General features: G+C 42.6%; 25 non-coding genes and 4 pseudogenes across 25 annotated transcripts; 13 read left to right on the top strand and 16 right to left on the bottom strand.

Annotated features, from left to right (window-relative positions):
• Positions 1-10,247: 10,247 nt before the first annotated feature.
• LOC140276221 (U2 spliceosomal RNA) lies at positions 10,248-10,424 on the bottom strand (annotated as a pseudogene).
• A 4,988-nt stretch (positions 10,425-15,412) lies between these two features.
• Positions 15,413-15,541, top strand: LOC140276257 (U2 spliceosomal RNA; annotated as a pseudogene).
• A 411-nt stretch (positions 15,542-15,952) lies between these two features.
• On the top strand, positions 15,953-16,066 carry LOC140275845 (U5 spliceosomal RNA). Its single transcript, XR_011908555.1, has one exon. It is a non-coding gene; the product is annotated as a U5 spliceosomal RNA (small nuclear RNA).
• Positions 16,067-16,341: 275 nt separating this feature from the next.
• LOC140276211 (U2 spliceosomal RNA) lies at positions 16,342-16,532 on the top strand. Its single transcript, XR_011908879.1, has one exon. It is a non-coding gene; the product is annotated as a U2 spliceosomal RNA (small nuclear RNA).
• Positions 16,533-23,001: 6,469 nt separating this feature from the next.
• Positions 23,002-23,192, bottom strand: LOC140275916 (U2 spliceosomal RNA). The gene has a single exon (XR_011908618.1). It is a non-coding gene; the product is annotated as a U2 spliceosomal RNA (small nuclear RNA).
• Positions 23,193-41,284: 18,092 nt separating this feature from the next.
• Positions 41,285-41,475, bottom strand: LOC140275919 (U2 spliceosomal RNA). Its single transcript, XR_011908621.1, has one exon. It is a non-coding gene; the product is annotated as a U2 spliceosomal RNA (small nuclear RNA).
• A 276-nt stretch (positions 41,476-41,751) lies between these two features.
• LOC140275882 (U5 spliceosomal RNA) lies at positions 41,752-41,865 on the bottom strand. Its single transcript, XR_011908590.1, has one exon. It is a non-coding gene; the product is annotated as a U5 spliceosomal RNA (small nuclear RNA).
• Positions 41,866-42,276: 411 nt separating this feature from the next.
• LOC140276275 (U2 spliceosomal RNA) lies at positions 42,277-42,476 on the bottom strand. The gene has a single exon (XR_011908891.1). It is a non-coding gene; the product is annotated as a U2 spliceosomal RNA (small nuclear RNA).
• A 1,137-nt stretch (positions 42,477-43,613) lies between these two features.
• LOC140276269 (U2 spliceosomal RNA) lies at positions 43,614-43,722 on the bottom strand (annotated as a pseudogene).
• Positions 43,723-48,027: 4,305 nt separating this feature from the next.
• Positions 48,028-48,202, bottom strand: LOC140276280 (U2 spliceosomal RNA; annotated as a pseudogene).
• A 275-nt stretch (positions 48,203-48,477) lies between these two features.
• On the bottom strand, positions 48,478-48,591 carry LOC140276389 (U5 spliceosomal RNA). Its single transcript, XR_011908987.1, has one exon. It is a non-coding gene; the product is annotated as a U5 spliceosomal RNA (small nuclear RNA).
• Positions 48,592-49,002: 411 nt separating this feature from the next.
• LOC140276297 (U2 spliceosomal RNA) lies at positions 49,003-49,193 on the bottom strand. Its single transcript, XR_011908903.1, has one exon. It is a non-coding gene; the product is annotated as a U2 spliceosomal RNA (small nuclear RNA).
• Positions 49,194-55,473: 6,280 nt separating this feature from the next.
• On the top strand, positions 55,474-55,664 carry LOC140275875 (U2 spliceosomal RNA). Its single transcript, XR_011908583.1, has one exon. It is a non-coding gene; the product is annotated as a U2 spliceosomal RNA (small nuclear RNA).
• Positions 55,665-56,075: 411 nt separating this feature from the next.
• Positions 56,076-56,189, top strand: LOC140275781 (U5 spliceosomal RNA). Its single transcript, XR_011908497.1, has one exon. It is a non-coding gene; the product is annotated as a U5 spliceosomal RNA (small nuclear RNA).
• Positions 56,190-56,464: 275 nt separating this feature from the next.
• On the top strand, positions 56,465-56,652 carry LOC140275970 (U2 spliceosomal RNA). The gene has a single exon (XR_011908667.1). It is a non-coding gene; the product is annotated as a U2 spliceosomal RNA (small nuclear RNA).
• A 14,606-nt stretch (positions 56,653-71,258) lies between these two features.
• LOC140276065 (U2 spliceosomal RNA) lies at positions 71,259-71,446 on the bottom strand. The gene has a single exon (XR_011908753.1). It is a non-coding gene; the product is annotated as a U2 spliceosomal RNA (small nuclear RNA).
• Positions 71,447-71,744: 298 nt separating this feature from the next.
• LOC140275878 (U5 spliceosomal RNA) lies at positions 71,745-71,858 on the bottom strand. Its single transcript, XR_011908585.1, has one exon. It is a non-coding gene; the product is annotated as a U5 spliceosomal RNA (small nuclear RNA).
• Positions 71,859-72,269: 411 nt separating this feature from the next.
• On the bottom strand, positions 72,270-72,460 carry LOC140276100 (U2 spliceosomal RNA). The gene has a single exon (XR_011908785.1). It is a non-coding gene; the product is annotated as a U2 spliceosomal RNA (small nuclear RNA).
• A 3,184-nt stretch (positions 72,461-75,644) lies between these two features.
• On the top strand, positions 75,645-75,835 carry LOC140276346 (U2 spliceosomal RNA). Its single transcript, XR_011908947.1, has one exon. It is a non-coding gene; the product is annotated as a U2 spliceosomal RNA (small nuclear RNA).
• Positions 75,836-76,246: 411 nt separating this feature from the next.
• On the top strand, positions 76,247-76,360 carry LOC140276390 (U5 spliceosomal RNA). The gene has a single exon (XR_011908988.1). It is a non-coding gene; the product is annotated as a U5 spliceosomal RNA (small nuclear RNA).
• A 16,452-nt stretch (positions 76,361-92,812) lies between these two features.
• On the bottom strand, positions 92,813-92,996 carry LOC140276183 (U2 spliceosomal RNA). The gene has a single exon (XR_011908858.1). It is a non-coding gene; the product is annotated as a U2 spliceosomal RNA (small nuclear RNA).
• Positions 92,997-93,309: 313 nt separating this feature from the next.
• On the bottom strand, positions 93,310-93,422 carry LOC140275794 (U5 spliceosomal RNA). Its single transcript, XR_011908509.1, has one exon. It is a non-coding gene; the product is annotated as a U5 spliceosomal RNA (small nuclear RNA).
• A 15,142-nt stretch (positions 93,423-108,564) lies between these two features.
• Positions 108,565-108,678, top strand: LOC140275759 (U5 spliceosomal RNA). Its single transcript, XR_011908477.1, has one exon. It is a non-coding gene; the product is annotated as a U5 spliceosomal RNA (small nuclear RNA).
• Positions 108,679-108,986: 308 nt separating this feature from the next.
• On the top strand, positions 108,987-109,170 carry LOC140276184 (U2 spliceosomal RNA). Its single transcript, XR_011908859.1, has one exon. It is a non-coding gene; the product is annotated as a U2 spliceosomal RNA (small nuclear RNA).
• A 23,101-nt stretch (positions 109,171-132,271) lies between these two features.
• LOC140276391 (U5 spliceosomal RNA) lies at positions 132,272-132,385 on the bottom strand. The gene has a single exon (XR_011908989.1). It is a non-coding gene; the product is annotated as a U5 spliceosomal RNA (small nuclear RNA).
• A 411-nt stretch (positions 132,386-132,796) lies between these two features.
• On the bottom strand, positions 132,797-132,987 carry LOC140276235 (U2 spliceosomal RNA). The gene has a single exon (XR_011908883.1). It is a non-coding gene; the product is annotated as a U2 spliceosomal RNA (small nuclear RNA).
• Positions 132,988-136,302: 3,315 nt separating this feature from the next.
• Positions 136,303-136,493, top strand: LOC140275908 (U2 spliceosomal RNA). The gene has a single exon (XR_011908611.1). It is a non-coding gene; the product is annotated as a U2 spliceosomal RNA (small nuclear RNA).
• A 399-nt stretch (positions 136,494-136,892) lies between these two features.
• Positions 136,893-137,006, top strand: LOC140275768 (U5 spliceosomal RNA). Its single transcript, XR_011908485.1, has one exon. It is a non-coding gene; the product is annotated as a U5 spliceosomal RNA (small nuclear RNA).
• Positions 137,007-137,304: 298 nt separating this feature from the next.
• LOC140276066 (U2 spliceosomal RNA) lies at positions 137,305-137,492 on the top strand. The gene has a single exon (XR_011908754.1). It is a non-coding gene; the product is annotated as a U2 spliceosomal RNA (small nuclear RNA).
• The last annotated feature ends 3,673 nt before the right edge of the window (positions 137,493-141,165 follow it).

Raw genomic sequence — 141,165 nt, forward strand, 5'->3', positions numbered from 1 at the left:
ACTAATAAGTGGCAGCTAAGAGATTTCCAGATTATCACACAATGCTTGTTCTATACTTATCCATGTTCATGTATTGGGCTAGGTTTAAACCATTTTGATATATACTGTAACCTATTGGCTAAGGAATAGTGCTGAAAATTAGGTAAATCTAATCCACCCTGTCCTTGGTCTTCTGTAGGGTTTTTAAACTAATACGTGGTGGTTTGTTTTTCCACAGAAATTTAGAGATGCATGAATCTAGTGACTTAAACCAAGTAGCAGGTGGTTTTATGGGGATCATTGAGAACAGATAGTTAACTTTTGGTAGTATCATCATTTTAATGGTTGTAACTCTCCCCATAAGTGATATAGGTAAGGACTTCCAACGAGAGAGATCGTCCTTTACTGTCTTTAATAATTGCACATTGAGGCGGCCTGTTGCCACTGCGGGTTCTTTCAGAGAGACTCAGAGACAGAGGACGGTTCAACGTATAGTTTATTTAACCCTTTTTCATGAATGTGGAGTCGTTCGCAGGCCTTCCCTCCCGGTTCGTGCTGCCGACTCCACTTCAATCCTCCTTACAGCTCTGAGTTTTTAAAAGAGGAGAGTGATTAGACAAGTGACTGCCGGTGTACTAATCACTCACCTAGTCCTGCTCCCCAGAGCTCTCTCCACAGCTCTCTCCTGCAGCTGATGCACCACGCCCCCTCCACATACCTCCACCGCCTGACCTTGGCCGGGGAGCGGTCCGGCCTAACCTACCCCCCCCCCCCCCCCCCCCCCCCCCCCCCACCTCGCCATGCGAGCTGTAAAGGAAGTCGGCCACCGCCATCTGTGCCCCCGGCCTATGGACCACTTTGAATTTAAAAGGCTGTAGTGCCAGATACCAGCGGGTGATCCGTGCATTGACATTTTTCATTCGGTGGAGCCACTGGAGGGGAGCAAGGTCCGAGCAAAGGGTGAATGGGCGCCCCAGCAAGTAATACCGCAGAGCGCCGACCACCCACCGGATGGCCAGGCACTCCCTCTCCACCGTGTTGTATCTGGTCTCCCTCTCGGATAGTTTCTGGCTGATGTAAAGCACTGGGCGGTCAACGCCCCGCACCTGCTGGGACAGAACAGCCCCCGACCCCCTTCCCGATGCATCAGTCTGCAGGACAAATGGGAGAAAGGAGTTAGGTGTGTGGAGAAGAGGCTCCCCACAGAGGGTCTGCTTTACCCTCTCAAGTGACACCTGGCACTGCTTCGTCCACCGGACCGGATCAGAGGCACCTTTTCGCAAAGTTGGGAATAAATCGCCGGTAATATCCGGCCAGCCCCAAAAACCGCCTCACCTCTTTCTTGATCTTAGGTTTTGGGCAGGCTGCAATCGCTGCTGTCTTGTCTACCTGTGGACGCACCTGTCCGCCGCCCAAGTGGTACCCCAGATACCGTACCTCCCTCCATCCAACTGCACACTTCTTTGGGTTGGCCGTGAGCCCCGCCTGCCGCAGTGACTCCAGCACTGCCGCCATCTGCTGAACATGCTCCGCCCAGCTGTTGCTATGGATGATGACGTCATCCAGGTAAGCGGCAGCATACGCAGGAACTTACATCATGAAAAGCGAGATCAGAGGTGTTTGGCTGAGAGAAGGCCACAGTTTGCGATGCAATAATTAAAGGCCTCATGCCAGATGTCGCCACTGAAGTAAAGAACATTTACGTGGGATGGTGTGAGGGTCCTCGTTTGGCTGACGTTCGCCGATATGCTCGCCATGCTCATAACCAAGTTGAGACGCGTAAGACAACCAAAAGGGACAAGTGTGAAAAGGAGCTGCATTTGGCAGCCATGACCATGTATTACGCAGTGTGTGTAAACAGAGGACGAGGCCGAAGTCGAAGACGTGGACGTGTGGGAGAGGAGGTCGAAATGGGCCACGCCAGAGCTATGATCTGAATATTTGTTTTTACTGTGGCCAGACTGGACAGCTGAAAAGTGATGAAATTGGGCAAAAGGCTGACTGAGGGTGGGAGGCAGGTTCTGGACGTCACGCGGCAGCGGAGCCTCCACTAATGGGTGATAGCACAAACACACTCACACATTTTTCCTGCTCTGTGTAGTGAAGAAACGCTTGCCGACTGTGATTCACGTAGTAAAGTTTTGCATGCTATTTCCGTCCTAGAGCAAAGATATTTCTCTCAGAATATAGGAAATTATGTTCATCAGTAGTGACGTCAGGGGAGTTTGATTGTCCTCCAAAGTTAAGTGGAAACCACGTTTACTGTATGTCTGCATCAGGCCAGGTTGTGAAGGAGAAAATGACAATGCCCATTGCGTGTTGTCACTCCCGATGAGCTCTCCTTCAAACACTAATTTTTGTTATCAGAGTTGTGTCCCATTAACCTGATGGGCTGTGATCTCATGTGTAAATTAGGCATTATTTTAACTTCTACACCAGAGGGTGTTAAGGTTATGTTACAGCCTGACAAAGTTTTCACAGCAGTGCAGTTTGATTCATCGGCACTTACATATGCTTATGAGTGGAAACTTCCCAGCTCTCCTTTTTCACAACAACTAGTGGAAGAAGCAAAAGCGTTAGTTTCACCCCTTTCTGATTTCATGCAACCTACTGATTTGCACTGCACATCACACATTTCTTTGGGGCTATGAGAAGAAGTGAAAAAATATGTGCGCCTACTTTATTGGCTGTGTCGCTCACTCCAGAGCACTTCGATTTTTTAATGTTTGTGGTACTCGCCCTCACATTTCCTTGGCCAAACGTACACACTGGCAGTGACAAGGTGTGCGAGAGTTTGTTGCTACATGTCAGAAAGAAATGGAGTGGACCGTTTCACCTGCTGATCCAAATTTGATGTTTTCTGAACGATTGTCAGCATACAAAAAAACATTTTTGAGTACAATGCATTGTCAAAGAACTGTGGACTTAATTCCTACCACAGAATCACATTTTGAAGCATGTTTTTTATCTGAAACAGATTTGTCTTCGATACCCATGTTGGCTGAAGTGCCCAATGATCTTTGGGCTAAGAGCAAATATGATGTGGGGTTGATAAAAGGCTGTGAACCAGTAATTGTCACCCCATTAATCAGACATTTGTCCATGTAAAAAACAATACCCTTTTAAGCCTGAAGCAATTAAAGGGATTAAACCTGTTTTTCAATCTTTTCAGAAAACAGGCGTTATTGTTCCTTTTGAAAATTCACCTGTGCTTACTCCATTGATTCCTGTTAAAAAGATTAAAGATGCTGGCCAGCCAGATGAATGGCGTTTTATGCCAGGGATACTGTGAAAGTCCCACTATTTACAATGCTGCCCTCAAAGCTAGTCTGGATTAACTTCAATCAACCACAGGCTCTGCTCTTTTGCAGTATGTGGATGACATCCTTTTATGTAGTCCATCTAAACAACAGTGTGAAAAAGACAGTGAATCTGTTGAAACATCTTCCTTCTTATGGCCATAAAGCCAGCCTTTCTAAGTTACAGTTTGTACAGGACGAATGTGTACAATGTGCACATGCTGGTTACAAATAAGATAATACAAACAACAAACAGTTTCTGCCATGGTTCACAGCATGTGTATGATCACCTTCATCGCAGGTCTCAGTAAGGATGTTTCAATCTTCGGTGTCAGAGGTTACTAGCACTTAACACACCGGTGGAGTACAGCTTTTACTGCTGACTCTTATCTTTGTCCTTCCGGGCGTGTTGGTTAGGCTGATGTATGTCAGGGTGGAAGTCATCTACTGGTTCTGGTACCTTCTTACAGTGACTGGCATGAATCCAGGTTGCTCTCTCTGCAACTTTAACAGCTGTATGAGTGACCAGTAGCACCTGGAACGGGCCTTGCCAACGTTTGGACTTCCAATGTTTCCTGCGAAGTTCCTTCACCACCTGTCATCTGGTTGGAGTGGTGTGTTTTCTGTGGCTGGAAGGGCTGCTTTTACTGTCTGTGAAACTTGAGATAGAACAGTGGAAAGGTTTCGACAGTAAGACAACATAGCATCATCACAAACAGTTGTGGAAGGGAGGGGTCTGGTTACAGGTCCCAATCCCAGGTTCGGAGGTCTGCCAAATAAAATTTCAAATGGGCTGAGATTCACTTGAGCTCTGATTCTCATTCTCATGTAGGTAAGCACAATAGGTAATACTTTTGTCCATGGCAGACCTGTTTCTTCACAACATTTGGCTAACTTGGACTTTAATGTACCATTTTCTCTTTCCACAGCACCTCCACTCTGTGGATGATAAGCACAATGTGTGCGCAAGGTTATTCCCAGGAATTTACCAACCTCAGTCAATGCAGTGTTTACAAAATGTGTGCCATTATCACTGCTGATCTTCTCTGGAATGCCCCATCTAGGAATGATTTCTGTTTAGCAGTGCTTTAGTCACTGCATTACTGTTTGCATGTTTTGCAGGGAAAACTTCAACCCATTTACTAAACACGTCCACTATTACTAGTGCATATTTCTTTCCTTCAGCTGGTGTGAGTTCAACAAAATCCATCATCAAATGTTCAAAAGGTTTCTCTGGTGGAGGGTGTGCAACTTGCGATGTGTGTAATGCCTTTCCTACATTATGTGTGGCACAAACCATACATGACTGACAGTATTTTTGCGCATATGAACTGAACCCTTTTGTGAACCACTGAGCAGTGAGTGCATTCAGCATCCCCCCTTTTGACACATGGTCCAACCCATGTGTCAATTTTGAAAAATGAGGAAAAAAATGTTTAGGTAGACAGGGTTTACCATCAGGTCCCATCCAAACACCATCCATATGAGTTGCACCCACAGAGGACCAAATGCCTCCAGAGGACCAAATTTCATCTGCAGAGGCAAAAGTTTGCAAAGCATGGAGATCTGTGAGGGAGTCTTCTGCCTGCAAAGAGAGGGAAGCGAAAAAAGGAAAAGATTTAGCTGCTTGCTTAGCTGCAGCATCAGCTCTGGCATTGCCACAAGCAACAGGATCGTCTGAGTTAGTGTGAGCCGCACACTTACAGACCGAGATTGCTGTAGGCAAAAGGATCACATCAAGAAGATCAGAAACCTGCTTGGAGTTCAGAATAGTTTTACCATCTGATTTAAGGAATTGCTTGTGTTTCCACAGCGCACCAAAGTCATGAACAACACCAAAAGCATATCTGGAATCTGTGTAAATAGTGACAGACTTACCAGCTGCCAACTTACAAGCTTCAGTAAGTGCAATAAGCTCAGTAGTTTGAGCAGAGAAATGTTTAGGAAGAGAACCAGACAACAAAGTGTCATGTGAAGAACATACTGCAAACCAAACACAGTTAGTACCTGTGGCTGGATCACGCAAAGCTGATCCATCTACAAAAAGAATCATGTCAGAGTTTGGAAGAGGAGTCTCTAAAAGATCAGGTCGGGGTGTACAAACTTGTTCCAAAACAGCTTCACAGTCATGAGGCTCCCCATCCTCAGGAGTCGGAAGCAAAGTAGCAGGATTCAGAACAGTACAACGTTTAACAGTGACATTTGGCATATCACAGAGGTGTATCTGAGCCAACGAGCAGTTGAAAGATGTGAAGTTTTCTGCTCGAGAAGAATAATGGCAACAGCATGAGGAACCAAAACAGTCAAATTAGCGTAGCCCACAATATCTTGGGAGGCCAGGACAGCTTTCTCTGCAGCTGCAACAACACGAAGACAACCAGGCAGGCCTGCAGCCACAGAGTCCAGTTTTGCTGAGAAATGAGCCACTGGCCTTTGCCTGCCCCATGTTCCTGCATAAGAACAGATGTCATGCTTCTCATCAACTGCCTGTATGAAAGGTTTATGAGGATCTGGAATGCCAAGTGTTGGTGCTGTTTGAAGAGCCAGCTTAAGCTGACTAAAGGCTGATTCAGCCTCAGGAGTCCATGGAACACGATCAGCTGACTGGAGGCCTTTACCATGGATAAGAGCACCTAAGAGAGCTTCGAGAAAAGAGTAGTTAGGAATAAAGTTCCTGCAGTAAGATGTTATACCTAAGAATGACATAAGCTGTTTTTTAGTAACCGGTTTAGGAATGATCTGAACTGCAGCAACACGTTTAGGAGAAAGTGAGCGCCCATCCTTAGAAATCACATGACCCAAAAAGGTGACTTCGTCCTGTACAAACTGTAAATTAGACAGGCTGGCTTTATGGCCATAAGAATGAAGATGTTTCAACAGATTCACTGTCTTTTTCACACTGTTGTTTAGATGGACTACATAAAAGGATGTCATCCACATACTGCAAAAGAGCAGAGCCTGTGGTTGATTGAAGTTAATCCAGACTAGCTTTGAGGGCAGCATTGTAAATAGTGGGACTTTCACAGTATCCCTGGCATAACCGGGTAAAAGTCCAAGATCTCCCTTCAAACTAAAAAGCAAACCAAAATGGGCTATCAGGGTGCACTGGCGACAAGTCAACCACTGAGAAAAACTGTGCATCTGATGTAATTTGAGACAAAATAGTGTGTGGGTTGGGCACAGTAGGAGCATGTGGCTGAACTGCAGCATTCACCGCTCGGAGGTCCTGTACAAAACGCCATTCATCTGGCTGGCCAGCATCTTTAATCTTTTTAACAGGAATCAATGGAGTAAGCACAGGTGAATTTTCAAAAGGAACAATAACGCCTGTTTTCTGAAAAGATTGAAAAACAGGTTTAATCCCTTTAATTGCTTCAGGCTTAAAAGGGTATTGTTTTTTACATGGACAAAAGTCTGATTTAGGGGTGACAATTACTGGTTCACAGCCTTTTATCAACCCCACATCATATTTGCTCTTACCCCAAAGATCATTGGGCACTTCAGCCAACATGGGTATCGAAGACAAATCTGTTTCAGATAAAAAACATGCTTCAAAATGTGATTCTGTGGTAGGAATTAAGTCCACAGTTCTTTGACAATGCATTGTACTCAAAAATGTTTTTTTGTATGCTGACAATCGTTCAGAAAACATCAAATTTGGATCAGCAGGTGAAACGGTCCACTCCATTTCTTTCTGACATGTAGCAACAAACTCTCCCACACCTTGTCACTGCCAGTGTGTACGTTTGGCCAAGGAAATGTGAGGGCGAGTACCACAAACATTAAAAAAATCGAAGTGCTCTGGAGTGAGCGACACAGCCAATAAAGTAGGCGCACATATTTTTTCACTTCTTCTCATAGTCATTGTCAGGCCCCAAAGAAATGTGTGATGTGCAGTGCAAATCAGTAGGTTGCATGAAATCAGAAAGGGGTGAAACTAACGCTTTTGCTTCTTCCACTAGTTGTTGTGAAAAAGGAGAGCTGGGAAGTTTCCACTCATAAGCATATGTAAGTGCCGATGAATCAAACTGCACTGCTGTGAAAACTTTGTCAGGCTGTAACATAACCTTAACACCCTCTGGTGTAGAAGTTAAAATAATGCCTAATTTACACATGAGATCACAGCCCATCAGGTTAATGGGACACAACTCTGATAACAAAAATGAGTGTTTGAAGGAGAGCTCATCAGGAGTGACAACACGCAATGGGCATTGTCATTTTCTCCTTCACAACCTGGCCTGATGCAGACATACAGTAAACGTGGTTTCCGCTTAAGTTTGGAGGACAATCAAACTCCCCTGACGTCACTACTGATGAACATAAGTTCCTATATTCTGAGAGAAATATCTTTGCTCTAGGACGGAAATAGCATGCAAAACTTTACTACGTGAATCACAGTCGGCAAGCGTTTCTTCACTACACAGAGCAGGAAAAATGTGTGAGTGTGTTTGTGCTATCACCCATTAGTGGAGGCTCCGCTGCCGCGTGACGTCCAGAACCTGCCTCCCACCCTCAGTCAGCCTTTTGCCCAATTTCATCACTTTTTAGCTGTGGACAGTCCTTCTTCCAGTGTCCAGTCTGGCCACAGTAAAAACAAATATTCGGAACATAGCTCTGGCGTGGCCCATTTCGACCTCCTCTCCCACACGTCCACGTCTTCGACTTCGGCCTCGTCCTCTGTTTACACCAACTGCGTAATACATGGTCATGGCTGCCAAATGCAGCTCCTTTTCACACTTGTCCCTTTTGGTTGTCTTACGCGTCTCAACTAGGTTCTGAGCATGGCGAGCATATCGGCGAACGTCAGCCAAACGAGGACCCTCACACCATCCCACGTAAATGTTCTTTACTTCAGTGGCGACATCTGGCATGAGGCCTTTAATTATTGCATCGCAAACTGTGGCCTTCTCTCAGCCAAACACCTCTGATCTTGCTTTTCATGATGTAAGGTTGGGCATTCAGACCTTGCTTCACCTGCTTTTCACCAAATATAGTCGGACATTCACACCTTCTTGCAGCCGAACACTTCCACTCCACCTTTTAGTGTTCTATCACACCTTTTTTTTCACCGCATTTTATAGATTATGGTTGGAAATTCTCAACCACTCTCATCCGAAGACCTCTCCTCCCGCTTTTGTTAATATATTTGAACTTTAGTCGGACATTCACACCTTCTTGCAGCCGAACCACCTCCGCTCCCTGTTTTGATCATGTATGGTCTGGCAATACTACCTTTTCTTACCCGTTTGTGAGTAATTATGGCTGGACATTCACACCTACTTGCAGCCGAACACCACCTCTCCCGCTTTTGATGATGTATGGTCCGGCATTCTTACCTTTTCTAACACATTTTTCAGCAATTATGGTCGGAGATTCACACCTCCTTACAGCCGAACACCTCCGCTCCTGCATTTGATGGTGTATAGTCGGGCATTCTCACCCTTTCTCATCAGCTTTTTGCAAATTATGATCTAACATTCACACCTGCTTTTGATGATGTATGGTTGGGCATTCGCACCTTTTTTTTTACCCATTTTTCAGGAATTATGGGTGGACATTCAAACCTTCCTGCAGCTGAACACCTCCTCTCCCGCTTATGATCATGTGCGGTTTGATATTCGAAAATTTTCTTTCATGTTTTCTAGCAATTATTGATGGACATTCAGACCTTCTTGCAGCTGAACACCTCCGCTCCCGCTTTTGTTAATATATTTGAACTTTAGTCAGACATTCACACCTACTTGAAGCCGAACACCACCTCTCTAGCTTTTGATGAGGTATGGTCCGGCATTCTTACCGTTTCTAACACATTTTTCAGCAATTATGGTAGGACATTCACACCTTCTTGCAGCTGAACACCTCCTCTCCCACTTATGATCATGTGCGGATTGATTTTCGAAAATTTTCTTTCATGTTTTCTAGCAATTAATGATGGACATTTAGACCTTCTTGCAGCTGAACACCTCCGCTCCCACTTTTGATCATACATTGTCAGGCATTCGCACCCTGTCTTACCCGCTTTTTACAAACTTTAGTCGAACATTCACACCTTTTTGCAGCCGAACACAGTTTTTTGCAGCCGAATTTGGGCATTCGAACCTTTTCATACCCACTTTTTACCAACTATGGTCGGACATTCACACCGTCTTACAACGGAACACCTCCGCTCCCTCTTTTGATGGTGTATGTTCGGGCATTCGAACCTTTTCTTACCCGCTTTTTACAAACTATGCTCGGACATTCAAACCTTCTTGTTGCCGAACACATCCACTCGTGCTTTTGATGATGTATGGTATGGCATTCGAACCTACTTGTTGCCCGCTTTTTATTAATTATGGGTGGACATTCACACCTTGTCGCAGCCAAACACCTCCGCTCCCTGGTTTGATCATGTATGGTTGGACATTCGCACCTTTTCTCACCCGCTTTTTGCAAACTATGGTCGGCCATTCACAGCTTCCTCTCCACCATACTTGTATGGTGGGATATTCACACCCACTTGCATCCGAAGACCTCCGCCCCCACTTTTGTTGATATTTAGTCAGTCATTCGCACCTTACCCGCTTTTGGCAAACTATGGCCTTCTTGCAGCCAAAAACCTCTGATCTCGCTTTTGATGATGTAAGGTTGGGCATTCAGACCTTGCTTCACCTGCTTTTCACCAAATATAGTCGGACATTCACACCTTCTTGCAGCCGAACACTTCCGCTCCACCTTTTAGTTTTCTATGGGGCATTCACACCTTTATTTTCACCGCATTTTATAAAAACACCACAGGAACACCGTATTGAGGCTTTGTTCTGACCGCTCATTCGGTGTCGCGTTTCTTTCAAGCATTTCTCCTGGTTAGCCCGCACTCGGCTCGCTCCCAGAGCCGTGTTAAAGTCTACTTCGCATTCACTCTCTTTTCTCAGCAGACTAAAAGAAACTTCCATCCTGCACCGCTGTTTGCTTTTTCACAACAGCAGAGGAGAGCGCACCGTTCCCAGCGGCACTGCAATACCGGGTCGATGCTTGGAGTGAACGGAGCAAGCTCCTTTTTCAACTCCTATTGATAAAAATCCATTTAATATGTAGTCCTTGCATAGACATATCACATATTAAACTGATAAGTACAGATGGATTATGTGCAATTATTAAAGAGAGTAGAGGACGATCTCTCTCGTTGGAAGTCCTTACCTATATCACTTATGGGGAGAGTTACAACCATTAAAATGATGATACTACCAAAAGTTAACTATTTTTTCTCAATGATCCCCATAAAACCATCTGCTACTTGGTTTAAGTCACTAGATTCATGCATCTCCAAATTTCTGTGGAAAAACAAACCACCACGTATTAGTTTAAAAACCCTACAGAAGACCAAGGACAGTGGTGGATTAGATTTACCTCATTTTCAGCACTATTCCTTAGCCAATAGGTTACAATATATATCAAAATGGTTTAAACCTTGTTGTTGTCACAGTTCCCAGAGACGTTGTAATCGTTGAGGATTCTATATTCACCCCCTCATTAGAGGCACGTGTTGCAGATTGATGACACTGAATCTTCTTCTCTGTTCATTGCTGGCATCATTCCCAGCATCGTAAGTGTTCGTGGCATTGTTAGCCTCTTCTTCTGGATCTTGATATCGAGCATCCTTTTGTATTTCTGGTTTGTAAGTCCTCTCTCTTTGTTCACCGGAGTCTTCGTCTCTTTGTCCTTGAGTTTGGTGATTTTTTCTTTTTTTGATGCCTTGACACAGTGTGACAGGTGATACCACGTGGGAGATCCTTTAACTTGGACTGCTGTCCCTGTGCTGCGAAATGGCTGTGCTGCTCAAATGGTCTCTCCTTCATCATATACACAGTTATTTATACATCACCTTCCACCATGAAGCGTTGTCCCTTTTTGTTTCTCTCTTTGTTCTTAAAATGCTGTTATGCATGTCTAAACCAATCCATTAAACTAGATCATTTTGGCAGTAAAGCGATCTACAATGTGCTTGGTCGCAAAGCTGCTCATCTGTGGTAAACAGCTCTTCAGAAAGGCATTCTTCAATTGATTTCACTAATTTTATGTAATAATTTTGTGATTTCCTACAAAACTACACTTCTTCTCCCATCTGTCTGAGTATTTAATATTGTCTGGGTCCCGTTAAAACATGTATTTTTCCCATCTAATTCCTTGTTTGCTTTAAAACAAGTATTCCCCATTTTCTATCCCTTCAGTAGCCAACCAGTTTGTATGGAGTACACTGGAGCAACTTGACTGATCAGTAAAACACTGCTTTTGTTGTCACCGCAAGGCTTCCCCCGTCGGTTGTTTCACTGAGACACTACTGAGTAACTACAACTCAACACAGTTTATACACATAACATTCATATACATACTAACAAACAAACAAACAATAATTTATCGCAATTTTCTCATCTCTGTTTGAACGTACACCCAGGTAAATATTCCTGTAGTCTTCTCATACCGACTATGGACCCATTCATTGTTTAACTTCACTGTTTTGCAAATCCTAATTGAATATTACACATTGACATTGAACTTTACTGGATAAGCAGGTCTTCATTGCATTCAGCAGCCTATATGTGAGCATTTATGTGTAAGCTGTTCTTCTTTGCATTTATCAGCAGCAAGCAATTCTTCACTGCACATGCATATGTAAATAGTAAAACAATTCCAATGTGTTAGCGAAACCTTCTATATCACAGTGGTTTCTAAGGTCTATTTTAAGTTCTTTGCCATCAGTGAGATGACATTGTTTACAAAGTGTGTCAAATTATCACTGAAGATCTTTTCAGGAATTTCAAATCTAGAAATGAGTTATTTTACGCGTGATTTTGCTACTGAGAGTGCATCTGCTTGTGCACATGGAAATATTTCAGACCATTTGGTAAAAACCTCTGTTGTCACTGAGCAGAATCGTTTCCCTTAACATTAATTTAGTTCAATGAAATCTACAAAATAATGAAATGATGAAATCCAAACAAATATGTTGAAAAAGATACACTGGCTTAGGGAATTATCTTCGTTTTGGTCTTAGATTGCCCTGTGGAATGTATTTTGCACATATTTGACCTGCTAGACAAAACTTTATTCATTTATTTATTCTAAAAAATTTTTTTTAATAATTAGTAAAACCATATGCTGTAAAAACCTGGTTCATTATTGCTTCCATCCCTCCTGTTGAGACATGACATGGTCCGTGGCTCAATACTGCAGCATATTTAAACAAATTCTTTGGCAGTATGGTTTTCCTTCCGGTCATTCATACGAGTCTATTGTAGATGGCAATTGAATAACATCTAATAATGCTAAAATATTTGTAGTTTATACATTTAGCTGTGGATGTCAACATACCTGTTTTTCCAATGCTGTGTTAACACATGTACAGTTGAGAAGGCATACTGACTGTCAGTGTAAACGTTAACAACCTTTTTGTTATTTAATTTACAAGCTTCAGTTAAAGCTACCAATTCGACTGCTTGAACAGAGTAATTTTTTGGTAGTGGTTGTTTTAAGAAAACTTCAGTTTCTGTTACTACTGCAAATCCTGTAGCATTTGTGCCATCAGGATTTTTTTCCTTGATCTGTTGAATAAATATAGTTATTTCTGCATTTTCATAACGTATATCAGTTAAGTCTGGCCTGGGTAAAACACTGATGGTTATTTCTGACATGCAATCATGAGGCTTTCCATCTGTGGGGTAGGTAGCAGTGTGGATGGATTAAGTGTAGCACATCTCTCGACAACAAGGTGTGGCTGTGAAAGAAGAACTGTTATGTAGGAGAGATGTCTGGTAAAGATATTTTGTTAAGTAACCATATCACAGCCACTGCATGAGGTACCTTAAGTGTTAATGGGTGAAATAACACCATTATTGTTGATGCCTGCACTGCCAATGGCTTCTGGCCATTGATTCAAAAGTACGATCTCGTCCCTTTTTCCCCCTTTCAGTGGACACTGGCCCCTAATTACCGCAATTCAGCAGGGGGTCTTTCATTAGGAGTACTGGACTCCCCCTTGCACGGTTTCAGCTCCGACCCTGGACAGCGGAAAAAAACGTTGAGATCTGGTTTGAGGACCCAATTGTTGAGAAAAGTCTCTCAATGAGACTCAGAGTTGCTGGAGTCAGTTAATGCAAAGGTTTAATCTTGCAGCAAGTTCAAGAATGTGTGTGTGTATGGGTGTATGTGTGCGAACGTGTGTGAGTTTGTGTGTGTGAGAGTTTAAAGAACCTGTTATCTACAGGCAGGCCTTAACTAGTATGGCACGGGTCCAGCCTGTCTCATCTTTTTTGGAAGGTCCAGCGCTCGGCCGTAACCCTTCTGTCTGTTTGGACTCTCACATACGTTCGGTTAATCATAGAAAAACGAGAACAAAACTTTTTAGCCCCTTAAATTCATAAAACAGACATGGTGCAGTTATTTCCATTCTAGAAAATAAGAGTAATCACCACCATTCCTATAAATTCTGGATATTCTAACAATCTGAATCTTTTTTAAATGTTCGATGAAGCCCTTTGCTGTTCTGTTTAGAGACTCAGCTGATCATAAACCAAGTTTTGCTCTTGAACCAAGCTTCTAAACTCTTCACCTTTTTCATTTCTCAGTTAGTATTCACTTTAAAACTGATTAAAAGAAAAATTAAATGAATGCCTATCAACAAATGTGGGATCTAAACTCTAGTGCTTCCTCTAAAATAATTTCCTTTCTCAATTCAGAAATGTGTGTGTGTAAGTCACAACACCCGTGACACCAAAACGGCTTTCTTTTCTCTCTTTTCTCTACACTCTGCACTGTGAGCACACACAACAAATCAGAAAGGCTTTTTTCTCTCTTTTCTACATTATGGACTGTGGGGACACAAAACCGCTCTCTCTTTTTTTTTTTTTTTATTGTGTGCCAGGGCGTTGTCTCACGTATTAGATTATGCTTAAGATACGAATGGGTTTATCAGTCACATCAGAATCCATACATACTGATCCTCCCGTAATAAAATGGTCGGATCTTATCAAACACACTTTGTTTCTTGTGACAAGTCAGCGAAACAGCGTATACACGTCAAGACACTGAATCAAGTTTGCCACAAGAACTCATAAGTTTGGCAGTATTGCTCTGCCGTCAGCAATCATACACCCATTTTATTTTCATGAGACATGTGCAGGCACCTGTTCATCTACTGTTCTATCACTATGAATTAGTTTATCTATTATCAATAAGGATACTTCTACAACTACTATCAAAGTATGTCCGGACTTCTTATGTTGTCAGTTGCTATATATGAATAAGTGGGTTGCTACTGAAAAGCATTAAGCATGTCACACAGCCCAAACATATAACATTTCAGGACACACCACACAGTTAACAACCACAGTGAAGCGTGTCAAAGCCCAAACATGTAACATTCAACAGGACACTTACACAACACATTCAAATCAAACAGTCAGACAACATACAAGAACCTATACCCCAGCCGGCATTGCTCCCTGCCTATTTTCCTACAACTCACTATGTGTGCGCACACCTTTATTCACAAACTCTTCAACTTATACTCTTTTACCGAAGCTGCTACAGCTCGATTGGCCAAATACCCTTAGATCCTATTTCGGTGAATTTGACATCTGCCTTGCATGTAACAGATTAGCGGTTTAGCAGTTTTAATTTAGTTTGAGTGAAGGAATTCATTTTATAGCAAAATCCGAAATCGTGAAGAACTCATGGAAGTAAGCTTATTCTCGGATTCCTGAATCTTTAGATTTGCTCTTTCTTTTACTGCAAAGTACAACATTGAGCAGCACTAATGAGTTGTTTCTATTTTTGGCAGGCTTTACCTTTGCGGATGAAGCCCTTTCTGTCTGTGCAAAAGAAATCTTGTTACTGTGCAGAGTGACTTCTCTGAGTAGAGTCGCCTTACTTGTTGCGACTGTGCCGATGTTCGAAGCTGGAGTGCAAAGTTGTTGCTTGAATGGTGCTCGCTGGAGCGTGCGGTAGTGTAAAGTTATACCATTTAAAAGGGCTGAAGAGTGCTCAGTGCAGCGGGTGGGCGGAGGTGCAAAGTGACACTATGGCCATAAAAAGAACACCGCTACAAGTGCGCATTGTGCCAGGAAGGGCCCTCGGACGTGAACCAGTGGACAGTTATCGCTTCTCGGCCTTTTGGCTAAGATCAAGTGTAGTATCTGTTCTTATCAGTTTAATGTCTGAGCTTGCTCCGTTCACTCCAAGCATCGACCCGGTACTGGAGTGCCGCTGGGAACGGTGCGCTCTCCTCTGCTCTTGTGAAAAAGCAAACAGCGGTGCAGGATGGAAGTTTCAGGGAGCCCAAGATGAAACTTTCTTTTAATCTGCTGAGAAAAGAGAGTGAATGCGAAGCAGACTTTAACACGGCTCTGGGAGCGAGCCGAGTGCGGGCTAACCGTGAGAATTGCTTGAAAGAAACGCGACACCGAATGAGCGGTCAGAACAAAGCCTCAATACGGTGTTCCCGTGTTGTTTGTGGCTGCCTTGTCTTTTGCACAGAGTAAAAGACAAGGCAGCCATCGAATAGGGCCCGATTGTTCCTACTTGGTCAGCCGAGGAGCAAGGGGGGGGAGCAAGCGTCTCAACCAAGCAAAGCTCACCATGGGGAAGGTGGCTATGCCAACTAGCCTGATGCCCTGCTCCCGCAGTGATGGATAATCGTACTCTGGTTTATCTTCATAATGTACAAGTCTTTCGCCTTTTACTAAAGACTTCCGTGGAGAGCAGCACTAATGAATTGTTTCTATTTTTGGCAGTCTTTACCTTTGCGGGTGAAGCCCTTTCTGTCCGTGCAAAAGAAATCTTGTTACTGTGCAGAGTGACTTCTCTGAGTAGAGTCGCCTTACTTGTTGCGACTGTGCCGATGTTGCTTGAATGGTGCTCGCTGGAGCGTGCGGTAGTGTAAAGTTATACCATTTAAAAGGGTTGAAGAGTGCTCAGTGCAGCGGGTGGGTGGAGGTGCAAAGTGACACTATGGCCATAAAAAGAACACCGCTACAAGTGCGCATTGTGCCAGGAAGGGCCCTCGGACGTGAACCAGTGGACAGTTATCGCTTCTCGGCCTTTTGGCTAAGATCAAGTGTAGTATCTGTTCTTATCAGTTTAATGTCTGATATGTCCTCTATGCGAGGACTACATATTAAATGGATTTTTATCAATAGGAGTTGAAAAAGGAGCTTGCTCCGTTCACTCCAAGCATCGACCCGGAACTGCAGTGCCGCTGGGAACGGTGCGCTCTCCTCTGCTCTTGTGAAAAAGCAAACAGAGGTGCAGGATGGAAGTTTCAGGGAGCCCAAGATGAAACTTTCTTTTAGTCTGCTGAGAAAAGAGAGTGAATAAGAAGTAGACTTTAACACAGTTCTGGGAGCGAGCCGAATGCGGGCTAACCAGGAGAATTGCTTGAAAGAAACGCGACACCGAATGAGCGGTCAGAACAAAGCCTCAATACGGTGTTCCTGTGGTGTTTTTATAAAATGCGGTGAAAATAAAGGTGTGAATGCCCCATAGAAAACTAAAAGGTGGAGAGGAAGTGTTCGACTGCAAGAAGGTGTGAATGTCCGGCTATATTTGGTGAAAAGCAGGTGAAGCAAGGTCTGAATGCCCAACCTTACATCATCAAAAGCGAGATCAGAGGTTTTTGAATGCAAGAAGGCCATAGTTTGCCAAAAGCGGGTAAGGTGCGAATGACCGACTAAATATCATAAAAGTATGGTGGAGAGGAAGCTGTGAATGGCCGACCATAGTTTGCAAAAAGCGGGTGAGAAAAGGTGCGAATGTCCAACCATACATGATCAAAACAGGGAGCGGAGGTGTTTGGCTGCGACAAGGTGTGAATGTCCAACCATAATTAATGAAAAGCGGGCAACAAGTAGGTTCGAATGCCCAACCATACATCAACAAAAGCAGGAGTGGATGTGTTTGGCTACAAGAAGGTTTGAATGTCCGAGCATAGTTTGTAAAAAGCGGGTAAGAAAAGGTGCGAATGCCCGAACATACACCATCAAAAGAGGGAGCGGAGGTGTTACGCTGAAAGACGGTGTGAATGTCAGACCATAGTTGGTAAAAAGCGGGTAACAAAAGGTTCGAATGCCCGAATATATACCATCAAAAGCGGAAGCGGAGGTGTTCGGCTGCAAGAAGGTGTGAACGTCCGACCAAAGTTTGTAAAAAGCAGTTAAGAAAAGGTTCGAATATCCAACCAAACATAATCAAAAGTGGGAGCAGAGCTTTTTGACTGCAAGTAGGTGTGAATGTCCACCCATAATTCCTTAAAAATGGGTAAGAAAAGGTGCGAATGCCCAACCATACATCATCAAAAGAAGAAGTGGATGTGTTCTGCTACAAGAAGGTTTGAATGTCCGACCATAGTTTGTAAAAAGTGGGTAAGAAAAAGTTCGAATGCCCGAACATACACCATCAAAAGAGGGAGCGGAGGTGTTCCGCTCTAAGATGCTGCGAATGTCCGACCATAGTTGGTAAAAAGCGGGTAAGAAAAGGTTAAAAAACCCGACTGTACACAATCAATAGCGGGAGCGGAGTTGTTCGGCTACAAGAAGGTGTGAAAGTCCGACCATGGTTTGTAAAACGCGGGTAAGACAAGGTGCGAATGCCCGACAATGTATGATCAAAAGAGGGAGCGGAGTTGTTCGGCTGCAAGGTCTAAATTTCCAACCATAATTTGTAAACACCGTTGAAGAAAAGCCTTGAAAGCCCGACTATACACCATCAAAAGCGGGAGCGGAGGTGTTCAGCTGCAAGAAGGTCTGAATGTCCACCAATAATTACTGAAAAATGGGTAAGAAAAGGTGTGAATGCCCAACTATACATCATCAAAAGCAGAAGTGGATGTGTTCGGCCACAAGAAGGTTTGAATATCCGACCATAGTTTGTAAAAGGCGGGTAAGAAAAGGTTCGAATGCCCGAACATACACAATCAAAAGAGGGAGCGGAGGTGTTTCGCTGCAAGAAGGTGTGAATGTCCGAGCATAGTTTGTAAAAAGTGGGTAAGAAAATGTTCGAATGCCAGAACATACACCATCAAAAGAGGGAGCGGAGGTGTTCCGCTGTAAGAAGGTGTGAATGTCCGACCATAGTTGGTAAAAAGCGGGTAAGAAAAGGTTAAAAAACCCGACTCTACACACCAATAGCGGGAGCGGAGTTGTTCGGCTAAAAGAAGGTGTGAAAGTCCGACCATGGTTTGTAAAAAGCGGGTAAGAAAAGGTTCGAATGCCAAAATATACACCATCAAAAGCGGAAGCCGAGGTGTTCGGCTGCAAGTAGGTGTGAATGTCAGATCATAATTTGCAAAAAGCTGATGAGAAAGGTGTGAATGACCGACAATAATTGCTGAAAAATGTGTTAGAAAAGGTAAGAATGCCGGACCATTCATCATCAAAAGCGGGAGAAGAGGTGTTCGGCTGCAAGAAGCTGTGAATGTCCAGCCATAATTACTCAAAACAGGTAAGAAAATGTAGTATTGCCAGACCATAAATGATCAAAACAGGGAGCGGAGGTGTTCCGCTGTAAGAAGGTGTGAATGTCTGACCATAATTGGTAAAAAGCGGGTAAGATAAGGTTAAAATACCCGACTGTACACAATCAATAGCGGGAGCGGAGTTGTTTGGCTGCAAGAAGGTCTAAATGTCCAACCATAATTTGTAAAAACCGGGGAAGAAAAGGCTCGAAAGCCCGACTATACACCATCAAAAGCGGGAGCAGAGGTGTTCAGCTGCAAGAAGGTCTAAATGTCCATCAATAATTGCTAGAAAACATGAAAGAAAATTTTCGAATATCAAACTGCACATGATCATAAGCGGGAGAGGAGGTGTTCAGCTGCAAGAAGGTGTGAATGTCTACCCATAATTCCTCAAAAATGGGTAAAAAAAGGTGCGAATGCCCAACCATACAACATCAAAAGCAGGTGTGAATGTCAGATCATAATTTGCAAAAACCTGATGAGAAATGGTGAGAATGCCCGACTATACACCATCAAATGCGGGCGCGGAGGTGTTCGGCTGTGAGTAGGTGTGAATGTCCGACCATACTTGCTGAAAAATATGACAAAGCAGTTTTCACTTGGTTTGAGTGAAGGAATTCATTTTATATCAAAATCCGAAATTGTGTAGAACTGGTGAAAAGAAGCTTATTCTCGGATTACTAAAGGTTTAGTGTTGTTCTTTGGTATACTGCAAAGTAATACTTTCTTTTTTGTTGAAACCTATTCAGACATGGATAAATATTAAGGACAAAGCAGTTTTAACTTGGTTTGAGTGAAGGAATTCATTTTATATCAAAATCCGGAATTGTGTAGAACTCGTGAAAAGAAGCTTATTCTCGGATTCCTGAAAAAAATTAGTGTTGTTCTTTCCTATCCTGCAAAGTACTACGTTCTTTTTTCTTTAAAGCTATTTAGACATGGGTAAATATGAAGGACAAAGCAGTTTTAACTTGGTTTGAGTGAAGGAATTCATTTTATATCAAAATCCGGAATTGTGTAGAACTGGTGACAAGAAGATTATTCTCGGATTCCTAAAGGTTTAGTGTTGTTCTTTGGTATACTGCAAAGTAATACTTTCTTTTTTGTTGAAACCTATTCAGACATGGATAAATATGAAGGACAAAGCAGTTTTAACTTGGTTTGAGTGAAGGAATTCATTTTATATCAAAATCCGAAATTGTGTAAAACTCGTCAATCGACGCTTATTCTCGGAATCCTGAAAAGATTTAGAGTTGTTCTTTCCTATCCTGCAAAGTACAACGTTCTTTTTTTGTTTAAAGCTATTTAGACATGGATAAATATGACGGACAAAGCAGTTTTAACTTGGTTTGAGTGAAGGAATTCATTTTATATCAAAATCCGAAATTGTGTAGAACTCGTGAAAATAAGATTATTCTCGGATTCCTAAAGGTTTAGTGTTGTTCTTTCCTATCCTGCAAAGTACAACGTTCTTTTTTTCTTTAAAGCTATTATGACATGGATAAATATGAAGGACAAAGCAGTTTTAACTTGGTTTGAGTGAAGGAATTCATTTTATATCAAAATCCAGAGTTGTGCATTATGGCAGCAGAATTGTAGTCTGAATACCTTTTATGCCAAACAGATTTGCCTTGCCAAGGGAAGTTTTATAAATGTTTATTGTTTATGTTTAAAATATATAAACTAGCAGAATAATTAATTCATCCGCCTGGTCCCTCCCACCCCGGAGAGGGCAGCCAGAGACTGGCTGCAATAGGCATCCCCGCAACCTGGGACCCAACACAGGGCAGGAGGGCCTTATGTCCACCAGGCTCAGGGCCTGCAGTCACCATATTCCGGGAGCTACTGTACCCACAGAAGGAACTGCTTTGTCCTTCATATTTATCCATGTCTGAATAGCTTTAAACAAAAAAAAGAACGTTGTACTTTGCAGGATAGGAAAGAACAACTCTAAACCTTTTCAGGAATCCGAGAATAAGCGTCGATTGACGAGTTCTACACAATTTCGGATTTTGATATACAATTGAATTCCTTCACTCAAACCAAGTTAAAACTGCTTTGTCCTTGATATTTATCCATGTCTGATCCATGTCGGTTTCAACAAAATAGAAAGTATTACTTAGCAGTATACCAAAGAACAACACTAAACTTTTAGGAATCCGAGAATAAACTTATTTCGGATTTTGATATAAAATGAATTCCTTCACTCAAACCAAGTGAAAACTGCTTTGTCATATTTTTCAGCAAGTATGGTCGGACATTCACACCTACTCACAGCCGAACACCTCCGCTCCCGCATTTGATGGTGTATAGTCGGGCATTCTCACCATTTCTCATCAGGTTTTTGCAAATTATGATCTGACATTCACACCGGCTTTTGATGATGTATGGTTGGGCATTCGCACCTTTTTTACCCATTTTTCAGGAATTATGGGTGGACATTCACACCTTCTTGCAGCTGAACACCTCCTCTCCCACTTATGATCATGTGCGGTTGGATATTCGAACATTTTTTTTCATGTTTTCTAGCAATTATTGATGGACATTCAGACCTTCTTGCAGCTGAACACCTCTGCTCCCGCTTTTGATGGTGTATAGTCGGGCTTTCGAGCCTTTTCTTCCCTGGTTTTTACAAATTATGGTTCGACGTTCAGATTTTCTTGCAGCCGAAAACCTCCGCTCCCTCTTTTGATCATACATTGTCGGGCATTCGCACCTTTTCTTAACCGCTTTTTACAAAACATAGTCGGACTTTCACACCTTCTTGTAGCCGAACACGTCCCTTCCCGCTATTGATTGTGTACAGTCGGGTATTTTAACCTTTTCTCACTCGCTTTTTACCAATTATGGTCGGACATTCACACCGTCTTACAGCGGAACACCTCCGCTCCCTCTTTTGATAGTGTATGTTCGGGCATTCGAACTTTTTCTTACCCACTTTTTACAAACTATAGTCGGACATTCAAACCTTCTTGTAGGAGAACACATCCACTTCTTCTTTTGATGATGTATGGTTGGGCATTCGCACCTTTTCTTACCCATTTTTCAGGAATTATGGGTGGACATTCACACCTACTTGAAGTCAAACAGCTCTGCTCCCACTTTTGATTATGTTTGGTTGGATATTCGAAACTTTTCTTAACTGCTTTTTACAAACTTTGGTCGGACGTTCACACCTTCTTGCAGCCGAACACCTCTGCTTCCGCTTTTGATGGTATATATTCGGGCATTCGAACCTTTTCTTACCCGCTTTTTACCAACTATGGTCGGACATTCGCACCATCTTACAGCGGAACACCTCCGCTCCCTCTTTTGATGGTGTATGTTCGGGCATTCGCACCTTTTCTTACCCGCTTTTTACAAACTATGGTCGGACATTCAAACCTTCTTGTAGCCGAAAACCTCCACTCCCTCTTTTGATCATACATTGTCGGGCATTCGCACCTTTTCTTACCCGCTTTTTACAAACTATGCTCGGACATTCAAACCTTCTTGCAGCTGAACACATCCACTCCTGCTTTTGATGATGTATGGTTGGGCATTCGAACCTACTTGTTGCCCGCTTTTCATTAATTATGGGTGGACATTCACACCTTGTCGCAGCCAAACACCTCCGCTCCCTGTTTTGATCATGTATGGTTGGACATTCGCACCTTTTCTCACCCGCTTTTTGCAAACTATGGTCGGCCATTCACAGCTTCCTCTCCACCATACTTGTATGGTGGGATATTCACACCCACTTGCATCCGAAGACCTCCGCCCCCACTTTTGTTGATATTTATTCGGTCATTCGCACCTTACCCGCTTTTGGCAAACTATGGCCTTCTTGCAGCCAAAAACCTCTGATCTCGCTTTTGATGATGTAAGGTTGGGCATTCAGACCTTGCTTCACCTGCTTTTCACCAAATATAGTCGGACATTAAAACCTTCTTGCAGTCGAACACTTCCTCTCCACCTTTTAGTTTTCTATGGGGCATTCACACCTTTATTTTCACCGCATTTTATAAAAACACCACAGGAACACCGTATTGAGGCTTTGTTCTGACCTCTCATTCGGTGTCGCGTTTCTTTCAAGCAATTCTCCTGGTTAGCCCGCATTCGGCTCGCTCCCAGAACCGTGTTAAAGTCTACTTCTTATTCACTCTCTTTTCTCAGCAGACTAAAAGAAAGTTTCATCTTGGGCTCCCTGAAACTTCCATCCTGCACCTCTGTTTGCTTTTTCACAAGAGCAGAGGAGAGCGCACCGTTCCCAGCGGCACTGCAGTACCGGGTCGATGCTTGGAGTGAACGGAGCAAGCTCCTTTTTCAACTCCTATTGATAAAAATCCATTTAATATGTAGTCCTCGCATAGAGGACATATCAGACATTAAACTGATAAGAACAGATACTACACTTGATCTTAGCCAAAAGGCCGAGAAGCGATAACTGTCCACTGGTTCACGTCCGAGGGCCCTTCCTGGCACAATGCGCACTTGTAGCGGTGTTCTTTTTATGGCCATAGTGTCACTTTGCACCTCCACCCACCCGCTGCACTGAGCACTCTTCAACCCTTTTAAATGGTATAACTTTACACTACCGCACGCTCCAGCGAGCACCATTCAAGCAACATCGGCACAGTCGCAACAAGTAAGGCGACTCTACTCAGAGAAGTCACTCTGCACAGTAACAAGATTTCTTTTGCACAGACAGAAAGGGCTTCATCCGCAAAGGTAAAGCCTGCCAAAAATAGAAACAACTCATTAGTGCTGCTCAATGTTGTACTTTGCAGTAAAAGAAAGAGCAAATCTAAAGATTCAGGAATCCGAGAATAAGCTTACTTCCATGAGTTCTTCATGATTTCGGATTTTGCTATAAAATGAATTCCTTCACTCAAACTAAATTAAAACTGCTAAACCGCTAATCTGTTACATGCAAGGCAGATGTCAAATTCACCGAAATAGGATCTAAGGGTATTTGGCCAATCGAGCTGTAGCAGCTTCGGTAAAAGAGTATAAGTTGAAGAGTTTGTCAATAAAGGTGTGCGCACACATAGTGAGTTGTAGGAAAATAGGCAGGGAGCAATGCCGGCTGGGGTATAGGTTCTTGTATGTTGTCTGACTGTTTGATTTGAATGTGTTGTGTAAGTGTCCTGTTGAATGTTACATGTTTGGGCTTTGACATGCTTCACTGTGGTTGTTAACTGTGTGGTGTGTCCTGAAATGTTATATGTTTGGGCTGTGTGACATGCTTAATGCTTTTCAGTAGCAACCCACTTATTCATATATAACAACTGACAACATAAGAAGTCCGGACATACTTTGATAGTAGTTGTAGAAGTATCCTTATTGATAATAGATAAACTAATTCATAGTGATAGAACAGTAGATGAACAGGTGCCTGCACATGTCTCATGAAAATAAAATGGGTGTATGATTGCTGACGGCAGAGCAATACTGCCAAACTTATGAGTTCTTGTGGCAAACTTGATTCAGTGTCTTGACGTGTATACGCTGTTTCGCTGACTTGTCACAAGAAACAAAGTGTGTTTGATAAGATCCGACCATTTTATTACGGGAGGATCAGTATGTATGGATTCTGATGTGACTGATAAACCCATTCGTATCTTAAGCATAATCTAATACGTGAGACAACGCCCTGTCACACAATCAAAAAAAAAAAAAAGAGAGAGCGGTTTTGTGTCCCCACAGTCCATAATGTAGAAAAGAGAGAAAAAAGCCTTTCTGATTTGTTGTGTGTGCTCACAGTGCAGAGTGTAGAGAAAAGAGAGAAAAGAAAGCCGTTTTGGTGTCACGGGTGTTGTGACTTACACACACACATTTCTGAATTGAGAAAGGAAATTATTTTAGAGGAAGCACTAGAGTTTTGATCCCACATTTGTTGATAGGCATTCATTTAATTTTTCTTTTAATCGGTTTTAAAGTGAATACTAACTGAGAAATGAAAAAGGTGAAGAGTTTAGAAGCTTGGTTCAAGAGCAAAACTTGGTTTATGATCAGCTGAGTCTCTAAACAGAACAGCAAAGGGCTTCATCGAACATTTAAAAAAGATTCAGATTGTTAGAATATCCAGAATTTATAGGAATGGTGGTGATTACTCTTATTTTCTAGAATGGAAATAACTGCACCATGTCTGTTTTATGAATTTAAGGGGCTAAAAAGTTTTGTTCTCGTTTTTCTATGATTAACCGAATGTATGTGAGAGTCCAAACAGACAGAAGGGTTACGGCCGAGCGCTGGACCTTCCAAAAAAGATGAGACAGGCTGGACCCGTGCCATACTAGTTAAGACCTGCCTGTGGATAACAGGTTCTTTAAACTCTCACACACACAAACTCACACACGTTCGCACACATACACCCATACACACACACATTCTTGAACTTGCATTAACTGACTCCAGCAACTCTGAGTCTCATTGAGAGACTTTTCTCAACAATTGGGTCCTCAAACCAGATCTCAACGTTTTTTCCGCTGTCCAGGGTCGGAGCTGAAACCGTGCACGGGGGAGTCCAGTACTCCTAATGAAAGACCCCCTGCTGAATTGCGGTAATTAGGGGCCAGTGTCCACTGAAAGGGGGAAAAAGGGACGAGATCGTACTTTTGAATCAATGGCCAGAAGCCATTGGCAGTGCAGGCATCAACAATAATGGTGTTATTTCACCCATTAACACTTAAGGTACCTCTTGCAGTGGCTGTGATATGGTTACTTAACAAAATATCTTTACCAGACATCTCTCCTACATAACAGTTCTTCTTTCACAGCCACACCTTGTTGTCGAGAGATGTGCTACACTTAATCCATCCACACTGCTACCTACCCCACAGATGGAAAGCCTCATGATTGCATGTCAGAAATAACCATCAGTGTTTTACCCAGGCCAGACTTAACTGATATACGTTATGAAAATGCAGAAATAACTATATTTATTCAACAGATCAAGGAAAACAACCCTGATGGCACAAATGCTACAGGATTTGCAGTAGTAACAGAAACTGAAGTTTTCTTAAAACAACCACTACCAAAAAATTACTCTGTTCAAGCAGTCGAATTGGTAGCTTTAACTGAAGCTTGTAAATTAAATAACAAAAAGGTTGTTAACGTTTACACTGACAGTCAGTATGCCTTCTCAACTGTACATGTGTTAACACAGCATTGGAAAAACAGGTATGTTGACATCCACAGCTAAATGTATAAACTACAAATATTTTAGCATTATTAGATGTTATTCAATTGCCATCTACAATAGACTCGTATGAATGACCGGAAGGAAAACCATACTGCCAAAGAATTTGTTTAAATATGCTGCAGTATTGAGCCACGGACCATGTCATGTCTCAACAGGAGGGATGGAAGCAATAATGAACCAGGTTTTTACAGCATATGGTTTTACTAATTATTAAAAAAAAATTTTTAGAATCAATAAATGAATAAAGTTTTGTCTAGCAGGTCAAATATGTGCAAAATACATTCCACAGGGCAATCTAAGACCAAAACGAAGATAATTCCCTAAGCCAGTGTATCTTTTTCAACATATTTGTTTGGATTTCATTATTTCATTATTTTTTAGATTTCATTGAACTAAATTAATGTTAAGGGAAACGATTCTGCTCAGTGACAACAGAGGTTTTTACCAAATGGTCTGAAATATTTCCATGTGCACAAGCAGATGCACTCTCAGTAGCAAAATCACGCGTAAAATAACTCATTTCTAGATTTGAAATTCCTGAAAAGATCTTCAGTGATAATTTGACACACTTTGTAAACAATGTCATCTCACTGATGGCAAAGAACTTAAAATAGACCTTAGAAACCACTGTGATATAGAAGGTTTCGCTAACACATTGGAATTGTTTTACTATTTACATATGCATGTGCAGTGAAGAATTGCTTGCTGCTGATAAATGCAAAGAAGAACAGCTTACACATAAATGCTCACATATAGGCTGCTGAATGCAATGAAGACCTGCTTATACAGTAAAGTTCAATGTCAATGTGTAATATTCAATTAGGATTTGCAAAACAGTGAAGTTAAACAATGAATGGGTCCATAGTCGGTATGAGAAGACTACAGGAAAATTTACCTGGGTGTACGTTCAAACAGAGATGAGAAAATTGCGTTAAATTATTGTTTGTTTGTTTGTTAGTATGTATATGAATGTTATGTGTATAAACTGTGTTGAGTTGTAGTTACTCAGTAGTGTCTCAGTGAAACAACCGACGGGGGAAGCCTTGCGGTGACAACAAAAGCAGTGTTTTACTGATCAGTCAAGTTGCTCCAGTGTACTCCATACAAACTGGTTGGCTACTGAAGGGATAGAAAATGGGGAATACTTGTTTTAAAGCAAACAAGGAATTAGATGGGAAAAATACATGTTTTAACGGGACCCAGACAATATTAAATACTCAGACAGATGGGAGAAGAAGTGTAGTTTTGTAGGAAATCACAAAATTATTACATAAAATTAGTGAAATCAATTGAAGAATGCCTTTCTGAAGAGCTGTTTACCACAGATGAGCAGCTTTGCGACCAAGCACATTGTAGATCGCTTTACTGCCAAAATGATCTAGTTTAATGGATTGGTTTAGACATGCATAACAGCATTTTAAGAACAAAGAGAGAAACAAAAAGGGACAACGCTTCATGGTGGAAGGTGATGTATAAATAACTGTGTATATGATGAAGGAGAGACCATTTGAGCAGCACAGCCATTTCGCAGCACAGGGACAGCAGTCCAAGTTAAAGGATCTCCCACGTGGTATCACCTGTCACACTGTGTCAAGGCATCAAAAGAAGAAAAAATCACCAAACTCAAGGACAAAGAGACGAAGACTCCGGTGAACGAAGAGAGAGGACTTACAAACCAGAAATACAAAAGGATGCTCGATATCAAGATCCAGAAGAAGAGGCTAACAATGCCACGAACACTTACGATGCTGGGAATGATGCCAGCAATGAACAGAGAAGAAGATTCAGTGTCATCAATCTGCAACACGTGCCTCTAATGAGGGGGTGAATATAGAATCCTCAACGATTACAACGTCTCTGGGAACTGTGACAACAACAAGGTTTAAACCATTTTGATATATATTGTAACCTATTGGCTAAGGAATAGTGCTGAAAATGAAGTAAATCTAATCCACCACTGTCCTTGGTCTTCTGTAGGGTTTTTAAACTGATACGTGGTGGTTTGTTTTTCCACAGAAATTTGGAGATGCATGAATCTAGTGACTTAAACCAAGTAGCAGATGGTTTTATGGGGATCATTGAGAACAAATAGTTAACTTTTGGTCGTATCATCATTTTAATGGTTGTAACTCCATAAGTGATATAGGTAAGGACTTCCAACGAGAGAGATCGTCCTCTACTCTCTTTAATAATTGCACATAATTTAGCTTTGTTAGCTCTGAGAGCCTGGAGGAAATGTTTATGCCTAAATATCTAATATTTCCTGACTGTAAAGTGATCGCAGGTATATTCTGGACCCTACAGTTAATGGGCAGAACTGTGGTCTTAGACCAGTTGATAGAGTAGTCAGAAAGTGCCGAGAATTTATTTATGAGTGTGATCGTGTGAGTGAGAGACGTCTCTGAGTTCTGAAGGAAAAATAATACATCATCAGCATAAAGACTTATTTTATGCTCAATATTTTGGGGTTGGATGCCTTTAATATTTCTATCTTGTCTGATAGCAGCTGCTAAAGGTTTGATGAAAATAGCAAAAAGTGAGGGAGAAAGTGAGCAACCCTGTCTTGTACCTCTCTGCAGACTGAAGCTTGGAGAAGTTTGATCATTTGTCCTGACACTTGCATTTGGGGAGCTATATAATATCCTTATCCAGTTGATGAAGTGTGACCCAAACCCGAATTTGTTTTATGCTGCGAATAAAAATTTCCAGTTCACTCCATTAAATGCTATTTCTGCATCTAGAGTCGATTGTGGTTTCCAAGTTGTTGATGGTAGAATAGTCTATGAGATTAATGATCCGGTTTGTGAACGAACTGTTGTGCCTACTGCTCTTCAGCCTGTCAAATGAAATGTAGAATTTAAAACGTGACAAATGAACGAAGACCCAAGGAGTTGAGTCGTAAACTAATCAATACTGTTTCCTGTGCGAGGACCCGTCAGTCGAGGAGTTGAGTCATGAACGAATCAATACTGTTTCCTGTCCTGCTGACTGAGCTTATGAAGCTGCCGCCTGCCATGTGGTGAGGAAGGGTACTGCATGAAAATGAAAGAATCACTCACTGAGACAACTCGTTACTCCCGAGTCATATAAAAAATTTGTTCATATCGAACGAATCGCTCACGAACGACACATCACTATCTATTTGACGAGTTATGCATGAATTCGGATTTTGCAATAAAATTAATTCCTTCTCTCAAACCAAGTTCAAACTGCTTTGTCCTTCATATTTATCTACTTCTAATCTAGTTTCAACAATAAACAACCCCACATCATATTTGCTCTTCGCCCAAAGATCATTGGGCACTTCAGCCAACATGGGTATCGAAGACAAATCTTTTTCAGATAAAAAACATGCTTCAAAATGTGATTCTGTGGTAGGAATTAATTCCACAGTTCTTTGACAATGCATTGTACTCAAAAATGTTTTTTTGTATGCTGACAATCGTTCAGAAAACATCAAATTTGGATCAGCAGGTGAAACGGTCCAATCTGTTTCTTTCTGACATGTAGCAACAAACTCTCCCACACCTTGTCAATGCCAGTGTGTAGGTTTGGCCAAGGAAATGTGAGGGCGAGTACCACAAACATTAAAAAAATCGAAGTGCTCTGGAGTGAGCGACACAGCCAATAAAGTAGGCGCACATATTTTTTCACTTCTTCTCATAGTCATTGTCAGGCCCCAAAGAAATGTGTGATGTGCAGTGCAAATCAGCAGGTTGCATGAAATCAGAAAGGGGTGAAACTAACGCTTTTGCTTCTTCCACTAGTTGTTGTGAAAAAGGAGAGCTGGGAAGTTTCCACTCATAAGCATATGTAAGTGCAGATGAATCAAACTGCACTGCTGTGAAAACTTTGTCAGGCTGTAACATAACGTTAACACCCTCTGGTGTAGAAGTTAAAATAATGCCTAATTTACACATGAGATCACAGCCCATCAGGTTAATGGGACACAACTCTGATAACAAAAATGAGTGTTTGAAGGAGAGCCCATCGGGAGTGACACACGCAATGGGCGATGTCATTTTCTCCTTCACAACCTGGCCTGATGCAGACATAGAGTAAACGTGGTTTCCACTTAACTTTGGAGGACAATCAAACTCCCCTGACGTCACTACTGATGAACATAAGTTCCTATATTCTGAGAGAAATATCTTTGCTCTAGGACGGAAATAGCATGCAAAACTTTACTACGTGAATCACAGTCGGCAAGCGTTTCTTCACTACACAGAGCAGGAAAAATGTGTGAGTGTGTTTGTGCTATCACCCATTAGTGGAGGCTCCGCTGCCGCGTGACGTCCAGAACCTGCCTCCCACCCTCAGTCAGCCTTTTGCCCAATTTCATCACTTTTCAGCTGTGGACACAGCCACAGTAAAAACAAATATTCGGATCATAGCTCTGGCGTGGCCCATTTCGACCTCCTCTCCCACACGTCCACGTCTTCGACTTCGGCCTCGTCCTCTGTTTACACCAACTGCGTAATACATGGTCATGGCTGCCAAATGCAGCTCCTTTTCACACTTGTCCTATATCTTACGCATCTCAACTTGGTTCTGAGCATGGCGAGCATATCGGCGAACGTCAGCCAAAACGAGGACCCTCACACCATCCCACGTAAATGTTCTTTACTTCAGTGGCGACATCTGGCATGAGGCCTTTAATTATTGCATTGCATGCAATACTCTCCCATGGTCCTGATTCATTACCCAAATCCGTTGGTCTCTGATGACCGCTGTGCTTGCTGACTTCCTCAAGGATGCGGTGTACAAAATCATCAGTCCCTTCACCGGGTTTCTGTTTGCAGGTGTAAATGTGGGACATATTGATTTTGGTTGGAAATTGAGTGGTGATGGCTTGACACAGTCTTTGGATGGCTGCTTCATATTGAGCGTTATCATTATGTCCTCGTTCACTGTTGGTAGGTCGCAAATCCAGTTGTAGCATACTGGCCTCTATTTTGCAGAGGTCGGTCAGTTTGAACTTTTTTGCCAATATGCGACGCAATTCAACCCCGGTCGGGCAGAATTGTGCGCAGAAATCTCGCAACTCGTCAGCAAAATGGGGTCCAGAAATCTCTGGATCTGGTAAGCATTGTTATGCTTCCATGATGTCAGTCTCAGTCCAGGGTCAATATACCAGTAATGGTCCAGTGGGAACTGCAACTTTAACCATAGGCATGGTTTGAATCTGGTTTTGTTTTTTCTCACGTTTAGATCTCTGAAGTCCAGATTGTGGGTAAAGGATTTTTGTCACTTGCGTTAAAAGTTCTTGGGCAGGTACGCTGGAGAACCAAACGTCTTCCTTTTCCTCATCATCAGACCTATGTAACTGATGTTGTGAGGATGATGGAATTTCTTCCCGAGGGAGGATGGAAGAAGTCCCTTCTTCCCGAGAGCCAGAGGCTTGTGGCAGGGCTGGCTGTTGTTGTTGCAGGCGTCGTGGAGGGCAGGAGTCCAGGTCTGGATCCGGCACAGCGAGAGCGCTCAGGGTGGGGTAAAGAGGTGCAGAAGGAGAAAAGGTGTTATCAGTGGAATATGGTGTTGGTTTAAAAGAAGATTCAGTCTTAATCAGAGCTGAATTATCTTTTCGTCCACATACTAAATTATTATCATCATTCCGTCATGGCATTTGTTTAACATTTTCCTTTCTTTCTCTTAATACACTTTATTTTTTCCAACATTCTATACCTTTCTTACTTCTTATTTAAACTTAACTTTCTTTTTTTTGCTTCATCTCTTTCTCATATTTGCAAAACTTTTCTTCTAATTTTCTTATTTCTAACATACTAAAAGAACCTTCAGGTGGAAAACCTCTGGACCATATTTCTTTTTCATTTCAACATGCTTAGGTCCCCCGGTAGGGTCAAAAGTCTGAGACCTACTGTTTCCCATTCTCAGACTTGGAATGGGGAAATACATTCCTTCACTCAAAGGACGTCTCCAATGAGGACCTTAATCTTTACTCATACTTCTTCGGAGTACTTCACACTTCTTCGGACTGCTTCAAAAGTTTCACTTACCCATGAAATCTCTGTCTCACTAATGACACAACCGGGAAACCCTCTTTTATTCAAATAAAAACTAAAAAGCAGTCCTATCGTCTCAGACTATCATATTTAAAAAATGATCCCAGCGCTGGTATTCAGGAAAAGGACCTGCCAGTCCTCTCTCTCAGAAAAGGCCTTGGAGGTATGAGGCTGGAACAGCTACTTCAGTCCAGGCTGGCCATGCACTGCGGTCCGGTCCAGAGACACCAGTCGAGGGATCCTGTTCGTGACGCCAAAATTGTGGACATTGAAGGGCTTGTTGAAGGTGTGAATGTCCGACCATAGTTGGTAAAAAGCGAGTAAGAAAAGGTTAAAATACCCGACTCTACACAATCAATAGCGGGAGCGGAGTTGTTCGGCTAAAAGAAGGTGTGAAAGTCCGACCATGGTTTGTAAATAGCGGGTAAGAAAAGGTTCGAATGCCAAAATATACACCATCAAAAGCGGAAGCCGAGGTGTTCGGCTGCAAGTAGGTGTGAATGTCAGATCATAATTTGCAAAAAGCTGATGAGAAAGGTGTGAATGACCGACAATAATTGCTGAAAAATGTGTTAGAAAAGGTAAGAATGCCGGACCATTCATCATCAAAAGCGGGAGAAGAGGTGTTCCGCTGTAAGATGGTGCGAATGTCCGACCATAGTTGGTAAAAAGCGGGTAAGAAAAGGTTCGAATGCCCGAATATATACCATCAAAAGCGGAAGCGGAGGTGTTCGGCTGCAAGAAGGTGTGAACGTCCGACCAAAGTTTGTAAAAAGCAGGTAAGAAAAGGTGCGAATGCCCGAACATACACCATCAAAAGAGGGAGCTGAGGTGTTCCGCTGTAAGATGGTGCGAATGTCCGACCATAGTTGGTAAAAAGCGGGTAAGAAAAGGTTCGAATGCCCGAATATATACCATCAAAAGCGGAAGCGGAGGTGTTCGGCTGCAAGAAGGTGTGAATGTCCGACCAAAGATTGTAAAAAGCAGTTAAGAAAAGGTTCGAATATCAAACCAAACATAATCAAAAGTGGGAGCAGAGCTGTTCGACTGCAAGTAGGTGTGAATGTCCACCCATAATTCCTGAAAAATGGGTAAGAAAAGGTGCGAATGCCCAACCATACATCATCAAAAGAAGAAGTGGATGTGTTCTGCTACAAGAAGGTTTGAATGTCCGACCATAGTTTGTAAAAAGTGGGTAAGAAAAAGTTCGAATGCCCGAACATACACCATCAAAAGAGGGAGCGGAGGTGTTCCGCTGTAAGACGGTGTGAATGTCCGACCATAATTGGTAAAAAGCGGGTAAGAAAAGGTTAAAATACCCGACTGTACACAATCAATAGCGGGAGCGGAGTTGTTCGGCTACAAGAAGGTGTGAAAGTCCGACCATGGTTTGTAAAAGGCGGGTAAGACAAGGTGCGAATGCCCGACAATGTATGATCAAAAGAGGGAGCGGAGGTGTTCAGCTGCAAGGTCTGAATTTCCAACCATAATTTGTAAACACCGTTGAAGAAAAGCCTCGAAAGCCCGACTATACACCATCAAAAGCGGGAGCAGAGGTGTTCAGCTGCAAGAAGGTCTGAATGTCCACCAATAATTACTGAAAAATGGGTAAGAAAAGGTGTGAATGCCCAACTATACATCATCAAAAGCAGAAGTGGATTTGTTCGGCCACAAGAAAGTTTGAATGTCCGACCATAGTTTGTAAAAGGCGGGTAAGAAAAGGTTCGAATGCCCGAACATACACAATCAAAAGAGGGAGCGGAGGTGTTTCGCTGCAAGAAGGTGTGAATGTCCGAGCATAGTTTGTAAAAAGTGGGTAAGAAAAGGTTCGAAAACCAAAATATACACCATCAAAAACGGAAGCCGAGGTGTTCGGCTGCAAGTAGGTGTGAATGTCAGATCATAACTGCAAAAAGCTGATGAGAAAGGTTTGAATGACCAACAATAATTGCTGAAAAATGTGTTAGAAAAGGTAAGAATGCCGGACTATTCATCATCAAAAGCGGAGAAGAGGTGTTTGGCTGCAAGAAGCTGTGAATGTCAGGCCATAATTACTCAAAAATGGGTAAGAAAAGGTAGTATTGCCAGACCATAAATGATCAAAACAGGGAGCGGAGGTGTTCCGCTGTAAGAAGGTGTGAATGTCCGACCATAATTGGTAAAAAGCGGGTAAGAAAAGGTTAAAATACCCGACTGTACACAATCAATAGCGGGAGCGGAGTTGTTTGGCTACTAAAAGGTGTGAAAGTCCGACCATACATCATCAAAAGCAGGACTGGATGTGTTCGGCTACAAGAAGGTTTGAATGTCCGACCATAGTTTGTAAAAAGCGGGTAAGAAAAGGTTCGAATGCCCAAACATACACCATCAAAAGAGGGAGCGGAGGTTTTCCGCCATAAGGTGTCAATATCCGACCGTAGTTGGTAAAAAGTGGGTAAGAAAAGGTTAAAATACCCGACTGTACACAATCAATAGCGGGAGCGAATGTGTTCGGCTACAAGAAGGTGTGAAAGTCAGTCCATGTTTTGTAAAAAGCGGGTAAGAAAAGGTGCGAATGCCCGACAATGTATGATCAAAAGAGGGAGCGGAGGTTTTCGGCTGCAAGAAGGTCTGAATGTCCAAACATTATTTGTAAAAAACGGGGAAGAAAAGGCTCGAAAGCCCGACTATACACCATCAAAAGCGGGAGCAGAGGGGTTCAGCTGCAAGAAGGTCTGAATGTTCATCAATAATTGCTAGAAAACATGAAAGAAAATTTTCGAATATCAAACCGCACATGATCATAAGTGGGAGCGGAGGTGTTTAGCTGCAAAAAGGTGTGAATGTCCACCCATAATTCCTCAAAAATGGGTAAAAAAAAAGGTGCGAATGCCCAACCATACATCATCAAAAGCAGGACTGGATGTGTTCGGCTACAAGAAGGTTTGAATGTGCGAGCATAGTTTGTAAAAAGCGGGTAAGAAAAGGTTCGAATGCCCGAACATACACCATCAAAAGAGGGAGCGGAGGTGTTCCGCCATAAGAAGGTGTGAATGTCCGACCGTAGTTGGTAAAAAGCGGGTAAGAAAAGGTTCAAATGGCCGACTGTACACAATCAATAGCGGGAAGGGATGTGTTCGGCTACAAGAAGGTGTGAAAGTCCGACCATGTTTTGTAAAAAGCGGTTAAGAAAAGGTGCGAATGCCCGACAATGTATAATCAAAAGAGGGAGCGGAGGTTTTCGGCTGCAAGAAGGTGTGAATGTCCAACCATAATTTGTAAAAACCGGGGAAGAAAAGGCTCGGAAGCCCGACTATACACCATCAAAAGCGGGAGCAGAGGTGTTCAGCTGCAAGAAGGTCTCAATGTCCATCAATAATTGCTAAAAAACATGAAAGAAAATTTTCGAATATCAAACCGCACATGATCATATGCGGGAGAGGAGGTGTTCAGCTGCAAGACGGTGTGAATGTCCACCCATATTTCCTGAAAAATGGGTAAAAAAAGGTGCGAATGCCCAACCATACATCATCAAAAGCAGGTGTGAATGTCAGATCATAATTTGCAAAAACCTGATGAGAAATGGTGAGAATGCCCGACTATACACCATCAAATGCGGGAGCGGAGGTGTTCGGCTGTGAGTAGGTGTGAATGTCCAACCATACTTGCTGAAAAATATGACAAAGCAGTTTTCACTTGGTTCTAGTGAAGGAATTCATTTTATATCAAAATCCGAAATTGTGTAGAACTCGTGGAAATAAGTTTATTCTCGGATTCTTAAAGGTTTAGTGTTTGTTCTTTGGTATACTGCAAAGTAATACTTTCTATTTTGTTGAAACCGATTCAGACATGGATAAATATGAAGGACAAAGCAGTTTTAACTTGGTTTGAGTGAAGGAATTCATTTTATATCAAAATCCGAAATTGTGTAGAACTCGTCAATCGACGCTTATTCTCGGATTCCTGAAAAGGTTTAGAGTTGTTCTTTCCTATCCTGCAAAGTACAACGTTCTTTTTTTTGTTTAAAGCTATTTAGACATGGATAAATATGAAGGACAAAGCAGTTCCTTCTGTGGGTACAGTAGCTCCCGGAATATGGTGACTGCAGGCCCTGAGCCTGGTGGACATAAGGCCCTCCTGCCCTGTGTTGGGTCCCAGGTTGCGGGGATGCCTATTGCAGCCAGTCTCTGGCTGCCCTCTCCGGGGTGGGAGGGACCAGGCGGATGAATTAATTATTCTGCTAGTTTATATATTTTAAACATAAACAATAAACATTTATAAAACTTCCCTTGGCAAGGCAAATCTATTTGGCATAAAAGGTATTCAGACTACAATTCTGCTGCCATAATGCACAACTCTGGATTTTGATATAAAATGAATTCCTTCACTCAAACCAAGTTAAAACTGCTTTGTCCTTCATATTTATCCATGTCATAATAGCTATAAACAAAAAAGAACGTTGTACTTTGCAGGATAGGAAAGAACAACTCTAAACCTTTTCAGGAATCCGAGAATAAGCGTCGATTGACGAGTTCTACACAATTTCGGATTTTGATATAAAATGAATTCCTTCACTCAAACCAAGTTAAAACTGCTTTGTCCTTCATATTTATCCATGTCTGAATAGCTTTCAACAAAAAAGAAAGTATTACTTTGCAGTATACCAAAGAACAACACTAAACCTTTAGGAATCCGAGAATAAGCTTCTTGTCACCAGTTCTACACAATTTCGGATTTTGATATAAAATTAATTTCTTCACTCAAACCAAGTTAAAACTGCTTTGTCCTTCATATTTACCCATGTCTAAATAGCTTTAAACAAAAAAGAACGTAGTACTTTGCAGGATAGGAAAGAACAACACTAATTTTTTTCAGGAATCCGAGAATAAGCTTCTTTTCACGAGTTCTACACAATTCCGGATTTTGATATAAAATGAATTCCTTCACTCAAACCAAGTTAAAACTGCTTTGTCCTTAATATTTATCCATGTCTGAATAGGTTTCAACAAAAAAAGAAAGTATTACTTTGCAGTATACCAAAGAACAACACTAAACCTTTAGTAATCGGGGAATAAGCTTCTTTTCACCAGTTCTACACAATTTCGGATTTTGATATAAAATGAATTCCTTTACTCAAACCAAGTTAAAACTGCTTTGTCCTTCATATTTATCCATGTCTTAATGGGTTTCAACAAAATAGAAAGTATTACTTTGCAGTATACCAAAGAACAACACTAAACCTTTAGGAATCCGAGAATAAGCTTCTTTTCACCAGTTCTACACAATTTCGGATTTTGATATAAAATGAATTCCTTCACTCAAACCAAGTGAAAACTGCTTTGTCATATTTTTCAGCAAGTATGGTTGGACATTCACACCTACTCACACAGCCGAACACCTCCGCTCCCGCATTTGATGGTGTATAGTCGGGCATTCTCACCATTTCTCATCAGGTTTTTGCAAATTATGATCTGACATTCAAACCTGCTTTTGATGATGTATGGTTGGGCATTCGCACCTTTTTCTTACCCATTTTTCAGGAATTATGGGTGGACATTCACACCATCTTGTAGCCGAACACATCCAGTCCTGCTTTTGATGATGTATGGTTGGGCATTTGCACCTTTTTTTTTTCCCATTTTTGAGGAATTATGGGTGGACATTCAGACCTTCTTTTGGTCGAAAACCTCCGCTCCCTCTTTTGATCTTACTTTGTCAGGCATTCGCACCTTTTCTTACCCGCTATTTACAAAACATGGTCGGACTTTCACACCTTCTTGTAGCCGAACACATTCGCTCCCGCTATTGATTGTGCACAGACGGGTATTTTAACCTTTTCTTACCCACTTTTTACCAACTACGGTCGGACATTCACACCTTCTTATGGCGGAACACCTCCGCTCCCTCTTTTGATGGTGTATGTTCGGGCATTCGAACCTTTTCTTACCCGCTTTTTACAAACTATGCTCGGACATTCAAACCTTCTTTTAGCCGAACACATCCAGTCCTGCTTTTGATGATGTATGTTTGGGCATTCGCACCTTTTTTTTACCCATTTTTGAGGAATTATGGGTGGACATTCACACCTCCTCTCCCACTTATGATCATGTGCGGTTGGATATTCGAACATTTTTTTTCATGTTTTCTAGCAATTATTGATGGACATTCAGACCTTCTTGCAGCTGAACACCTCCGCTCCCGCTTTTGATGGTGTATAGTCGGGCTTCCGAGCCTTTTCTTCCCCGGTGTTTACAAATTATGGTTGGACATTTAGACCTTCTTGCAGCCGAAAACCTCCGTTCCCTCTTTTGATCATACATTGTCCGACAATTGCACCTTTTCTTACCCGCTTTTTACAAACCATGGTCGGACTTTCACACCTTTTAGTAGCCAAACAACTCCGCTCCCGCTATTGATTGTGTACAGTCGGGTATTTTAACCTTTTCTTACCCGCTTTTAACCAATTATGGTCGGACATTAACACCTTCTTACAGCGGAAAACCTCCGCTCCCTGTTTTGATCATTCATGGTCTGGCAATACTACCTTTTCTTACCCGTTTTTGAGTTATTATGGCTGGAAATTCACAGCTTCTTGCAGCCGAACACCTCTTCTCTCGCTTTTGGTGATGAATGGTCGGGCATTCTTACCTTTTCTAACACATTTTTCAGCAATTATTGTCGGTCATTCACACCTTTCTCATCAGCTTTTTGCAAATTATGATCTGACATTCACACCTACTTGCAGCCGAACACCACGGCTTCCGCTTTTGATGGTGTATATTTTGGCATTCGAACCTTTTCTTACCCGCTTTTTACAAACCATGGTCGGACTTTCACACCTTCTTTTAGCCGAACAACTCCGCTCCCGCTATTGATTGTGTATGTTCGGGTATTTCAACCTTTTCTTACCCGCTTTTTACCAACTATGGTCGGACATTCACACCTTCTTACAGCGGAACCCCTCCGCTCCCTCTTTTGATGGTGTATGTTCTGGCATTCGAACATTTTCTTACCCACTTTTTACAAACTATGCTCGGACATTCACACCTTCTTGCAGCGAAACACCTCCGCTCCCTCTTTTGATTGTGTATGTTCGGGCATTCGAACCTTTTCATACCCGCCTTTTACAAACTATGGTCGGACATTCAAACCTTCTTGTGGCCGAACACATCCACTTCTGCTTGTGATGATGTATAGTTGGGCATTCACACCTTTTCTTACCCATTTTTCAGTAATTATTGGTGGACATTCAGACCTTCTTGCAGCTGAACACCTCCGCTCCTGCTTTTGATGGTGTATAGTCGGGCTTTCGAGCCTTTTCTTCAATGGTGTTTACAAATTATGGTTGGAAATTCAGACCTTGCAGCCGAACAACTCCGCTCCCTCTTTTGATCATACATTGTCAGGCATTCGCACCTTGTCTTACCCGCGTTTTACAAACCATGGTCGGACTTTCACACCTTCTTGTAGCCGAACAACTCCGCTCCCACTATTGATTGTGTACAGTTGGGTTTTTTTAACCTTTTCTTACCCGCTTTTTACCAACTATGGTCGGACATTCGCAGCATCTTATAGCGGAACACCTCCGCTCCCTCTTTTGATGGTGTATGTTCGGGCATTCGAACCTTTTCTTACCCGCTTTTTACAAACTATGCTCGGACATTCAAACCTTCTTGTAGCCGAACACATTCAGTCCTGCTTTTGATGATGTATGGTTGGGCATTCGCACCTTTTTTTTTTACCCATTTTTGAGGAATTATGGGTGGACATTCAGACCTTCTTGCAGCTGAACACCTCCGCTCCTGCTTTTGATGGTGTATAGTCGGGCTTTCGAGCCTTTTCTTCAATGGTGTTTACAAATTATGGTTGGAAATTCAGACCTTGCAGCCGAACAACTCCGCTCCCTCTTTTGATCATACATTGTCGGGCATTCGCACCTTGTCTTACCCGCGTTTTACAAACCATGGTCGGACTTTCACACCTTCTTGTAGCCGAACAACTCCGCTCCCACTATTGATTGTGTACAGTCGGGTTTTTTTAACCTTTTCTTACCCGCTTTTTACCAACTATGGTTGGACATTCGCAGCATCTTACAGCGGAACACCTCCGCTCCCTCTTTTGATGGTGTATGTTCGGGCATTCGAACTTTTTCTTACCCGCTTTTTACAAACTATGGTCGGACATTCAAACCTTCTTGTAGCAGAACACATCCATTTCTTCTTTTGATGATGTATGGTTGGGCATTCGCACCTTTTCTTACCCATTTTTCAGGAATTATGGGTGGACATTCACACCTACTTGCAGTCGAACAGCTCTGTTCCCACTTTTGATTATGTTTGGTTAGATATTCGAACCTTTTCTTGCCCGCTTTTTACCAACTATGGTCGGACATTCACACCGTCTTTCAGCGTAACACCTCCGCTCCCTCTTTTGATGATGTATGTTCGGGCATTCGCACCTTTTCTTACCCGCTTTTTACAAACTATGGTCGGACATTCAAACCTTCTTGTAGCCGAAAACCTCCACTCCCTCTTTTGATCATACTTTGTCGGGCATTCGCACCTTTTCTTACCCGCTTTTTACAAACTATGCTCGGACATTCAAACCTTCTTGTAGCCAAACACATCCACTCCTGCTTTTGTTGATGTATGGTTGGGCATTCGAACCTACTTGTTGCCCGCTTTTCATTAATTATGGGTGGACATTCACACCTTGTCACAGCCAAACACCTCCGCTCCCTGTTTTGATCATGTATGGTTGGACATTCGCACCTTTTCTCACCCACTTTTTGCAAACTATGGTCGGCCATTCACAGCTTCCTCTCCACCATACTTGTATGGTGGGATATTCACACCCACTTGCATCCGAAGACCTCCGCCCCCACTTTTGTTGATATTTAGTCGGTCATTCGCACCTTACCCGCTTTTGGCAAACTATGGCCTTCTTGCAGCCAAAAACCTCTGATCTCGCTTTTGATGATGTAAGGTTGGGCATTCAGACCTTGCTTCACCTGCTTTTCACCAAATATAGTCCGACATTCACACCTTCTCTCAGCCGAACACTTCCGCTCCACCTTTTAGTTTTCTATGGGGAATTCACACCTTTTTTTTCACCGCATTTTATAAAAACACCACAGGAACACCGTATTGAGGCTTTGTTCTGACCGCTCATTCGGTGTCGCGTTTCTTTCAAACAATTCTCCTGGTTAGCCCGCACTCGGCTCGCTCCCAGAGCCGTGTTAAAGTCTACTTCGCATTCACTCTCTTTTCTCAGCAGACTAAAAGAAACTTCCATCCTGCACCGCTGTTTGCTTTTTCACAAGAGCAGAGGAGAGCGCACCGTTCCCAGCGGCACTGCAGTACCGGGTCGATGCTTGGAGTGAACGGAGCAAGCTCCTTTTTCAACTCCTATTGATAAAAATCCATTTAATATGTAGTCCTCGCATAGAGGACATATCAGACATTAAACTGATAAGAACAGATGTTACACTTGATCTTAGCCAAAAGGCCGAGAAGCGATAACTGTCCACTGGTTCACGTCCGAGGGCCCTTCCTGGCACAATGCGCACTTGTAGCGGTGTTCTTTTTATGGCCATAGTGTCACTTTGCACCTCCGCCCACCCGCTGCACTGAGCACTCTTCAGCCCTTTTAAATGGTATAACTTTACACTACCGCACGCTCCAGCGAGCACCATTCAAGCAACATCGGCACAGTCGCAACAAGTAAGGCGACTCTACTCAGAGAAGTCACTCTGCACAGTAACAAGATTTATTTTTGCACAGACAGAAATGGCTTCACCCGCAAAGGTAAAGACTGCCAAAAATAGAAACAATTCATTAGTGCTGCTCTCCACGGAAGTCTTTAGTGAAAGGCGAAGGACTTGTACATTATGAAGAGAAACCAGTGTACGATTATCCATCACTGCGGGAGCAGGGCATCAGGCTAGTTGGCATAGCCACCTTCCCCATGGTGAGCTTTGCTTGGTTGAGATGCTTGCTCCCCCCCCTTGCTCCTCGGCTGACCAAGTAGGAACAATCGGGCCCTATTCGATGGCTGCCTTGTCTTTTACTCTGTGCAAAAGACAAGGCAGCCACAAACAACACGGGAACACCGTATTGAGGCTTTGTTCTGACCGCTCATTCGGTGTCGCGTTTCTTTCAAGCAATTCTCCCGGTTAGCCCGCACTCGGCTCGCTCCCAGAGCCGTGTTAAAGTCTGCTTCGCATTCACTCTCTTTTCTCAGCAGATTAAAAGAAAGTTTCATCTTGGGCTCCCTGAAACTTCCATCCTGCACCACTGTTTGCTTTTTCACAAGAGCAGAGGAGAGCGCACCGTTCCCAGCGGCACTGCAGTACCGGGTCAATGCTTCGAGTGAACGGAGCAAGCTCTTTTTTCAACTCCTATTGATACAAATCCATTTAATATGTAGTCCTTGCATAGACATATCACATATTAAACTGATAAGTACAGATTTTTTTATTTTTTTATTTTTTTATTACAAAACTTCCAAGAAACATTTAGAACAACATTACAAAACAGTCAAAGCAATGCTTTACATGTCCGACACAAAAACTATACAAACATAAGAAACAACCACAAAGAAACACTACCCGCTCATGAAAATAAAGTCTTCCATCGCTCTCTTGCAGCGTGATACCCGTACTTTTCCTCCTCCATTCTTCTCATGCATCCAATCTCTGCCCTCACCCTTGCCACCACCCTTCCCACCTGCCAGTCCACATTGTTTTTAATCAACGCCGTCCTTGCATCCCACAGCGCCACCTTTCCCATAGACAGAACCAACCATAACAGAAAACCCTCCCTACCTTTCCCCCTTAAACCCAAGCCCAGCATTATCATGTCATACTTTAAAGACCCCAATCTTGGAAAAAAAAGAACCAACTCAACCCACACTTTTGTTGCAAACCCACATTCCCAAAACACATGCTCAATTGTCTCATCAGCCCCACACCCCTCCCTTGGGCACAAACTCCCCCGTGTCAACCCGTGTCTATTTAAAACTTCCCTGACTGGCAACCTCCTGTGTAAGGCGAGCCAATTTATATCCCTCGCCCTGTTTGTGAGACCTTTCTGCTGTGTGAAAACCCACCCTTGTTGCCCCACCCCATACAACCCCACCGGCCCCCTTTTTTCCACCAGAGCCCTGTACAGGCGCCGGTGACTGAAGCACAGGTCCCCCTCCTGACACTCTGGGTGCTTTTTCCCCCAGCATACCACCTGCCTATAATACGGGGGTAAGACATCCCCCTTTGGCCTTCTATTGTCCCATGACACCAATCTCCTGAAGGGGAATGACAACCAAAACAGCAAAAGTGCCTGAAAATGATGGCCACTTGTCTGTTGCACAGACCTGCACAAAAAGGAAAAGAAAACCACATCCAACTTAAGTGGGATGTCCGGCACACCCCTCCCTCCCATCCGAACTTCCTGGTACATCCACTCCCTTCTCACATATTCATACCCCCCCCATACAAAGGAAAAAACATCTCTCATGAAGCAGACCCACCACACCCGGGTCCCCCCGCACCACCGAACCCAGCGGCTCCATGTAAGCCACAAAGAGCAGCGGGGAGAGTGGGCATCCCTGCCTCACCCCAGTTCTCTGTGCCACCACTGTACCCAAGTGCCCGTTCACCATAACTCTGCTCCCCACCCCCTTGTACATGATCTCCAACCACTCTATTAAACATTAAACTGATAAGAACAGATACTACACTTGATCTTAGCCAAAAGGCCGAGAAGCGATAACTGTCCACTGGTTCACGTCCGAGGGCCCTTCCTGGCACAATGCGCACTTGTAGCGGTGTTCTTTTTATGGCCATAGTGTCACTTTGCACCTCCGCCCACCCGCTGCACTGAGCACTCTTCAGCCCTTTTAAATGGTATAACTTTACACTACCGCACGCTCCAGCGAGCACCATTCAACCATTCAACCACATCCAACTTAAGTGGGATGTCCGGCACACCCCTGCCTCCCATCCGAACTTCCTGGTACATCCACTCCCTTCTCACATATTCATACCCCCCCCATACAAAGGAAAAAACATCTCTCATGAAACTTCTCCTATATTGAGGAGGTAAAGGAAAAACATACGCTAGGTATACCAAAAATGGCAAAATATCAGCCTTCAAAACCAGCACTCTACCACTTAAGGAAAGTTGCCGGGATTTCCACAGCCCCATCCGCGAACGGGCTGCAGCCAGACGCCTTCCCCAATTTAATTCTGCACTCCCTTCTCCCTGAAACTCTACCCCCAGGACTCTCACTGGGCCCTGGCACTGGGGCAGACCAGCTAGGCCTCCCACCCTACCAGCCCATGGTCCAAAAAACTTAATGGTGGACTTCCCTAAGTTCACCTTGGCCCCCGACACTATTGAAAAACTCTCCACCACTTCCAACAGCCGTGTGACCGACCTCTCTGTTGTCAAAAAAAAGGTCATGTCATCCGCATACTGCATCACTGTCAACTTGTCTGGACCTGCTCCAGGAAGGTGCAGACCCACCACACCCGGGTCCCCCCGCACCACCGAACCCAGCGGCTCCATGTAAGCCACAAAGAGCAGCGGGGAGAGTGGGCATCCCTGCCTCACCCCAGTTCTCTGTGCCACCACTGTACCCAAGTGCCCGTTCACCATAACTCTGCTCCCCACCCCCTTGTACATGATCTCCAACCACTCTATAAAACGGGGCCCAAATCCCATCCTCTCCAAAACTGCAAAAAGAAACCTGTGGTTCACCCTGTCAAACGCTTTCTCCATATCTAACCCCACCAAACTCATATTGATCCCCCGCTCCTCCACCCAATGAATACAGTCCCTCACCAATCCCAGATTCCACTGTATTAGCCTTCCCTCCACCCCACACATCTGATCCTCATGGATTACATGAGGTAGAGCCTTCCGAAGACGACCAACTAGGACTCGAGCCACAATTTTGTAGTCCACACAGAGCAACGTGATCGGCCTATAGCTTTCCATTCGCTCCCTGTCCCCTTTCTTATACAAGAGAGATATGACCCCCTCCCTCATTGTTTTCCCTAAGCCCCTCCCTTCCAAAACAGATTTAACCACCTCCCACACATCCCTCCCCAAAATCCCCCAAAAAAACAAAAAAAATTCCTTGGGCAGCCCATCAATCCCAGGCACCTTGCCTGATGGCAACCCCTTCATGGCCTCCTCCACCTCTGCCATGGTCACCGGGCCCTCCATCCCCTCAACTATATCTCCAGGAACCCTTCTCTGCAGAGACCCTAAAAACCTTCCCAGGCCATCCTCACCCACAGCCCCCTCCCCAAAAACTTCCCCAAAAAACAGAGAAGCTACCTCCACCATCTCCAGTGGGTCTGTCACAGAACCCCCACCTTTCCCACGCAGCTGCGGGATACATGCCCTTGCCTGGGCTGTCTTAACCTGCTTGAAAAAGTAAGCACTGCAGCGTTCCCCCAACTCAAACTTCTCCTTTCTACACCGAAATAAAAACACCCTAGCCCTCTCCCTAAAATAAATCCCTAACTTACCCTTTACCGCTTCAACTGCCTCCCTATCCAACGTCTCCCCCTTATTCCCTGCTGTCACCAAAAATTGTAGTCTCCTCTGTAAGTGCACAAACTCCCTTCTCCTCTCCCGTGCTCTCACTGTGCTATATGAGATCGCCAATAGGCGAGTATTGTGTTTTACCCCCTCCCACCAGTCCACCACTGATCCGAAACAAGGCTTAAGTTGTTCCCACACCCCATAATGGAAAGAAAAACTTTTCCGGAAAGCCTTTTCCTTCAAGATTTCACAATTTAGCCTCCAAAACCCCCTCCCAAAAAGGGGTGCCTCCACCTCAAAGGTCACCCGGAGTTGGCCGTGATCTGTGAACCAGAGGGGCGACACTGCAGCATCTTTCACCTCCACCACATTTGGCAAAAAAACAAAATCTATCCTACTGCGTGAACCCCTAGAATTTGACCATGTGAATCCTTCCCCTGACTTATCCACCACCCTGAAACTATCCTGTAAATTAAAGTCCATCACTACATCCCTCAAATAAGGCAAACTAAAATCCCCAATGCCTTCAAAAGAGACATTAAAATCCCCCCCCACAACCAAAACCCTGTTGGTAACACAAACATCAGGCAACGCCAAAAAAAGATCCCTCCGTCCCTGTGGTTCTGCTGGGGCATAAACAGTGATAAACCGAAAATAGACCCCCCTCCAGTCCGCATCAACCACTAGTACCCTCCCCTGTACCACAGAAAAACTCCCCGACACATGAAAATCCCTATCCCCAAATAAAATACCCACCCCACAAGAGTGAACCCCTCCCACCCCCCACCTTGAAATCCCCCTCTTCCATCCATCAGAGAAGACCCTTACATCTCCCCCATCCCTTAAATGAACCTCCTGTAAAAAACAAACCTGGAAAGGGACCTGGGCCAAATAATGAAAAATCCCCCCCCTCTTCCCCTTATCTCTCATCCCCCTCACATTGACTGTTAAAACTGTAAAGGTCCCTTTCAGGCCTTCTCTTTCTCTCCCAGTAGGCCCTCGGAACCACTCCCCACAGACCCCCCCGATCCGTAGACCTCGCACTCCTCAAGGTAGGCCACACTGCTGGGCGACCTGGCCTCAAAAACAGAGCGTGACGAGCTCAGGGGTGAAACAGCCCCCCCCTCCCCTGGCCCAGTCCCCCCATCTATGTTATCAGCCCTTGCACCATCTTGGGTGCCCACGGAGGCTCCGCCCTCCCCTTCCGCACCCCTGCTTACTCCTTGATGCCTCTCGGAGGCCGCAGGTACCCCCTCCATTACATCAGACCCCCTGCAGGAACCCTTCGGCCCCAAGTCCACACCCAATGACCCCGAATGTCCCGGTGAAGTCGAAGGCACCTCTCCTTCACACGCACTGTCCATCGACTGAACGGCACCCTCTCGCTGTTTCTTCCTCCTCCTTCTTCCCTTCACCTGTGTTTCAGCACGGACCGCTTCAGCTGAGGACTCTGTGTAGTCCTCACCTGAAGAGACCCTCTGCCTCCTCACTCCACCGATCGCTGCCATCACCATCTCCACCGTCTCCTCCTCCGAACTCGCCGCACAATCTGCCCAGGATCCTATCAGTGGCAGACAGTCTCCAAAGCTCACCATAACACTCACACCTTCACGATCACCTCCCAAGTCCGATGGGTCTGCCGCTCCTTCTACGTTGCTCTTCCCTGGGACATCTCCATCTGCCATGAGCCTTTCCCCAGCCGGCAAGGCTGCGGCCGCCTCCGCAATCCGGACAGCAGCCCCCGTCCCAAGGCTCATCTTTGCCTCGTGGACCTCCTGACGCAACTCCACCTGCGGCCTCTGCCTCCGGATCTCCAAACCTCCAGCCACTGTGGCGTATGTGCGGGTACGTTTGGGGCAGTCCCGAAGCAGGTGCCCCGCATCCCCGCACCCATGACAGTGCCGGGGTGCATCACAGGTGGCAGCACCGTGCCCACTTCCCCCACAGTTCCGGCAGCAAACTTGGACGCAGCCCGTCGCCAGGTGTCCAAACCTGCGACATTGTCTGCAAAACAGTGGCTGCCCGGAGTAAAAAAGAAATCCCCTGTCCGCCCCAATTGAAAAGTATGCAGGGGGGTGCTTTAATCCGTCCATGCTGTCTGGATCCTCCCCCAACAGCACCCTGAACTGCCTCCGACCTGTCCAGATCCCAAAACTGTCCCGCAGATATTTCGGCTGCATGTCCACTTTCCCGTACCTCCTGAGGAACCCAGCCACTGCCTCGTCCCCGACGTATGGGTTGTAAACGTGGATAGTCACAATCCTCAAATTCCTCTGGCAAAGAGGCACCACTCTGAACCTGGAAAAGGGCTCCATCTCTGCCTTTTCCTGAAATGTTGCTTGGATCTGATCGTACTGCTGCTGGCTGTTCAAAGTGAGATCATATCCCCCATCGGCTGCGTTCCATTGCAAACAGAAAATCTGTGCTGGATCAACTTTCAAACCTGCGACGATGACAGTTCTGACGAACCACTCCCGATCTCCAAAATGACTTTTCTTGTCTTTTAAAACAAACCTCAAAGAATTTCGCAGACCAGCATAAAATGCTGTCTGGGATGGATGTTTAATGACCATTTTTTCCTCCACAAAAAAAAAAACGATACACCTAAATCATCCAGGCTCCTTACATCGCTTGGCTCTGGTAACTTAAACCACTTACTGCACTTGATCTTAGCCAAAAGGCCGAGAAGCGATATCTGTCCACTGGTTCACGTCCGAGGGCCCTTCCTGGCACAATGCGCACTTGTAGCGGTGTTCTTTTTATGGCCATAGTGTCACTTTGCACCTCCACCCACCCGCTGCACTGACCACTCTTCAACCCTTTTAAATGGTATAACTTTACACTACCGCACGCTCCAGCGAGCACCATTCAAGCAACATCGGCACAGTCGCAACAAGTAAGGCGACTCTACTCAGAGAAGTCACTCTACACAGTAACAAGATTTCTTTTGCACAGACAGAAAGGGCTTCACCCGCAAAGGTAAAGCCTGCCAAAAATAGAAACAATTCATTAGTGCTGCTCTCCACGGAAGTCTTTAGTAAAAGGCGAAAGACTTGTACATTATGAAGAGAAACCAGAGTACGATTATCCATCACTGCGGGAGCAGGGCATCAGGCTAGTTGGCATAGCCACCTTCCCCATGGTGAGCTTTGCTTGGTTGAGACGCTTGATCCCCCCCCTTGCTCCTCGGCTGACCAAGTAGGAACAATCGGGCCCTATTCGATGGCTGCCTTGTCTTTTACTCTGTGCAAAAGACAAGGCAGCCACAAACAACACGGGAACACCGTATTGAGGCTTTGTTCTGACCGCTCATTCGGTGTCGCGTTTCTTTCAAGCAATTCTCCCGGTTAGCCCGCACTCGGCTCGCTCCCAGAGCCGTGTTAAAGTCTGCTTCGCATTCACTCTCTTTTCTCAGCAGATTAAAAGAAAGTTTCATCTTGGGCTCCCTGAAACTTCCATCCTGCACCGCTGTTTGCTTTTTCACAAGAGCAGAGGAGAGCGCACCGTTCCCAGCGGCACTACAGTACCGGGTCGATGCTTGGAGTGAACGGAGCAAGCTCCTTTTTCAACTCCTATTGATAAAAATCCATTTAATATGTAGTCCTCGCATAGAGGACATATCAGACATTAAACTGATAAGAACAGATACTACACTTGATCTTAGCCAAAAGGCCGAGAAGCGATAACTGTCCACTGGTTCACGTCCGAGGGCCCTTCCTGGCACAATGTGCATCTGCTTGTGCACGTGGAAATATTTCACACCATTTGGTAAAAACCTCTGTTGTCACTGAGCAGAATCATTTCCCTTAACATTAATTTAGTTCAATGAAATCTACACAATAATGAAATAATGAAATCCAAACAAATATTAGTTTTAAAGTGAATACTAACTGAGAAATGAAAAAGGTCAAGAGTTTAGAAGCTTGGTTCAAGAGCAAAACTTGGTTTATGATCAGCTGAGTCTCTAAACAGAACAGCAAAGGGCTTCATCGAACATTTAAAAAATATTCAGATTGTTAGAATATCCAGAATTTATAGAAATGGTGGTGATTACTCTTATTTTCTAGATTGGAAATAACTGCACCATGTCTGTTTTATGAATTTAAGGGGCTAAAAAGTTTTGTTCTCGTTTTTCTATGATTAACCGAATGTATGTGAGAGTCCAAACAGACAGAAGGGTTACAGCCGAGCGCTGGACCTTACAAAAAAGATGAGACAGGCTGGACCCGTGCCATACTAGTTAAGACCTGCCTGTGGATAACAGGTTCTTTAAACTCTCACAAACTCACACACGTTCGCACACATACACCCATACACACACACATTCTTGAACTTGCTGCAAGATTAAACCTTTGCATTAACTGACTCCAGCAACTCTGAGTCTCATTGAGAGACTTTTCTCAACAATTGGGTCCTCAAACCAGATCTCAACGTTTTTTCCAATTTCCAGGGTCGGAGCTGAAACCGTGCAGTCCAGTACTCCTGGCCAGAAGCCATTGGCAGTGCAGGCATCAACAATAATGGTGTTATTTCACCCATTAACACTTAAGGTACCTCATGCAGTGGCTGTGATATGGTTACTTAACAAAATATCTTTACCAGACATCTCTCCTACATAACAGTTCTTCTTTCACAGCCACACCTTGTTGTCGAGAGATGTGCTACACTTAATCCATCCACACTGCTACCTACCCCACAGATGGAAAGCCTCATGATTGCATGTCAGAAATAACCATCAGTGTTTTACCCAGGCCAGACTTAACTGATATACGTTATGAAAATGCAGAAATAACTATATTTATTCAACAGATCAAGGAAAAAAAACCTGATGGCACAAATGCTACAGGATTTGCAGTAGTAACAGAAACTGAAGTTTTCTTAAAACAACTACTACCAAAAAATTACTCTGTTCAAGCAGTCGAATTGGTAGCTTTAACTGAAGCTTGTAAATTAAATAACAAAAAGGTTGTTAACGTTTACACTGACAGTCAGTATGCCTTCTCAACTGTACATGTGTTAACACAGCATTGGAAAAACAGGTATGTTGACATCCACAGCTAAATGTATAAACTACAAATATTTTAGCATTATTAGATGTTATTCAATTGCCATCTACAATAGACTCATATTAATGACCGGAAGGAAAACCATACTGCCAAAGAATTTGTTTAAATATGCTGCAGTATTGAGCCACGGACCATGTCATGTCTCAACAGAATAAATAAATGAATAAAGTTTTGTCTAGCAGGTCAAATATGTGCAAAATACATTCCACAGGGCAATCTAAGACCAAAACGAAGATAATTCCCTAAGCCAGTGTATCTTTTTCAACATATTTGTTTGGATTTCATTATTTCATTATTTTGTAGATTTCATTGAACTAAATTAATGTTAAGGGAAACGATTCTGCTCAGTGACAACAGAGGTTTTTACCAAATGGTCTTAAATATTTCCATGTGCACAAGCAGATGCACTCTCAGTAGCAAAATCACGCGTAAAATAACTCATTTCTAGATTTGAAATTCCTGAAAAGATCTTCAGTGATAATTTGACACACTTTGTAAACAATGTCATCTCACTGATGGCAAAGAACTTAAAATAGACCTTAGAAACCACTGTGATATAGAAGGTTTCGCTAACACATTGGAATTGTTTTACTATTTACATATTCATGTGCAGTGAAGAATTGCTTGCTGCTGATAAATGCAAAGAAGAACAGCTTACACATAAATGCTCACATATAGGCTGCTGAATGCAATGAAGACCTGCTTATCCAGTAAAGTTCAATGTCAATGTGTAATATGCAATTAGGATTTGCAAAACAGTGAAGTTAAACAATGAATGGGTCCATAGTCGGTATGAGAAGACTACAGGAACGAATTCAGAAAGGCATTCTTCAATTGATTTCACTAATTTTATGTTATAATTTTGTGATTTCCTACAAAACTACACTTCTTCTCCCATCTGTCTGAGTATTTAATATTGTCTGGGTCCCATTAAAACATGTATTTTTCCCATCTAATTCCTTGTTTGCTTTAAAACAAGTATTCCCCATTTTCTATCCCTTCAGTAGCCAACCAGTTTGTATGGAGTACACTGGAGCAACTTGACTGATCAGTAAAACACTGCTTTTGTGTCACCGCAAGGCTTCCCCCGTCGGTTGTTTCACTGAGACACTACTGAGTAACTACAACTCAACACAGTTTATACACATAACATTCATATACATACTAACAAACAAACAAACAATAACTTATCGCAATTTTCTCATCTCTGTTTGAACGTACACCCAGGTAAATAGTTTTCTGTAGTGAGGGGGGGGCTGTGTGGCTTCGGGCGTCTGGTGGTCTCTCGGGTCGTGGGGACCGGGTTGGTCATTGCTGGGGGGGACTGTGTGTCGGGCTTGGAGGGCAGTTTTTGGGGCTTGCGGGTGGGGCTGTCTTGCGGTGTGGGGCGGGGTCCCTTAGGGGCCTTGGGGTGGTGGCTGCTGGCTCTGTACCGGGTGACGGGGCCGCTCTGGCGTGGGTGGTGGAGCTGGGCCTGGACCTGGTGGCTTGCCGCTGCCTTGCGCCCGGGGTGGGGCCCTGCCTGTGCCTGGGGGGTCTGGGTTGCCCTGGACATGCCACAGTATGCGTGGGTTGGTGCAGGTCCTGGTGCCGGCCTTGTTGCTCTGGGAACTCCAAGGTGTCCGCAGGTGGTTTTTTTTTAGGGTGTTGGGGCGTGCGGTGAGGAGGAGGGGGTCTGTATGGGGGTGTGCTTTTCCCCTGTTGGGGGGGGGGGGGGCCTGGGGGGGCCTGGGTGATGGTGGGTCTCAGGCCCGGGCTGCTGCGACTGGTGTAACCGGGTGATTTGTTTGTTTGTTTGTTTGATTTTTGTTGTTGTTTGTTTGTTTTTGTAGAGGTCCTCCGGGGTGGGGTTGTGTTGAGTGGGGTGGAGCGGGATGGGTTCCTTCTGGGGGTACAGTAGCTCCCGGAATATGGTCACTGCAGGCCCCGAGCCTGGTGGACATCAGGCCCTCCTGCCCTGTGTTGGGTCCCAGGTAGCGGGGATGCCTATTGCAGCCAGTCTCTGGCTGCCCTCTCCGGGGTGGGAGGAACCAGGAGGATGAATTAATTATTCTGCTAGTTTATATATTGTAAACATAAACAATAAACATTTATAAAACTTCCCTTGGCAAAGCAAATCTGTTTGGCATAAAGGTATTCAGACTACAACTCTAGTGCAGCAAGTTCAAGAATCAGTGTCAGTGTAAACGTTAACAACCTTTTTGTTATTTAATTTACAAGCTTCAGTTAAAGCTACCAATTCGACTGCTTGAACAGAGTAATTTTTTTGCAGTGGTTGTTTTAAGAAAACTTATTCTGTTACTACTGCAAATCCTGTAGCATTTGTGCCATCAGGGTTTTTTTCCTTGATCTGTTGAATAAATATAGTTATTTCTGCATTTTCATAACGTATATCAGTTAAGTCTGGCCTGGGTAAAACACTGATGGTTATTTCTGACATGCAATCGTGAGGCTTTCCATCTGTGGGGTAGGTAGCAGTGTGGATGGATTAAGTGTAGCACATCTCTCGACAACAAGGTTAGGCTGTGAAAGAAGAACTGTTATGTAGGAGAGATGTCTGGTAAAGATATTTTGTTAAGTAACCATATCACAGCCCCTGCATGAGGTACCTTAAGTGTTAATGGGTGAAATAACACCATTATTGTTGATGCCTGCACTGCCAATGGCTTCTGGCCATTGATTCAAAAGTACGATCTCGTCCCTTTTTCCCCCTTTCAGTGGACACTGGCCCCTAATTACCGCAATTCAGCACGGGGTCTTTCATTAGGAGTACTGGACTCCCCCGTGCACGGTTTCAGCTCCGACCCTGGACAGCGGAAAAAACGTTGAGATCTGGTTTGAGGACCCAATTGTTGAGAAAAGTCTCTCAATGAGACTCAGAGTTGCTGGAGTCAGTTAATGCAAAGGTTTAATCTTGCAGCAAGTTCAAGAATGTGTGTGTGTATGGGTGTATGTGTGCGAACGTGTGTGAGTTTGTGTGTGTGAGAGTTTAAAGAACCTGTTATCCACAGGCAGGTCTTAACTAGTATGGCACGAGTCCAGCCTGTCTCATCTTTTTTGTAAGGTCCAGCGCTCGGCCGTAACCCTTCTGTCTGTTTGGACTCTCACATACATTCGGTTAATCATAGAAAAACGAGAACAAAACCTTTTAGCCCCTTAAATTCATAAAAGAGACATGGTGCAGTTATTTCCATTCTAGAAAATAAGAGTAATCACCACCATTCCTATAAATTCTGGATATTCTAACAATCTGAATCTTTTTTAAATGTTCGATGAAGCCCTTTGCTGTTCTGTTTAGAGACTCAGCTGATCATAAACCAAGTTTTGCTCTTGAACCAAGCTTCTAAACTCTTCACCTTTTTCATTTCTCAGTTAGTATTCACTTTAAAACTGATTAAAAGAAAAATTAAATGAATGCCTATCAACAAATGTGGGATCTATACTCTAGTGCTTCCTCTAAAATAATTTCCTTTCTCAATTCAGAAATGTGTGTGTGTAAGTCACAACACCCGTGACACCAAAACGGCTTTCTTTTCTCTCTTTTCTCTACACTCTGCACTGTGAGACACACACCAAATCAGAAAGGCTTTTTTCTCTCTTTTCTACATTATGGACTGTGGGGACACAAAACCGCTCTCTCTTTTTTTTTTTTGATTGTGTGCCAGGGCGTTGTCTCACGTATTAGATTATGCTTAAGATACGAATGGGTTTATCAGTCACATCAGAATCCATACATACTGATCCTCCCGTAATAAAATGGTCGGATCTTATCAAACACACTTTGTTTCTTGTGACAAGTCAGCGAAACAGCGTATACACGTCAAGACACTGAATCAAGTTTGCCACAAGAACTCATAAGTTTGGCAGTATTGCTCTGCCGTCAGCAATCATACACCCATTTTATTTTCATGAGACATGTGCAGGCACCTGTTCATCTACTGTTCTATCACTATGAATTAGTTTATCTATTATCAATAAGGATACTTCTACAACTACTATCAAAGTATTTCCGGACTTCTTATGTTGTCAGTTGCTATATATGAATAAGTGGGTTGCTACTGAAAAGCATTAAGCATGTCACACAGCCCAAACATATAACATTTCAGGACACACCACACAGTTAACAACCACAGTGAAGCGTGTCAAAGCCCAAACATGTAACATTCAACAGGACACTTACACAACACATTCAAATCAAACAGTCAGACAACATACAAGAACCTATACCCCAGCCGGCATTGCTCCCTGCCTATTTTCCTACAACTCACTATGTGTGCGCACACCTTTATTCACAAACTCTTCAACTTATACTCTTTTACCGAAGCTGCTACAGCTCGATTGGCCAAATACCCTTAGATCCTATTTCGGTGAATTTGACATCTGCCTTGCATGTAACAGATTAGCGGTTTAGCAGTTTTAATTTAGTTTGAGTGAAGGAATTCATTTTATAGCAAAATCCGAAATCGTGAAGAACTCATGGAAGTAAGCTTATTCTCGGATTCCTGAATCTTTAGATTTGCTCTTTCTTTTACTGCAAAGTACAATGTTGAGCAGCACTAATGAGTTGTTTCTATTTTTGGCAGGCTTTACCTTTGCAGATGAAGCCCTTTCTGTCTGTGCAAAAGAAATCTTGTTACTGTGCAGAGTGACTTCTCTGAGTAGAGTCGCCTTACTTGTTCACTGTGCCGATGTTCGAAGCTGGGAGTGCAAAGTTGTTGCTTGAATGGTGCTCGCTGGAGCGTGCGGTAGTGTAAAGTTATACCATTTAAAAGGGCTGAAGAGTGCTCAGTGCAGCGGGTGGGCGGAGGTGCAAAGTGACACTATGGCCATAAAAAGAACACCGCTACAAGTGCGCATTGTGCCAGGAAGGGCCCTCGGACGTGAACCAGTGGACAGTTATCGCTTCTCGGCCTTTTGGCTAAGATCAAGTGTAGTATCTGTTCTTATCAGTTTAATGTCTGATATGTCCTCTATGCGAGGACTACATGTTAAATGGATTTTTATCAATAGGAGTTGAAAAAGGAGCTTGCTCCGTTCACTCCAAGCATCGACCCGGTACTGTAGTGCCGCTGGGAACGGTGCGCTCTCCTCTGCTCTTGTGAAAAAGCAAACAGCGGTGTAGGATGGAAGTTTCAGGGAGCCCAAGATGAAACTTTCTTTTAATCTGCTGAGAAAAGAGAGTGAATGCGAAGCAGACTTTAAAACGGCTCTGGGAGCGAGCCGAGTGCGGGCTAACCGGGAGAATTGCTTGAAAGAAACGCGACACCGAATGAGCGGTCAGAACAAAGCCTCAATACGGTGTTCCCGTGTTGTTTGTGGCTGCCTTGTCTTTTGCACAGAGTAAAAGACAAGGCAGCCATCGAATAGGGCCCGATTGTTCCTACTTGGTCAGCCGAGGAGCAAGGGGGGGGATCAAGCGTCTCAACCAAGCAAAGCTCACCATGGGGAAGGTGGCTATGCCAACTAGCCTGATGCCCTGCTCCCGCAGTGATGGATAATCGTACTCTGGTTTCTCTTCATAATATACAAGTCTTTCGCCTTTTACTAAAGACTTCCGTGGAGAGCAGCACTAATGAATTGTTTCTATTTTTGGCAGGCTTTACCTTTGCGGGTGAAGCCCTTTCTGTCTGTGCAAAAGAAATCGTGTTACTGTGCAGAGTGACTTCTCTGAGTAGAGTCGCCTTACTTGTTGCGACTGTGCCGATGTTGCTTGAATGGTGCTCGCTGGAGCGTGCGGTAGTGTAAAGTTATACCATTTAAAAGGGTTGAAGAGTGCTCAGTGCAGCGGATGGGTGGAGGTGCAAAGTGACACTATGGCCATAAAAAGAACACCGCTACAAGTGCGCATTGTGCCAGGAAGGGCCCTCGGACGTGAACCAGTGGACAGATATCGCTTCTCGGCCTTTTGGCTAAGATCAAGTGTAGTATCTGTACTTATCAGTTTAATATGTGATATGTCTATGCAAGGACTACATATTAAATGGATTTTTATCAATAGGAGTTGAAAAAGGAGCTTGCTCCGTTCACTCCAAGCATCGACCCGGTACTGCAGTGCCGCTGGGAACGGTGCGCTCTCCTCTGCTCTTGTGAAAAAGCAAACAGCGGTGTAGGATGGAAGTTTCTTTTAGTCTGCTGAGAAAAGAGAGTGAATGCGAAGTAGACTTTAACACGGCTCTGGGAGCGAGCCGAGTGAGGGCTAACCAGGAGAATTGCTTGAAAGAAACGCGACACCGAATGAGCGGTCAGAACAAAGCCTCAATACGGTGTTCCTGTGGTGTTTTTATAAAATGCGGTGAAAAAAAAGGTGTGAATGCCCCATAGAAAACTAAAAGGTGGAGCGGAAGTGTTCGGCTGAGAGAAGGTGTGAATGTCGGACTATATTTGGTGAAAAGCAGGTGAAGCAAGGTCTGAATGCCCAACCTTACATCATCAAAAGCGAGATTAGAGGTTTTTGGCTGCAAGAAGGCCATAGTTTGCCAAAAGCTGGTAAGGTGCGAATGACCGACTAAATATCAACAAAAGTGGGGGCGGAGGTCTTTGGATGCAAGTGGGTGTGAATATCCCACCATACAAGTATGGTGGAGAGGAAGCTGTGAATGGCCGACCATAGTTTGCAAAAAGCGGGTGAGAAAAGGTGCGAATGTCCAACCATACATGATCAAAACAGGGAGCGGAGGTGTTTGGCTGCGACAAGGTGTGAATGTCCACCCATAATTAATGAAAAGCGGGCAACAAGTAGGTTCGAATGCCCAACCATACATCAACAAAAGCAGGAGTGGATGTGTTTGGCTACAAGAAGGTTTGAATGTCCGAGCATAGTTTGTAAAAAGCGGGTAAGAAAAGGTGTGAATGCCCGACAAAGTATGATCAAAAGAGGGAGTGGAGGTTTTCGGCTACAAGAAGGTTTGAATGTCCGACCATAGTTTGTAAAAAGCGGGTAAGAAAAGGTGCGAATGCCCGAACATACACCATCAAAAGAGGGAGCGGAGGTGTTACGCTGAAAGACGGTGTGAATGTGCGACCATAGTTGGTAAAAAGCGGGTAAGAAAAGGTTCGAATGCCCAAATATATACCATCAAAAGCGGAAGCGGAGGTGTTCGGCTGCAAGAAGGTGTGAATATCCGACCAAAGTTTGTAAAAAGCAGTTAAGAAAAGGTTCGAATATCCAACCAAACATAATCAAAAGTGGGAGCAGAGCTGTTCGACTGCAAGTAGGTGTGAATGTCCACCCATAATTCCTGAAAAATGGGTAAGAAAAGGTGCGAATGCCCAACCATACATCATCAAAAGAAGAAGTGGATGTGTTCTGCTACAAGAAGGTTTGAATGTCCGACCATAGTTTGTAAAAAGTGGGTAAGAAAAAGTTCGAATGCCCGAACATACACCATCAAAAGAGGGAGCGGAGGTGTTCCGCTGTAAGACGGTGTGAATGTCCGACCATAGTTGGTAAAAAGCGGGTAAGAAAAGGTTAAAATACCCGACTGTACACAATCAATAGCGGGAGCGGAGTTGTTCGGCTACAAGAAGGTGTGAAAGTCCGACCATGGTTTGTAAAACGCGGGTAAGACAAGGTGCGAATGCCCGACAAAGTATGATCAAAAGAGGGAGCGGAGTTGTTCGGCTGCAAGGTCTGAATTTCCAACCATAATTTGTAAAAACCGTTGAAGAAAAGCCTCGAATGCCCGAACATACACCATCAAAAGAGGGAGCGGAGGTGTTCCGCTGTAAGACGGTGTGCATATCCGACCATAGTTGGTAAAAAGCGGGTAAGAAAAGGTTAAAATACCCGACTATACACTATCAAAAGCGGGAGCGGAGGTGTTCAGCTGCAAGAAGGTCTGAATGTCCACCAATAATTACTGAAAAATGGGTAAGAAAAGGTGTGAATGCCCAACTATACATCATCAAAAGCAGAAGTGGATGTGTTCGGCCACAAGATGGTTTGAATGTCCGACCATAGTTTGTAAAAAGCGGGTAAGACAAGGAGCGAATGCCCGACAATGTATGATCAAAAGAGGGAGCGGAGTTGTTCGGCTGCAAGGTCTGAATTTCCAACCATAATTTGTAAAAACCGTTGAAGAAATGCCTCGAAAGCCCGAACATACACCATCAAAAGAGGGAGCGGAGGTGTTCCGCTGTAAGACGGTGTGAATGTCCGACCATAGTTGGTAAAAAGCGGGTAAGAAAAGGTTAAAATACCCGACTATACACCATCAAAAGCGGGAGCGGAGGTGTTCAGCTGCAAGAAGGTCTGAATGTCCACCAATAATTACTGAAAAATGGGTAAGAAAAGGTGTGAATGCCCAACTATACATCATCAAAAGCAGAAGTGGATGTGTTCGGCCACAAGAAGGTTTGAATGTCCGACCATAGTTTGTAAAAAGCGGGTAAGAAAAGGTGCGAATGCCCGACAATGTATGATCAAAAGAGGGAGCGGAGGTGTTCCGCTGAAAGACGGTGTGAATGTCAGACCATAGTTGGTAAAAAGCGGGTAAGAAAAGGTTCGAATGCCCGAATATATACCATCAAAAGCGGAAGCGGAGGTGTTCCGCTGTAAGAAGGTGTGAATGTCCGACCATAATTGGTAAAAAGCGGGTAAGAAAAGGTTAAAATACACGACTGTACACAATCAATAGCGGGAGAGGAGTTGTTTGGCTACTAAAAGGTGTGAAAGTCCGACCAAAATTCCTCAAAAATGGCTAAAAAAAAAGGTGCAAATGCCCAACCATACATCATCAAAAGCAGGACTGGATGTGTTCGGCTACAAGAAGGTTTGAATGTCCGAGCATAGTTTGTAAAAAGCGGGTAAGAAAAGGTTTGAATGCCCAAACATACACCATCAAAAGAGGGAGCGGAGGTGTTCCGCCATAAGAAGGTGTGAATGTCCGACCGTAGTTGGTAAAAAGCGGGTAAGAAAAGGTTAAAATGGCCGACTGTACACAATCAATAGCGGGAAGGGATGTGTTCGGCTGCAAGGTGTGAATATCCGACCAAAGTTTGTAAAAAGCAGTTAAGAAAAGGTTCGAATATCCAACCAAACATAATCAAAAGTGGGAGCAGAGCTGTTCGACTGCAAGTAGGTGTGAATGTCCACCCATAATTCCTGAAAAATGGGTAAGAAAAGGTTTGAATGCCCAAACATACACCATCAAAAGAGGGAGCGGAGGTGTTCCGCCATAAGAAGGTGTGAATGTGCGACCATAGTTGGTAAAAAGCGGGTAAGAAAAGGTTCGAATGCCCAAATATATACCATCAAAAGCGGAAGCGGAGGTGTTCGGCTGCAAGAAGGTGTGAATATCCGACCAAAGTTTGTAAAAAGCAGTTAAGAAAAGGTTCGAATATCCAACCAAACATAATCAAAAGTGGGAGCAGAGCTGTTCGACTGCAAGTAGGTGTGAATGTCCACCCATAATTCCTGAAAAATGGGTAAGAAAAGGTGCGAATGCCCAACCATACATCATCAAAAGAAGAAGTGGATGTGTTCTGCTACAAGAAGGTTTGAATGTCCGACCATAGTTTGTAAAAAGTGGGTAAGAAAAAGTTCGAATGCCCGAACATACACCATCAAAAGAGGGAGCGGAGGTGTTCCGCTGTAAGACGGTGTGAATGTCCGACCATAGTTGGTAAAAAGCGGGTAAGAAAAGGTTAAAATACCCGACTGTACACAATCAATAGCGGGAGCGGAGTTGTTCGGCTACAAGAAGGTGTGAAAGTCCGACCATGGTTTGTAAAACGCGGGTAAGACAAGGTGCGAATGCCCGACAAAGTATGATCAAAAGAGGGAGCGGAGTTGTTCGGCTGCAAGGTCTGAATTTCCAACCATAATTTGTAAAAACCGTTGAAGAAAAGCCTCGAATGCCCGAACATACACCATCAAAAGAGGGAGCGGAGGTGTTCCGCTGTAAGACGGTGTGAATATCCGACCATAGTTGGTAAAAAGCGGGTAAGAAAAGGTTAAAATACCCGACTATACACAATCAAAAGCGGGAGCGGAGGTGTTCAGCTGCAAGAAGGTCTGAATGTCCACCAATAATTACTGAAAAATGGGTAAGAAAAGGTGTGAATGCCCAACTATACATCATCAAAAGCAGAAGTGGATGTGTTCGGCCACAAGAAGGTTTGAATGTCCGACCATAGTTTGTAAAAAGCGGGTAAGACAAGGAGCGAATGCCCGACAATGTATGATCAAAAGAGGGAGCGGAGTTGTTCGGCTGCAAGGTCTGAATTTCCAACCATAATTTGTAAAAACCGTTGAAGAAATGCCTCGAAAGCCCGAACATACACCATCAAAAGAGGGAGCGGAGGTGTTCCGCTGTAAGACGGTGTGAATGTCCGACCATAGTTGGTAAAAAGCGGGTAAGAAAAGGTTAAAATACCCGACTATACACCATCAAAAGCGGGAGCGGAGGTGTTCAGCTGCAAGAAGGTCTGAATGTCCACCAATAATTACTGAAAAATGGGTAAGAAAAGGTGTGAATGCCCAACTATACATCATCAAAAGCAGAAGTGGATGTGTTCGGCCACAAGAAGGTTTGAATGTCCGACCATAGTTTGTAAAAAGCGGGTAAGAAAAGGTGCGAATGCCCGACAATGTATGATCAAAAGAGGGAGCGGAGGTGTTCCGCTGAAAGACGGTGTGAATGTCAGACCATAGTTGGTAAAAAGCGGGTAAGAAAAGGTTCGAATGCCCGAATATATACCATCAAAAGCGGAAGCGGAGGTGTTCCGCTGTAAGAAGGTGTGAATGTCCGACCATAATTGGTAAAAAGCGGGTAAGAAAAGGTTAAAATACACGACTGTACACAATCAATAGCGGGAGAGGAGTTGTTTGGCTACTAAAAGGTGTGAAAGTCCGACCAAAATTCCTCAAAAATGGGTAAAAAAAAAGGTGCAAATGCCCAACCATACATCATCAAAAGCAGGACTGGATGTGTTCGGCTACAAGAAGGTTTGAATGTCCGAGCATAGTTTGTAAAAAGCGGGTAAGAAAAGGTTTGAATGCCCAAACATACACCATCAAAAGAGGGAGCGGAGGTGTTCCGCCATAAGAAGGTGTGAATGTCCGACCGTAGTTGGTAAAAAGCGGGTAAGAAAAGGTTAAAATGGCCGACTGTACACAATCAATAGCGGGAAGGGATGTGTTCGGCTACAAGAAGGTGTGAAAGTCTGACCATGGTTTGTAAAAAGCGGGTAAGAAAAGGTGCGAATGCCCGACAATGTATGATCAAAAGAGGGAAAGGAGGTTTTCGACTAAAAGAAGGTCTGAATGTCCAACCATAATTTGTAAAAACCGGGGAAGAAAAGGCTCGAAAGCCCGAAATTACACCATCAAAAGCGGGAGCAGAGGGGTTCAGCTGCAAGAAGGTCTGAATGTCCATCAATAATTGCTAGAAAACATGAAAGAAAATGTTCGAATATCAAACCGCACATGATCATAAGTGGGAGCGGAGGTGTTCAGCTGCAAGAAGGTGTGAATGTCCAACCATAATTCCTCAAAAATGGGTAAAAAAAAAGGTGCGAATGCCCAACCATACATCATCAAAAGCAGGACTGGATGTGTTCGGCTACAAGAAGGTTTGAATGTCCGAGCATAGTTTGTATAAAGCCGGTAAGAAAAGGTTCGAATGCCTGAACATACACCATCAAAAGAGGGAGCGGAGGTGTTCCGCCATAAGGTGTGAATGTCCGACCGTAGTTGGTAAAAAGCGGGTAAGAAAAGGTTAAAATGGCCGACTGTACACAATCAATAGCGGGAAGGGATGTTTTCGGCTACAAGAAGGTGTGAAAGTCCGACCATGTTTTGTAAAAAGCAGTTAAGAAAAGGTGCGAATGCCCGACAATGTATGATCAAAAGAGGGAGTGGAGGTTTTCGGCTGCAAGAAGGTCTGAATGTTCAACCATAATTTGTAAAAACCGGGGAAGAAAAGGCTCGAAAGCCCGACTATACACCATCAAAAGCGGGAGAGGAGGTGTTCAGCTGCAAGAAGGTGTGAATGTCCACCCATAATTCCTGAAAAATGGGTAAAAAAAAGCAGGTGTGAATGTCAGATCATAATTTGCAAAAACCTGATGAGAAATGGTGAGAATGCCCGACTATACACCATCAAATGCGGGAGCGGAGGTGTTCGGCTGTGAGTAGGTGTGAATGTCCGACCATACTTGCTGAAAAATATGACAAAGCAGTTTTCATTTGGTTTGAGTGAAGGAATTCATTTTATATCAAAATCCGAAATTGTGTAGAACTCGTGGAAATAAGTTTATTCTCGGATTCCTAAAGGTTTAGTGTTGTTCTTTGGTATACTGCAAAGTAATACTTTCTATTTTGTTGAAACCGATTCAGACATGGATAAATATCAAGGACAAAGCAGTTTTAACTTGGTTTGAGTGAAGGAATTCATTTTATATCAAAATCCGGAATTGTGTAGAACTCGTCAATCGACGCTTATTCTCGGATTTCTGCAAAGGTTTATAGTTGTTCTTTCCTATCCTGCAAAGTACAACGTTCATTTTTTGTTTAAAGCTATTTAGAAATGGATAAATATGAAGGACAAAGCAGTTCCTTCTGTGGGTACAGTAGCTCCCTGAATATGGTGACTGCAGGCCCTGAGCCTGGTGGACATAAGGCCCTCCTGCCCTGTGTTGGGTCCCAGGTTGCGGGGATGCCTATTGCAGCCAGTCTCTGGCTGCCCTCTCCGGGGTGGGAGGGACCAGGCGGATGAATTAATTATTCTGCTAGTTTATATATTTTAAACATAAACAATAAACATTTATAAAACTTCCCTTGGCAAGGAAAATCTGTTTGGCATAAAAGGTATTCAGACTACAATTCTGCTGCCATAATGCACAACTGTGGATTTTGATATAAAATGAATTCCTTCACTCAAACCAAGTTAAAACTGCTTTGTCCTTCATATTTATCCATGTCATAATAGCTTTAAACAAAAAAGAACGTTGTACTTTGCAGGATAGGAAAGAACAACACTAAACCTTTAGGAATCCGAGAATAATCTTATTTTCACGAGTTCTACACAATTTCGGATTTTGATATAAAATGAATTCCTTCACTCAAACCAAGTTAAAACTGCTTTGTCCTTCATATTTACCCATGTCTAAATAGCTTTAAACAAAAAAGAACGTAGTACTTTGCAGGATAGGAAAGAACAACACTAGTTTTTTTCAGGAATCCGAGAATAAGCTTCTTTTCACGAGTTCTACACAATTTCGGATTTTGATATAAAATGAATTCCTTCACTCAAACCAAGTTAAAACTGCTTTGTCCTTAATATTTATCCATGTATGAATAGGTTTCAACAAAAAAGAAAGTATTACTTTGCAGTATACCAAAGAACAACACTAAACCTTTAGGAATCCGAGAATAAGCTTCTTGTCACCAATTCTACACAATTTCGGATTTTGATATAAGATGAATTCCTTCACTCAAACCAAGTTAAAACTGCTTTGTCCTTCATATTTACCCATGTCTAAATAGCTTTAAACAAAAAAAGAACGTTGTACTTTGCAGGATAGGAAAGAACAACTCTAAACCTTTTCAGGAATCCGAGAATAAGCGTCGATTGACGAGTTCTACACAATTTCGGATTTTGATATACAATTGAATTCCTTCACTCAAACCAAGTTAAAACTGCTTTGTCCTTCATATTTATCCATGTCTGAATAGGTTTCAACAAAAAAGAAAGTATTACTTTGCAGTATACCAAAGAACAACACTAAACCTTTAGGAATCCGAGAATAAGCTTCTTGTCACCAATTCTACACAATTTCGGATTTTGATATAAGATGAATTCCTTCACTCAAACCAAGTTAAAACTGCTTTGTCCTTCATATTTATCCAAGTCTGAATAGGTTTAAACAAAAAAGAAAGTATTACTTTGCAGTATACCAAAGAACAACACTAAACCTTTAGTAATCCGAGAATAAGCTTATTTTCTCCAGTTCTACACAATTTCGGATTTTGATATAAAATGAATTCCTTAACTCAAACCAAGTTAAAACTGCTTTGTCCTTCATATTTATCCATGTCTGAATCGGTTTCAACAAAATAGAAAGTATTACTTTGCAGTATACCAAAGAATAACACTAAACCTTTAGGAATCCGAGAATAAACTTATTTCCACGAGTTCTACACAATTTCGGATTTTGATATAAAATGAATTCCTTCACTCAAACCAAGTGAAAACTGCTTTGTCATATTTTTCAGCAAGTATGGTCGGACATTCACACCTACTCACAGCCGAACACCTCCGCTCCCGCATTTGATGGTGTATAGTCGGGCATTCTCACCATTTCTCATCAGGTTTTTACAAATTATGTTTGGAAATTCAGACCTTCTTGCAGCCGAAAACCTCCGCTCCCTCTTTTGATCATACATTGTCGGGCATTCGCACCTTTTCTTAACCGCGTTTTACAAACCATGGTCGGACTTTCACACCTTCTTGTAGCCGAACAACTCCGCTCCCACTATTGATTGTGTACAGTCGGGTATTTTAACCTTTTCTTACCCGCTTTTTACCAATTATGGTCGGACATTCATACCGTCTTACAGCGGAACACCTCCGCTCCCTCTTTTGATGGTGTATGTTCTGGCATTCGAACCTTTTCTTACCCACTTTTTACCAACTATGGTCGGACATTCACACCGTCTTACAGCGGAACACCTCCGCTCCCTCTTTTGATGGTGTATGTTCGGGCATTCGAACTTTTTCTTACCCACTTTTTACAAAGTATGGTCGGACATTCAAACCTTCTTGTAGCAGAACACATCCACTTCTTCTTTTGATGATGTATGGTTGGGCATTCGCACCTTTTCTTACCCATTTTTCAGGAATTATGGGTGGACATTCACACCTACTTGCAGTCGAACAGCCCTGCTCCCACTTTTGATTATGTTTGGTTGGATATTCGAACCTTTTCTTAACTGCTTTTTAGAAACTTTGGTCGGACGTTCACACCTTCTTGCAGCCGAACACCTCCGCTTCCGCTTTTGATGGTATATATTCGGGCATTCGAACCTTTTCTTACCCGCTTTTTACCAACTATGGTCGGACATTCGCACCATCTTACAGCGGAACACTTCCGCTCCCTCTTTTGATGGTGTATGTTCGGGCATTCGCACCTTTCCTTACCCACTTTTTACAAACTATGCTCGGACATTCAAACCTTCTTGTAGCCAAACACATCCACTCTTGCTTTTGTTGATGTATGGTTGGGCATTCGAACCTACTTGTTGCCCGCTTTTCATTGATTATGGGTGGACATTCACACCTTGTCGCAGCCAAACACCTCCACTCCCTGTTTTGATCATGTATGGTTGGACATTCGCACCTTTTCTCACCCGCTTTTTGCAAACTATGGTCGGCCATTCACAGCTTCCTCTCCACCATACTTGTATGGTGGGATATTCACACCCACTTGCATCCGAAGAAACTTTTGTTGATATTTAGTTGGTCATTCGCACTTATCCTTTTTCAACTCCTATTGATAAAAATCCATTTAATATGTAGTCCTCGCATAGAGGACATATCAGACATTAAACTGATAAGAACAGACTATGCTCGGACATTCAAACCTTCTTGTAGCCGAACACATCGAGTCCTGCTTTTGATGATGTATGGTTGGGCATTTGCACCTTTTTTTTTACCCATTTTTGAGGAATTTAGGATGGACATTCACACCTTCTTGCAGCTGAACACCTCCGCTCCCACTTATGATCATGTGCGGTTTGATATTCGAAAATTTTCTTTCATGTTTTCTAGCAATTATTGATGGACATTCAGACCTTCTTGCAGCTGAACCCCTCTGCTCCCGCTTTTGATGGTGTATAGTCGGACTTTCGAGCCTTTTCTTCCCCGGTTTTTACAAATTATGGTTGGACATTCAGACCTTCTTTTAGCCGAAAACCTCCGCTCCCTCTTTTGATCATACATTGTCGGGCATTCGCACCTTTTCTTACCCGCTATTTACAAAACATGGTCGGACTTTTACACCTTCATGTAGCCGAACACATTCGCTCCCGCTATTGATTGTGCACAGTCGGGTATTTTAACCTTTTCTTACCCACTTTTTACCAACTACGTTCGGACATTCACACCTTCTTATGGCGGAACACCTCCGCTCCCTCTTTTGATGGTGTATGTTCGGGCATTCGAACCTTTTCTTACCCGCTTTTTACAAACTATGCTCGGACATTCAAAACTTCTTGTAGCCGAACACATCCAGTCCTGCTTTTGATGATGTATGGGTGGGCATTCGCACCTTTTTTTTTACCCATTTTTGAGGAATTTTGGTCGGACTTTCACACCTTTTAGTAGCCAAACAACTCCGCTCCCGCTATTTATTGTGTACAGTCGCGTATTTTAACCTTTTCTTACCCGCTTTTTACCAATTATGGTCGGACATTCACACCTTCTTACAGCGGAACCCCTCCGCTCCCTGTTTTGATCATTTATGGTCTGGCAATACTACCTTTTCTTACCCGTTTTTGAGTAATTATGGCTGGACATTCACAGCTTCTTACAGCCGAACACCTCTTCTCCCGCTTTTGATGATGAATGGTCCGGCATTCTTACCTTTTCTAACACATTTTTCAGCAATTATTGTCGGTCATTCACACCTTTCTCATCAGCTTTTTGCAAATTATGATCTGACATTCACACTTACTTGCAGCCGAACACCTCGGCTTCCGCTTTTGATGGTGTATATTTTGGCATTCGAACCTTTTCTTACCCGTTTTTTACAAACCATGGTCGGACTTTCACACCTTCTTTTAGCCGAACAACTCCGCTCCCGCTATTGATTGTGTAGAGTTGGGTATTTTAACCTTTTCTTACCCGCTTTTTACCAACTATGGTCGGACATTCACACCTTCTTACAGCGGAACACCTCCGCTCCCTCTTTTGATGGTGTATGTTCTGGCATTCGAACCTTTTCTTACTCACTTTTTACAAACTATGCTCGGACATTCACACCTTCTTGCAGCGAAACACCTCCGCTCCCTCTTTTGATTGTGTATGTTCGGGCATTCAAACCTTTTCTTACCCGCCTTTTACAAACTATGGTCGGACATTCAAACCTTCTTGTGGCAGAACACATCCACTTCTGCTTTTGATGATGTATAGTTGGGCATTCACACCTTTTCTTACCCATTTTTCAGTAATTATTGGTGGACCTTCAGACCTTCTTGCAGCTGAACACCTCCGCTCCCGCTTTTGATGGTGTATTTTCGGGCATTCGAATTTTTTCTTACCCACTTTTTACAAATTATGGTCAGACATTCAAACCTTCTTGTAGCAGAACACATCTACTTCTTCTTTTGATGATGTATGGTTGGGCATTCGCACCTTTTCTTACCCATTTTTCAGGAATTATGGGTGGACATTCACACCTACTTGCAGTCAAACAGCTCTGCTCCCACTTTTGATTATGTTTGGTTGGATATTCGAACCTTTTCTTAACTGCTTTTTACAAACTTTGGTTGGACGTTTACACCTTCTTGCAGCCGAACACCTCCACTTCCGCTTTTGATGGTATATATTCGGGCATTCGAACCTTTTCTTACCCGCTTTTTACCAACTATGGTCGGACATTCACACCGTCTTTCAGCGGAACACCTCCGCTCCCTCTTTTGATGGTGTATGTTCGGGCATTCGCACTTTTTCTTACCCGCTTTTTACAAACTATGGTCGGACATTCAAACCTTCTTGTAGCCGAAAACCTCCACTCCCTCTTTTGATCATACATTGTCGGGCATTCGCACCTTTTCTTACCCGCTTTTTACAAACTATGGTCGGACATTCAAACCTTCTTGTGGCCGAACACATCCACTTCTGCTTTTGATGATGTATAGTTGGGCATTCACACCTTTTCTTACCCATTTTTGAGTAATTATTGGTGGACATTCAGACATTCTTGCAGCTGAACACCTCCGCTCCCGCTTTTGATTGTGTATAGTCGGGCTTTCGAGTCTTTTCTTCCCTGGTTTTTACAAATTATGGTTGGAAATTCAGACCTTGCAGCCGAACAACTCCGCTCCCTCTTTTGATCATACATTGTCGGGCATTCGCAACTTGACTTACCCGCGTTTTACAAACCACGGTCGGACTTTCACACCTTCTTGTAGCCGAACAACTCCGCTCCCGCTATTGATTGTGTACAGTCGGGTATTTTAACCTTTTCTTACCCGCTTTTTACCAACTATGGTCGGACATTCACACCGTCTTACAGCGGAACACCTCCGCTCCCTCTTTTGATGGTGTATGTTCGGGCATTCAAACTTTTTCTTACCCACTTTTTACAAACTATGGTCGGCTATTCAAACCTTGTAGCAGAACACATCCACTTCTTCTTTTGATGATGTATGGTTGGGCATTCGCACCTTTTCTTACCCATTTTTCAGGAATTATGGGTGGACATTCACACCTACTTGCAGTCGAACAGCTCTGCTCCCACTTTTGATTATGTTTGGTTGGATATTCGAACCTTTTCTTAACTGCTTTTTACAGACTTTGGTCGGACGTTCACACCTTCTTGCAGCCGAACACCTCCGCTTCCGCTTTTGATGGTATATATTTGGGCATTCGAACCTTTTCTTACCCGCTTTTTACAAACTATGGTCGGACATTCACACCGTCTTTCAGCGGAACACCTCCGCTCCCTCTTTTGATGGTGTATGTTCGGGCATTCGCACCTTTTCTTACCCACTTTTTACAAACTATGGTCGGACATTCAAACCTTCTTGTAGCCGAAAACCTCCACTCCCTCTTTTGATCATACATTGTCGGGCATTCGCACCTTTTCTTACCCGCTTTTTACAAACTATGCTCGGACATTCAAACCTTCTTGTAGCCAAACACATCCACTCCTGCTTTTGTTGATGTATGGTTGGGCTTTCGAACCTACTTGTTGCCCGCTTTTCATTAATTATGGGTGGACATTCACACCTTGTCGCAGCCAAACACCTCCGCTCCCTGTTTTGATCATGTATGTTTGGACATTCGCACCTTTTCTCACCCGCTTTTTGCAAACTATGGTCGGCCATTCACAGCTTCCTCTCCACCATACTTGTATGGTGGGATATTCAGACCCACTTGCATCCGAAGACCTCCGCCCCCACTTTTGTTGATATTTAGTCGGTCATTCACACCTTACCCGTTTTCTTGCAGCCAAACACCTCTGATCTCGCTTTTGATGATGTAAGATTGGGCATTCAGACCTTGCTTTTCCTGCTTTTCACCAACTATAGACGGACATTCACACCTTCTTGCAGCCGAACACTTCCGCTCCACCTTTTAGGTTTCTATCACACCTTTTTTTTCACCGCATTTTATAGATTATGGTTGGAAATTCTCAACCACTCATCCGAAGACCTCTCCTCCCGCTTTTGTTAATATATTTGAACTTTAGTCAGACATTCACACCTACTTGCAGCCGAACACCACCTCTCTAGCTTTTGATGATGTATGGTCCGGCATTCTTACCGTTTCTAACACATTTTCCAGCAATTATGGTAGGACATTCACACCTTCTTGCAGCTGAACACCTCCTCTCCCACTTATGATCATGTGCGGATTGATTTTCGAAAATTTTCTTTCATGTTTTCTAGCAATTAATGATGGACATTTAGACCTTCTTGCAGCTGACCACCTCCGCTCCCGCTTTTGATCATACATTGTCAGGCATTCGCACCTTGTCTTACCCGCTTTTTACAAACTTTAGTCAAACATTCACACCTTTTTGCAGCCGAACACAGTTTTTTGCAGCCGAATTTGGGCATTCGAACCTTTTCATACCCACTTTTTACCAACTATGGTCGGACATTCACACCGTCTTACAGCGGAACACATCCGCTCCCTCTCTTGATGGTGTATGTTCGGGCATTCGAACCTTTTCTTACCCGCTTTTTACAAACTATGCTCGGACATTCAAACCTTCTTGTAGCCGAACACATCCACTCCTGCTTTTGATGATGTATGGTTGGGCATTCGAACCTACTTGTTGCCCGCTTTTCATTAATTATGGGTGGACATTCACACCTTGTCGCAGCCAAACACCTCCGCTCCCTGTTTTGATCATGTATGGTTGGACATTCGCACCTTTTCTCACCCGCTTTTTGCAAACTATGGTCGGCCATTCACAGCTTCCTCTCCACCATACTTGTATGGTGGGATATTCACACCTACTTGCATCCGAAGACCTCCGCCCCCACTTTTGTTGATATTTAGTCGGTCATTCGTACCTTACCCGCTTTTGGCAAACTATGGCCTTCTTGCAGCCAAAAACCTCTGATCTCGCTTTTGATGATGTAAGGTTGGGCATTCAGACCTTGCTTCACCTGCTTTTCACCAAATATAGTCGGACATTCACACCTTCTTGCAGCCGAACACTTCCGCTCCACCTTTAAGTTTTCTATGGGGCATTCGCACCTTTTTTTTCACTGCATTTTATAAAAACACCACAGGAACACCGAGGCTTTGTTCTGAGCGCTCATTCGGTGTCGCGTTTCTTTCAAGCAATTCTCCCGGTTAGCCCGCACTCGGCTCGCTCCCAGAGCCGTGTTAAAGTCTACTTCGCATTCACTCTCTTTTCTCAGCAGACAAAAAGAAAGTTTCATCTTGGGCTTCCTGAAACTTCCATCCTGCACCACTGTTTGCTTTTTCACAAGAGCAGAGGAGAGCGCACCGTTCCCAGCGGCACTACAGTACCGGGTCGATGCTTGGAGTGAACGGAGCAAGCTCCTTTTTCAACTCCTATTGATACAAATCCATTTAATATGTAGTCCTTCCATAGACATATCACATATTAAACTGATAAGTACAGATACTACACTTGATCTTAGCCAAAAGGCCGAGAAGCGATATCTGTCCACTGGTTCACGTCCGAGGGCCCTTCCTGGCACAATGCGCACTTGTAGCGGTGTTCTTTTTATGGCCATAGTGTCTCTTTGCACCTCCGCCCACCCGCTGCACTGAGCACTCTTCAGCCCTTTTAAATGGTATAACTTTACACTACCGCACGCTCCAGCGAGCACCATTCAAGCAACAACTTTGCACTCCAGCTTCGAACATCGGCACAGTCGCAACAAGTAAGGCGACTCTACTCAGAGAAGTCACTCTGCACATTAACAAGATTTCTTTTGCACAGACAGAAAGGGCTTCACCCCCAAAGGTAAAGCCTGCCAAAAACAGAAACAATTCATTAGTGCTGCTCTCCACAGAAGTCTTTAGTAAAAGGCGACAGACTTGTACGTTATGAAGAGAAACCAGAGTACGATTATCCATCACTGCGGGAGCAGGGCATCAGGCTAGTTGGCATAGCCACCTTCCCCATGGTGAGCTTTTCTTGGTTGAGACGCTTGCTCCCCCCCCTTGCTCCTCGGCTGACCAAGTAGGAACAATCTGGCCCTATTCGATGGCTGCCTTGTCTTTTACTCTGTGCAAAAGACAAGGCAGCCACAAACAACACGGGAACACCGTATTGAGGCTTTGTTCTGACCGCTCATTCGGTGTCGCATTTCTTTCAAGCAATTCTCCCGGTTAGCCCGCACACGGCTCGCTCCCAGAGCCGTGTTAAAGTCTGCTTCGCATTCACTCTCTTTTCTCAGCAGATTAAAAGAAAGTTTCATCTTGGGCTCCCTGAAACTTCCATCCTGCACCGCTGTTTGCTTTTTCACAAGAGCAGAGGAGAGCGCACCGTTCCCAGCGGCACTGCAGTACCGGGTCGATGCTTGGAGTGAACGGAGCAAGCTCCTTTTTCAACTCCTATTGATAAAAATCCATTTAATATGTAGTCCTCGCATAGAGGACATATCAGACATTAAACTGATAAGAACAGATACTACACTTGATCTTAGCCAAAAGGCAGAGAAGCGATAACTGTCCACTGGTTCACGTCCGAGGGCCCTTCCTGGCACAATGTGCATCTGCTTATGCACGTGGAAATATTTCAGACCGTTTGGTAAAAACCTCTGTTGTCACTGAGCAGAATCGTTTCCCTTAACATTAATTTAGTTCAATGAAATCTACACAATAATGAAATAATGAAATTCAAACAAATATGTTGAAAAAGATACACTGGCTTAGGGAATTATCTTCGTTTTGGTCTTAGATTGCCCTGTGGAATGTATTTTGCACATATTTGACCTGCTAGACAAAACTTTATTCATTTATTTATTCTAAAAAAAAATTTCAATAATTAGTAAAACCATATGCTGTAAAAACCTTGTTCATTATTGCTTCCATCACTCCTGTTGAGACATGACATGGTCCGTGGCTCAATACTGCAGCATATTTATACAAATTCTTTGGCAGTATGGTTTTCCTTCCGGTCATTCATACGAGTCTATTGTAGATGGCAATTGAATAACATCTCATAATGCTAAAATATTTGTAGTTTATACATTTAGCTGTGGATGTCAACATACCTGTTTTTCCAATGCTGTGTTAACACATGTACAGTTGAGAAGGCATACTGACTGTCAGTGTAAACGTTAACAACCTTTTTGTTATTTAATTTACAAGCTTCAGTTAAAGCTACCAATTCGACTGCTTGAACAGAGTAATTTTTTGGTAGTGGTTGTTTTAAGAAAACTTCAGTTTCTGTTACTACTGCAAATCCTGTAGCATTTGTGCCATCAGGGTTTTTTTCCTTGATCTGTTGAATAAATATAGTTATTTCTGCATTTTCATAACGTATATCAGTTAAGTCTGGCCTGGGTAAAACACTGATGGTTATTTCTGACATGCAATCATGAGGCTTTCCATCTGTGGGGTAGGTAGCAGTGTGGATGGATTAAGTGTAGCACATCTCTCGACAACAAGGTGTGGCTGTGAAAGAAGAACTGTTATGTAGGAGAGATGTCTGGTAAAGATATTTTGTTAAGTAACCATATCACAGCCACAGTGAAATAACACCATTATTGTTGATGCCTGCACTGCCAATGGCTTCTGGCCAGGAGTACTGGACTGCACGGTTTCAGCTCCGACCCTGGAAAGTGGAAAAAACGTTGAGATCTGGTTTGAGGACCCAATTGTTGAGAAAAGTCTCTCAATGAGACTCAGAGTTGCTGGAGTCAGTTAATGCAAAGGTTTAATCTTGCAGCAAGTTCAAGAATGTGTGTGTGTATGGGTGTATGTGTGCGAACGTGTGTGAGTTTGTGTGAGTTTAAAGAACCTGTTATCCACTGGCAGGTCTTAACTAGTATGGCACGGGTCCAGTCTGTCTCATCTTTTTTGGAAGGTCCAGCGCTCGGCCGTAACCCTTCTGTCTCTTTGGACTCTCACATACATTCGGTTAATCATAGAAAAACGAGAACAAAACTTTTTAGCCCCTTAAATTCATAAAACAGACATGGTGCAGTTATTTCCATTCTAGAAAATAAGAGTAATCACCACCATTCCTATAAATTCTGGATATTCTAACAATCTGAATCTTTTTTAAATGTTCGATGAAGCCCTTTGCTGTTCTGTTTAGAGACTCAGCTGATCATAAACCAAGTTTTGCTCTTGAACCAAGCTTCTAAACTCTTCACCTTTTTCATTTCTCAGTTAGTATTCACTTTAAAACTGATTAAAAGAAAAATTAAATGAATACCTATCAACAAATGTGGGATCTAAACTCTAGTGCTTCCTCTAAAATAATTTCCTTTCTCAATTCAGAAATGTGTGTGTGTAAGTCAAAACACCCGTGACACCAAAACGGCTTTCTTTTCTCTCTTTTCTCTACACTCTGCACTGTGAGCACACACACCAAATCAGAAAGGCTTTTTTCTCTCTTTTCTACATTATGGACTGTGGGGACACAAAACCGCTCTCTCTTTTTTTTTTTGATTGTGTGCCAGGGCGTTGTTAGATTATGCTTAAGATACGAATGGGTTTATCAGTCACATCAGAATCCATACATACTGATCCTCCTGTAATAAAATGGTCGGATCTTATCAAACACACTTTGTTTCTTGTGACAAGTCAGCGAAACAGCGTATACACGTCAAGACACTGAATCAAGTTTGCCACAAGAACTCATAAGTTTGGCAGTATTGCTCTGCCGTCAGCAATCATACACCCATTTTATTTTCATGAGACATGTGCAGGCACCTGTTCATCTACTGTTCTATCACTATGAATTAGTTTATCTATTATCAATAAGGATACTTCTACAACTACTATCAAAGTATGTCCGGACTTCTTATGTTGTCAGTTGCTATATATGAATAAGTGGGTTGCTACTGAAAAGCATTAAGCATGTCACACAGCCCAAACATATAACATTTCAGGACACACCACACAGTTAACAACCACAGTGAAGCGTGTCAAAGACCAAACATGTAACATTCAACAGGACACTTACACAACACATTCAAATCAAACAGTCAGACAACATACAAGAACCTATACCCCAGCCGGCATTGCTCCCTGCCTATTTTCCTACAACTCACTATGTGTGCGCACACCTTTATTCACAAACTCTTCAACTTATACTCTTTTACCAAAGCTGCTACAGCTCGATTGGCCAAATACCCTTAGATCCTATTTCGGTGAATTTGACATCTGCCTTGCATGTAACAGATTCGCGGTTTAGCAGTTTTAATTTAGTTTGAGTGAAGGAATTCATTTTATAGCAAAATCCGAAATCGTGAAGAACTCATGGAAGTAAGCTTATTCTCGGATTCCTGAATCTTTAGATTTGCTCTTTCTTTTACTGCAAAGTACAATGTTGAGCAGCACTAATGAGTTGTTTCTATTTTTGACAGGCTTTACCTTTGCGGATGAAGCCCTTTCTGTCAGTGCAAAAGAAATCTTGTTACTGTGCAGAGTGACTTCTCTGAGTAGAGTCGCCTTACTTGTTGCGACTGTGCCGATGTTCGAAGCTGGGAGTGCAAAGTTGTTGCTTGAATGGTGCTCGCTGGAGCGTGCGGTAGTGTAAAGTTATACCATTTAAAAGGGCTGAAGAGTGCTCAGTGCAGCGGGTGGGCGGAGGTGCAAAGTGACACTATGGCCATAAAAAGAACAAGTGCGCATGGTGCCAGGAAGGGCCCTCGGACGTGAACCAGTGGACAGTTATCGCTTCTCGGCCTTTTGGCTAAGATCAAGTGTAGTATCTGTTCTTATCAGTTTAATGTCTGATGTGTCCTCTATGCGAGGACTACATATTAAATGGATTTTTATCAATAGGAGTTAAAAAAGGAGCTTGCTCCATTCACTCCAAGCATCGACCCGGTACTGCAGTGCCGCTGGGAATGGTGCGCTCTCCTCTGCTCTTGTGAAAAAGCAAACAGCGGTGCAGGATGGAAGTTTCAGGGAGCCCAAGATGAAACTTTCTTTTTGTCTGCTGAGAAAAGAGAGTGAATGCGAAGTAGACTTTAACACGGCTCTGGGAGCGAGCCGAGTGCGGGCTAACCAGGAGAATTGCTTGAAAGAAACGCGACACCGAATGAGCGGTCAGAACAAAGCCTCAATACGGTGTTCCCGTGTTGTTTGTGGCTGCCTTGTCTTTTGCACAGAGTAAAAGACAAGGCAGCCATCGAACAGGGCCCGATTGTTCCTACTTGGTCAGCTGAGGAGCAAGGGGGGGGATCAAGCGTCTCAACCAAGCAAAGCTCACCATGGGGAAGGTGGCTATGCCAACTAGCCTGATGCCCTGCTCCCGCAGTGATGGATAATCGTACTCTGGTTTCTCTTCATAATGTACAAGTCTTTCGCCTTTTACTAAAGACTTCCGTGGAGAGCAGCACTAATGAATTGTTTCTATTTTTGGCAGGCTTTACCTTTGCGGGTGAAGCCCTTTCTGTCTGTGCAAAAGAAATCTTGTTACTGTGCAGAGTGACTTCTCTGAGTAGAGTCGCCTTACTTGTTGCGACTGTGCCGATGTTCGAAGCTGGAGTGCAAAGTTGTTGCTTGAATGGTGCTCGCTGGAGCGTGCGGTAGTGTAAAGTTATACCATTTAAAAGGGCTGAAGAGTGCTCAGTGCAGCGGGTGGGCGGAGGTGCGGAATGCGAAGTAGACTTTAACACGGCTCTGGAAGCGAGCCGAGTGCGGGCTAACCAGGAGAATTGCTTGAAAGAAACGCGACACCGAATGAGCGGTCAGAACAAAGCCTCAATACGGTGTTCCTGTGGTGTTTTTATAAAATGCGATGCAAAAAAAGGTGTGAATGCCCCATAGAAAACTAAAAGGTGGAGCGGAAGTGTTCGGCTGCAAGAAGGTGTGAATGTCCGACTATATTTGGTGAAAAGCAGGTGAAGCAAGGTCTGAATATCCAACCTTACATCATCAAATGCGAGATCAGAGGTTTTTGGCTGCAAGAAGGCCATAGTTTGCCAAAAGTGGGTAAGGTGCGAATGACCGACTAAATATCAACAAAAGTGGGGGCGGAGGTCTTCGGATGCAAGTGGGTGTGAATATCCCACCATACAAGTATGGTGGAGAGGAAGCTGTGAATGGCCGACCATAGTTTGCAAAAAGCGGGTGAGAAAAGGTGCGAATGTCCAACCATACTTGATCAAAACAGGGAGCGGAGGTGTTTGGCTGCGACAAGGTGTGAATGTCCACCCATAATTAATGAAAAGCGGGCAACAAGTAGGTTCGAATGCCCAACCATACATCATCAAAAGCAGGAGTGGATGTGTTCGGCTACAAGAAGGTTTGTATGTCCGAGCATAGTTTGTAAAAAGCGGGTAAGAAAAGGTTCGAATGCCCGAACATACACCATCAAAAGAGGGAGCGGAGGTGTTCCGCTGTAAGACGGTGTGAATGTCCGACCATAGTTGGTAAAAAGTGGGTATGAAAAGGTTCGAATGCCCAAATTCGGCTGCAAAAAACTGTGTTCGGCTGCAAAAAGGTGTGAATGTTTGACTAAAGTTTGTAAAAAGCGGGTAAGACAAGGTTCGAATGCCTGACAATGTATGATCAAAAGCGGGAGCGGAGGTGTTCAGCTGCAAGGTCTAAATGTCCATCATTAATTGCTAGAAAACATGAAAGAAAATTTTCGAAAATCAATCCGCACATGATCATAAGTGGGAGAGGAGGTGTTCAGCTGCAAGAAGGTGTGAATGTCCTACCATAATTGCTGAAAAATGTGTTATAAACGGTAAGAATGCCGGACCATACATCATCAAAAGCTAGAGAGGTGGTGTTCGGCTGCAAGTAGGTGTGAATGTCTGACTAAAGTTCAAATATATTAACAAAAGCGGGAGGAGAGGTCTTCGGATGAGTGGTTGAGAATTTCCAACCATAATCTATAAAATGCGGTGAAAAAAAAGGTGTGATAGAAACCTAAAAGGTGGAGCGGAAGTGTTCGGCTGCAAGAAGATGTGAATGTCCGTCTATAGTTGGTGAAAAGCAGGAAAAGCAAGGTCTGAATGCCCAATCTTACATCATCAAAAGCGAGATCAGAGGTGTATGGCTGCAAGAAAACGGGTAAGGTGTGAATGACCGACTAAATATCAACAAAAGTGGGGGCGGAGGTCTTCGGATGCAAGTGGGTGTGAATATCCCACCATACAAGTATGGTGGAGAGGAAGCTGTGAATGTCCGACCATGGTTTGTAAAACGCGGGAAAGACAAGGTGCGAATGCCCGACAATGTATGATCAAAAGAGGGAGCGGAGGTGTTTGGCTGCAAGGTCTGAATTTCCAACCATAATTTGTAAACACCGTTGAAGAAAAGCCTCGAAAGCCCGACTATACACCATCAAAAGCGGGAGCAGAGGTGTTCAGCTGCAAGAAGGTCTGAATGTCCACCAATAATTACTGAAAAATGGGTAAGAAAAGGTGTGAATGCCCAACTATACATCATCAAAAGCAGAAGTGGATGTGTTCGGCCACAAGAAGGTTTGAATGTCCGACCATACTTTGTAAAAGGCGGGTAAGAAAAGGTTCGAATGCCCGAACATACACAATCAAAAGAGGGAGCGGAGGTGTTTCGCTGCAAGAAGGTGTGAATGTCCGAGCATAGTTTGTAAAAAGTGGGTAAGAAAAGGTTCGAATGCCAGAACATACACCATCAAAAGAGGGAGCGGAGGTGTTCCGCTGTAAGAAGGTGTGAATGTCCGACCATAGTTGGTAAAAAGCGGGTAAGAAAAGGTTAAAATACCCGACTCTACACAATCAATAGCGGGAGCGGAGTTGTTCGGCTAAAAGAAGGTGTGAAAGTCCGATCATGGTTTGTAAAAAGCGGGTAAGAAAAGGTTCGAATGCAAAAATATACACCATCAAAAGTGGAAGCCGAGGTGTTCGGCTGCAAGTAGGTGTGAATGTCCACCCATAATTAATGAAAAGCGGGCAACAAGTAGGTTCGAATGCCCAACCATACATCAACAAAAGCAGGAGTGGATATGTTTGGCTACAAGAAGGTTTGAATGTCCGACCATAGTTTGTAAAAAGCGGGTAAGAAAAGGTGCGAATGCCAGAACATACACCATCAAAAGAGGGAGCGGAGGTGTTCCGCTGTAAGATGGTGCGAATGTCCGACCATAGTTGGTAAAAAGCGGGTAAGACAAGGTTCGAATGCCCGAATATATACCATCAAAAGCGGAAGCGGAGGTGTTCGGCTGCAAGAAGGTGTGAACGTCCGACCAAAGTTTTTAAAAAGCAGTTAAGAAAAGGTTCGAATATCCAACCAAACATAATCAAAAGTGGGAGCAGAGCTGTTCGACTGCAAGTAGGTGTGAATGTCCACCCATAATACCTGAAAAATGGGTAAAAAAAAGGTGCGAATGCCCAACCATACATCATGAAAAGCAGGAGTGCATGTGTTCGGCTACAAGAAGGTGTGAACGTCCAACCAAAGTTTGTAAAAAGCAGTTAAGAAAAGGTTCGAATATCCAACCATACATAATCAAAAGCGGGAGCAGAGCTGTTCGACTGCAAGTAGGTGTGAATGTCAGATCATAATTTGCAAAAAGCTGATGAGAAAGGGTGAGAATGCCCGACTATACACCATCAAATGCGGTAGCGGAGTTGTTCGGCTGTGAGTAGGTGTGAATCTCCAACCATAATTGCTGAAAAATGTGTTAGAAAAGGTAAAAATGCCGGTCCATACATAATCAAAATCGGGAGAGGTGGTGTTCAGCTGCAAGAAGGTCTAAATGTCCATCAATAATTGCTAGAAAACATGAAAGAAAATTTTCGAAAATCAAACCACACATGATCATAAGTGGGAGAGGAGGTGTTCAGCTGCAAGAAGGTGTGAATGTCCACCCATAATACCTGAAAAATGGGTAAAAAAAAGGTGCGAATGCCCAACCATACATCATCAAAAGCAGGAGTGCATGTGTTCGGCTACAAGAAGGTGTGAACATCCAACCAAAGTTTGTAAAAAGCAGTTAAGAAAAGGTTTGAATAGCCAACCATACATAATCTAAAGCGGGAGCAGAGCTGTTCGACTGCAAGTAGGTGTGAATGTCAGATCATAATTTGCAAAAAGCTGATGAGAAAGGGTGAGAATGCCCGACTATACACCATCAAATGCGGGAGCGGAGTTGTTCGGCTGTGAGTAGGTGTGAATCTCCAACCATAAGTGCTGAAAAATGTGTTAGAAAAGGTAAGAATGCCGGTCCATACATCATCAAAAGCGAGAGAGGTTGTGTTCGGCTGCAAGTAGGTGTGAATGTCCAGCCATAATTACTCACAAACGGGTAAGAAAAGGTACTATTGCCAGACCATATATGATCAAAACAGGGAGCGGAGGTGGTTCAGCTGCAAGAAGGTTTGAATGTCCGACTAAAGTTCAAATATATTAACAAAAGCGGGAGGAGAGGTCTTCGGATGAGAGTGGTTGAAAATTTCCAACCATAATGTATAAAATGAGGTGAAAAAAAGGTGTGATAGAACACTAAAAGGTGGAGCGGAAGTGTTCGGCTGCAAGAAGGTGTGAATGTCCGACTATATTTGGTGAAAAGCAGGTGAAGCAAGGTCTGAATGCCCAACCTTACATCATCAAAAGCGAGATCAGAGGTGTTTGGCTGCAAGAAGGCCATAGTTTGCCAAAAGCGGGTAAGGTGCGAATGTCCGACTAAATATCAACAAAATTTGGGGCGGAGGTCTTCGGATGCAAGTGGGTGTGAATGTCCGACTAAATATCAACAAAATTTGGGGCGGAGGTCTTCGGATGCAAGTGGGTGTGAATGTCCGACTATATTTGGTGAAAAGCAGGTGAAGCAAGGTCTGAATGCCCAACCTTACATCATCAAAAGCGAGATCAGAGGTGTTTGGCTGCAAGAAGGCCATAGTTTGCCAAAAGCGGGTAAGGTGCGAATGACCGACTAAATATCAACAAAAGTGGGGGCGGAGGTCTTCGGATGCAAGTTGGTGTGAATATCCCACCATACAAGTATGGTGGAGAGGAAGCTGTGAATGGCCGACCATAGTAAAAGGCGAGTGAGAGAAGGTGCGAATGTCAAACCATACATAATCAAAACAGGGAGCGGAGGTGTTCTGCTGTAAGAAGGTGTGAATGTCCAACCATAGTTGGTAAAAAGCGGATAAGAAAAGGTTAAAATACCCGACTGTACACAATCAATAGCGGGAGCGGAGTTGTTCGGCTACTAAAAGGTGTGAAAGTCCGACCCTGGTTTGTAAAAAGCGGGTAAGAAAAGGTTCGAATGCCCGAACATACACCATCAAAAGAGGGAGCGGAGGTGTTCCGCTGTAAGACGGTGTGAATGTCCGATCATAGTTTGTAAAAAGCGGGTAAGAAAAGGTTAAAATACCCGACTGTACACAATCAAAAGAGGGAGCGGAGTTGTTCAGCTAAGAGAAGGTGTGAAAGTCCGACCATGGTTTGTAAAAAGCGGGTAAGAAAAGGTTCGTATGCCCGAATATACACTATCAAAACCGGAAGCGTAGGTGTTCGGCTGCAAGAAGGTGTGAACGTCGGACCAAAGTTTGTAAAAAAGCAGTTAAGAAAAGGTTCGAATATCTAACCAAACATAATCAAAAGCGGGAGCAGAGCTGTTCGACTGCAAGTAGGTGTGAATGTCAGAGAATAATTTGCAAAAAGCTGATGAGAAAGGGTGAGAAATCCCGACTATACACCATCAAATGCGGTAGCGGAGTTGTTCGGCTGTGAGTAGGTGTGATTCTCCAACCATAATTGCTGAAAAATGTGTTAGAAAAGGTAAGAATGCCGGTCCATACATCATCAAAAGCGGGAGAGGTGGTGTTCGGCTGCAAGTAGGTGTGAATGTCCATTAATAATTGCTTTAAAACATGAAAGAAAATTTTCGAATATCAAACCTTACATGATCATTAGCGGGAGAGGAGGTGTTCAGCTGCAAGAAGATGTGAATATCCACCCATAATTACTGAAAAATGGGTAGGAAAAGATGCGAATGTCCAACCATAAATCATCAAAAGCAGGAGTGGAGTTGTTCAGCTACAAGAAGGTATGAAAGTCCAACCATGGTTTGTAAAAAGCGGGTAAGAGAAGGTTCGAATACCCGAATATATACCATCAAAAGCGGAAGCGGGGGTGTTCGGCTGCAAGAAGGTGTGAACGTCCGACCAAAGTTTGTAAAAAGCAGTTAAGAAAAGGTTTGAATATCCAACCGAACATAATCAAAAGCGGGAGCAGAGCTGTTCGACTGCAAGTAGGTGTGAATGTCAGATCATAATTGCTGAAAAATGTGATAGAAAAGACTAGAATGCCGGACAATACATCATCAAAAGCGGGAGAGGTGGTTTTTCGGCTGCAAGTAGGTGTGAATGTCCAGCCATAATTACTCACAAACGGGGGAAGAAAAGGTAGTATTTCCAGACCACACATGATCAAAACAGGGAATGGAGGTGGTTCAGCTGCAAGGTGTGAATGTCTGACTAAAGTTTGTAAAAAACGTTTAAGACAAGGGGCGAATGCCCGACAATGTATGATCAAAAGAGGGAGCGGAGGTTTTCGGCTGCAAGGTCTGAATGTCCAACCATAATTTGTAAAAATCGGGGAAGAAAAGGCTCGAAAGCCCGACTATACACCATCAAAAGTGGGAGCAGAGGTGTTCAGGTGCAAGAAGGTGTGAATGTCCGACCAAAAATTACTGAAAAATGGGTAAGAAAAGGTGCGAATGCCAAATCATACATCATCAAAAGCAGGAGCGGCTGTGTTCGGCTACAAGAAGGTTTGAATGTCCAACCATAGTAAGTAATAGGTGGGTAAGAAAAGGCTCGAATGCCCGACTATATACCATCAAAAGCGGAAGCGGAGGTGTTCGGCTGCAAGACGGTGTGAACGTCCGACCAAAGTTTGTAAAAAGCAGTTAAGAAAATGTTCGAATATCCAACCAAACATAATCAAAAGCGGGAGCAGAGCTGTTCGACTGCAAGTAGGTGTGAATATCAGATCATAATTTGCAAAAAGCTGTTGAGAAAGGGTGAGAATGCCCGACTATACACTATCAAATGTGGGAGCGGAGGTGTTCGTCTGTGAGTAGGTGTGAATGTCCGACCATAATTGCTGAAAAATGTGTTAGAAAAGGTAAGAATGCCGGACCATATATCATCAAAAGCGGGAGAGGTTGTGTTCGGCTGCAAGAAGGTGTGAATGTCCAGCCATAATTACTCACAAACGGGTAAGAAAAGGTACTATTGCCAGACCATATATGATCAAAACAGGGAGCGGAGGTGGTTCAGCTGCAAGAAGGTTTGAATGTCCGACTAAAGTTTGTAAAAAGCGGGTAAGACAAGGTGTGAATGCCCGACAATGTATGATCAAAAGAGGAGAGGAGGTTTTCGGCTGCAAGAAGGTCTGAATGTCCACCCATAATTACTGAAAAATGGGTAAGAAAAGGTGCGAAAGCCCAACCGCACATGATCATAAGTGGATGAGAAGGTGTTCGACTGCAAGTAGGTGTGAATGTAAGATCATAATTTGTAAAAAGCGGGTAAGAAAAGGTAAGAATGCCCAACCATAAATTATCAAAAGCGGCAGCAGAGTTTCGGCTGGTATTTATCAATGTCTAGATAGATTTCAACAGAAAACAACGTTGTACTTTGCAGTAAAAGAAAGTGCAAATCAAAAGTTTTAGGAATCCGAGAATAAGCTTATTTTCATGAGTTCTGCACGATTTCGGATTTTATGTATAAAATTAATTTCTTCACGCAAACTAAGTTAACACTGCTTTGTCCTTTATATGTACCCATTTCTACATATATTTCAAGCATAAACTTCCTCATACTACCCTGAATGAGAAAGAGCCACACTTGTGATTAAGCCATACGCCCCCTGAGGAGTTCTGCATGGTTTGGGATTTTATCTATAAAATTAATTCCTTCACTCAAACTATGTTAAAACAGCTTTTACCTTCATATTTATCAATGTCTCGATAGATTTAAACAAAAAAACAACGTTGTACTTTGCAATAAAAGAAAGAGCAAATCAAAAGTTTTAGGAATCCGAGAATAAGCTTATTTTCATGAGTTCTGCACGATTTCGGATTTTATGTATAAAATGAATTCATTCACTCAAACCAAGTTAAAACTGCTTTTTCCTTCATATTTATCAATGTCTAGATCGACTTCAACAAAAAACAACATTGTATTTTGCAGTAGAAGAAAGAGCAAAACTGAAGGATCAGGAATCCGAGAATAAGCTTCTTTTCATACGTTCTGCATGATTTGGGATTTTATGTATAAAATGAATTCCTTCACTCAAACTAAGTTAGCACTGCTTTGTCCTTCATATGTACCCATTTCTACATATATTTTAAGCATAAACTTCCTCATACTACCCTGAATGAGAAAGAACCACACTTGTGATTAAGCCATACGCCCCTTTTGAGGAGTTCTGCATGATTTGGGATTTTATCTATAAAATCAATTCCTTCACTCAAACTATGTTAAAACGTCTTTTACCTTCATATTTATCAATGTCTCGATAGATTTAAACAAAAAAACAACGTTGTACTTTGCAGTAAAAGAAAGAGCCAATCAAAAGTTTTAGGAATCCGAGAATAAGCTTATTTTCATGAGTTCTGCACGATTTCGGATTTTATGTATAAAATGAATTCATTCACTCAAACCAAGTTAAAACTGCTTTTTCCTTCATATTTATCAATGTCTAGATCGACTTCAACAAAGAACAACATTGTATTTTGCAGTAGAAGAAAGAGCAACACTGAAGGATCAGGAATCCAAAAATAAGCTTATTTTCTTATGGGCAAGTGGGAACTGCTTTGTCCTTCATATTTATCAATGTGTAGATGGATTTCAACTTCTTCTACTGCAAAGTCCAATGTTTTTCTTTGTTGAAGTCGATCTAGACATTGATGAATATGGAAGGACAAAGCAGTTTTAACTTGGTTTGAGCAAAGCAATTCATTTTATAGCAAAATCCGAAATCGTGCAGAACTCATGAAAGCAGGCTTATACTCGGATTCCTGAAACTTTAGATTTGCTCGTTCTTTTACTGCAAAGTACAACGTTGTTTTTTTGTTTAAATCTTTCTAGACATGGTAAATATGAAGGACAAATCAGTTTTAACATAGTTTGAGTGAAGTAATGCATTTTATAAGCAAAATCCCAAATCATGCAGAACTCACGAAAAGCTTTTTCTCGCTTTTCACTGCTTTTTACAAACTTTGGTCGGACGTTCACACCTTCTTGCATCCGAACACCTCCGCTTCCGTTTTTGATGATGTAATTTCGGGAATTCGAACCTTTTATTACCCGCTTTTTACAAACCATTGTCGGACTTTCACACCTTCTTGCAGCCGAACACCACCTCTCCCGCTTTTGATGATGTATGGACCGGCATTTTTACCTTTTCTAACACATTTTTCAGCAATTATGGTTGGAGATTCACACCTACTCACAGCCGAACAACTCCGCTACCGCATTTGATGGTGTATAGTCGGGCATTCTCACCCTTTTTCATCAGCTTTTTGCAAATTATGATCTGACATTCACACCTACTTGCAGTCGAACAGCTCTGCTCCCGCTTTTGATTATGTATGGTTGGATATTCGAACCTTTTCTTAACTGCTTTTTACAAACTTTGGTTGGACGTTCACACCTTCTTGTAGCCGAACACATGCACTCCTGCTTTTGATGATGTATGGTTGGGCATTCGCACCTTTTTTTTACCCATTTTTCAGGTATTATGGGTGGACATTCACACCTTCTTGCAGCTGAACACCTCCTCTCCCACTTATGATCATGTGTGGTTTGATTTTCGAAAATTTTCTTTCATGTTTTCTAGCAATTATTGATGGACATTTAGACCTTCTTGCAGCTGAACACCACCTCTCCCGATTTTGATGATGTATGGACCGGCACTTTTACCTTTTCTAACACATTTTTCAGCAATTATGGTTGGAGATTCACACCTACTCACAGCCGAACAACTCCGCTACCGCATTTGATGGTGTATAGTTGGGCATTCTCACCCTTTCTCATCAGCTTTTTGCAAATTATGATCTGACATTCACACCTACTTCCAGTCGAACAGCTCTGCTCCCGCTTTTGATTATGTTTGGTTAGATATTCGAACCTTTTCTTAACTGCTTTTTACAAACTTTGGTCAGACGTTCACAATATCTTGCAGCCGATCACCTCCGCTTCCGCTTTTGATGGTGTATATTCGGGCATACGAACCTTTTCTTACCCGCTTTTTACAAACCAAGGTCGGACTTTCACACCTTCTCTTAGCTGAACAACTCCGCTCCCTCTTTTGATTGTGTACAGTCGGGTAATTTAACCTTTTCTTACCCGCTTTTTACCATCTATGGTCGGACATTCACACCTTCTTACAGCTGAACACCTCCTCTCCCACTTATGATCATGTGTGGTTTGATATTCGAAAATTTTCTTTCATGTTTTCTAGCAATTATTGATGGACATTCAGACCGTCTTGCAGCTGAACACCTCCGCTCCCATTTTTGATGGTGTATAGTCGGGCTTTCGAGCCTTTTCTTCCCCGGTTTTTACAAATTATGGTTGGACATTCAGACCTTCTTGCAGCCGAAAACCTCCACTCCCTCTTTTGATCATACATTGTCGGGCATTCGCACCTTTTCTTACCCGCTTTTTACAAACCATGGTCGGACTTTCACACCTTTTAGTAGCCGAACAACTCCGCTCCCGCTATTGATTGTGTACAGTCGGGTATTTTAACCTTTTCTTACCCGCTTTTTACCAACTATGGTTGGACATTCACACCTTCTTACAGCAGAACACCTCCGCTCCCTGTTTTGATTATGTATGGTTTGACATTCGCACCTTCTCTCACCCGCCTTTTACTATGGTCGGCCATTCACAGCTTCCTCTCCACCATACTTGTATGGTGGGATATTCACACCCACTTGCATCCGAAGACCTCCGCCCCCACTTTTGTTGATATTTAGTCGGTCATTCGCACCTTACCCGCTTTTGGCAAACTATGGCCTTCTTGCAGCCAAACACCTCTGATCTCGCTTTTGATGATGTAAGGTTGGGCATTCAGACCTTGCTTCACCTGCTTTTCACCAAATATAGTCGGACATTCATACCCACTTGCATCCGAAGACCTCCGCCCCAAATTTTGTTGATATTTAGTCGGACATTCGCACCTTACCCGCTTTTGGCAAACTATGGCCTTCTTGCAGCCAAACACCTCTGATCTCGCTTTTGATGATGTAAGGTTGGGCATTCAGATCTTGCTTCACCTGCTTTTCACCAAATATAGTCGGACATTCACACCTTCTTGCAGCCGAACACTTCCGCTCCACCTTTTAGTGTTCTATCACACCTTTTTTTCACCGCATTTTATACATTATGGTTGGAAATTTTCAACCACTCTCATCCGAAGACCTCTCCTCCCGCTTTTGTTAATATATTTGAACTTTAGTCGGACATTCAAACCTTCTTGCAGCTGAACCACCTCCGCTCCCTGTTTTGATCATATATGGTCTGGCAATACTACCTTTTCTTACCCGTTTGTGAGTAATTATGGCTGGACATTCACACCTACTTGCAGCCGAACACAACCTCTCTCGCTTTTGATGATGTATGGACCGGCATTCTTACCTTTTCTAACACATTTTTCAGGAATTATGGTTGGAGATTCACACCTACTCACAGCCGAACAACTCCGCTCCCGCATTTGATGGTGTAAAGTCGGGCATTCTCACCCTTTCTCATCAGCTTTTTGCAAATTATGATCTGACATTCACACCTACTTGCAGTCGAACAGCTCTGCTCCCGCTTTTGATTATGTGTGGTTGGATATTCGAACCTTTTCTTAACTGCTTTTTACAAACTTTGGTTGGACGTTCACACCTTCTTGTAGCCGAACACATGCACTCCTGCTTTTGATGATGTATGGTTGGGCATTCGCACCTTTTTTTTACCCATTTTTCAGGTATTATGGGTGGACATTCACACCTTCTTGCAGCTGAACACCTCCTCTCCCACTTATGATCATGTGTGGTTTGATTTTCGAAAATTTTCTTTCATGTTTTCTAGCAATTATTGATGGACATTTAGACCTTCTTGCAGCTGAACACCACTTCTCCCGATTTTGATTATGTATGGACCGGCATTTTTACCTTTTCTAAACCATTTTTCAGCAATTATGGTTGGAGATTCACACCTACTCACAGCCGAACAACTCCGCTACCGCATTTGATGGTGTATAGTCGGGCATTCTCACCCTTTCTCATCAGCTTTTTGCAAATTATGATCTGACATTCACACCTACTTGCAGTCGAACAGCTCTGCTCCCGCTTTTGATTATGTATGGTTGGATATTCGAACCTTTTCTTAACTGCTTTTTACAAACTTTGGTTGGACGTTCACACCTTCTTGTAGCCGAACACATGCACTCCTGCTTTTGATGATGTATGGTTGGGCATTCGCACCTTTTTTTTACCCATTTTTCAGGTATTATGGGTGGACATTCACACCTTCTTGCAGCTGAACACCTCCTCTCCCACTTATGATCATGTGTGGTTTGATTTTCGAAAATTTTCTTTCATGTTTTCTAGCAATTATTGATGGACATTTAAACCTTCTTGCAGCTGAACACCACCTCTCCCGATTTTGATGATGTATGGCCCGGCACTTTTACCTTTTCTAACACATTTTTCAGCAATTATGGTTGGAGATTCAGACCTAATCACAGCCGAAAAAATCCGCTACCGCATTTGATGGTGTATAGTCGGGCATTCTCACCCTTTCTCATCAGCTTTTTGCAAATTATGATCTGACATTCACACCTACTTCCAGTCGAACAGCTCTGCTCCCGCTTTTGATTATGTTTGGTTAGATATTCGAACCTTTTCTTAACTGCTTTTTACAAACTTTGGTCGGACGTTCACAATATCTTGCAGCCGAACACCTCCGCTTCCGCTTTTGATGGTGTATATTCGGGCATACGAACCTTTTCTTACCCGCTTTTTACAAACCAAGGTCGGACTTTCACACCTTCTCTTAGCTGAACAACTCCGCTCCCTCTTTTGATTGTGTACAGTCGGGTAATTTAACCTTTTCTTACCCGCTTTTTACCATCTATGGTCGGACATTCACACCGTGTTACAGCGGAACACCTCCGCTCCCTCTTTTGATGATGTATGGTTAGGCATTCGCACCTTTTCTTACCCATTTTTCAGTAATTATGGGTAGACATTCACACCTTCTTGCAGCTGAACACCTCCTCTCCCGCTTATGATCATGTGCAGTTTGATATTCGAAAATTTTCTTTCATGTTTTCTAGCAATTATTGATGGACATTCAGACCGTCTTGCAGCTGAACACCTCCGCTCCCACTTTTGATGGTGTATAGTCGGGCTTTCGAGCCTTTTCTTCCCCGGTTTTTACAAATTATGGTTGGACATTCAGACGTTCTTGCAGCCGAAAACCTCCACTCCCTCTTTTGATCATACATTGTCGGGCATTCGCACCTTTTCTTACCCGCTTTTTACAAACCATGGTCGGACTTTCACACCTTTTAGTAGCCGAACAACTCCGCTCCCGCTATTGATTGTGTACAGTCGGGTATTTTAACCTTTTCTTACCCGCTTTTTACCAACTATGGTTGGACATTCACACCTTCTTACAGCAGAACACCTCCGCTCCCTGTTTTGATTATGTATGGTTTGACATTCGCACCTTCTCTCACCCGCCTTTTACTATGGTCGGCCATTCACAGCTTCCTCTCCACCATACTTGTATGGTGGGATATTCACACCCACTTGCATCCGAAGACCTCCGCCCCAAATTTTGTTGATATTTAGTCGGACATTCGCACCTTACCCGCTTTTGGCAAACTATGGCCTTCTTGCAGCCAAACACCTCTGATCTCGCTTTTGATGATGTAAGGTTGGGCATTCAGACCTTGCTTCACCTGCTTTTCACCAAATATAGTCGGACATTCACACCTTCTTGCAGCCGAACACTTCCGCTCCACCTTTTAGTGTTCTATCACACCTTTTTTTCACCGCATTTTATACATTATGGTTGGAAATTTTCAACCACTCTCATCCGAAGACCTCTCCTCCCGCTTTTGTTAATATATTTGAACTTTAGTCGGACATTCAAACCTTCTTGCAGCTGAACCACCTCCGCTCCCTGTTTTGATCATATATGGTCTGGCGATAGTACCTTGTCTTACCCGTTTGTGAGTAATTATGGCTGGACATTCACACCTACTTGCAGCTGAAAAACCACTTCTCCCGCTTTTGATGATGTATTGTCCGGCATTCTAGTCTTTTAGCAACCTTGCAGACTTTGCACTAAAGTTTGTAAAAAGTGGGTAAGACAAGGTGCGAATGCCTGACAAAGAAGTTCTTCAGTGGAAGAACCTAGAGTCTTCCCCTCCGACTCACCAAATGAGGTCTCCTTTTTAACTTCAGCTCTGCAATCAACCCCCAGGGACTCAAAGTTAAATGCAACATTGCGTCAGAGGCCAACACAGAGAGTCCGAAAAGGAAATATAGATCACCCTACTCACTTTTCACCTAAAGAAATGAAGGAAGAGCTAGTTTCCCAAGAAATAACCTGTGTGTAATTTGTTTTGATAACTTAGAAAAACGAAAATGACATACCTACTTTCCTTTATGCTTTTAATGGTTCTCACCTTCTCAACACTAAATGTGAGAAGTGTGAAATCAAAGACAAGAGCCCAGAGTATTTTATCCTTCTTAGACTCCATAAAATCAGATGTGTTTTTAATACAAGAATGTGGACTACCTTTTTTAAAAAACCATAGACAATGGGAAGAAATGTGGCCCCATTTATCGATATGGAGTGGCTCAAATCAAAATAAAAATGATGGTGTGGCCATTCTAATTAAAAATCCGCATGTTCTGGTGAAAGGTAGCACAGTGGTGAGAGACGGACGTGCACTTTTAGCACACTTGAATTTTATGGGGCAAGACTTTAACCTCTTAAATATTTATGGTTTCAATGGAAAAAATGAAAGGTATGACCTTTTAGAAGATATACAGCTTTACATGCTAGGGCAAGTACCTTTAGTTGTAGGAGGGGATTTTAACTGTATCTTGAGCAGGAAAGATAGAAAAAGAGCAGGGGTAGATTTTAAAGTGGATAAGACTTCGATTTTACTTCAGGGCATATGCAGGGATTTTAAGCTTACTGACTGTTTTAAAACCATGCATCCCAGAGAGGAGGGCTTCACCTGGTTTAGTCATGATGGCACCAGAGCCTCTCGCATTGATTATTTCTTTACTAGAGATTGCCCACCCACTGATGTTAGATTAACCCCTGTTTTCTTTTCAGACCACCTTATGCTCTCCTGCACCCTTTCACCCCCTTCTGGTGTGACGGTAGGAAGTGGTCTGTGGAAACTCAACTGTTCCCTGTTGGAGGATGAAATCATAGTCAGTCAGTACAGGGAATGTTATAAAGAGTGGCAGACCCTTCAAGACCTCTACGAAACACATGCACAATGGTGGGAAATGGTGAAGGAAACGACCCAGACTTTTTTTAAACAGCAAGGTAAACGTAAAAAAAGGAAAGAGAATAGATGTATGATGGGACTACATAAACGCTTACAGCGCTACTTTAAACTAAATCAGTGTGGCATAGACTTTAAAGAAGAAATCAAAGATGTCAAAAAGGAAATGTCAGTTTTAGCAGAAATAAAGAGTAAAGGAATTTTTGTAAGAAGCAGGGAGCAGGAAATTGAGGAAGGTGAAAAAGAAAGAAAGTTATAAATAAAAAGGAGTGTATTCAAAATCTAAAAAGAGAAGATGGGTTTTTAACAAAATCCACACAAGAGATGATTGAAACTGTACATACCTTTTATAGTAACATGTACAAAGAGAAACCAGTGCACTTGGAAACATCGGCAGAAATCTTAAAATTCGTTGACAAAACCGTAAAAGAGAATGCACACTTGACACAGAATTTTACTGCTTTAGAGTTAAAAAATGCCTAACAGGTTTTAAGAGAAGTCGAGCTCCGGGTTTAGACGGGCTTCCTGCAGAATTCTATCTGACCTATTGGGACCTTTTATCATCAGACATTTTAGATGTTTTTAAAGATTTTGAAAAACTCGACCGACTGCCTGACAGTTTTAGAGTGGAAATAGTGACTCTACTTTATAAAAAAAATGATAAGACTGACCTAAAGAATTGGAGGCCCATCACACTTTTAAACTTTGACTGTAAACTTTTTAGCAAGGTTTTAGCGACGCGGATGTCCTCTGTTTTAGAGGAGGTAATTCACCCAGACCAAGCTTGTGCCATCTCAGGGAGACAACTCACCGACAGCCTCGTACTGATTCGAGACATCATTGATTACGCTAGAGACAGAAACACCCGGCTTGTCATCTTAAATTTAGACTTTGAAAAAGCATTTGATCGGGTCTCGCATCAATATCTCTTTCAGGTGTTGCAGCCATCGAAAAGGGCCCGATTGTTCCTACTTGGTGAGCTTTGCTTGGTTGAGACGCTTGCCCCCCCCCCCACCCCCCCCCCACCCCCCCCCCCCACCCTGCTCCTCGGCTGACCAAGTAGAAACAATCTATTCGATGGCTGCCTTGTCTTTTACTCTGTGCAAAAGACAAGGCAGCCACAAACACCACGGGAACACCGTATTGAGGCTTTGTTCTGACCACTCATTCGGTGTCGCGTTTCTTTCAAGCAATTCTCCCGGTTAGCCCGCACTCGGCTCGCTCCCAGAGCCGTGTTAAAGTCTGCTTCGCATTCACTCTCTTTTCTCAGCAGATTAAAAGAAAGTTTCATCTTGGGCTCCCTGAAACTTCCATCCTGCACCACTGTTTGCTTTTACACAAGAGCAGAGGAGAGCGCACCGTTCCCAGCGGCACTGCAGTACCGGGTCGAGGCTTGGAGTGAACGGAGAAAGCTTCTTTTTCAACTCCTATTCTTAAAAATCCATTTAATATGTTGTCCTCGTATAGAGGACATATTAAACTGATAAGAGCAGATACTACACTTGATCTTAGCCAAAAGGCCGAGAAGCGATAACTGTCCACTGTTTCAGGTCCGAGGGCCCTTGCTGGCACAATGCGTACTTGTAGCAGTGTTCTTTTTATGGCCATAGGTGGCCAGAGTGTCACGTTGCACCTCCGCCCACCCGCTGCACTGAGCACTCTTCAGCCCTTTTAAATGGTATAACTTTGCACTCCCGCATGCTCCAGCAAGCACCATTCAAGCAACAACTTTGCACTCCAGCTTCGAACATCGGCATCGAACATCGCCAACAAGTAAGGCGACTCTACTCAGACAAGTCACTCTGCAAAGTAGCAAGATTTCTTTTGCACAGACAGAAAGAGCTTCACCCGCAAAGGTAAAGCCTGCCAATAATAGAAACAACTCATTAGTGCTGCTCTCCACGGAAGTCTTTAGTAAAAGGCGAAAGACTTGTATGTTATGAAGAGAAACCGAGAAACCAGAGTACGATTATCCGTCACTGCGGGAGCAGGGCATCAGGCTAGTTGGTATAGCCACCTTCCCCATGGTGAGCTTTGCTTGGTTGAGACGCTTGCCCCCCCCCCCCTTGCTCCTCGGCTGACCAAGTAGGAACAATCGGGCCCTATTCGATGGCTGCCTTGTCTTTTACTCTATGCAAAAGACAAGGCAGCAACAAAAACACCACGAGAATCCCGTATTGAGGCTTTGTTCTGACCGCTCATTCGGTGTCGCGTTTCTTTCAAGCAATTCTCCCGGTTAGCCGACACTCGGCTCGCTCCCATAGCCGTGTTAAAGTCTACTTCGCATTCACTCTCTTTTCTCTGCAGACTCTGGGGATTTTATCTATAAAATGAATTCCTTCACTCAAACTATGTTAAAACTGCTTTGTCGTTCATATTTACCATGTCTAGAAAGATTTAAACAAAAAAAACAACGTTGTACTTTGCAGTAAAAGAAAGAGCAAATCTAAAGTTTCAGGAATCCGAGAATAAGCTTACTTTCATGAGTGCTTCACGATTTCGGATTTTGCTATAAAATGAATTCCTTCACTCAAACTAAATTAAAACTGCTAAACCGCTAATCTGTTACATGTAAGGCAGATGTCAAATTCACCGAAATAGGATCTAAGGGTATTCGGCCAATCGAGCTGTAGCAGCTTCGGTAAAAGAGTATAAGTTGAAGAGTTTGTGAATAAAGGTGTGCGCACACATAGTGAGCTGTAGGAAAATAGGCAGGGAGCAATGCCGGCTGGGGTATATGTTCTTGTATGTTGTCTGACTGTTTGATTTGAATGTGTTGTGTAAGTGTCCTGTTGAATGTTTGGGCTTTGACACTTCACTGTGGTTGTTAACTGTGTGGTGTGTCCTGAAATGTTATATGTTTGGGCTGTGTGACATGCTTAATGCTTGTCAGTAGCTACCCACTTATTCATATATAGCAACTGACAACATAAGAAGTCTGGACATACTTTGATAGTAGTTGTAGAAGTATCCTTATTGATAATAGATAAACTAATTCATAGTGATAGTAGAATTGTAGAATGAGAAAGAACTTCTTCAGCAATAAGCATCTCTCGACATATGACGAAATACAGATTTTGCTATAAAATTAATTTCTTCTATCAGCGTGACTTAAAACTGTTTGTCCTCCTTATTTATCCACTTCAAATCAAGTTTCAACAATTAAAAAAAAATTGTAGTTTGAGAAAGAACAACTTAATCTTCAGCAATCAGTATAAAAAGAGGGTAACAAAAGGTGCAAATGCCAACCATACATCACTAAAAGGTGGAGCGGAAGTATTCAGCTGCAAGTAGGTGTGAATGTTCGACCATAATTTGTAAAAAGTGGGTAAGAAAAGGTTCGAATGCCCGACTAAATATTAACAAAAGCGGGAGGAGAGGTCTTCGGATGAGAGTGGGTGAGAATTTCCTACCATACAAGTATGGTGGAGAGGAAGCTGTGATTGGCCGACAATAGTAAAAAGCAGGTGAAAAAAGGTGCGAATGTCAAAACATACATGATCAAAACAGGGAGCGGAGGTGTTTGGCTGCGACAAGGTGTGAATGTCCACCCATAATTAATGAAAAACGGGCAACAAGTAGGTTCGAATGCCCAACCATACATCATCAAAAGCAGGAGTGGATGTGTTCGGCTTCAAGAAGGTATGAATGTCCATCAATAATTGCTATAAAACATGAAAGAAAATTTTCGAATATCAAACCGCACATAATCATAAGCGGGAGAGGAGGTGTTCCGCTGCAAGTAGGTGTGAATATCCACCCATAATTACTGAAAAATGGGTAAGAAAAGGTGCGAATGCCCAACCATACATCATAAAAAGCAGGAGTGGATGTGTTCGGCTACAAGAAGGTTTGAATGTCCGACCATAGTTTGTAAAAAGCGGGTAAGAACAGGTTTGTATGCCCGACTGTACACAATCAAAAGAGGGAGCGGAGTTGTTCAGCTACAAGAAGGTGTGAAAGTCCGACCATGGTTTGTAAAAAGCGGGTAAGAACAGGTTCGTATGCCCGAATATACACCATCAAATTCGGGAGCGGAGGTGTTCGGCTGTGAGTAGGTGTGATTCTCCAACCATAATTGCTGAAAAATGTGTTAGAAAAGGTAAGAATGCCGGTCCATACATCATCAAAAGCAGGAGAGGTGGTGTTCGGCTGCAAGTAGGTGTGAATGTCCAGCCATAATTACTCACAAATGGGTAAGAAAAGGTAGTATTGCCAGACCATACATGATCAAAACAGGGAGCGGAGGTGGTTAAGCTGCAAGAAGGTGTTAATGTCCGACTAAAGTTTGTAAAAAGCGGGTAAGAAAAGGTGCGAATGCCCGACAATGTATGATCAAAAGAGGGAGCGGAGGTTTTCGGCTGAAAGAAGGTCTGAATGTCCAACCATAATTTGTAAAAACCGGGGAAGAAAAGGCTCGAAAGCCCGACTATACACCATCAAAAGCTGGAGCGGAGGTGTTCAGCTGCAAGAAGGTCTGAATGTCCATCAATAATTGCTAGAAAACATGAAAGAGAATTTTCGAATATCAAACCGCACATGATAATAAGCGGGAGAGGAGGTGTTCAGCTGCAAGGTGTGAATGTCCACCCATAATTACTGAAAAATGGGTAAGAAAAGGTGCGAATTCCTAACCATACATCATCAAATGCATGAGTGGATGTGTTCGGCTACAAGAAGGTTTGAATGTCCGACCATAGTTTGTAAAAAGCGGGTAAGAAAAGGTTCTAATGCCCAAACATACACCATCAAAAAAGGGAGCGGAGGTGTTCCGCTGTAAGAAGGTGTGAATGTCCGACCATAGTTGGTAAAAAGCGGGTAAGAAAAGGTTAAAATACCCGACTGTACACAATCAAAAGAGGGAGCGGAGTTGTTCAGCTAAGAGAAGGTGTGAAAGTCCGACCATGGTTTGTAAAAAGCGGGAAAGAAAAGGTTCGTATGCCCGAATATACACTATCAAAACCGGAAGCGTAGGTGTTCGGCTGCAAGAAGGTTTGAATGTCCACCCATAATTCATGAAAAATGGGTAAAAAAAAAGGTGCGAATGCCTAACAATACATTATCAAAAGCAGGTGTGAATGTCAGATCATAATTTGTAAAAAGCTGATGAGAAAGGGTGAGAATGCCCGACTATACACCATCAAATGCGGGAGCGGAGGTGTTCGGCTCTGAGTAGGTGTGAATGTCCGACCATAATTGCTGAAGAATGTGTTAGAAAAGGTAAGAATGCTGGACCATACATCATCAAAAGCGGGAGAGGTGGTGTTCGGCTGCAAAAAGGTGTGACTGTTCGACTAAAGTTTGTAAAAAGTGGGTAAGACAAGGTGCGAATGCCTGACAATGTATGATCAAAAGCGGGAGCGGAGGTGTTCAGCTGCAAGAAGGTCTACATGTCCATCAATAATTGCTAGATAACATGAAAGAAAATTTTCGAAAATCAAACCGCACATGATCATAAGTGGGATAGGAGGTGTTCAGCTGCAAGGTGTGAATGTCCACCCATAATTCCTGAAAAATGGGCAAGAAAAAGGTGTGAATGCCCAACCATACATCATCAAAAGCAGGAGTGGAAGTGTTCGGCTACAAGAAGGTGTGAACGTCCAACCAAAATATGTAAAAAGAAGTTAAGAAAAGGTTCGAATATCCAACCAAACATAATCAAAAGCTGGAGCAGAGCTGTTCGACTGCAAGTAGGTGTGAATGTCAGATCATAATTTGCAAAAAGCTGATGAGAAAGGGTGAGAATGCCCGACTATACATCATCAAATGCGGGAGCGCAGTTGTTCGGCTGTGAGTAGGTGTGAATCTCCGACCATAATTGCTGAAAAATGTGTTAGAAAAGGTAAAAATGCCGGTCCATACATCATCAAAAGCGAGAGAGGTTGTGTTCGGCTGCAAGTAGGTGTGAATGTCCAGCCATAATTACTCACAAACGGGTAAGAAAAGGTAGTATTGCCAGACCATATATGATCAAAACAGGGAGCGGAGGTGGTTCAGCTGCAAGAAGGTTTGAATGTCAAACTAAAGTTCAAATATATTAACAAAAGCGGGAGGAGAGGTCTTCGGATGAAAGTGGTTGAAAATTTCCAACCATAATGTATAAAATGCGGTGAAAAAAAAGGTGTGATAGAACACTAAAAGGTGGAGCGGAAGTGTTCGGCTGCAAGTGGGTGTGAATGTCCGACTATATTTGGTGAAAAGCAGGTGAAGCAAGGTCTGAATGCCCAACCTTACATCATCAAAAGCGAGATCAGAGGTGTTTGGCTGCAAGAAGGCCATAGTAAGCGGGTAAGGTGCGAATGTCCGACTAAATATCAACAAAATTTGGGGCGGAGGTCTTCGGATGCAAGTGGGTGTGAATATCCCACCATACAAGTATGGTGGAGAGGAAGCTGTGAATAGCCGACCATAGTTTGGAAAAAGCGGGTAAGAAAAGGTTTGAATGCCCGAACATACACCATCAAAAGAGGGAGCGGAGGTGTTCCGCTGTACGAAGGTGTGAATGTCCGACCATACTTGGTAAAAAGCGGGTAAGAAAAGGTTAAAATACCCGACTGTACACAATCAATAGCGGGAGCGGATGTGTTCGGCTACAAGAAGGTGTGACAGTCCGACCATGGTTTGTAAAAAGCGGGTAAGAAAAGGTGCGAATGTCCGACAATGTATGATCAAAAGAGAGAGCGGAGGTTTTCGGATACACGAAGGTTTGAATGTCCTACCATAGTTTGTAAATAGCGGGTAAGAAAAGGTTCGAATGCCCGACTATACACCATAAAAAGCGGGAGCGGAGGTGTTCCGCTGTAAGACGGTGTGAATGTCCGACCATAGTTGGTAAAAAGCGGGTAAGAAAAGGTTAAAATACCCGACTGTACACAATCAATAGCGGGAGCGGAGTTGTTCGGCTACAAGAAGGTGTGAAAGTCCGACCATGGTTTGTAAAAAGCAGTTAAGAAAAGGTTCGAATATCCAACCAAACATAATCAAAAGCGGGAGCAGAGCTGTTCGACTGCAAGTAGGTGTGAATGTCCAGCCATAATTACTCACAAACGGGGGAAGAAAAGGTCGTATTGCCAGACCATACATGATCAAAACAGGGAGCGGAGGTTCAGCTGCAAGGTGTGAATGTCTGACTATAGTTTGTAAAAAGCGGGTAAGAAAAGGTGCGAATGCCCAACAATGTATGATCAAAAGAGAGAGCGGAGGTGTTCGGCTGCAAGGTCTGAATGTCCAAACATAATTTGTAAAAACCGGGTAAGAAAAGGCTCGAAAGCCCGACTATACATCATCAAAAGCGGGAGCGGAGGTGTTCAGCTGCAAGAAGGTGTGAATGTTCGACTAAAGTTTGTAAAAAGCTGGTTAGACAAGGAGCGATGTCCCGACATTGTATGATCAAAAGCGGGAGCGGAGGTGTCCAGCTGTGAGTAGGTGTGAATGTCCGACCATAATTGCTGAAAAATGTGTTAGAAAAGGTAAGAATACTGGACCATACATCATCAAAAGCGGGAGAGGTGGTGTTCGGCTGCAAGAAGGTGTGAAAGTCCGACAATGGTTTGTAAAAAGCGGGTAAAAAAAGGTTCGAATGCCCGAATATACATCATCAAAAGCGGAAGCGGAGGTGTTCGGATGCAAGAAGGTGTGAACGTCCGACCAAAGTTTGTAAAAAGCAGTGAAAAGCGAGAAAAAGCATTTTGTGAGTTCTGCATGATTTGGGATTTTGCTTATAAAATGCATTACTTCACTCAAACTATGTTAAAACTGATTTGCTGATATTTACCATGTCTAGAAATATTTAAACAAAAAAACAACGTTGTACTTTGCAGTAAAAGAAAGCGCAAATCTAAAGTTTCAGGAATCCGAGTATAAGCCTGCTTTCATGAGTTCTGCACGATTTCGGATTTTGCTATAAAATGAATTGCTTTGCTCAAACCAAGTTAAAACTGCTTTGTCCTTCCATATTCATCAATGTCTAGATCGACTTCAACAAAGAAAAACATTGGACTTTGCAGTAGAAGAAGTTGAAATCCATCTACACATTGATAAATATGAAGGACAAAGCAGTTCCCACTTGCCCATAAGAAAATAAGCTTATTCTCGGATTCCTGATCCTTCAGTGTTGCTCTTTCTTCTACTGCAAAATACAATGTTGTTCTTTGTTGAAGTCGATCTAGACATTGATAAATATGAAGGAAAAAGCAGTTTTAACTTGGTTTGAGTGAATGAATTCATTTTATACATAAAATCCGAAATCGTGCAGAACTCATGAAAATAAGCTTATTCTCGGATTCCTAAAACTTTTGATTGGCTCTTTCTTTTACTGCAAAGTACAACGTTGTTTTTTGTTTAAATCTATCGAGACATTGATAAATATGAAGGTAAAAGCCGTTTTAACATAGTTTGAGTGAAGGAATTGATTTTATAGATAAAATCCCAAATCATGCAGAACTCCTCAAAAGGGGCGTATGGCTTAATCACAAGTGTGGTTCTTTCTCATTCAGGGTAGTATGAGGAAGTTTATTTTTGAAATATATGTAGAAATGGGTACATATGAAGGACAAAGCAGTGTTAACTTAGTTTGAGTGAAGGAATTCATTTTATACATAAAATCCCAAATCATGCAGAACGTATGAAAAGAAGCTTATTCTCGGATTCCTGATCCTTCAGTTTTGCTCTTTCTTCTACTGCAAAATACAATGTTGTTCTTTGTTGAAGTCGATCTAGACATTGATAAATATGAAGGAAAAAGCAGTTTTAACTTGGTTTGAGTGAATGAATTCATTTTATACATAAAATCCGAAATCGTGCAGAACCTCATGAAAATAAGCTTATTTTCGGATTCCTAAAACTTTTGATTTGCTCTTTCTTTTATTGCAAAGTACAACGTTGTTTTTTTGTTTAAATCTATCGAGACATTGATAAATATGAAGGTAAAAGCCATTTTAACATAGTTTGAGTGTAGGAATTAATTTTATAGATAAAATCCCAAATCATGCAGAACTCCTCAAAAGGGGCGTATGGCTTAATCACAAGTGTGGTTCTTTCTCATTCAGGGTAGTGTGAGGAAGTTTATGCTTGAAATATATGTAGAAATGGGTACATATGAAGGACAAAGCAGTGTTAACTTAGTTTGAGTGAAGGAATTCATTTTATACATAAAATCCCAAATCATGCAGAACGTATGAAAAGAAGCTTATTCTCGGATTCCTGATCCTTCAGTTTTGCTCTTTCTTCTACTGCAAAATACAATGTTGTTCTTTGTTGAAGTCGATCTAGACATTGATAAATATGAAGGAAAAAGCAGTTTTAACTTGGTTTGAGTGAATGAATTCATTTTATACATAAAATCCAAAATCGTGCAGAACCTCATGAAAATAAGCTTATTCTCGGATTCCTAAAACTTTTGATTTGCTCTTTCTTTTATTGCAAAGTACAACGTTGTTTTTTTGTTTAAATCTATCGAGACATTGATAAATATGAAGGTAAACGCCGTTTTAACATAGTTTGAGTGAAGGAATTAATTTTATAGATAAAATCCCAAATCATGCAGAACTCCTCAAAAGGGAGGTATGGCTTAATCACAAGTGTGGCTCTTTCTCATTCAGGGTAATATGAGGAACTTTATGCTTGAAATATATGTAGAAATGGGTACATATGAAGGACAAAGCAGTGTTAACTTAGTTTGCGTGAAGAAATTCATTTTATACATAAAATCCGAAATCGTGCAGAAAATAAGCTTATTCTCGGATTCCTAAAACTTTTGATTTGCACTTTCTTTTACTGCAAAGTACAACGTTGTTTTTTGTTGAAATCTATCTAGACATTGATAAATACCAGCCGAAACTCTGCTGCCGCTTTTGATAATTTATGGTTGGGCATTCTTACCTTTTCTTACCCGCTTTTTACAAATTATGATCTTACATTCACACCTACTTGCAGTCGAACACCTTCTCATCCACTTATGATCATGTGCGGTTGGGCTTTCGCACCTTTTCTTACCCATTTTTCAGTAATTATGGGTGGACATTCAGACCTTCTTGCAGCCGAAAACCTCCGCTCCTCTTTTGATCATACATTGTCGGGCATTCACACCTTGTCTTACCCGCTTTTTACAAACTTTAGTCGGACATTCAAACCTTCTTGCAGCTGAACCACCTCCGCTCCCTGTTTTGATCATATATGGTCTGGCAATAGTACCTTTTCTTACCCGTTTGTGAGTAATTATGGCTGGACATTCACACCTTCTTGCAGCCGAACACCACCTCTCCCGATTTTGATGATGTATGGACCGGCATTTTTACCTTTTCTAACACATTTTTCAGCAATTATGGTTGGAGATTCACACCTACTCACAGCCGAATAACTCCGCTCCCGCATTTGATGGTGTATAGTCGGGCATTCTCACCCTTTCTCATCAGCTTTTTGCAAATTATGATCTGACATTCACACCTACTTGCAGTCGAACAGCTCTGCTCCCGCTTTTGATTATGTATGGTTGGATATTCGAACCTTTTCTTAACTGCTTTTTACAAACTTTGGTTGGACGTTCACACTTTCTTGTAGCCGAACACATGCACTCCTGCTTTTGATGATGTATGGTTGGGCATTCGCACCTTTTTTTTACCCATTTTTCAGGTATTATGGGTGGACATTCACACCTTCTTGCAGCTGAACACCTCCTCTCCCACTTATGATCATGTGTGGTTTGATTTTCAGAAATTTTCTTTCATGTTTTCTAGCAATTATTGATGGACATTTAGAGCTTCTTGCAGCTGAACACCACCTCTCCCGATTTTGATTATGTATGGACCGGCATTTTTACCTTTTCTAACACATTTTTCAGCAATTATGGTTGGAGATTCACACCTACTCACAGCCGAACAACTCCGCTACCGCATTTGATGGTGTATAGTCGGGCATTCTCACCCTTTCTCATCAGCTTTTTGCAAATTATGATCTGACATTCACACCTACTTGCAGTCGAACAGCTCTGCTCCCGCTTTTGATTATGTATGGTTGGATATTCGAACCTTTTCTTAACTGCTTTTTACAAACTTTGGTTGGACGTTCACACCTTCTTGTAGCCGAACACATGCACTCCTGCTTTTGATGATGTATGGTTGGGCATACGAACCTTTTCTTACCCGCTTTTTACAAACCAAGGTCGGACTTTCACACCTTCTCTTAGCTGAACAACTCCGCTCCCTCTTTTGATTGTGTACAGTCGGGTAATTTAACCTTTTCTTACTCGCTTTTTACCATCTATGGTCGGACATTCACACCGTCTTACAGCGGAACACCTCCGCTCCCTCTTTTGATGATGTATGGTTAGGCATTCGCACCTTTTCTTACCCATTTTTCAGTAATTATGGGTAGACATTCACACCTTCTTGCAGCTGAACACCTCCTCTCCCGCTTATGATCATGTGCAGTTTGATATTCGAAAATTTTCTTTCATGTTTTCTAGCAATTATTGATGAACATTCAGACCGTCTTGCAGCTGAACACCTCCGCTCCCACTTTTGATGGTGTATAGTCGGGCTTTCGAGCCTTTTCTTCCCCGGTTTTTACAAATTATGGTTGGACATTCAGACCTTCTTTCAGCCGAAAACCTCCGCTCCCTCTTTTGATCATACATTGTCGGGCATTCGCACCTTTTCTTACCCGCTTTTTACAAACCTTAGTCGGACATTAACACCTTCTTGCAGCTTAACCACCTCCGCTCCCTGTTTTGATCATGTATGGTCTGGCAATACTACCTTTTCTTACCCATTTGTGAGTAATTATGGCTGGACATTCACACCTACTTGCAGCCGAACACGACCTCTCCCGCTTTTGATGATGTATGGACCGGCATTCTTACCTTTTCTAACACATTTTTCAGCAATTATGGTTGGAGATTCACACCTACTCACAGCCGAACACCTCCGCTCCCGCATTTGATGGTGTATATTCGGGCATACGAACCTGTTCTTACCCGCTTTTTACAAACCATGGTCGGACTTTCACACCTTCTTGTAGCTGAACAACTCCGCTCCCTCTTTTGATTGTGTACAGTCGGGCATACAAACCTGTTCTTACCCGCTTTTTACAAACTATGGTCGGACATTCAAACCTTCTTGTAGCCGAACACATCCACTCCTGCTTTTGATGATGTATGGTTGGGCATTCGCACCTTTTCTTACCCATTTTTCAGTAATTATGGGTGGACATTCACACCTTGTCGCAGCCAAACACCTCCGCTCCCTGTTTTGATCATGTATTTTTGACATTCGCACCTTTTCTCACCTGCTTTTTACTATTGTCGGCCAATCACAGCTTCCTCTCCACCATACTTGTATGGTAGGAAATTCTCACCCACTCTCATCCGAAGACCTCTCCTCCCGCTTTTGCTAATATTTAGTCGGGCATTCGAACCTTTTCTTACCCACTTTTTACAAATTATGGTCGAACATTCACACCTACTTGCAGCTGAATACTTCCGCTCCACCTTTTAGTGATGTATGGTTGGCATTTGCACCTTTTGTTACCCTCTTTTTATACTTATTGCTGAAGATTAAGTTGTTCTTTCTCAAACTACAATTTTTTTTTAATTGTTGAAACTTGATTTGAAGTGGATAAATAAGGAGGACAAACAGTTTTAAGTCACGCTGATAGAAGAAATTAATTTTATAGCAAAATCTGTATTTCGTCATATGTCGAGAGATGCTTATTGCTGAAGAAGTTCTTTCTCATTCTACAAAGTACAACGTTGTTTATCGTTGAAACTTGATTAGACATGAATAAATATGAAGGACAAAGCAGTCTTAACTTGGTTTGAGTTAATTAATTCGTTTTATAGGAGAATCCGAATTCGTGCTTATTTTCGGATTCCTGAAGAATGAGTCTGGTTCTTTCTCATAATACAAAGTTTGTTGTTTATTGTTGAAACTTCATCAGAAGTGAAGAAATAAATTCAATTCAATTCAATTCAATTTTATTTATATAGCGCCAGATTACAACAATTGTCATCTCAAGGCACTTAAGTAATATAGTCCAATTCAAGCCAATTGGAATTCAATTCATTGTAATCATAATCCAATTAATTCATATAGAGCTAATTAAAAAAATTAATATCCTAGCTAAGGAAACCAACAGATTGCACCGAAATGTGTCTTCAGTCCAATCTCCCGTCCTGAGCGTGCCTGTGGCAACTGTGGAAAGGAACGACTCCCTTTTAACAGGAAGAAACCTCTGGCAGAACCAGACTCAGGAAGGGTGGCCATCCGCCTCGACCAGCTGGGGTTTGAGAAGACAGAAAAGAGGGAAAAGAGGGGGGAAAAACACCATAACGCCATTCAAAGGATATCTGTTGGAACAGGGAAACATAGGTTAATAACCACAATAATGTCACATGTACATAAAATCAATTTTGAAATTAAACAGGGGGAAAAAGAGAGCAAAGTGAGGAAAGGTGTGACAGATGAGGTCCCCCAGCAGTCTAAGCCTATAGCAGCTTAACTATGGGATGTTTCAGGATTACCTGAGCCATCCCTAACTATAAGCTTTATCGAAAAGAAAAGTTTTAAGCCTAATCTTAAAAGTGGAAAGGGTGTCTGCTTCCCGGACATTTACTGGCAGCTTATTCCACAAGAGAGGGGCCTGATAACTGAAGGCTCTACCTCCCATTCTACTTTTAGAAACTCTGGGAACAACAAGTAAACCTGCAGTTTGGGAGCGAAGTGCTCTGTTAGGAAAATATTGTACAATGAGATCTTTAAGATATGATGGAGTTCGGTCAGTAAGAGCTTTATATGTGAGGAGAAGAATCTTAAATTCTATTCTGAATTTAACAGGGAGCCAATGAAGAGAAGCTAAAACTGGAGAAACATGATCTCTCCTGTTAGTTCTCATCAGAACTCTGGCTGCAGCATTTTGGATCAGCTGGAGGCTTTTCAGAGAATATGTGGGACAGCCCAATAATAAGGAATTACAGTAGTCCAATCTTGAAGTAACAAATGCATGAACTAGTTTCTCTGCATCACCTTGAGACAGGATGTTCCTGATTTTGGCAATATTACGAAGGTGAAAGAAGGCAGTCCTAGAAACCAGTTTTATATGTGCGTCAAATGATAAATTCTGGTCAAAAATAACTCCAAGGTTCCTCACTGTAGAACTAGAAGCCAAGGAAATACCATCTAGAGTAACTATATAACTAGACAATTTCTCCCTGAAGCGCTCAGGTCCAAAGAGAACAACTTCAGTTTTGTCTGAATTTAAAAGCAGACAGTTCTGAGTCATCCAGGTCTTTATGTCTTTAAGACAGGCTTGTAGCCTGACCAACCTGTAGGTTTCATCTGGTTTCATAGATAAGTACAGCTGAGTATCATCAGCATAACAATGGAAATTTATGCCATGCTGTCTGATAATGTTACCTAATGGAAGCATGTATAAAGTAAAAAGAATCGGTCCAAGCACAGAACCCTGAGGAACTCCATGACTTACTCCAACGTGTGAGGAAGATTCCTCATTTACAAGAACAAACTGGAATCTATCAGATAAATATGACTTAAACCAGCCTAATGCAGTTCCTTTAATCCCAATAACATGTTCAAGTCTCTGTAACAGAATGCTGTGATCGATCGTATCAAATGCAGCACTGAGATCCAACAGGACAAGCACAGAAACAAGTCCGCTATCAGAAGCTAACAGGAGATCATTGGTAACTTTCACCAGTGCCGTTTCTGTGCTATGATGCACTCTGAATCCTGACTGAAACTCTTCAAACAGATTATTTCTATGTAAATGATCACAAAGTTGAACTGCAACTATTTTTTCAAGAACTTTGGACAAAAAAGGGAGATTGGATATAGGTCGATAATTAGCCAACACTTCTGAATCAAGAGTAGGTTTTTTAAGTAAAGGTTTAATTACAGCAACCTTAAAAGTCTGAGGTACATATCCTATCAACAAAGACCGATTGATCAAATCCAATATGGAAGTGTCAATTAAGGGGAAAACCTCCTTGAACAGTCTGGTTGGGATTGGGTCTAACATACAAGTTGATGGTTTAGAAGAGACTATTGCTGTTGTTAGCTCAGAAAGATCAACTGGACAGAAGCTGTCTAAATACAATTCAGGTTCGAAAGATACTTCTAAAGCTGCTCTACTTGATGATACATCAGTGATAATAATGGGAAGGATTCCATTAATCTTCTCTCTGATAGAAACAATTTTATTGATGAAGAATCTCATGAAATCATCACTGCTGAGAGTTAAAGGAATACATGGCTCAACAGAGCTCGGAGTCTTTGTCAGTCTGGCAACAGTGCTGAAAAGAAACCTGGGATTATTCTTATTCTCTTCTATCAATAATGAATAATACGCAGTTCTAGCTTTACGAAGTGCTTTCTTATACGTTATTAAACTATCTTTCCAGACTAATTGAGACTCTTCTAAATTAGAGGAACGCCACTGTCTCTCCAGCTTTCTTGCAGTCTGCTTTAACGCACGCAGCTGTGAATTATACCAAGGAGCCAACCTCTTCTGACTGAATGCCTATCAACAAATGTGGGATCTAAACTCTACTGCTTCCTCTAAAATAATTTCTTTTCTCAATTCAGAAATGTGTGTGTGTAAGTCACAACACCCGTGACACCAAAACGGCTTTCTTTTCTCTCTTTTCTCTACACTCTGCACTATGAGCACACACACCAAATCAGAAAGGCTTTTTTCTCTCTTTTCTACATTATGGACTGTGGGGACACAAAACCGCTCTCTCTTTTTTTTTTTGATTGTGTGCCAGGGCGTTGTCTCACGTATTAGATTATGCTTAAGATACGAATGGGTTTATCAGTCACATCAGAATCCATACATACTGATCCTCCCGTAATAAAATGGTCGGATCTTATCAAACACACTTTGTTTCTTGTGACAATCAAGTCAGCGAAACAGCGTATACACGTCAAGACACTGAATCAAGTTTGCCACAAGAACTCATAAGTTTGGCAGTATTGCTCTGCCGTCAGCAATCATACACCCATTTTATTTTCGTGAGACATGTGCAGGCACCTGTTCATCTACTGTTCTATCACTATGAATTAGTTTATCTATTATCAATAAGGATACTTCTACAACTACTATAAAAGTATGTCCAGACTTCTTATGTTGTCAGTTGCTATATATGAATAAGTGGGTAGCTACTGACAAGCAATAAGCATGTCACACAGCCCAAACATATAACATTTCAGGACACACCACACAGTTAACAACCACAGTGAAGTGTCAAAGCCCAAACATTCAACAGGACACTTACACAACACATTCAAATCAAACAGTCAGACAACATACAAGAACATATACCCCAGCCGGCATTGCTCCCTGCCTATTTTCCTACAGCTCACTATATGTGCGCACACCTTTATTCACAAACTCTTCAACTTATACTCTTTTACGGAAGCTGCTACAGCTCGATTGGCCGAATACCCTTAGATCCTATTTCAGTGAATTTGACATCTGCCTTACATGTAACAGATTAGCGGTTTAGCAGTTTTAATTTAGTTTGAGTGAAGGAATTCATTTTATAGCAAAATCCGAAATCGTGAAGCACTCATGAAAGTAAGCTTATTCTCGGATTCCTGAAACTTTAGATTTGCTCTTTCTTTTACTGCAAAGTACAACGTTGTTTTTTTTGTTTAAATCTTTCTAGACATGGTAAATATGAACGACAAAGCAGTTTTAACATAGTTTGAGTGAAGGAATTCATTTTATAGATAAAATCCCAAGAGTCTGCAGAGAAAAGAGAGTGAATGCGAAGTAGACTTTAACACGGCTATGGGAGCGAGCCGAGTGTCGGCTAACCGGGAGAATTGCTTGAAAGAAACGCGACACCGAATGAGCGGTCAGAACAAAGCCTCAATACGGGATTCTCGTGGTGTTTTTGTTGCTGCCTTGTCTTTTGCATAGAGTAAAAGACAAGGCAGCCATCGAATAGGGCCCGATTGTTCCTACTTGGTCAGCCGAGGAGCAAGGGGGGGGGGGCAAGCGTCTCAACCAAGCAAAGCTCACCATGGGGAAGGTGGCTATACCAACTAGCCTGATGCCCTGCTCCCGCAGTGACGGATAATCGTACTCTGGTTTCTCTTCATAACATACAAGTCTTTCGCCTTTTACTAAAGACTTCCGTGGAGGGCAGCACTAATGAGTTGTTTCTATTATTGGCAGGCTTTACCTTTGCGGGTGAAGCCCTTTCTGTCTGTGCAAAAGAAATCTTGCTACTTTGCAGAGTGACTTCTCTGAGTAGAGTCGCCTTACTTGTTGCGACTGTGCCGATGTTCGAAGCTGGAGTGCAAAGTTGTTGCTTGAATGGTGCTTGCTGGAGCATGCGGGAGTGCAAAGTTATACCATTTAAAAGGGCTGAAGAGTGCTCAGTGCAGCGGGTGGGCGGAGGTGCAACGTGACACTCTGGCCACCTATGGCCATAAAAAGAACACTGCTACAAGTACGCATTGTGCCAGCAAGGGCCCTCGGACCTGAAACAGTGGACAGTTATCGCTTCTCGGCCTTTTGGCTAAGATCAAGTGTAGTATCTGCTCTTATCAGTTTAATATGTCCTCTATACGAGGACAACATATTAAATGGATTTTTAAGAATAGGAGTTGAAAAAGAAGCTTTCTCCGTTCACTCCAAGCCTCGACCCGGTACTGCAGTGCCGCTGGGAACGGTGCGCTCTCCTCTGCTCTTGTGAAAAAGCAAACAGCGGTGCAGGATGGAAGTTTCAGGGAGCCCAAGATGAAACTTTCTTTTAATCTGCTGAGAAAAGAGAGTGAATGCGAAGCAGACTTTAACACGGCTCTGGGAGCGAGCCGAGTGCGGGCTAACCGGGAGAATTGCTTGAAAGAAACGCGACACCGAATGAGTGGTCAGAACAAAGCCTCAATACGGTGTTCCCGTGGTGTTTGTGGCTGCCTTGTCTTTTGCACAGAGTAAAAGACAAGGCAGCCATCGAATAGATTGTTTCTACTTGGTCAGCCGAGGAGCAAGGGGTGGGGGCAAGCGTCTCAACCAAGCAAAGCTCACCAAGTAGGAACAATCGGGCCCTTTTCGATGGCTGCAACACCTGAAAGAGATATTGATGCGAGACCCGATCAAATGCTTTTTCAAAGTCTAAATTTAAGATGACAAGCCGGGTGTTTCTGTCTCTAGCGTAATCAATGATGTCTCGAATCAGTACGAGGCTGTCGGTGAGTTGTCTCCCTGAGATGGCACAAGCTTGGTCTGGGTGAATTACCTCCTCTAAAACAGAGGACATCCGTGTCGATAAAACCTTGCTAAAAAGTTTACAGTCAAAGTTTAAAAGTGTGATGGGCCTCCAATTCTTTAGGTCAGTCTTATCATTTTTTTTATAAAGTAGAGTCACTATTTCCACTCTAAAACTGTCAGGCAGTCGGTCGAGTTTTTCAAAATCTTTAAAAACATCTAAAATGTCTGATGATAAAAGGTCCCAATAGGTCAGATAGAATTCTGCAGGAAGCCCGTCTAAACCCGGAGCTCGACTTCTCTTAAAACCTGTTAGGCATTTTTTTAACTCTAAAGCAGTAAAATTCTGTGTCAAGTGTGCATTCTCTTTTACGGTTTTGTCAACGAATTTTAAGATTTCTGCCGATGTTTCCAAGTGCACTGGTTTCTCTTTGTACATGTTACTATAAAAGGTATGTACAGTTTCAATCATCTCTTGTGTGGATTTTGTTAAAAACCCATCTTCTCTTTTTAGATTTTGAATACACTCCTTTTTATTTATAACTTTCTTTCTTTTTCACCTTCCTCAATTTCCTGCTCCCTGCTTCTTACAAAAATTCCTTTACTCTTTATTTCTGCTAAAACTGACATTTCCTTTTTGACATCTTTGATTTCTTCTTTAAAGTCTATGCCACACTGATTTAGTTTAAAGTAGCGCTGTAAGCGTTTATGTAGTCCCATCATACATCTATTCTCTTTCCTTTTTTTACGTTTACCTTGCTGTTTAAAAAAAGTCTGGGTCATTTCCTTCACCATTTCCCACCATTGTGCATGTGTTTCGTAGAGGTCTTGAAGGGTCTGCCACTCTTTATAACATTCCCTGTACTGACTGACTATGATTTCATCCTCCAACAGGGAACAGTTGAGTTTCCACAGACCACTTCCTACCGTCACACCAGAAGGGGGTGAAAGGGTGCAGGAGAGCATAAGGTGGTCTGAAAAGAAAACAGGGGTTAATCTAACATCAGTGGGTGGGCAATCTCTAGTAAAGAAATAATCAATGCGAGAGGCTCTGGTGCCATCATGACTAAACCAGGTGAAGCCCTCCTCTCTGGGATGCATGGTTTTAAAACAGTCAGTAAGCTTAAAATCCCTGCATATGCCCTGAAGTAAAATCGAAGTCTTATCCACTTTAAAATCTACCCCTGCTCTTTTTCTATCTTTCCTGCTCAAGATACAGTTAAAATCCCCTCCTACAACTAAAGGTACTTGCCCTAGCATGTAAAGCTGTATATCTTCTAAAAGGTCATACCTTTCATTTTTTCCATTGAAACCATAAATATTTAAGTATTTAAGTATTTAATATTAATATTTCTTGCCCCATAAAATTCAAGTGTGCTAAAAGTGCACGTCCGTCTCTCACCACTGTGCTACCTTTCACCAGAACATGCGGATTTTTAATTAGAATGGCCACACCATCATTTTTATTTTGATTTGAGCCACTCCATATCGATAAATGGGGCCACATTTCCTCCCATTGTCTATGGTTTTTTAAAAAAGGTAGTCCACATTCTTGTATTAAAAACACATCTGATTTTATGGAGTCTAAGAAGGATAAAATACTCTGGGCTCTTGTCTTTGATTTCACACTTCTCACATTTAGTGTTGAGAAGGTGAGAACCATTAAAAGCATAAAGGAAAGTAGGTATGTCATTTTCGTTTTTCTAAGTTATCAAAACAAATTACACACAGGTTATTTCTTGGGAAACTAGCTCTTCCTTCATTTCTTTAGGTGAAAAGTGAGTAGGGTGATCTATATTTCCTTTTCGGACACTCTGTGTTGGCCTCTGACGCAATGTTGCATTTAACTTTGAGTCCCTGGGGGTTGATTGCAGAGCTGAAGTTAAAAAGGAGACCTCATTTGGTGAGTCGGAGGGGAAGACTCTAGGTTCTTCCACTGAAGAACTTCTTTGTCAGGCATTCGCACCTTGTCTTACCCACTTTTTACAAACTTTAGTGCAAAGTCTGCAAGGTTGCTAAAAGACTAGAATGCCGGACAATACATCATCAAAAGCGGGAGAAGTGGTTTTTCAGCTGCAAGTAGGTGTGAATGTCCAGCCATAATTACTCACAAACGGGTAAGAAAAGGTACTATCGCCAGACCACATATGATCAAAACAGGGAGCGGAGGTGGTTCAGCTGCAAGAAGGTTTGAATGTCCGACTAAAGTTCAAATATATTAACAAAAGCGGGAGGAGAGGTCTTCGGATGAGAGTGGTTGAAAATTTCCAACCATAATGTATAAAATGCGGTGAAAAAAAGGTGTGATAGAACACTAAAAGGTGGAGCGGAAGTGTTCGGCTGCAAGAAGGTGTGAATGTCCGACTATATTTGGTGAAAAGCAGGTGAAGCAAGGTCTGAATGCCCAACCTTACATCATCAAAAGCGAGATCAGAGGTGTTTGGCTGCAAGAAGGCCATAGTTTGCCAAAAGCGGGTAAGGTGCGAATGTCCGACTAAATATCAACAAAATTTGGGGCGGAGGTCTTCGGATGCAAGTGGGTGTGAATGTCCGACTATATTTGGTGAAAAGCAGGTGAAGCAAGGTCTGAATGCCCAACCTTACATCATCAAAAGCGAGATCAGAGGTGTTTGGCTGCAAGAAGGCCATAGTTTGCCAAAAGCGGGTAAGGTGCGAATGACCGACTAAATATCAACAAAAGTGGGGGCGGAGGTCTTCGGATGCAAGTGGGTGTGAATATCCCACCATACAAGTATGGTGGAGAGGAAGCTGTGAATGGCCGACCATAGTAAAAGGCGGGTGAGAGAAGGTGCGAATGTCAAACCATACATAATCAAAACAGGGAGCGGAGGTGTTCTGCTGTAAGAAGGTGTGAATGTCCAACCATAGTTGGTAAAAAAAGGGTAAGAAAAGGTTAAAATACCCGACTGTACACAATCAATAGCGGGAGCGGAGTTGTTCGGCTACTAAAAGGTGTGAAAGTCCGACCATGGTTTGTAAAAAGCGGGTAAGAAAAGGTGCGAATGCCCGACAATGTATGATCAAAAGAGGGAGTGGAGGTTTTCGGCTGCAAGAACGTCTGAATGTCCAACCATAATTTGTAAAAACCGGGGAAGAAAAGGCTCGAAAGCCCGACTATACACCATCAAAAGTGGGAGCGGAGGTGTTCAGCTGCAAGACGGTCTGAATGTCCATCAATAATTGCTAGAAAACATGAAAGAAAATTTTCGAATATCAAACTGCACATGATCATAAGCGGGAGAGGAGGTGTTCAGCTGCAAGAAGGTGTGAATGTCTACCCATAATTACTGAAAAATGGGTAAGAAAAGGTGCGAATGCCTAACCATACATCATCAAAAGAGGGAGCGGAGGTGTTCCGCTGTAACACGGTGTGAATGTCCGACCATAGATGGTAAAAAGCGGGTAAGAAAAGGTTAAATTACCCGACTGTAAACAATCAAAAGAGGGAGCGGAGTTGTTCAGCTAAGAGAAGGTGTGAAAGTCCGACCTTGGTTTGTAAAAAGCGGGTAAGAAAAGGTTCGTATGCCCGAATATACACCATCAAAAGCGGAAGCGGAGGTGTTCGGCTGCAAGATATTGTGAACGTCCGACCAAAGTTTGTAAAAAGCAGTTAAGAAAAGGTTCGAATATCTAACCAAACATAATCAAAAGCGGGAGCAGAGCTGTTCGACTGGAAGTAGGTGTGAATGTCAGATCATAATTTGCAAAAAGCTGATGAGAAAGGGTGAGAATGCCCGACTATACACCATCAAATGCGGTAGCGGATTTTTTCGGCTGTGAGTAGGTCTGAATCTCCAACCATAATTGCTGAAAAATGTGTTAGAAAAGGTAAAAGTGCCGGGCCATACATCATCAAAATCGGGAGAGGTGGTGTTCAGCTGCAAGAAGGTTTAAATGTCCATCAATAATTGCTAGAAAACATGAAAGAAAATTTTCGAAAATCAAACCACACATGATCATAAGTGGGAGAGGAGGTGTTCAGCTGCAAGAAGGTGTGAATGTCCACCCATAATACCTGAAAAATGGGTAAAAAAAAGGTGCGAATGCCCAACCATACATCATCAAAAGCAGGAGTGCATGTGTTCGGCTACAAGAAGGTGTGAACGTCCAACCAAAGTTTGTAAAAAGCAGTTAAGAAAAGGTTCGAATATCCAACCATACATAATCAAAAGCGGGAGCAGAGCTGTTCGACTGCAAGTAGGTGTGAATGTCAGATCATAATTTGCAAAAAGCTGATGAGAAAGGGTGAGAATGCCCGACTATACACCATCAAATGCGGTAGCGGAGTTGTTCGGCTGTGAGTATGTGTGAATCTCCAACCATAATTGCTGAAAAATGTGTTAGAAAAGGTAAAAATGCCGGTCCATACATAATCAAAATCGGGAGAAGTGGTGTTCAGCTGCAAGAAGGTCTAAATGTCCATCAATAATTGCTAGAAAACATGAAAGAAGATTTTCGAAAATCAAACCACACATGATCATAAGTGGGAGAGGAGGTGTTCAGCTGCAAGAAGGTGTGAATGTCCACCCATAATACCTGAAAAATGGGTAAAAAAAAGGTGCGAATGCCCAACCATACATCATCAAAAGCAGGAGTGCATGTGTTCGGCTACAAGAAGGTGTGAACGTCCAACCAAAGTTTGTAAAAAGCAGTTAAGAAAAGGTTCGAATATCCAACCATACATAATCAAAAGCGGGAGCAGAGCTGTTCGACTGCAAGTAGGTGTGAATGTCAGATCATAATTTGCAAAAAGCTGATGAGAAAGGGTGAGAATGCCCGACTATACACCATCAAATGCGGGAGCGGAGTTGTTCGGCTGTGAGTAGGTGTGAATCTCCAACCATAATTCCTGAAAAATGTGTTAGAAAAGGTAAGAATGCCGGTCCATACATCATCAAAAGCGAGAGAGGTTGTGTTCGGCTGCAAGTAGGTGTGAATGTCCAGCCATAATTACTCACAAACGGGTAAGAAAAGGTAGTATTGCCAGACCATATATGATCAAAACAGGGAGCGGAGGTGGTTCAGCTGCAAGAAGGTTTGAATGTCCGACTAAAGTTCAAATATATTAACAAAAGCGGGAGGAGAGGTCTTCGGATGAGAGTGGTTGAAAATTTCCAACCATAATGTATAAAATGCGGTGAAAAAAAGTTGTGATAGAACACTAAAAGGTGGAGCGGAAGTGTTCGGCTGCAAGAAGGTGTGAATGTCCGACTATATTTGGTGAAAAGCAGGTGAAGCAAGGTCTGAATGCCCAACCTTACATCATCAAAAGCGAGATCAGAGGTGTTTGGCTGCAAGAAGGCCATAGTTTGCCAAAAGCGGGTAAGGTGCGAATGTCCGACTAAATATCAACAAAATTTGGGGCGGAGGTCTTCGGATGCAAGTGGGTATGAATGTCCGACTATATTTGGTGAAAAGCAGGTGAAGCAAGGTCTGAATGCCCAACCTTACATCATCAAAAGCGAGATCAGAGGTGTTTGGCTGCAAGAAGGCCATAGTTTGCCAAAAGCGGGTAAGGTGCGAATGACCGACTAAATATCAACAAAAGTGGGGGCGGAGGTCTTCGGATGCAAGTGGGTGTGAATATCCCACCATACAAGTATGGTGGAGAGGAAGCTGTGAATGGCCGACCATAGTAAAAGGCGGGTGAGAGAAGGTGCGAATGTCAAACCATACATAATCAAAACAGGGAGCGGAGGTGTTCTGCTGTAAGAAGGTGTGAATGTCCAACCATAGTTGGTAAAAAGCGGGTAAGAAAAGGTTAAAATACCCGACTGTACACAATCAATAGCGGGAGCGGAGTTGTTCGGCTACTAAAAGGTGTGAAAGTCCGACCATGGTTTGTAAAAAGCGGGTAAGAAAAGGTGCGAATGCCCGACAATGTATGATCAAAAGAGGGAGTGGAGGTTTTCGGCTGCAAGAAGGTCTGAATGTCCAACCATAATTTGTAAAAACCGGGGAAGAAAAGGCTCGAAAGCCCGACTATACACCATCAAAAATGGGAGCGGAGGTGTTCAGCTGCAAGACGGTCTGAATGTCCATCAATAATTGCTAGAAAACATGAAAGAAAATTTTCGAATATCAAAACACACATGATCATAAGTGGGAGAGGAGGTGTTCAGCTGTAAGAAGGTGTGAATGTCCGACCATAGATGGTAAAAAGCGGGTAAGAAAAGGTTAAATTACCCGACTGTACACAATCAAAAGAGGGAGCGGAGTTGTTCAGCTAAGAGAAGGTGTGAAAGTCCGACCTTGGTTTGTAAAAAGCGGGTAAGAAAAGGTTCGTATGCCCGAATATACACCATCAAAAGCGGAAGCGGAGGTGTTCGGCTGCAAGATATTGTGAACGTCTGACCAAAGTTTGTAAAAAGCAGTTAAGAAAAGGTTCGAATATCTAACCAAACATAATCAAAAGCGGGAGCAGAGCTGTTCGACTGGAAGTAGGTGTTAATGTCAGATCATAATTTGCAAAAAGCTGATGAGAAAGGGTGAGAATGCCCAACTATACACCATCAAATGCGGTAGCGGAGTTGTTCGGCTGTGAGTAGGTGTGAATCTCCAACCATAATTGCTGAAAAATGTGTTAGAAATGGTAAAAGTGCCGGTCCATACATCATCAAAATCGGGAGAGGTGGTGTTCAGCTGCAAGAAGGTCTAAATGTCCATCAATAATTGCTAGAAAACATGAAAGAAAATTTTCGAAAATCAAACCACACATGATCATAAGTGGGAGAGGAGGTGTTCAGCTGCAAGAAGGTGTGAATGTCCACCCATAATACCTGAAAAATGGGTAAAAAAAGGTGCGAATGCCCAACCATACATCATCAAAAGCAGGAGTGCATGTGTTCGGCTACAAGAAGGTGTGAACGTCCAACCAAAGTTTGTAAAAAGCAGTTAAGAAAAGGTTCGAATATCCAACCATACATAATCAAAAGCGGGAGCAGAGCTGTTCGACTGCAAGTAGGTGTGAATGTCAGATCATAATTTGCAAAAAGCTGATGAAAAAGGGTGAGAATGCCCGACTATACACCATCAAATGCGGTAGCGGAGTTGTTCGGCTGTGAGTAGGTGTGAATCTCCAACCATAATTGCTGAAAAATGTGTTAGAAAAGGTAAAAATGCCGGTCCATACATCATCAAAAGCGGGAGAGGTGGTGTTCGGCTGCAAGAAGGTGTGAAAGTCCGACAATGGTTTGTAAAAAGCGGGTAATAAAAGGTTCGAATTCCCGAAATTACATCATCAAAAACGGAAGCGGAGGTGTTCGGATGCAAGAAGGTGTGAACGTCCGACCAAAGTTTGTAAAAAGCAGTGAAAAGCGACAAAAAGCTTTTCGTGAGTTCTGCATGATTTGGGATTTTGCTTATAAAATGCATTACTTCACTCAAACTATGTTAAAACTGATTTGTCCTTCATATTTACCATGTCTAGAAAGATTTAAACAAAAAAACAACGTTGTACTTTGCAGTAAAAGAAAGAGCAAATCTAAAGTTTCAGGAATCCGAGTATAAGCCTGCTTTCATGAGTTCTGCACGATTTCGGATTTTGCTATAAAATGAATTGCTTTGCTCAAACCAAGTTAAAACTGCTTTGTCCTTCCATATTCATCAATGTCTAGATCGACTTCAACAAAGAAAAACATTGGACTTTGCAGTAGAAGAAGTTGAAATCCATCTACACATTGATAAATATGAAGGACAAAGCAGTTCCCACTTGCCCATAAGAAAATAAGCTTATTTTCGGATTCCTGATCCTTCAGTGTTGCTCTTTCTTCTACTGCAAAATACAATGTTGTTCTTTGTTGAAGTCGATCTAGACATTGATAAATATGAAGGAAAAAGCAGTTTTAACTTGGTTTGAGTGAATGAATTCATTTTATACATAAAATCCGAAATCGTGCAGAACTCATGAAAATAAGCTTATTCTCGGATTCCTAAAACTTTTGATTGGCTCTTTCTTTTACTGCAAAGCACAACGTTGTTTTTTTGTTTAAATCTATCGAGACATTGATAAATATGAAGGTAAAAGACGTTTTAACATAGTTTGAGTGAAGGAATTGATTTTATAGATAAAATCCCAAATCATGCAGAACTCCTCAAAAGGGGCGTATGGCTTAATCACAAGTGTGGTTCTTTCTCATTCAGGGTAGTATGAGGAAGTTTATGCTTAAAATATATGTAGAAATGGGTACATATGAAGGACAAAGCAGTGTTAACTTAGTTTGAGTGAAGGAATTCATTTTATACATAAAATCCCAAATCATGCAGAACGTATGAAAAGAAGCTTATTCTCGGATTCCTGATCCTTCAGTTTTGCTCTTTCTTCTACTGCAAAATACAATGTTGTTTTTTGTTGAAGTCGATCTAGACATTGATAAATATGAAGGAAAAAGCAGTTTTAACTTGGTTTGAGTGAATGAATTCATTTTATACATAAAATCCGAAATTGTGCAGAACTCATGAAAATAAGCTTATTCTCGGATTCCTAAAACTTTTGATTTGCTCTTTCTTTTATTGCAAAGTACAACGTTGTTTTTTTGTTTAAATCTATCGAGACATTGATAAATATGAAGGTAAAAGCTGTTTTAACATAGTTTGAGTGAAGGAATTAATTTTATAGATAAAATCCCAAACCATGCAGAACTCCTCAGGGGGCGTATGGCTTAATCACAAGTGTGGCTCTTTCTCATTCAGGGTAGTATGAGGAAGTTTATGCTTGAAATATATGTAGAAATGGGTACATATAAAGGACAAAGCAGTGTTAACTTAGTTTGCGTGAAGAAATTCATTTTATACATAAAATCCGAAATCGTGCAGAACTCATGAAAATAAGCTTATTCTCGGATTCCTAAAACTTTTGATTTGCACTTTCTTTTACTGCAAAGTACAACGTTGTTTTCTGTTGAAATCTATCTAGACATTGATAAATACCAGCCGAAACTCTGCTGCCGCTTTTGATAATTTATGGTTGGGCATTCTTACCTTTTCTTACCCGCTTTTTACAAATTATGATCTTACATTCACACCTACTTGCAGTCGAACACCTTCTCATCCACTTATGATCATGTGCGGTTGGGCTTTCGCACCTTTTCTTACCCATTTTTCAGTAATGATGGGTGGACATTCAGACCTTCTTGCAGCCGAAAACCTCCGCTCCTCTTTTGATCATACATTGTCGGGCATTCACACCTTGTCTTACCCGCTTTTTACAAACTTTAGTCGGACATTCAAACCTTCTTGCAGCTGAACCACCTCCGCTCCCTGTTTTGATCATATATGGTCTGGCAATAGTACCTTTTCTTACCCGTTTGTGAGTAATTATGGCTGGACATTCACACCTACTTGCAGCCGAACACAACCTCTCCCGCTTTTGATGATATATGGTCCGGCATTCTTACCTTTTCTAACACATTTTTCAGCAATTATGGTCGGACATTCACACCTACTCACAGACGAACACCTCCGCTCCCACATTTGATAGTGTATAGTCGGGCATTCTCACCCTTTCTCAACAGCTTTTTGCAAATTATGATCTGATATTCACACCTACTTGCAGTCGAACAGCTCTGCTCCCGCTTTTGATTATGTTTGGTTGGATATTCGAACATTTTCTTAACTGCTTTTTACAAACTTTGGTCGGACGTTCACACCGTCTTGCAGCCGAACACCTCCGCTTCCGCTTTTGATGGTATATAGTCGGGCATTCGAGCCTTTTCTTACCCACCTATTACTTACTATGGTTGGACATTCAAACCTTCTTGTAGCCGAACACATCCGCTCCTGCTTTTGATGATGTATGATTTGGCATTCGCACCTTTTCTTACCCATTTTTCAGTAATTTTTGGTCGGACATTCACACCTTCTTGCACCTGAACACCTCTGCTCCCACTTTTGATGGTGTATAGTCGGGCTTTCGAGCCTTTTCTTCCCCGATTTTTACAAATTATGGTTGGACATTCAGACCTTGCAGCCGAAAACCAAAGGCCATAGTTTGCCAAAAGCGGGTAAGGTGCGAATGACCGACTAAATATCAACAAAAGTGGGGGCGGAGGTCTTCGGATGCAAGTGGGTGTGAATATCCCACCATACAAGTATGGTGGAGAGGAAGCTGTGAATGGCCGACCATAGTAAAAGGCGGGTGAGAGAAGGTGCGAATGTCAAACCATACATAATCAAAACAGGGAGCGGAGGTGTTCTGCTGTAAGAAGGTGTGAATGTCCAACCATAGTTGGTAAAAAGCGGGTAAGAAAAGGTTAAAATACCCGACTGTATACAATCAATAGCGGGAGCGGAGTTGTTCGGCTACTAAAAGGTGTGAAAGTCCGACCATGGTTTGTAAAAAGCGGGTAAGAAAAGGTGCGAATGCCCGACAATGTATGATCAAAAGAGGGAGTGGAGGTTTTCGGCTGCAAGAAGGTCTGAATGTCCAACCATAATTTGTAAAAACCGGGGAAGAAAAGGCTCGAAAGCCCGACTATACACCATCAAAAATGGGAGCGGAGGTGTTCAGCTGCAAGACGGTCTGAATGTCCATCAATAATTGCTAGAAAACATGAAAGAAAATTTTCGAATATCAAACCACACATGATCATAAGTGGGAGAGGAGGTGTTCAGCTGTAAGAAGGTGTGAATGTCCGACCATAGATGGTAAAAAGCGGGTAAGAAAAGGTTAAATTACCCGACTGTACACAATCAAAAGAGGGAGCGGAGTTGTTCAGCTAAGAGAAGGTGTGAAAGTCCGACCTTGGTTTGTAAAAAGCGGGTAAGAAAAGGTTCGTATGCCCGAATATACACCATCAAAAGCGGAAGCGGAGGTGTTCTGCTGCAAGATATTGTGAACGTCTGACCAAAGTTTGTAAAAAGCAGTTAAGAAAAGGTTCGAATATCTAACCAAACATAATCAAAAGCGGGAGCAGAGCTGTTCGACTGGAAGTAGGTGTTAATGTCAGATCATAATTTGCAAAAAGCTGATGAGAAAGGGTGAGAATGCCCAACTATACACCATCAAATGCGGTAGCGGAGTTGTTCGGCTGTGAGTAGGTGTGAATCTCCAACCATAATTGCTGAAAAATGTGTTAGAAAAGGTAAAAGTGCCGGTCCATACATCATCAAAATCGGGAGAGGTGGTGTTCAGCTGCAAGAAGGTCTAAATGTTCATCAATAATTGCTAGAAAACATGAAAGAAAATTTTCGAAAATCAAACCACACATGATCATAAGTGGGAGAGGAGGTGTTCAGCTGCAAGAAGGTGTGAATGTCCACCCATAATACCTGAAAAATGGGTAAAAAAAGGTGCGAATGCCCAACCATACATCATCAAAAGCAGGAGTGCATGTGTTCGGCTACAAGAAGGTGTGAACGTCCAACCAAAGTTTGTAAAAAGCAGTTAAGAAAAGGTTCGAATATCCAACCATACATAATCAAAAGCGGGAGCAGAGCTGTTCGACTGCAAGTAGGTGTGAATGTCAGATCATAATTTGCAAAAAGCTGATGAAAAAGGGTGAGAATGCCCGACTATACACCATCAAATGCGGTAGCGGAGTTGTTCGGCTGTGAGTAGGTGTGAATCTCCAACCATAATTGCTGAAAAATGTGTTAGAAAAGGTAAAAATGCCGGTCCATACATCATCAAAAGCGGGAGAGGTGGTGTTCGGCTGCAAGAAGGTGTGAAAGTCCGACAATGGTTTGTAAAAAGCGGGTAATAAAAGGTTCGAATTCCCGAAATTACATCATCAAAAACGGAAGCGGAGGTGTTCGGATGCAAGAAGGTGTGAACGTCCGACCAAAGTTTGTAAAAAGCAGTGAAAAGCGACAAAAAGCTTTTCGTGAGTTCTGCATGATTTGGGATTTTGCTTATAAAATGCATTACTTCACTCAAACTATGTTAAAACTGATTTGTCCTTCATATTTACCATGTCTAGAAAGATTTAAACAAAAAAACAACGTTGTACTTTGCAGTAAAAGAAAGAGCAAATCTAAAGTTTCAGGAATCCGAGTATAAGCCTGCTTTCATGAGTTCTGCACGATTTCGGATTTTGCTATAAAATGAATTGCTTTGCTCAAACCAAGTTAAAACTGCTTTGTCCTTCCATATTCATCAATGTCTAGATCGACTTCAACAAAGAAAAACATTGGACTTTGCAGTAGAAGAAGTTGAAATCCATCTACACATTGATAAATATGAAGGACAAAGCAGTTCCCACTTGCCCATAAGAAAATAAGCTTATTTTCGGATTCCTGATCCTTCAGTGTTGCTCTTTCTTCTACTGCAAAATACAATGTTGTTCTTTGTTGAAGTCGATCTAGACATTGATAAATATGAAGGAAAAAGCAGTTTTAACTTGGTTTGAGTGAATGAATTCATTTTATACATAAAATCCGAAATCGTGCAGAACTCATGAAAATAAGCTTATTCTCGGATTCCTAAAACTTTTGATTGGCTCTTTCTTTTACTGCAAAGTACAACGTTGTTTTTTTGTTTAAATCTATCGAGACATTGATAAATATGAAGGTAAAAGACGTTTTAACATAGTTTGAGTGAAGGAATTGATTTTATAGATAAAATCCCAAATCATGCAGAACTCCTCAAAAGGGGCGTATGGCTTAATCACAAGTGTGGTTCTTTCTCATTCAGGGTAGTATGAGGAAGTTTATGCTTAAAATATATGTAGAAATGGGTACATATGAAGGACAAAGCAGTGTTAACTTAGTTTGAGTGAAGGAATTCATTTTATACATAAAATCCCAAATCATGCAGAACGTATGAAAAGAAGCTTATTCTCGGATTCCTGATCCTTCAGTTTTGCTCTTTCTTCTACTGCAAAATACAATGTTGTTTTTTGTTGAAGTCGATCTAGACATTGATAAATATGAAGGAAAAAGCAGTTTTAACTTGGTTTGAGTGAATGAATTCATTTTATACATAAAATCCGAAATCGTGCAGAACTCATGAAAATAAGCTTATTCTCGGATTCCTAAAACTTTTGATTTGCTCTTTCTTTTATTGCAAAGTACAACGTTGTTTTTTTGTTTAAATCTATCGAGACATTGATAAATATGAAGGTAAAAGCTGTTTTAACATAGTTTGAGTGAAGGAATTAATTTTATAGATAAAATCCCAAACCATGCAGAACTCCTCAGGGGGCGTATGGCTTAATCACAAGTGTGGCTCTTTCTCATTCAGGGTAGTATGAGGAAGTTTATGCTTGAAATATATGTAGAAATGGGTACATATAAAGGACAAAGCAGTGTTAACTTAGTTTGCGTGAAGAAATTCATTTTATACATAAAATCCGAAATCGTGCAGAACTCATGAAAATAAGCTTATTCTCGGATTCCTAAAACTTTTGATTTGCACTTTCTTTTACTGCAAAGTACAACGTTGTTTTCTGTTGAAATCTATCTAGACATTGATAAATACCAGCCGAAACTCTGCTGCCGCTTTTGATAATTTATGGTTGGGCATTCTTACCTTTTCTTACCCGCTTTTTACAAATTATGATCTTACATTCACACCTACTTGCAGTCGAACACCTTCTCATCCACTTATGATCATGTGCGGTTGGGCTTTCGCACCTTTTCTTACCCATTTTTCAGTAATTATGGGTGGACATTCAGACCTTCTTGCAGCCGAAAACCTCCGCTCCTCTTTTGATCATACATTGTCGGGCATTCACACCTTGTCTTACCCGCTTTTTACAAACTTTAGTCGGACATTCAAACCTTCTTGCAGCTGAACCACCTCCGCTCCCTGTTTTGATCATATATGGTCTGGCAATAGTACCTTTTCTTACCCGTTTGTGAGTAATTATGGCTGGACATTCACACCTACTTGCAGCCGAACACAACCTCTCCCGCTTTTGATGATATATGGTCCGGCATTCTTACCTTTTCTAACACATTTTTCAGCAATTATGGTCGGACATTCACACCTACTCACAGACGAACACCTCCGCTCCCACATTTGATAGTGTATAGTCGGGCATTCTCACCCTTTCTCAACAGCTTTTTGCAAATTATGATCTGATATTCACACCTACTTGCAGTCGAACAGCTCTGCTCCCGCTTTTGATTATGTTTGGTTGGATATTCGAACATTTTCTTAACTGCTTTTTACAAACTTTGGTCGGACGTTCACACCGTCTTGCAGCCGAACACCTCCGCTTCCGCTTTTGATGGTATATAGTCGGGCATTCGAGCCTTTTCTTACCCACCTATTACTTACTATGGTTGGACATTCAAACCTTCTTGTAGCCGAACACATCCGCTCCTGCTTTTGATGATGTATGATTTGGCATTCGCACCTTTTCTTACCCATTTTTCAGTAATTTTTGGTCGGACATTCACACCTTCTTGCACCTGAACACCTCTGCTCCCACTTTTGATGGTGTATAGTCGGGCTTTCGAGCCTTTTCTTCCCCGATTTTTACAAATTATGGTTGGACATTCAGACCTTGCAGCCGAAAACCAAAGGCCATAGTTTGCCAAAAGCGGGTAAGGTGCGAATGACCGACTAAATATCAACAAAAGTGGGGGCGGAGGTCTTCGGATGCAAGTGGGTGTGAATATCCCACCATACAAGTATGGTGGAGAGGAAGCTGTGAATGGCCGACCATAGTAAAAGGCGGGTGAGAGAAGGTGCGAATGTCAAACCATACATAATCAAAACAGGGAGCGGAGGTGTTCTGCTGTAAGAAGGTGTGAATGTCCAACCATAGTTGGTAAAAAGCGGGTAAGAAAAGGTTAAAATACCCGACTGTACACAATCAATAGCGGGAGCGGAGTTGTTCGGCTACTAAAAGGTGTGAAAGTCCGACCATGGTTTGTAAAAAGCGGGTAAGAAAAGGTGCGAATGCCCGACAATGTATGATCAAAAGAGGGAGTGGAGGTTTTCGGCTGCAAGAAGGTCTGAATGTCCAACCATAATTTGTAAAAACCGGGGAAGAAAAGGCTCGAAAGCCCGACTATACACCATCAAAAATGGGAGCGGAGGTGTTCAGCTGCAAGACGGTCTGAATGTCCATCAATAATTTCTAGAAAACATGAAAGAAAATTTTCGAATATCAAACCACACATGATCATAAGTGGGAGAGGAGGTGTTCAGCTGTAAGAAGGTGTGAATGTCCGACCATAGATGGTAAAAAGCGGGTAAGAAAAGGTTAAATTACCCGACTGTACACAATCAAAAGAGGGAGCGGAGTTGTTCAGCTAAGAGAAGGTGTGAAAGTCCGACCTTGGTTTGTAAAAAGCGGGTAAGAAAAGGTTCGTATGCCCGAATATACACCATCAAAAGCGGAAGCGGAGGTGTTCTGCTGCAAGATATTGTGAACGTCTGACCAAAGTTTGTAAAAAGCAGTTAAGAAAAGGTTCGAATATCTAACCAAACATAATCAAAAGCGGGAGCAGAGCTGTTCGACTGGAAGTAGGTGTTAATGTCAGATCATAATTTGCAAAAAGCTGATGAGAAAGGGTGAGAATGCCCAACTATACACCATCAAATGCGGTAGCGGAGTTGTTCGGCTGTGAGTAGGTGTGAATCTCCAACCATAATTGCTGAAAAATGTGTTAGAAAAGGTAAAAGTGCCGGTCCATACATCATCAAAATCGGGAGAGGTGGTGTTCAGCTGCAAGAAGGTCTAAATGTCCATCAATAATTGCTAGAAAACATGAAAGAAAATTTTCGAAAATCAAACCACACATGATCATAAGTGGGAGAGGAGGTGTTCAGCTGCAAGAAGGTGTGAATGTCCACCCATAATACCTGAAAAATGGGTAAAAAAAGGTGCGAATGCCCAACCATACATCATCAAAAGCAGGAGTGCATGTGTTCGGCTACAAGAAGGTGTGAACGTCCAACCAAAGTTTGTAAAAAGCAGTTAAGAAAAGGTTCGAATATCCAACCATACATAATCAAAAGCGGGAGCAGAGCTGTTCGACTGCAAGTAGGTGTGAATGTCAGATCATAATTTGCAAAAAGCTGATGAAAAAGGGTGAGAATGCCCGACTATACACCATCAAATGCGGTAGCGGAGTTGTTCGGCTGTGAGTAGGTGTGAATCTCCAACCATAATTGCTGAAAAATGTGTTAGAAAAGGTAAAAATGCCGGTCCATACATCATCAAAAGCGGGAGAGGTGGTGTTCGGCTGCAAGAAGGTGTGAAAGTCCGACAATGGTTTGTAAAAAGCGGGTAATAAAAGGTTCGAATTACCGAAATTACATCATCAAAAACGGAAGCGGAGGTGTTCGGATGCAAGAAGGTGTGAACGTCCGACCAAAGTTTGTAAAAAGCAGTGAAAAGCGACAAAAAGCTTTTCGTGAGTTCTGCATGATTTGGGATTTTGCTTATAAAATGCATTACTTCACTCAAACTATGTTAAAACTGATTTGTCCTTCATATTTACCATGTCTAGAAAGATTTAAACAAAAAAACAACGTTGTACTTTGCAGTAAAAGAAAGAGCAAATCTAAAGTTTCAGGAATCCGAGTATAAGCCTGCTTTCATGAGTTCTGCACGATTTCGGATTTTGCTATAAAATGAATTGCTTTGCTCAAACCAAGTTAAAACTGCTTTGTCCTTCCATATTCATCAATGTCTAGATCGACTTCAACAAAGAAAAACATTGGACTTTGCAGTAGAAGAAGTTGAAATCCATCTACACATTGATAAATATGAAGGACAAAGCAGTTCCCACTTGCCCATAAGAAAATAAGCTTATTTTCGGATTCCTGATCCTTCAGTGTTGCTCTTTCTTCTACTGCAAAATACAATGTTGTTCTTTGTTGAAGTCGATCTAGACATTGATAAATATGAAGGAAAAAGCAGTTTTAACTTGGTTTGAGTGAATGAATTCATTTTATACATAAAATCCGAAATCGTGCAGAACTCATGAAAATAAGCTTATTCTCGGATTCCTAAAACTTTTGATTGGCTCTTTCTTTTACTGCAAAGCACAACGTTGTTTTTTTGTTTAAATCTATCGAGACATTGATAAATATGAAGGTAAAAGACGTTTTAACATAGTTTGAGTGAAGGAATTGATTTTATAGATAAAATCCCAAATCATGCAGAACTCCTCAAAAGGGGCGTATGGCTTAATCACAAGTGTGGTTCTTTCTCATTCAGGGTAGTATGAGGAAGTTTATGCTTAAAATATATGTAGAAATGGGTACATATGAAGGACAAAGCAGTGTTAACTTAGTTTGAGTGAAGGAATTCATTTTATACATAAAATCCCAAATCATGCAGAACGTATGAAAAGAAGCTTATTCTCGGATTCCTGATCCTTCAGTTTTGCTCTTTCTTCTACTGCAAAATACAATGTTGTTTTTTGTTGAAGTCGATCTAGACATTGATAAATATGAAGGAAAAAGCAGTTTTAACTTGGTTTGAGTGAATGAATTCATTTTATACATAAAATCCGAAATCGTGCAGAACTCATGAAAATAAGCTTATTCTCGGATTCCTAAAACTTTTGATTTGCTCTTTCTTTTATTGCAAAGTACAACGTTGTTTTTTTGTTTAAATCTATCGAGACATTGATAAATATGAAGGTAAAAGCTGTTTTAACATAGTTTGAGTGAAGGAATTAATTTTATAGATAAAATCCCAAACCATGCAGAACTCCTCAGGGGGCGTATGGCTTAATCACAAGTGTGGCTCTTTCTCATTCAGGGTAGTATGAGGAAGTTTATGCTTGAAATATATGTAGAAATGGGTACATATAAAGGACAAAGCAGTGTTAACTTAGTTTGCGTGAAGAAATTCATTTTATACATAAAATCCGAAATCGTGCAGAACTCATGAAAATAAGCTTATTCTCGGATTCCTAAAACTTTTGATTTGCACTTTCTTTTACTGCAAAGTACAACGTTGTTTTCTGTTGAAATCTATCTAGACATTGATAAATACCAGCCGAAACTCTGCTGCCGCTTTTGATAATTTATGGTTGGGCATTCTTACCTTTTCTTACCCGCTTTTTACAAATTATGATCTTACATTCACACCTACTTGCAGTCGAACACCTTCTCATCCACTTATGATCATGTGCGGTTGGGCTTTCGCACCTTTTCTTACCCATTTTTCAGTAATGATGGGTGGACATTCAGACCTTCTTGCAGCCGAAAACCTCCGCTCCTCTTTTGATCATACATTGTCGGGCATTCACACCTTGTCTTACCCGCTTTTTACAAACTTTAGTCGGACATTCAAACCTTCTTGCAGCTGAACCACCTCCGCTCCCTGTTTTGATCATATATGGTCTGGCAGTAGTACCTTTTCTTACCCGTTTGTGAGTAATTATGGCTGGACATTCACACCTACTTGCAGCCGAACACAACCTCTCCCGCTTTTGATGATATATGGTCCGGCATTCTTACCTTTTCTAACACATTTTTCAGCAATTATGGTCGGACATTCACACCTACTCACAGACGAACACCTCCGCTCCCACATTTGATAGTGTATAGTCGGGCATTCTCACCCTTTCTCAACAGCTTTTTGCAAATTATGATCTGATATTCACACCTACTTGCAGTCGAACAGCTCTGCTCCCGCTTTTGATTATGTTTGGTTGGATATTCGAACATTTTCTTAACTGCTTTTTACAAACTTTGGTCGGACGTTCACACCGTCTTGCAGCCGAACACCTCCGCTTCCGCTTTTGATGGTATATAGTCGGGCATTCGAGCCTTTTCTTACCCACCTATTACTTACTATGGTTGGACATTCAAACCTTCTTGTAGCCGAACACATCCGCTCCTGCTTTTGATGATGTATGATTTGGCATTCGCACCTTTTCGCACCTTTTCTTACCCATTTTTCAGTAATTTTTGGTCGGACATTCACACCTTCTTGCACCTGAACACCTCTGCTCCCACTTTTGATGGTGTATAGTCGGGCTTTCGAGCCTTTTCTTCCCCGATTTTTACAAATTATGGTTGGACATTCAGACCTTGCAGCCGAAAACCTCCGCTCCCTCTTTTGATCATACATTGTCGGGCATTCGCCCCTTGTCTTAAACGGTTTTTACAAACTTTAGTCAGACATTCACACCTTGCAGCTGAACCACCTCCATTCCCTGTTTTGATCATGTGTGGTCTGGAAATACTACCTTTTCTTCCCCCGTTTGTGAGTAATTATGGCTGGACATTCACACCTACTTGCAGCCGAAAAACCACCTCTCCCGCTTTTGATGATGTATTGTCCGGCATTCTAGTCTTTTCTATCACATTTTTCAGCAATTATGATCTGACATTCACACCTACTTGCAGTCGAACAGCTCTGCTCCCGCTTTTGATTATGTTCGGTTGGATATTCAAACCTTTTCTTAACTGCTTTTTACAAACTTTGGTCGGACGTTCACACCTTCTTGCAGCCGAACACCCCCGCTTCCGCTTTTGATGGTATATATTCGGGTATTCGAACCTTCTCTTACCCGCTTTTTACAAACCATGGTTGGACTTTCATACCTTCTTGTAGCTGAACAACTCCACTCCTGCTTTTGATGATTTATGGTTGGACATTCGCATCTTTTCCTACCCATTTTTCAGTAATTATGGGTGGATATTCACATCTTCTTGCAGCTGAACACCTCCTCTCCCGCTAATGATCATGTAAGGTTTGATATTCGAAAATTTTCTTTCATGTTTTAAAGCAATTATTAATGGACATTCACACCTACTTGCAGCCGAACACCACCTCTCCCGCTTTTGATGATGTATGGACCGGCATTCTTACCTTTTCTAACACATTTTTCAGCAATTATGGTTGGAGAATCACACCTACTCACAGCCGAACAACTCCGCTACCGCATTTGATGGTGTATAGTCGGGATTTCTCACCCTTTCTCATCAGCTTTTTGCAAATTATTCTCTGACATTCACACCTACTTGCAGTCGAACAGCTCTGCTCCCGCTTTTGATTATGTTTGGTTAGATATTCGAACCTTTTCTTAACTGCTTTTTTACAAACTTTGGTCCGACGTTCACACCTTCTTGCAGCCGAACACCTACGCTTCCGGTTTTGATAGTGTATATTCGGGCATACGAACCTTTTCTTACCCGCTTTTTACAAACCATGGTCGGACTTTCACACCTTCTCTTAGCTGAACAACTCCGCTCCCTCTTTTGATTGTGTACAGTCGGGTATTTTAACCTTTTCTTACCCGCTTTTTACAAACTATGATCGGACATTCACACCGTCTTACAGCGGAACACCTCCGCTCCCTCTTTTGATGGTGTATGTTCGGGCATTCGAACCTTTTCTTACCCGCTTTTTACAAACCAGGGTCGGACTTTCACACCTTTTAGTAGCCGAACAACTCCGCTCCCGCTATTGATTGTGTACAGTCGGGTATTTTAACCTTTTCTTATCCGCTTTTTACCAACTATGGTTGGACATTCACACCTTCTTACAGCAGAACACCTCCGCTCCCTGTTTTGATTATGTATGGTTTGACATTCGCACCTTCTCTCACCCGCCTTTTACTATGGTCGGCCATTCACAGCTTCCTCTCCACCATACTTGTATGGTGGGATATTCACACCAACTTGCATCCGAAGACCTCCGCCCCCACTTTTGTTGATATTTAGTCGGTCATTCGCACCTTACCCGCTTTTGGCAAACTATGGCCTTCTTGCAGCCAAACACCTCTGATCTCGCTTTTGATGATGTAAGGTTGGGCATTCAGACCTTGCTTCACCTGCTTTTCACCAAATATAGTCGGACATTCACACCCACTTGCATCCGAAGACCTCCGCCCCAAATTTTGTTGATATTTAGTCGGACATTCGCACCTTACCCGCTTTTGGCAAACTATGGCCTTCTTGCAGCCAAACACCTCTGATCTCGCTTTTGATGATGTAAGGTTGGGCATTCAGACCTTGCTTCACCTGCTTTTCACCAAATATAGTCGGACATTCACACCTTCTTGCAGCCGAACACTTCCGCTCCACCTTTTAGTGTTCTATCACACCTTTTTTTCACCGCATTTTATACATTATGGTTGGAAATTTTCAACCACTCTCATCCGAAGACCTCTCCTCCCGCTTTTGTTAATATATTTGAACTTTAGTCGGACATTCAAACCTTCTTGCAGCTGAACCACCTCCGCTCCCTGTTTTGATCATATATGGTCAATAGTACCTTTTCTTACCCGTTTGTGAGTAATTATGGCTGGACATTCACACCTACTTGCAGCCGAACACAACCTCTCTCGCTTTTGATGATGTATGGACCGGCATTCTTACCTTTTCTAACACATTTTTCAGCACTTATGGTAGGACATTCACACCTTCTGGCAGCTGAACACCTCCTCTCCCACTTATGATCATGTGCGGATTGATTTTCGAAAATTTTCTTTCATGTTTTCTAGCAATTAATGATGGACATTTAGACCTTGCAGCTGAACACCTCCGCTCCCGCTTTTGATCATACATTGTCAGGCATTCGAACCTTGTCTTACCCGCTTTTTACAAACTTTAGTCAAACATTCACACCTTTTTGCAGCCGAACACAGTTTTTTGCAGCCGAATTTGGGCATTCGAACCTTTTCTTACCCGCTTTTTACCAACTATGGTCGGACATTCACACCGTCTTACAGCGGAACACCTCCGCTCCCTCTTTTGATGGTGTATGTTCGGGCATTCGAACCTTTTCTTACCCGCTTTTTACAAACTATGCTCGGACATACAAACCTTCTTGTAGCCGAACACATCCACTCCTGCTTTTGATGATGTATGGTTGGGCATTCGAACCTACTTGTTGCCCGCTTTTCATTAATTATGGGTGGACATTCACACCTTGTCGCAGCCAAACACCTCCGCTCCCTGTTTTGATCAAGTATGGTTGGACATTCGCACCTTTTCTCACCCGCTTTTTGCAAACTATGGTCGGCCATTCACAGCTTCCTCTCCACCATACTTGTATGGTGGGATATTCACACCCACTTGCATCCGAAGACCTCCGCCCCCACTTTTGTTGATATTTAGTCGGTCATTCGCACCTTACCCACTTTTGGCAAACTATGGCCTTCTTGCAGCCAAAAACCTCTGATCTCGCATTTGATGATGTAAGGTTGGATATTCAGACCTTGCTTCACCTGCTTTTCACCAAATATAGTCGGACATTCACACCTTCTTGCAGCCGAACACTTCCGCTCCACCTTTTAGTTTTCTATGGGGCATTCACACCTTTTTTTGCATCGCATTTAATAAAAACACCACAGGAACACCGTATTGAGGCTTTGTTCTGACCGCTCATTCGGTGTCGCGTTTCTTTCAAGCAATTCTCCTGGCTAGCCCGCACTCGGCTCGCTTCCAGAGCCGTGTTAAAGTCTACTTCGCATTCCGCACCTCCGCCCACCCGCTGCACTGAGCACTCTTCAGCCCTTTTAAATGGTATAACTTTACACTACCGCACGCTCCAGCGAGCACCATTCAAGCAACAACTTTGCACTCCAGCTTCGAACATCGGCACAGTCGCAACAAGTAAGGCGACTCTACTCAGAGAAGTCACTCTGCACAGTAACAAGATTTCTTTTGCACAGACAGAAAGGGCTTCACCCGCAAAGGTAAAGCCTGCCAAAAATAGAAACAATTCATTAGTGCTGCTCTCCACGGAAGTCTTTAGTAAAAGGCGAAAGACTTGTACATTATGAAGAGAAACCAGAGTACGATTATCCATCACTGCGGGAGCAGGGCATCAGGCTAGTTGGCATAGCCACCTTCCCCATGGTGAGCTTTGCTTGGTTGAGACGCTTGATCCCCCCCCTTGCTCCTCAGCTGACCAAGTAGGAACAATCGGGCCCTGTTCGATGGCTGCCTTGTCTTTTACTCTGTGCAAAAGACAAGGCAGCCACAAACAACACGGGAACACCGTATTGAGGCTTTGTTCTGACCGCTCATTCGGTGTCGCGTTTCTTTCAAGCAATTCTCCTGGTTAGCCCGCACTCGGCTCGCTCCCAGAGCCGTGTTAAAGTCTACTTCGCATTCACTCTCTTTTCTCAGCAGACAAAAAGAAAGTTTCATCTTGGGCTCCCTGAAACTTCCATCCTGCACCGCTGTTTGCTTTTTCACAAGAGCAGAGGAGAGCGCACCGTTCCCAGCGGCACTGCAGTACCGGGTCGATGCTTGGAGTGAACGGAGCAAGCTCCTTTTTTAACTCCTATTGATAAAAATCCATTTAATATGTAGTCCTCGCATAGAGGACACATCAGACATTAAACTGATAAGAACAGATACTACACTTGATCTTAGCCAAAAGGCCGAGAAGCGATAACTGTCCACTGGTTCACGTCCGAGGGCCCTTCCTGGCACCATGCGCACTTGTAGCGGTGTTCTTTTTATGGCCATAGTGTCACTTTGCACCTCCGCCCACCCGCTGCACTGAGCACTCTTCAGCCCTTTTAAATGGTATAACTTTACACTACCGCACGCTCCAGCGAGCACCATTCAAGCAACAACTTTGCACTCCCAGCTTCGAACATCGGCACAGTCGCAACAAGTAAGGCGACTCTACTCAGAGAAGTCACTCTGCACAGTAACAAGATTTCTTTTGCACTGACAGAAAGGGCTTCATCCGCAAAGGTAAAGCCTGCCAAAAATAGAAACAACTCATTAGTACTGCTCAACATTGTACTTTGCAGTAAAAGAAAGAGCAAATCTAAAGATTCAGGAATCCGAGAATAAGCTTACTTCCATGAGTTCTTCACGATTTCGGATTTTGCTATAAAATGAATTCCTTCACTCAAACTAAATTAAAACTGCTAAACCGCGAATCTGTTACATGCAAGGCAGATGTCAAATTCACCGAAATAGGATCTAAGGGTATTTGGCCAATCGAGCTGTAGCAGCTTTGGTAAAAGAGTATAAGTTGAAGAGTTTGTGAATAAAGGTGTGCGCACACATAGTGAGTTGTAGGAAAATAGGCAGGGAGCAATGCCGGCTGGGGTATAGGTTCTTGTATGTTGTCTGACTGTTTGATTTGAATGTGTTGTGTAAGTGTCCTGTTGAATGTTACATGTTTGGGCTTTGACACGCTTCACTGTGGTTGTTAACTGTGTGGTGTGTCCTGAAATGTTATATGTTTGGGCTGTGTGACATGCTTAATGCTTTTCAGTAGCAACCCACTTATTCATATATAGCAACTGACAACATAAGAAGTCCGGACATACTTTGATAGTAGTTGTAGAAGTATCCTTATTGATAATAGATAAACTAATTCATAGTGATAGAACAGTAGATGAACAGGTGCCTGCACATGTCTCATGAAAATAAAATGGGTGTATGATTGCTGACGGCAGAGCAATACTGCCAAACTTATGAGTTCTTGTGGCAAACTTGATTCAGTGTCTTGACGTGTATACGCTGTTTCGCTGACTTGTCACAAGAAACAAAGTGTGTTTGATAAGATCCGACCATTTTATTACAGGAGGATCAGTATGTATGGATTCTGATGTGACTGATAAACCCATTCGTATCTTAAGCATAATCTAACAACGCCCTGGCACACAATCAAAAAAAAAAAGAGAGAGCGGTTTTGTGTCCCCACAGTCCATAATGTAGAAAAGAGAGAAAAAAGCCTTTCTGATTTGGTGTGTGTGCTCACAGTGCAGAGTGTAGAGAAAAGAGAGAAAAGAAAGCCGTTTTGGTGTCACGGGTGTTTTGACTTACACACACACATTTCTGAATTGAGAAAGGAAATTATTTTAGAGGAAGCACTAGAGTTTAGATCCCACATTTGTTGATAGGTATTCATTTAATTTTTCTTTTAATCAGTTTTAAAGTGAATACTAACTGAGAAATGAAAAAGGTGAAGAGTTTAGAAGCTTGGTTCAAGAGCAAAACTTGGTTTATGATCAGCTGAGTCTCTAAACAGAACAGCAAAGGGCTTCATCGAACATTTAAAAAAGATTCAGATTGTTAGAATATCCAGAATTTATAGGAATGGTGGTGATTACTCTTATTTTCTAGAATGGAAATAACTGCACCATGTCTGTTTTATGAATTTAAGGGGCTAAAAAGTTTTGTTCTCGTTTTTCTATGATTAACCGAATGTATGTGAGAGTCCAAAGAGACAGAAGGGTTACGGCCGAGCGCTGGACCTTCCAAAAAAGATGAGACAGGCTGGACTCGTGCCATACTAGTTAAGACCTGCCAGTGGATAACAGGTTCTTTAAACTCACACAAACTCACACACGTTCGCACACATACACCCATACACACACACATTCTTGAACTTGCTGCAAGATTAAACCTTTGCATTAACTGACTCCAGCAACTCTGAGTCTCATTGAGAGACTTTTCTCAACAATTGGGTCCTCAAACCAGATCTCAACGTTTTTTCCGCTGTCCAGGGTCGGAGCTGAAACCGTGCACGGGGGAGTCCAGTACTCCTAATGAAAGACCCCCTGCTGAATTGCGGTAATTAGGGGCCAGTGTCCACTGAAAGGGGGAAAAAGGGACGAGATCGTACTTTTGAATCAATGGCCAGAAGCCATTGGCAGTGCAGGCATCAACAATAATGGTGTTATTTCACCCATTAACACTTAAGGTACCTCATGCAGTGGCTGTGATATGGTTACTTAACAAAATATCTTTACCAGACATCTCTCCTACATAACAGTTCTTCTTTCACAGCCACACCTTGTTGTCGAGAGATGTGCTACACTTAATCCATCCACACTGCTACCTACCCCACAGATGGAAAGCCTCATGATTGCATGTCAGAAATAACCATCAGTGTTTTACCCAGGCCAGACTTAACTGATATACGTTATGAAAATGCAGAAATAACTATATTTATTCAACAGATCAAGGAAAAAAACCCTGATGGCACAAATGCTACAGGATTTGCAGTAGTAACAGAAACTGAAGTTTTCTTAAAACAACCACTACCAAAAAATTACTCTGTTCAAGCAGTCGAATTGGTAGCTTTAACTGAAGCTTGTAAATTAAATAACAAAAAGGTTGTTAACGTTTACACTGACAGTCAGTATGCCTTCTCAACTGTACATGTGTTAACACAGCATTGGAAAAACAGGTATGTTGACATCCACAGCTAAATGTATAAACTACAAATATTTTAGCATTATGAGATGTTATTCAATTGCCATCTACAATAGACTCGTATGAATGACCGGAAGGAAAACCATACTGCCAAAGAATTTGTATAAATATGCTGCAGTATTGAGCCACGGACCATGTCATGTCTCAACAGGAGTGATGGAAGCAATAATGAACAAGGTTTTTACAGCATATGGTTTTACTAATTATTGAATTTTTTTTTTAGAATAAATAAATGAATAAAGTTTTGTCTAGCAGGTCAAATATGTACAAAATACATTCCACAGGGCAATCTAAGACCAAAACGAAGATAATTCCCTAAGCCAGTGTATCTTTTTCAACATATTTGTTTGAATTTCATTATTTCATTATTGTGTAGATTTCATTGAACTAAATTAATGTTAAGGGAAACGATTCTGCTCAGTGACAACAGAGGTTTTTACCAAACGGTCTGAAATATTTCCACGTGCATAAGCAGATGCACATTGTGCCAGGAAGGGCCCTCGGACGTGAACCAGTGGACAGTTATCGCTTCTCTGCCTTTTGGCTAAGATCAAGTGTAGTATCTGTTCTTATCAGTTTAATGTCTGATATGTCCTCTATGCGAGGACTACATATTAAATGGATTTTTATCAATAGGAGTTGAAAAAGGAGCTTGCTCCGTTCACTCCAAGCATCGACCCGGTACTGCAGTGCCGATGGGAACGGTGCGCTCTCCTCTGCTCTTGTGAAAAAGCAGGATGGAAGTTTCAGGGAGCCCAAGATGAAACTTTCTTTTAATCTGCTGAGAAAAGAGAGTGAATGCGAAGCAGACTTTAACACGGCTCTGGGAGCGAGCCGTGTGCGGGCTAACCGGGAGAATTGCTTGAAAGAAATGCGACACCGAATGAGCGGTCAGAACAAAGCCTCAATACGGTGTTCCCGTGTTGTTTGTGGCTGCCTTGTCTTTTGCACAGAGTAAAAGACAAGGCAGCCATCGAATAGGGCCAGATTGTTCCTACTTGGTCAGCCGAGGAGCAAGGGGGGGTAGCAAGCGTCTCAACCAAGAAAAGCTCACCATGGGGAAGGTGGCTATGCCAACTAGCCTGATGCCCTGCTCCCGCAGTGATGGATAATCGTACTCTGGTTTCTCTTCATAACGTACAAGTCTTTCGCCTTTTACTAAAGACTTCTGTGGAGAGCAGCACTAATGAATTGTTTCTGTTTTTGGCAGGCTTTACCTTTGGGGGTGAAGCCCTTTCTGTCTGTGCAAAAGAAATCTTGTTAATGTGCAGAGTGACTTCTCTGAGTAGAGTCGCCTTACTTGTTGGGACTGTGCCGATGTTCGAAGCTGGAGTGCAAAGTTGTTGCTTGAATGGTGCTCGCTGGAGCGTGCGGTAGTGTAAAGTTATACCATTTAAAAGGGCTGAAGAGTGCTCAGTGCAGCGGGTGGGCGGAGGTGCAAAGAGACACTATGGCCATAAAAAGAACACCGCTACAAGTGCGCATTGTGCCAGGAAGGGCCCTCGGACGTGAACCAGTGGACAGATATCGCTTCTCGGCCTTTTGGCTAAGATCAAGTGTAGTATCTGTACTTATCAGTTTAATATGTGATATGTCTATGGAAGGACTACATATTAAATGGATTTGTATCAATAGGAGTTGAAAAAGGAGCTTGCTCCGTTCACTCCAAGCATCGACCCGGTACTGTAGTGCCGCTGGGAACGGTGCGCTCTCCTCTGCTCTTGTGAAAAAGCAAACAGTGGTGCAGGATGGAAGTTTCAGGAAGCCCAAGATGAAACTTTCTTTTAGTCTGCTGAGAAAAGAGAGTGAATGCGAAGTAGACTTTAACACGGCTCTGGGAGCGAGCCGAGTGCGGGCTAACCAGGAGAATTGCTTGAAAGAAACGCGACACCGAATGAGCGCTCAGAACAAAGCCTCGGTGTTCCTGTGGTGTTTTTATAAAATGCGGTGAAAAAAAAGGTGCGAATGCCCCATAGAAAACTTAAAGGTGGAGCGGAAGTGTTCGGTTGCAAGAAGGTGTGAATGTCCGACTATATTTGGTGAAAAGCAGGTGAAGCAAGGTCTGAATGCCCAACCTTACATCATCAAAAGCGAGATCAGAGGTTTTTGGCTGCAAGAAGACCATAGTTTGCCAAAAGCGGGTAAGGTACGAATGACCGACTAAATATCAACAAAAGTGGGGGCGGAGGTCTTCGGATGCAAGTAGGTGTGAATATCCCACCATACAAGTATGGTGGAGAGGAAGCTGTGAATGGCCGACCATAGTTTGCAAAAAGCGGGTGAGAAAAGGTGCGAATGTCCAACCATACATGATCAAAACAGGGAGCGGAGGTGTTTGGCTGCGACAAGGTGTGAATGTCCACCCATAATTAATGAAAAGCGGGCAACAAGTAGGTTCGAATGCCCAACCATACATCATCAAAAGCAGGAGTGGATGTGTTCGGCTACAAGAAGGTTTGAATGTCCGAGCATAGTTTGTAAAAAGCGGGTAAGAAAAGGTTCGAATGCCCGAACATACACCATCAAGAGAGGGAGCGGAGGTGTTCCGCTGTAAGACGGTGTGAATGTCCGACCATAGTTGGTAAAAAGTGGGTATGAAAAGGTTCGAATGCCCAAATTCGGCTGCAAAAAACTGTGTTCGGCTGCAAAAAGGTGTGAATGTTTGACTAAAGTTTGTAAAAAGCGGGTAAGACAAGGTGCGAATGCCTGACAATGTATGATCAAAAGCGGGAGCGGAGGTGGTCAGCTGCAAGAAGGTCTAAATGTCCATCATTAATTGCTAGAAAACATGAAAGAAAATTTTCGAAAATCAATCCGCACATGATCATAAGTGGGAGAGGAGGTGTTCAGTTGCAAGAAGGTGTGAATGTCCTACCATAATTGCTGGAAAATGTGTTAGAAACGGTAAGAATGCCGGACCATACATCATCAAAAGCTAGAGAGGTGGTGTTCGGCTGAAAGTAGGTGTGAATGTCTGACTAAAGTTCAAATATATTAACAAAAGCGGGAGGAGAGGTCTTCGGATGAGTGGTTGAGAATTTACAACCATAATCTATAAAATGCGGTGAAAAAAAAGGTGTGATAGAAACCTAAAAGGTGGAGCGGAAGTGTTCGGCTGCAAGAAGGTGTGAATGTCCGTCTATAGTTGGTGAAAAGCAGGAAAAGCAAGGTCTGAATGCCCAATCTTACATCATCAAAAGCGAGATCAGAGGTGTTTGGCTGCAAGAAAACGGGTAAGGTGTGAATGACCGACTAAATATAAACAAAAGTGGGGGCGGAGGTCTTCGGATGCAAGTGGGTCTGAATATCCCACCATACAAGTATGGTGGAGAGGAAGTTGTGAATGGCCGACCATAGTTTGCAAAAAGCGGGTGAGAAAAGGTGCGAATGTCCAAACATACATGATCAAAACAGGGAGCGGAGGTGTTTGGCTGCGACAAGGTGTGAATGTCCACCCATAATTAATGAAAAGCGGGCAACAAGTAGGTTCGAAAGCCCAACCATACATCAACAAAAGCAGGAGTGGATGTGTTTGGCTACAAGAAGGTTTGAATGTCCGAGCATAGTTTGTAAAAAGCGGGTAAGAAAAGGTGCGAATGCCCGACAATGTATGATCAAAAGAGGGAGTGGAGGTTTTCGGCTACAAGAAGGTTTGAATGTCCGACCATAGTTTGTAAAAAGTGGGTAAGAAAAGGTGCGAATGCCCGAACATACACCATCAAAAGAGGGAGCGGAGGTGTTCCGCTGAAAGACGGTGTGAATGTCCGACCATAGTTTGTAAAAAGCGGGTAAGAAAAGGTTCGAATGCCCGAATATATACCATCAAAAGCGGAAGCGGAGGTGTTCGGCTGCAAGAAGGTGTGAACGTCCGACCAAAGTCTGTAAAAAGCAGTTAAGAAAAGGTTCGAATATCCAACCAAACATAATCAAAAGTGGGAGCAGAGCTGTTCGACTGCAAGTAGGTGTGAATGTCCACCCATAATTCCTGAAAAATGGGTAAGAAAAGGTGCGAATGCCCAACCATACATCATCAAAAGAAGAAGTGGATGTGTTCTGCTACAAGGTTTGAATAGCCGACCATAGTTTGTAAAAAGTGGGTAAGAAAAAGTTTGAATGCCCGAACATACACCATCAAAAGAGGGAGCGGAGGTGATCCGCTGTAAGACGGTGTGAATGTCCGACCATAGTTGGTAAAAAGCGGGTAAGAAAAGGTTAAAATACCCGACTGTACACAATCAATAGCGGGAGCGGAGTTGTTCGGCTACAAGAAGGTGTGAAAGTCCGACCGTGGTTTGTAAAACGCGGGTAAGTCAAGTTGCGAATGCCTGACAATGTATGATCAAAAGAGGGAGTGGAGTTGTTCGGCTGCAAGGTCTGAATTTCCAACCATAATTTGTAAAAACCAGGGAAGAAAAGCCTCGAAAGCCCGACTATACACAATCAAAAGCGGGAGCGGAGGTGTTCAGCTGCAAGAATGTCTGAATGTCCACCAATAATTACTCAAAAATGGGTAAGAAAAGGTGCGAATGCCAAATCATACATCATCAAAAGCAGGAGCGGATGTGTTCGGCCACAAGAAGGTTTGAATGTCCGACCATAGTTTGTAAAAAGCGGGTAAGAAAAGGTGCGAATGCCCGACAATGTATGATCAAAAGAGGGAGTGGAGGTTTTCGGCTACAAGAAGGTTTGAATGTCCGACCATAGTTTGTAAAAAGCGGGTAAGAAAAAGTGCGAATGCCCGAACATACACCATCAAAAGAGGGAGCGGAGGTGTTCCGCTGAAAGACGGTGTGAATGTCCGACCATAGTTGGTAAAAAGCGGGTAAGAAAAGGTTCGAATGCCCGAATATATACCATCAAAAGCGGAAGTGGAGGTGTTCGGCTGCAAGAAGGTGTAAACGTCCAACCAAAGTTTGTAAAAAGCAGTTAAGAAAAGGTTCGAATATCCAACCAAACATAATCAAAAGTGGGAGCAGAGCTGTTCGACTGCAAGTAGGTGTGAATGTCCACCCATAATTCCTGAAAAATGGGTAAGAAAAGGTGCGAATGCCCAACCATACATCATCAAAAGAAGAAGTAGATGTGTTCTGCTACAAGAAGGTTTGAATGTCTGACCATAATTTGTAAAAAGTGGGTAAGAAAAAATTCGAATGCCCGAAAATACACCATCAAAAGCGGGAGCGGAGGTGTTCAGCTGCAAGAAGGTCTGAAGGTCCACCAATAATTACTGAAAAATGGGTAAGAAAAGGTGTGAATGCCCAACTATACATCATCAAAAGCAGAAGTGGATGTGTTCTGCCACAAGAAGGTTTGAATGTCCGACCATAGTTTGTAAAAGGCGGGTAAGAAAAGGTTTGAATGCCCGAACATACACAATCAAAAGAGGG

This window comes from Leuresthes tenuis, unplaced genomic scaffold (assembly GCF_036924035.1).
Source record: "Leuresthes tenuis unplaced genomic scaffold, fLeuTen1.0.hap1 SCAF_18, whole genome shotgun sequence".
Classification (NCBI taxonomy): domain Eukaryota; kingdom Metazoa; phylum Chordata; class Actinopteri; order Atheriniformes; family Atherinopsidae; genus Leuresthes; species Leuresthes tenuis.